At 42.4% G+C, this 143,615-nt stretch overlaps 2 protein-coding genes across 4 annotated transcripts; one reads left to right on the plus strand and one right to left on the minus strand.

Annotated features, from left to right (window-relative positions):
• Nucleotides 1–1,573: 1,573 nt before the first annotated feature.
• LOC103813501 (histone H2B 5-like) lies at nucleotides 1,574–22,924 on the minus strand. The gene is made up of 2 exons (XM_030238675.2): nucleotides 22,797–22,924; nucleotides 1,574–7,873 (listed from the first exon to the last, which is right to left on the minus strand). Exon 2 carries the CDS (start codon nucleotides 7,842–7,844, stop codon nucleotides 7,464–7,466), a length of 381 nt encoding a protein of 126 aa, XP_030094535.1. The 5' UTR covers nucleotides 7,845–7,873; nucleotides 22,797–22,924; the 3' UTR covers nucleotides 1,574–7,463.
• Nucleotides 22,412–95,372, plus strand: GRAMD4 (GRAM domain containing 4). Of its 3 annotated transcripts, none has more exons than XM_030238673.2 (20): nucleotides 22,412–22,669; nucleotides 46,387–46,597; nucleotides 54,879–54,999; nucleotides 68,004–68,124; nucleotides 75,431–75,492; nucleotides 77,378–77,510; nucleotides 78,008–78,033; nucleotides 79,850–79,941; nucleotides 81,516–81,607; nucleotides 82,547–82,595; nucleotides 83,414–83,485; nucleotides 84,819–84,862; nucleotides 84,960–85,069; nucleotides 86,292–86,446; nucleotides 87,444–87,476; nucleotides 90,205–90,352; nucleotides 90,819–90,912; nucleotides 91,993–92,077; nucleotides 93,750–93,818; nucleotides 94,370–95,372. In XM_030238673.2, the coding sequence occupies exons 1-20, from the start codon at nucleotides 22,641–22,643 to the stop codon at nucleotides 94,469–94,471; spliced, it is 1,848 nt and encodes a 615-aa protein (XP_030094533.2). In that variant the 5' UTR covers nucleotides 22,412–22,640; the 3' UTR covers nucleotides 94,472–95,372. The 3 variants fall into 3 exon arrangements, with proteins under 3 accessions (XP_030094533.2, XP_018765779.1, XP_009085061.2); XM_018910234.3 differs by lacking the exon at nucleotides 22,412–22,669 and adding an exon at nucleotides 23,499–23,789; XM_009086813.4 differs by lacking the exons at nucleotides 22,412–22,669; nucleotides 87,444–87,476 and adding an exon at nucleotides 23,502–23,789.
• The last annotated feature ends 48,243 nt before the right edge of the window (nucleotides 95,373–143,615 follow it).

Genomic DNA, 143,615 nt, shown 5'->3' on the forward strand with positions numbered 1-143,615 from the left:
GCCCAATCAGCTGCAGCGAGAGGTGTCAGGGGCCTTTCACCACAAAAACTGCTGCAAGAGGCACGGGGTGGGGATGAATTCTGATTTTGCAAGTCAGCACGGGAGCAGTGTGGACTTAGTGTGAGTACAGTGGATGTAGCATTTGCAGGGTGTTTGTGGAAGAGATGGGAGGATCCTGCATTTCTGAAGTCAATACTCAGACGTGACTTTTTATTACCTTGATGACAGGAGACATTAATTGTGAGATACATGTTCATCCCCAAAAAAGCAACCTCCCAACAAAGCAACCATCTTCATCTCAGCATGCTCAGGCAGCCCTCACTGTGGTGGGCCTCCCACTTTGCTGTAATTTAGTCATGCCTCAGAAAGCTTTGTGCAGGGGCAGGTTTTATTGGGATGGAGCAGTTCAAGAGCCTGTTTCCATCTGTGCCTGCAAGACCAGGCTTCCTTGAACCCCTTGAATACTATGGCAATCCAAACAAACCAAAAGCCTACCAACAAAAAAAAAAGTTTCAATACCCTCACATTTCCTTTGCTTTAGTGAAATTCCGTGTGCAGCACTTATGTTCCTTTTTTTTTTTTTACTTCCAGGCAGTGTCAGGCAAAGATTGGGCACCGGGTGCTTGTACCAGCTGCACTCGCAGCTCTCCCATCCAGAGTGAGTTTTCCTGAGGCAGGCATTGTATTCACCAGAATGTGTTGAGTCCATGGGGCAGATTAGGTCAGAAACATCTCCTGGTTTATTTGAAAAGTTGTGCTGGACATTTTTCTGAGTCTTGGCAAATAGAGCTGTACTTTGTGTAAAGAAGGCTTTCCTCACCTGATTAGAAGGATGTTTAATGGACCATAAATGGGAGCGGTGCCCAGATGAGAAAGTTTTCCTTCCCTAAGGCTGGATGTACCCTAAAGATTGATGAGCAGCCCCAGTGTAGCAAACTGAACACAAACCCCTAGAGGAGGGTGACTTTGTCTCCTTATTGGCAGACAAAGTTATTTTACAGCAGCAGCCCCCTCATGAGATGGCTGTATGCAAGCTGTCTGACCAGCACACAGGGCATATGTGCCAATTTGCAATTGCTTTGAGCATGTGGGATGATGCCCTCATGTCTGCATCACATTTCCTGGGTTGCTCATGAATTGGTGACATGTGCTGGCTCTGGATGTGCCTTTTGTACCTTTTCTGGTACCAGCTACATGGCCCATCCTGCTCCAACCCTGGGAGTTACCAGGATTCCCTCCCTGTCCTTCATTTCCTTTCCAGACAGCAGCACACTGTGTGTGCTGGCATCTTGGTAAGCTCCTCAGAGAGTTCTCACCAGCATCTGTCAGTCTTGCACAGTCACTTACAGCCTCCTGCCTTTGGTCCCTTCTGGTGCCTCACACCCATTGCCATTCCCATCTCATTCCTACCAATCTTCCCATTTCTATTGCTATTGGAATATTCTTCTTTTATTAGAAGACAGTTAAGTCTGTAAGCCTTTTTTTTCCTGAATGAATTTCTGTAAGAGACTTTTTGTTGCCAGAGGATGGAATTAGAATTATGGGCATTAAAAGGTAGGAAATGGTGCATTTTTATTTTTTTTTTTAATCCACTGCTTCAAGAGAGAAAATGAGAAATGTTTTTGAGAACAGCTTTCCATTATAAGAGAAAGCAGAAACTCCATTCCTCATTCTCACAACATCTGTGTTTATTAACCCTAACTACTTTAGAAACAAAACATCTCTTACATCTTTCATGCAAGCCAGGGTAACAGAATCCACATAACCATCAAAGCAAGTGCAGGAGCCACACAGAAAATAGAAGTAAAAAACTTTCTTTCATGCTTAGCTCTAAGCTCCATAGACCTAAGAGATCTGCCTGAAACTCTTCACAGTTGATGTGTGTACAGACCAGCCCTTTGGTGCATCCAACCCAAAATCCTGTTTCCAGCTGTGGCTGTGACAGAACAGGCAATAGACTGTGGGACAGACACATACAGTCACTTCTTTTCTGTATTCTCTCAGCCTACAATATTTTTCAGCACAGTTTATGTGTTTAGCAAGACTTAAAGACTTTTTCTCTCAGTAGTTTGTCCTTGAGCCAATTCTAGCATCTCCAGCAGCCATTGGCAAAGGCTCTACAGGAGGACTCATTGCATGAAGGGCTGCTCCTCTTAATTCAAACCTCATCCTCTCATAATTTCTTTTGATGTTCCTCAGTTCTTCTACTTGGTTCTGCCAACATTCATCTGGCACCTGAGTCCTCTTAAATGGTCTTTGAATAACCAATCAGTAATTATTAGATAATAACTGGATAATTTAAAAAAAAGTTATCTCCCAACATCCTGGAGAAGCATGACCATAGAGTTATGCTCTACCTTTTATAACCTGGTTTGGGTCTTTGTGATACTTTGGTGTCAGGTCTGTTTTGAAAGTGCACTGTGGGTGTGTCTCTGGAAAGGAGTATGAAAATGGAAATCAGTGCAAGTAGCAAAATTTGTTTCCTTGGAAATAAATACTTCAGATCAGCTAGTTATAGGTTAGGATTTTTTTCTCTAAATACTGATTTTTCCCATTTGTGTTAAGCTTGTATTTCTTTAGAGACACTAGAAACATTTTTAGCTCTGATTTCTGTTAAATGCCATATCTGAAGTCCTAACTTGTTTTCCAGCATGGCACATGCATTTCCCACTCCAGTGAACACATTATGATGCTGATGTCCAGCAGGTAAGTGCTTCACTGGAGTGTATTTACCAATCATTCTTTAAAGGGAAGATCTTTTTCTTTCTGGGGTTTGCAGATGCTACATCTCATCCCATGGCTGTTGACTATAAACTTCTAAGAGGCCAAGAAAAGATGTTCCTCGTGCTAGCAATTGTTAATTCAGATCAACAGAAATTCTGAATGTGCATAAAACACTTCTTCAGCCACAGAATGTCACACTGTTCAGTCCAAACTGCTCCTGCTTGGGGGTAAATGATGGGTGCCAGGCAGAGCACACCCCAAGCAGGAGTGTGGCAAGGACAGATTGCAGGCTCAGCTCTGCCTGGGACAAGATCATTGGAAGGGCTTGAGAAAAACAGATGTTTATGTTGCACTCATGTTTGGCTTGAGTGACACCCCATGAGGACTCCAGTGGCAGCCTGTGAAATCCCTTCAGTGAGGGGCTCCTCTGGTTTTTGACTGACCCTCTGTCAGGATCCATCTCTGCTGGAAGGGTGGTTGCTGTCACCCCAGGTCTGGAGGAAAAATGGAGAAAGAGAAATGCAGGGCTTGGGGAACCCTCGTGATAAGGCAGAAGCAAAGACACCCTGACAGCTGGGTACCATTGACTTCCAACAGGTTGGAAGTTACATTTTATTTAGACACTTAACAGAAAGCAGGTAATCAGCACTAAGGTCATAACCCAGCAGCAATTTAACATGGATTACTTGATGTAACACTTATTGTCAGAAAAACTCTGTGTACATAAGCCCAAGAGATACCATGCATGGAGAAAGCATGAAAGATTGCTCCCCAGGTGGTGATCCCAGGAAACTCCAAATTCTGTCACTAAGGGATTTTTATTATTCAGTTCCCATTCTTCCTTTGCCTGTAAACAATCTGGTCTGGATGTGAACCATCAGGAAATGCTATGATGGAACAGATGCTCAGGGCTATGCAGAGGCCGTGCCAAACTCTACTCCAGGGGTGGCAGGACTTGGGGCTACCCACAGGGCTGCCTCTCACCAGAGTGAAGGGTGCACAGGCCACACAACTCCACAGGGCAGGACTCTTTAGTGTCCCTTTGTGGGGCACACAGCTGCGTCCAGGACAGGCACTCATCCTCCACACTGGTTTTGGCTTGTTTTCCCCACGCTTGACTAAAAACCCATCTGTCCTGAGCAGGAGCCAGCCTCTATGCAGGGGACACTCAGCTCCTCTATAGGCTGAACTCTGCTGTGAAAGGCAGATGGACTTTAGGCCCTTCTGGGGAAGCAGGGTGGAAAATCAGATCTATAGCAGCTTATTTTATCTTTTAAATTGTACATGAAAACAAATAACAAATAACAAATACAGTTATATCCTTGGGGTTAATATGAGGTTACTATCAAGGCTGTATTACCTTTTTCATCTTCCAACTTTCAATCTGTAGTTGATTTCCTTTAATTGGCAAAACACAGGCATGGCCCAGAGATGCTTTTGGGACTGCAGAGGGGATCAGGTAGGGACAGTGGGGCTTGGTATATTATCTTCAGTTTTAAAACATTTTCTCAGTTCCAGAGCTGGAAATATGTATTCTTTAAAAGCACTGATCCTGAAGTGCAGAATCCATCTTCTGCAGCAAACCTCCTTACCAGAAAACTGTGAAGTATGTCACACCTCAGATTACCTAGAGGACAATCAATCCTTGAACTTTTAGACCACCTTCTGGTGCCTCTAATATTAAGGCTCAGCCCAAGCTTATCACATTCAAACTAATTCCCATTTAACTGCCGTGGATGGTGTCCTGTACATTAACTTCCCAAATGCTTTCTGTGTCAGTCCTGGCTTATACCAGCCTTTCCTGGATCATCCCTTCCCTCTGCTGGGACAAATGTCTGTACAACAGAGCAGCCACCAGAATAGTATTAAAACAAAACTTGAAAGAAAGGAAAAAAAGTAAAAAAGGTTTAACATGGATCAGTTCCTCAATCCTGCGCTTCACATTGCTGGGAGTGAGTGAAAAAAAAAATACAAAAGGACGGTGAAGAGCAAATGATGCATAAAAAGACAACCTAAACTATAAGTAGATGGACATGAGCAGTCTCAGTCACTTGGCTTTAGACAATATAAAAATCTTTTTTAAGACTTCAAGTATTTTTGTAGCTTTAAATCACTGGTTCTCCCCTCTCTGAAACAATCTCCAAAAATGGAGAATGACAACAGTGACAGAAGAAAATGGGACCAGTACTCTGAGTATGAGTATGGAGTGAGCAGCTCCCATCTGAGTGCCCAGCTCATTCCTGGCTCCCTGAGCTGCCCAGGAGACCCTCAGTGAGGCCAACACCTCATTTTATTTTCCTATTTCTTGCAGCTTATGGAGACTCAAGTGGGACTCTGCTCAAAAGAGTGAGAGTTTAGAGGCTGTGCCAGGTGATCCTGGGAGATGTGTGTCCTGGCTCAAACACACTGCTTGGACTGGAGAGGGTTCATTCCACTCTGAATTCCTGCCTTCAAGAGAGCTCCCCACAGGGATGAATGCTGACCTGCAGCTCATAGGGACAGAGCAAGAAAGCTCCAGCAATGCCATCCAACCCTTCACTCCCAGCAGTCCCCCTGGTGCATCATCCACTGCCCGGATTTCTGGGGCACAGGTGTCAAGGATGGTGGCTCTAGGCTCACTGCAGGTCCATGCTCATCTTTGGTATCTGATTTTGACTATTTGATTGGAAACAAAAGGAAGTACTAAGCTGTCACCTGCAAAGTGTCCTGGCCAAGAGACCCAGGATACCAATGCCACTGACACTGAACACAGGTGCTGTTGCTGGGAGCTGCTCCTTGTGGGTGCTGGCACCCAGGGAGCTGGGTTCTGTTCCTTCTGAGAGCTGTCAGCAGGGATTCCTGCTGGCACCAGGCTATGAGACACAGCTGTGTGGTATCACTGAGCAGAGTGTGGGAGGAAAGTCCCCTCTCAAGTGTGGGGTGCTCACACCCAAAGCAGGGGTGTGTAAGCAGCCCATAAACAAACTGACCTTCACTCCTGCACAGAGACCACATGAGACCCCAGGCAGCTCTCAGGCTTCTGAGCAGGGCTGTGCCTCAGACCAGCTGGAAAAATGACTGCAATGCAAATCTTCTGGAGCTGCAGAGTCCTACAGCTCCAAAAGCAACACAAATTTGCCAAAGGTCCCAATCACTCTCAAAGTGTAAAGAAAGAGGATAAAGACAGGGGAAAGATAGAAATGTACTGCATGACTATTATTTTGGGATATGATTTTACCTTTTAATTAAAAACAAGGTCCTGAAGCTTAGGGAGAATCTGCACTTAGTTTTGGATCCTATCTCCTTGCTGCTCCTTTTATTTTCAGAGTAAGTTGCAGAAAGCTGTTGTTATTTTAGACATGAATATTTTTTATTTGAGTGTTACTGCCTACCAGAGGCTTTGATTTTTTTTTTTAATGTTGGCTAATTTTGTGGTTTGAGTAGGAAGCTTCAACTTCACACCAGTTCTACACAGGCCCTTCTGCTATCCAGCAGTCTGGGCAAGATAAACCTGTAACCAAGACATTTCTCTCTTAACCTCTATGGCTTTATCATGATTTTATTATTGCTCACCTTACTGTAGACTTTGAAAAGATATGGGGAGTATTTGAAGTAGTTTAAAACTATTTAACCTTTTAAATATTTGCGATAAGTGTCCCTATATATCCACCCAGCCCCCAGTTTTGCTTTTTCTTTCTAATTGCTGAATGAATTAGGGAGGGCAGGGCCAGGCGAGCTGCCTGCAGTGATCTCTGTGGAGAGCCAGCTTCCTCCCACCCCTCAACCAGATGCCTTCCCAAATCCTCAGTTCCTGCCCAAAACATCTGTGCTGTTTGTCCTGCACCACCCTATTGCTGAGAGGAGAGGGGACCCCCATGGGCACCACCCCATCTTGCCCACACTTATGGTGGAAGGGAACACCCAGGCAGCATCAAGGCAGGAAATGTCTCTGAAAAGCAGCAGAATTAGCAATGTCTTGCATGCCAAAGCAAGTCCTAAGGCAGGCAAAGCAGCAGCCAGGAAAGATAGAGACCCACTCCCAACATCCCACCTTGTCCATCCCTCCACCTCAGCACAAGGTGGGAGGCAGTGGGCAGCTCCAGCACCCTCATCCTGCTCCATGGCTCATCCATCAGGAGCAAGGAGGAGGATTAGCGCTTGGAACCAACGTGGGCATCTGCCTGCTTGCCAGGCTTGCTCTTTAAAACAGGCTGACAAGCACAGATAGCTGTTGAATCAATATGTGCCTGGTAGCTGTTGATGCCACTTCTGCCAGCACGGGGTGGGCTGAGCCACTGCACACCAGGAGGGATTCAGGCTCTGAGAGAGAGGATGCAGCGCTGACTCTTCAGTACCCACATCAGATGACTGTGAGAAAGCAGTCAAACGGGAAGACTTCAGTGATGGTGTCTCTGTGCTGCCGCTGCCAGTCCCCCCCTCCCAGTGCCAACCGTGAATGTTTGCTAAGCACAGAGGAGACTGGATATACCATGGCTGGTCAGTTCTTTGAATGAGATGTAAAAGCAGGGGCCTCCACTACCAGCCTGGGCAAATCCTTCCCACATCCTGAAGAGATGATGAAAATCAGCCGACATCCAGATCGCTGTCTCCCCTTCCTCTGGGCAGCTTCTCCTGCCCATCCCCAGGCTGCAGATTGCTGTGGATAATAGCTGTGACCATTCACCCAGACCATGGCTGCCCACCTGTGCTGGCGTGGAGGGCCCCGTGCTCGATGGTCCTGCTGCAGAGGGGACATCCAGCTATTTGGAGCTGGTGTACTTGGTGACAGCCTTGGTGCCCTCGGACACGGCGTGCTTGGCCAGCTCTCCGGGCAGCAGCAGGCGCACGGCCGTCTGGATCTCCCGGGAGGTGATGGTGGAGCGCTTGTTGTAGTGCGCCAGGCGGGAGGCTTCCCCAGCAATGCGCTCAAAGATGTCATTGACGAAGGAGTTCATGATGCCCATGGCCTTGGAGGAGATGCCCGTGTCAGGATGGACCTGCTTCAGCACCTTGTAGACGTAGATGGAGTAGCTCTCCTTCCTGCTTTTGTGACGCTTCTTATCACCCTTCTTCTGGGTCTTTGTCACGGCTTTCTTGGAGCCCTTTTTGGGGGCTGAGGTTGACTTTGCTGGCTCTGGCATCCTGAGAGCTCTTTTGTTGTGTCTTGGAGCTGCTTGGAGAGAACATAAAAAAAAATCTAATTCTTTTTTGACCTTCTACAGAATAATTGTACTGAAAATGAGAGAGTCTGAGTTGGAGGCAAGTAACAGCTCAGAATCTGAGACAAATAACCCATGACCCTGCAAGAGCACTTCTGAACTGCCAGCAAGTTCTCTGGTTTGTGTATGGCTTTCTGTTGTTTTCTGTTTAAATACCTACAACACTGGCCTTGTCAACATCTCTGAACACAAGCCTAATTGCCATCCACTCAGTGAATACGAGATGGAGCCTGAACATCTTACTGAGAAGAACACTGCAGTTCCAAAGAAAACACTAACTGCAGCATGGATTAAATCAAATCTTGCTGGAATGGGCCCAAGACTGTTGCAAGGTATCACTGCAGGCACATGAGACTGGTCAAAATTATTTTACCAAAATTATTTTGGTTTAGAATCTCCAATAAACCCTTTTTATTTGCATGTAGACAGAAGTTTACTTTGAGGGTGCTTGCATTTCTGTGGCTATTGTATGACACCATGTTTTCCAGTGAAATATAAAAAATAACACAGTTTTAAGCTAGCTGGCTGAGCTACAGGAATATATCAGTATTCACATTTGCTGTCAAAAATACCAGAGAGTACAAAAGCTTAGAGGAGGTGGCAGGAATCACCTGGCCAAGAAACAGAAATGTGGACAGGAATCAAAAAGCAAAGTGCTTTCAGGCTACATGTTGATGGAAAAAAGGATTTCCTGTTATTTGATACTTTTGATTTCAAGAGAGCAAGCCTTTGCTGGACAGTTTACACCAAAGATGCCTGATCCTCCCTCCCTCTGAGTTTTTCTTCATTAGACACAACGTGTAGAGCCACAACCTGCAGCTGACTGCTCTCATCCACAAGTGCAGTAACAAAAAAACAGTATGTAAACCCATGAAAAAACTGTGTGCCTCCCCCACACTACAAATTTATATGTGCTTTACTTCATGGGCCAAGAGGAATAACTGCGTGGCAACCTGGTAAATGGTTTTGTGTTTCAGAGAACACTTCAAATGCTCCCTTGAAAGACAAGGCTCCTCCAGGTTTTGCTGGAGGATGAGCTTACAGCATCACCCCAGGGCTTGGGTTTTCCTGCTCTACATCTCCTTTGAAGATGGCCCAGGAATTACAGTCTGCTGGCCAAGAGAGACTAGCAGAGAAAAAAGAGCTTCAGGGCGGATGGCACATGGGAAAACGGATAGAAGTAAACAGAAGAGAGAAAGCTGGGATGTAACATATGGTCTGCACACTCTGAGTATCAGAGAAGGACCTAAACAGTGCCTGTGCCAAGGCAATGGCTGCATGCTCAGCCCTGCCTCTCCTCCTTGGAAAAAAGTGAGTCAGATGTCTGATTTCTCCATCTGCAATCACAGCCAGATGCAGCAGCACTGCTGCAAACAAGCCCATCTGAAATTCCCGGTTGCTCCCTGTGGGAAGAGACACCTTTGATCCTGAGGCAGGATTGATGTGTCCACCCACACCTCAGTGGGTACCAGCTCCTGCTTCCAAATCCCCTCCATGGCTCAAAATCAGCCATGTGATGCTGCCTCCCACCTGCAGCAAGCACCAGGGCTGGGCTCTGGCAGCCACTGGGCAAGGGTCAACACTGGGCACTTGAGGTAGGGCTGTGCCCAGCTGCAAGGGCAGGCTGGCATTGCTTGGGATGCTGTGGAGTGGGGAGGTCTCCACCACAGCCCTCCAAAACACCCTCCTGTCTAGAAGCTGAAGTCAGCACTAGTGTCCTTAGAGCCAGGTTTCTGCTCAAGAAAAGCAGTTCCTTCTCCAAAGACATGATTTTCATGTGATAAGTTTTTGACTATGCAACCTCATGTCCTTTCTTAATTTTTTCCGGCATTCTTCCCAGTGGTGGCATTTGGAATGGCAAGTACTGGACTGCCCCAAAAGTTCTGGACATCTTTCAAAACTGACACCTGCCCACTTAAACACAACATTTTCTCCCTCTGGTGGAATCACAAGTTTTCTTCATTTTTTTTTTTTTCTCTATTTGGGAAGCAGTCTTGGGAAAAGAAATCCCCTACTGCTCTGTTTGTAGACTTGAAAATATGCCTTTTTTAATGGAAAATTATTTTTCTACAGGAAGAAATAACTGTGCACTTGCTCCTTTTTCTTTTGAGCTCACTTCTTCACTGAAAAACACCACAACTGAAAAATGCAAATGGGTATTTCTTAAGCATTTTGAAAAGTATGCCCTTCTAAAATAAGTATTAATTCTTAAGTGCACTTCTACTGCAGCTTTAAAAAATGAACAGAGAGCCCAACAGGCACCAAAGTGATTTCACAGGGCTCCAGAACAGGTCACACGTACAGGACATCTCCATCCATTTGATCAGCCAACACCCTTGGATAGCACAGCCCAGATCTCACTCCCCTGCCACGTATGGCTGCAATGGGGGAAGCAACGATGCTGAAGTTCAGAGATCAGCACAAAAGCTTGTGCTTCTCTCCACCCATTTCTTTGCAGCTCACTGTTTAACAGGTAAATAAGACCTTCTTTGAAATCAGGTTGTGTTCTTTGTGGTTTATTTGGGCAGTGCCTGGCAGGCAGGGCCTGAGTGCATTTGCCAGGTGCTAAATAAATAATGTTAATAATGGTCAACAGTATCACCAATCCTTCTGTCAACAGTGCAATGCAACCCACAGCAGGTGCTGCTCTGGTACAAAGACATAACTAGTGGGATTATTCCCAAAGTGTCCTTGTGGAGAGTTTGTTGAGGAAAACAAAAAAGTGACCTTTAAAGGAATGATTTATTTTTATAAAAATAGTAGCATATCTTTGTTTCCTTAAGGAGAAAAAAAAAAAAAAAGAAAAAAAAAAAGAGAGAGAGTAGGAGAGAGAACCTGAAGAGGTTAATAATTATTGGTTTTTATTTTGGAAGTGTTGCCAGCATGACTGACTTCTCTACTGTGAGGTAGACCAAGCATTGGGTAGAGGTTGCAGGATCTCCATCCTTGAAGATACTCAAAATCTAACTGGACAACAGCTCTGAGAAACCCACTGTGGCTGACACTGCTCTGACCATGGACTGGACCAGAGGCACCTCCAACCTCATCCATTCTGTGACTTTTGGAGACTGAAAGGGTAGATCACACTTTATGAGCTGTGTTCCCTTGATTGACATCTCCCATGGGATACTGCAGCCCAAGAGTCCCACATGGACTCCTAAGAAGAGATGGTGTTCATCTCCAGGTCCAGGCCACTGAGGTCCCTGGGATGCAGGGTATGGCCATGCAAGAGAAAGCACTTTCAAGCAGCACATTTGGAAAGTTTCAGGTTTTTGAGAAAAATCTCTGGGAACATTTATTTCTTGACGGCTTTGTATGCTCTGAGTTAAATCAGTTATCAGTGCTGGCAGTTTTTTCCTTCCTCAGAAAACCAACAACAAAACCAACCACAGTAATTTTTCCAGCCAGTTCCAAGCAGCAGCCTGACTGCTGCCAGAATCCAGAGCAGTGCCAAGTGACAGATACATCTTCCTTTGTGCTGACACTCCTTTCTTCAGCATCATTAAAGGGAAAGTGAATGGAAAAACATATTCAAAGATACAAATCACCACAGCCTCTCAGATTTGAAATGGGAGAGGAGCCCTGCTGAGAAATCCCACATGGAACCTGATGCTGTCTCTTATCCCCAGGCTTGATATATCAATGGAGAGAGACAAGCAGGGAAGCTCCTGCAAGATTTTTGTTCATTTTTGGCCTTGCTGCTGAGTCTGTAGGACCAGTGCCAAGCTGCTGCCAGCAGTGTGCATGGGTAACTGTGGGTGGACTGTGAGCTGGCCATTTGGACCTCTCCTCATGCAGGGCTGGAAACTGCACTTGGATTCTTTTAACTTTTTGTTTGTTTGTTTGTTTTTGAAAGCTGTCCTTGCTTTTTTGCTGAGCTCTGGGGCATCCACTGTATATCCCCATGCCCTTTCCGTAATTTCCTATTCAACCATAAAAGTTACATTTCTAGAATCAGCATTTTGTTCTTAGGAGATTTGGGTGACAAATTCAATATTTGAAGGAAAAAACTCAAGCTCTCATCTTTTGGACATCTGAAATTTTGTTATTTGTTAATCTTCTGATGTTCTACTTTAATCCTTCCTAGAGCAAATGAGAACCAACAGACACCTGCTGATAATTCTGTCTCTTAAATAAGAATGTTCTGCCCATTCTGTCCAACTAGTGCCCTTTTCCTCATTTTCTACTACTCCTACTAAAAGAGAGGATGCTTGGCTTTATTCCTGCATGCCAAGAAATACTAAATGAAATTTGCTGCTGCTTTTTGTTTAATTTTCTTTGAAGCACAAAGGGTAAAAAATTAGGGCATGTTTCCACCGAAAGGAAAAGGCTTTTTAATGGATTCACCTGCTCTGAAATGCTTGTGAGATCTGGTAAATATAGTTTACAAATTACAATGTGTCAACAAATGACTGTTATTGGAAAAGAGAATTTCTGCAAACTGCAAATCCTCATCCTTTTATTATGTACGGCCATCTACTATAATACAAGAACTTGTTCATCTGTCAGGTGTCATTATATAGTCATAGTTGAGAAAACAAACAATGCTTGTGATTATCTGGTAGCAAGCTCTGCCTCAGGTACAAAGCAGATCAGAAGCATGATGAGTCATTGTGAGACATTGGTGATGTTGCCTCGTGCAAAAACTGATAGTTGTATTTTGGTCTGAAAAGAATTTTTCCCTTGGTATGTTGTCTAGCATGTGATGATGAGGTAATATTTGCTTTGCAGTAAGGAGGAGGAGAATTTCCTAGAATAAGGTAAACTAATCTGAAATGCCTCACTTCTTCCAGTGGTGAAGGGGTACAGAAAACAGTTTTGAGATCCTAGGTTTCCTCCCAAGTAATCCAGTAACAGCACCAAGACCCCATCCTCAGTTCCACATGCTCTGCTGCACTTTATATCTCTGTTCCTGTTTCATTTTTCATTTAAATGGCTACCTTTCAAAGTTGGACATACACATGCAGTTTTCTAGTGAGCAGAGGACTGTGACTATAGGCTAAAATTAGAGATGACCTCTACTCACTGTCAAAGAAGGAAATGCTTCAAACTCAGTCCCTGACACAGACCCATGATGCTCACGTAGATTTTCAGATTTCCTTAGAACAAATACAAGCAGAACAGAGCACTGTGTCCGAGCTCTTTGACTGATACTTCTCTTGCTTGTGTTAACCCATTGCTTGGGAGTTCTCTACAGAATACTACAGGAATCTTTTCTGTTCTTTTCTGCAATTTCAATTTAAGATTTTTAGAAAGCACATTTTTAATCACCAGTAACAGGTGTAATTTTTTGTGCTACTTCTGTCCAAGTTGCAAGTATGTCTCAGGGCTGTAGGGGTATCAATCAGAGATTTTGTATTATTACCTACAAAGTAAGGAGCAGGACCCTACATCAGAGCTCTCTGCAGAGAAGATACCTTAAAATTTTAAAGAATATAAAATCTTACCCGTGAGTCAAGAAGAGCAATAGAGAGAAATGTTGCAAGAAGAATGACTGTCAGAAGACTAAATACTGCAGTCCTTATGCTGATTTAAAGGGTGTTCTGAAGTCAATGGGGATTTAACACAGGTCTGAAAGCACATGTGAAATGTTTAGAGATGCTTAGCACCAACAGCTGACATTGATTTCCACTGGAATCCAAAAGGCTCATTACTTCACAAAAACCAGACTTTATATTCTATCAAGGTTTTGTTACTGTTAATAAAGGAGTACTTAAAAAAGCTTTATTATCTGTTCTTTGTAAGAGTTCTCATTGCATACCTGCTTTGGGATAGCTCTGATCTACCTGCATGAGCAAGTATCCAATAAATACAAAAAGGAGAATGATTTCTGTGTATCCATGCCTGTTAGATGTATGTCGGGTACAGCCAGTACCAGCACCTGCTACAATTACACTCCAGTCAGCTTTCCCACAGAGGGTCAGGGTTTCAGAGAAACCTGCAGGAGTTAGATGTGATGATCCTTGTGGGTCCCTTCCAACTTGGACCATTCAGTGATTCTGTATCATCACAACCATCCTCAGGAAGCCCAACAGAGAACACAAGCAGGCTCACTTCCTTCCTTTTATCAATAACTCAAAACCTCACACATAAACTGCAGCATGAGCTTCCTCTCCAAGTTTTAGAATCATCAGGATTTTCTGCTGCTGCCATGAATCCCTTCCTCAAGCAACAGCCTTCTTTTCCCTTCATATCCACTTCAACTCAACTGGACCCACTAGGAGCCAGCAGCAACCCCATGTCCAATTGCAGGGTTTAGCTCCCATCCTCAGACTAACTCAGCAAAACTACTCTGGAGATAGGGAGAGGTCAGAGCCTGCTAACCATGTAAGGGCAGATGATGTCCAGCTAACCTGGGACAATCCTGCTGGGCAGAAGGGGCAAAACATCCCAGCAGCTCCACTGCTCACAAGCACCACAAGCTCTATGTGTCTTTTTGGTGGTTTGCAAAGTACAGACTAGTGGAGATTGGTGTGAGAACCAAAATCATAGATGACCGGGGTCTGTAATACCAATGGAAGAAAGGTGCTTTACTTATTCCATGACTCTATGCTATTGAAAATAAAAACTCCAGATTTGAAACAAATTGCTCTGTGCTGTATCAAAAATGAAAATCAGTTGCTCTTTATCCACATAATTTCAATTTCTCTGGAAAAGGAGGAGAGAAAAACCTCACTAAGGTTGCAATATCTAAATAACTCCTTCAGTGGAACCATGGTCTCTAAACTAGTAATGACAATAAGCCTGAAGAACTGCTATCACATTTGAGCAAACTATTTTTATGCATTTTATAGAGTAATGGAGAATTATCAAAATTCTAGACTATTTCCATAAGTGCTGAAAAAGGCATCCATTAAAAATGTGCTAATTCAGCCATTCAGCCAAAAATAGGAGAGAAGCTACAGCCCAATACCTGCAGGCCGTAGGGAGAGAGTGGGTGGAAGAGGGAGAAGAAGCTTCACCAAGAAATGAGAGCTGCTCTGAGTTAAGGTAGGAGTTGGAGTTAGGTGGGAACCAATGCAGACACATGCAGCATCTCTTCCTCCTACACACCCCACACCCAGGCTTTGGCAGGCTCCTGTAACCCTTTTCCAGCACCATGGATAATTGGTGTAGCAAAAAGAAACAAAAGCTGGGATTGTACCCCAAAATGTGTACTTTGGCCAAGCCATACTGTCTGAGAACAATAATTTGGACATAAACCCATGCTGAAGTGGAAAGCTATGTGCCCATATTAGGCTGAATACCAGACCAAGGTCATTAAGGGGTTTATGAGTGTTGTGATAGGTACATCACAACATGGTGATGTACCTGTGTAGTTACCACATATTCTCAATGCCATGGATAAAATAAACCCAGCAAAACCTTTTAACAACCTTCAAGGTATCTATATGGGTCTAAGGTATGTATGCTCAACAGACCTGGACCTCACCACCACCAAGTCTCCCCCTACATGGGGAGAAATGTCAGGCAAGGGCATGATGTGTGCAGCTGAAATCAATCATGACCAACATTCCTTCTAAATGAGTCTCTCACTTCAATCATCCCTTCCCAGCTACATTACTCACATTTCAGCAAGTCCTGAAAATGGTTTCAGAAAAAATAGCAGAAAGCATGCAATCAAAAAAGTCAGGGATATGTGAAAGCTGCTTTCTAATGGTGGTAAAGCCTGGGAACACAGACTATAAACACAGAAGGTGGGGTACCAGACAGGATATCCAAAAGGATTGCATGCCATGCCACAAGCTAAAGGACAGCAAGTGGCACAGCATCTGATTTCATTTCTACAGGATACTGAAAATACTGTAATGTATGTATTAATAATTAATTTGGCATGATAAAAGCAATTTTACTGTAAAACAGAGATGTGTGACTATTACTGGAGCCTGCAGGGAAACAAAGATAAATGTCCTTCCCCAGATCTCACATCATTCAATAACCGGATTGGGAACACGATCCAAGACTACTGACATTTTTTCTGCTGCTCCCACCAGATCACATTATCACAGGCAGAGAGTCCTCTGAGCATTAGAGGTCATCTTCTGTAGGAAACAGAAAATGAAGAGTCTGTTAGGTGGAAGGAGAGGAGAGAAGCAGGGCTTGGACAACCAGGTCTGGCAAAGCTCCCCTGAAGAGGCAAGCTGGCTTTTCTCCAGAAACAGATGGGGGCAAGCACTAAAGACACAAGAGTTACTGAAGGCAAAAGTAAACTCTGAAACAAGAACTGACAATAAACAGTTTTATAATGTTCATGAATAAATTTACACTGGAGATGAACGGGAACCTCACTTACATCCTTATTTGGAACTGGGAGGATAAAGGCAAGGGAGGAGGGGAGAAAGACAAAAATTCATTCCTCCCATATTTCAGAGACAAAACTTGATATTATAAAAATTCTAGGAAATGGCTAAAGCATAGCAAGTAACTGCTCTACATTAACCAGGCAACATTGTTCTGTGGGGCTGTGCTACTGAAGAATTGTTATCAGAATGCACAGATGTCCTTCACTTTGTACTTCTCTTTCCTTTATTCTTTTATTTATTGTTCCTTCCTTTTTTTTCTCACATCCATTACAAGTGCCAGGAGGTTCAAAGCCCCAGCAGGTCTGCTGCCACTTGGTCCTGTCTCATATGTGGTATTTGTACAGAGACTAACACAGTACTTTGAACAGCCACAGAGTTGAAAAACTGGCAGCTCTCCAGAAACTTTAAAAGAAATGGCTGTCAAGTTAGCCCATGCCCAAATTCCACACTGTACAAATTGCTTGTGAACAGTGTTTTGATTTACCTCTAATTTGTGACAGCATCATTATTGCATTAATTTAGAGTGCTAGTCACTGTGCAGATGCAAGCTAAAAAACACCACCTCCCCTCCAAAGAAATCAAGGTATAATTGGGGATACACCAATATTTAAATCAGGCAAGGATGCAAAGAGCAATATGCCGAAGACTTGGCTGCAACCCCTAGACCAGCAGTGAAGAAAATGGGGGCTGCTGGACAAAATGACAGTGGTCCTGGATGGTCAGTAGCAATTGGAACAATTAAATGTAAAGCATACTTTTCAAAACTCAGAAAGGCAGCAGGTTTAAAATGCCAGAGGAGTGCCATGTTAGCTGTACAAGACTGTTATTTTTAGCCATCCTTAGCTCCATCCTCCCACATTCATTTTCCTCCTGAGCTTTCCATGCCCTTAGTTTCCCCACTGCTTTAGTCCAACAAGCTGTTTCTTCCTCAGATGAAGTGCTCACCCTTTGCTCTTCTCCCTCCCTGCTGGTGCCTCTCCCAGCACACTCCCAACACAGAGCTCTTTGGTGCCTCTGCTTCCAGAAGCACATCTTTGCAGGTGACTGCTAAGTCCTTTTCTTGAGTTGTGTCCCAGTTATCAGGCAGCTGCAGTCAATAAGGAGGATGACTGGAGCTGGGCTGAGGACCCAGAGTGCAGGAGAGGAGATAATATGGGGTTAATTCTGGCATGCAAGAAAGAGGAGGGTGGTACTGGAAGGTCCAGACAACTGCAGCCTCCATATCTTCAGGGCAGAGCTGCTGCACTTGCAGTGCATTTTAAGACAAACACATCAAGAACAAAACCAGCCTATATTTATATTAGGTATGGCCAGACAGCTCCTTCCTAACAGGATGTTCTCTGTTTCCCATCTTGTAGAACCCCACTTGTCATTCAGTCAATTTCCAGGTCCTCCTGAGGACTTCTGCCTTTCTGTCAATGTGGAAGCAGCTTCCCTTCCCTATGCTTCCTTCTTTGATATTTACCAATGGTTCACTTCAGTCCTTTCCATTTTCCCCTTTCCTTCCTGTTCCTTGCTTCTACTTGCCTTTGTGACAGAGAAATGAGGAGTCTCTTACCAAATGCTTTCCCTGGCCTCTCTTCACACTAGATTTTATCTTTAGGTGCTGAGCTCCAGAATACCTTCCTTTATGCCCTTCCCCTATGTCATTTCAAGACTTTCAGGAAAAATGTCACATGCTTTCTGCCCCAGGTTTCTAGTGTAACTCACGTCCTTTTTGTAACTCCCAACAACCTGGGGTGGTTCTATTCTCCTACCCCTTCTTCCATTGCTTCCCGTACACACTACCTATTGCATTGCCACCTGTGTTCTGTTTTCATTTCCACCTTGCAGTCTTCTCTCATGCAGTACTTTCTGCTTGACAAATATCAGTCTATTTCATATGATCTCTCTCCCCACAAGAGACAGTCACAGAGGTTATACAAACAGGTTGGAAGGAACAGGTTGTAAGGAGAGATATGATGTGCCCAAAGGCATGTCTGTCTTTCCTGATTCTGTCTAATACAGGCACTGTCTCTGACAAACTTTGCCCAGTCACATCCTTGACCATTGTGGCGAAGAGCCCACAGTTTCCCCCTAAGCACACACCACCAGCAGTGATTACATGGGGGATGGTCCTCTACCTTCAGCTGATGGATTTCAACTTTGATTGATTTCAAGGTGACACAGTCTCTCTTCCTTGGTCCTCAGGTAAAGGTTATCTTTTAAAAAATAACACAGAAAACCTTCCTGCATTGGATCACCTATGTACTTTCACCAAATTCAGGAAAAAAACCCTCACCCAATTTTTATAGGAAGTTTTAAGGCTGGTTTGAAAGGTAAAGAATTCCTACTCCAAAAAGGTCGATGAAATAATATGACAAGGGTGGTGATTAAGTCTCACCACAAAGGAAAATGTTGAGCTGATGTAGGTGGCATATAAAACCCCCCACTCTCTTTATGAGTCAGGTAAGCTGCCAGAAAGCGGAGGTGGATCCGTGGGATGGAGCTGTTTTCATTCCAGCCAGTTAGTAGTAAGCTCTTTGAACAAAAAAAGTAGTTTAAATAATAAATTATATTTTTAAAAACTCCTATCTAAATAGCAAAATCTAACAATTGCCCTTAATCCTCAATGATGGGGTTTGTAGTCAGTGACAGTCAAGGGAAGAATTATTAAACAGCTCTTCCCCCCACCCTCTGAGGTTAATGTAGCATTTTTGGATTATGCATCTATTCTTCCATCTCCCACCCCATGCATATCATCCTGCAGTTACAGCTCTCTCCTCTCCCTCTGGCTCCAGAAAAAAGGAAGCTGACAAGCTGAAATCCCAGTCTCACCCCACACAGAACCCTCTTCAGAGGAAGAGCTTAGCTCTGCTGAGGAGAAAGCATTTCTCCACTTTTTGCATTTGTTAAGCCACTTTTGTGCAGCTATTTCTTCCAACAGCTGCACAAAATTGGCTTAAAAAATGCATAAAACAATTGGAGGGAAGAAAGAAAAACATTTTGTGAGGTCTTATTTTGGGTCAGTCCAACATCCAAGGGATATTTCAAAGATATGGCAGTGTCCCTCACTTAAAATTTAAGTATTTTTATTTAACAAAAAAAAAAAAAAAAAACCAAAAAAAAACAAACAAAAAAACCCCAAACAACAACAACAAAAAAAAACCAACAAAAAACAAAAAAACCCTGACATAGAGAAATATAAAAAGAATGTCATTAGGTTCCTGAGCTCAAGGGACTTAAAGTCCTCCTCTGGTACTGTCAGTGGGAGCACAACATCTGCTCTGTTCACAGTGCAGCCAGAGCAAGATGCTTTCTCAAGTACACATCTGAATTTAGGAACATTTCCCACATGCTTAATTCTTTATTCTACCCAATACACAGGTAGACCCATAAGGATGAGCAGGAGCAGTGTATTACAGGTGCTAAGAAAGGGATGAAATAGGATCAGACTATCAGCATGACTAATTTCTTGTTTTCAGCTGAAAAGTGAAAGATGTGGAGTGGAAATATATGTACACATATATATACATAATATTAAAGTAAAATATATGTAAATGTAAGGGAGGAAAAGGACAATGACCAAAGCAACAGCTTGGAGAAGAAATGTCCAGAGGAAGGTAGAGTTAGGCAGTGGACGGAAGTGAGATGTCAGAAGGGAGAGAGAGAGAAGGAGAGGATTTAAAAAGAATGACACAGAGGGGAAAAAAAGAGATCTAAGAAGAAGATATAAGAAAGGGAACAAAAATGAGAGAAAATACATGAGTGGACAAAAAAACAGAAGAGAAAGATGAAGCAATGAGTACAATGTTTGGTAAGGCAAAAATACTTAAGTATAAATAAGACACAGAAAAGAGAAACTCATAAGAAGGGCTGCAAGAAGAGAAAAAGACCTTGCACAGCAGAGATGGGAAATGAGCAGCAGGAAAAAAAAAATCACCTGCTAGCGCAGCACTTCTCAGAGTCACAGGTGAGAGGTGCTGCTGTCCCAACAAGGGACAGAGAGAAACCCTAGGAAGTGACAGGCTAAACCAAGGGGAACAAAGGACGACGCTGGGACAAGATAATTATACCCTTGTACTAGGTTGCCGCCTTTTGTCTGAAACAGAAATCACAAAGGTCATTGAAATTGCTGCTTAAATCTCACATCTGATAGTTGGAAAAAACCTCCTTCCCCCTACAATCATTCTTCCTTCTCTCTCAGCGCTGGATTAATTACTCTACAGTTGTACCTCCCTGCTGGGGAAGTAAACCACAGACACCATTCTGCTCAAAGTAGACCTTTGTCTCTGGCTCCTTTTGCCTATAGACGCTTCTGTAGAAATCTTTCAGTAGACAAAGGTAAATTTCCTGCAGCTCCAAAATCACCAGGCTGGATTTGGCTATCTTTAGTAAAATGAGGAAAGAAAGAGGAAGGAAGGAGGGGTAAGCACTCAGGAAAAAAAGCTTTTTTTTTTTTTTTTTTTTGTTATTATAATTAGGAAATTTACCCAGTAGAGAGGGAAAGAATTTGCTGCCTGTAAACAAACTGTCACTCCTTTGAACATCAAATAATAGGAACAAGAGGGAGAGGGAGTGTGTGGGAAGTACATTCATATTATCAAATTCTTTCTGTTATTAACCTGTTCAACATAATGAAAACATAATCAGGAAAATAACATATTGTAACACAAATACTATGGAGGCTATAGAGAAAAAACGCCAGGAAGATCAGTGTTCACAGGGTAGCTCTAGTCTGAGAAACCAGAGCTTTATTAGTAGTAACAGGAGCAACATATGGAGATGAATGAAACCATGTTTGTAAATGTGATATGCAATTGCACACTCTCATTTGGCTTTCCTTTTTCACGATCTGACTCAGCCTCCACACTCCCCCACCTTTTGATTCATAAATTCTTGATATCAAAAAATGAAAGAGTTACAAAGGCAGCATGCAAAGGGCATGAGATGACGTGAAATACAAGGATGCTGGTGAGCACAGGACATGCCATCAATCACCACCCTGCAAAGGGACAAATGTGCTGGAGGTAAGCAGTGGAGACAGGGCCACCCTCTCCAGGGGCTCGCTGGAGGACGCCGCACAGCAAACCCCACCTCATCTCCACTGCGCTAGAGGCACATGCTGAGGTAGACAAATCTATTACAAAATTGTACAATATTGCTTATGCTGGCACAGCAGCCACTCGGTTGGGCAGCCCCTGCATCACCAAACTCGTGAGACTGGAGGTGAGGGGAATGAGAAATAAAAGGGTTTCCTATGGCATATACACCCTGCATTTTTTACGCTATGGAAGAAAGATCAGGGTTAACCACAAGCAAGACAAAACACAACAAACAGTGCATGAGCAATGGTTTACAGCCCTATACACTCACTACATAATTAAGAACCTCACAGAGTGTTGTCACAGTGGGGGTCTGTACACAGGATAGTCCCCTCCTTCCCCGGGGGCCCGGGCTCCTCAGCAAGTGTGCGGTCAGGCTGCAGCCCGGCCCGTGGGCACCGCTGGCCCACCGCAGGCAGCGCCCGGCTGCGGCCCCCAGCCCTGACACGGCCGTGCCCCGGCCCAGGCTTCGCCTTCAGCCCCCGGTTAACCGGAGCGCACTGAGCTCCGGCGATACGATTCCCACCACCGCAACATAGCACTGGCAAGGCTGACACCGTTTCGGTGCACTCGCCAAGCGCGGAGAACGACGAAGCCCCGACTCTGCGGGTCTCAGGGTCGGGCACAAGGCAGGGCAGGGTAGGGCTGGCCGCACACCGCATCGCGGTACGGCGGTGCGGCAGCCCGCAAGCCCGGGCAGCGCAGCCCTGCTGCGGACACTGCGGCGTGCGGTGCCCACCGCTGCCGCACCGCAGGCAGCCAGCGCAGGGGAGGGTCTTGCCTGCTGGGCGTCTGGACTCCTCCGCAGGCGAGCTCCAGGCGCCGGCGTGGCGCGGGGCAGGTGCGGGCGGCGGGGCTGGGGGGCTGCAGGCTGCCGCTCCGCGCAGATCCGGCGGCGGCCGAGCCGGGTGGGCCGCGGGACCGGGACCCGCCTCCGGTCCCGACCAGGCTGCGACCGGCGGGGCGCCTCGCTGTGCGCCGCCGCCGCTGCGGCCCGGGCCGTGCCGCACCGCCCATAGCCCGCCCGCCGGCTCCGCCCGCCCCCGCCTCTGCGGGCTCCCGCCGCGGGGCCGCCGGGGGCGGGGCGGGCGCGCAGCGCGGCCCCGGCGAGCGGCTCGGGCGCTGCGACGGCGGCGGCTGCGCGGGGCGCTCGGCACGGCCGCGGCGGCGGACGGGCACCTGCTGCCGCCTCGCCCGCAGCAGCGCCGCGCTTTGTCCGGGCTGAGCGGGCGCGCCCGGCCCCGGCCGCGCCCGGCCCCGCTCAGCGCAGCGGCCGGCGGCTCTCGGGGCGTCGCCTGGCTCCGGCGGCCTGGGCACGGCGGGGAGCGTGAATGAGAGTTTGCTCCGATTTTCGAGCAGGGTGAGTGCCTCGCTGGCCGTCTCGGAGGCATAATAATAATAATAACAATAATAATAACAATAATAATAATAATAATAATAATAATAATAATAATAATAATAATAGTTTTTTGTGTGTGTGTCCATACCTTTACCTACTAGCCTAGCGCCACCTCCCTGGGGCAGGGTCGCGTGCGGGGCGCGGTGTCTCTCGCCACCCCCGGACGGGGACCCTTGGGAGGACGTTGCTGTCCTTTGGTCCCTCCGTTCCCTTTTGTTCGGCTCTCCCGGGGCTGGGGGGAAGGGGCGGACCGGGAGGTTGCGGGGGAGCCAACGGAGGTCTCGGCCGGTGGCCCGGCTGTCCGGGCGGTTGCGGCACGGCTGTCCCCGTGCGCGCAGGGGGTGTCCGGCTGCTCTTTCCCCGCTTCCCGGGCGGAGCAGTGGCCCTCGTCTCCTCCCCGCGCCCCTCCGGCACGGAGGAGCCGCCCTGGGCTGCGGGGACAGGCGGTGGCATCGCCGCCACCAGCCAGAAGGCACCGGCTGTAGTAAACACAGCGCATGGGGCGGCGGTGAACCCGGTAAAGGTCACATCCTTGTGTGCACACGCAGCCCGACCTATCCGGGCTCCCCAGCTGCTGTCTTGGGGCCCGTGTGGTGGCTGCCGGTGGCTGTCGCTGGCAGAGCCGCGCTCCCGGCCCTTGGCTGGCTCGGCGGTGTTCCCCGGCTGCGTGCAGGGATCTCCCTTGGCGAGGGAGCAGCAGCGAGAGCTGCGTCACACCCTCCTTTGCCTCCTCCCGCCCCCGGCCGGGGTGGCAGCTGGGTGGCATCCGATTTAGCAATAAGAGCTGGGAATGCAGGTTCTGCTGTGAGGTTTGATTCCTCAGCGGTAGCTGTGCCTAGCCGAGTTCAGGGCTAGGCACGCGTTCATGTTAAATAGCAGCCAGCAATGTGCTGATTCCTCAGAGCATGCAGTGTCTGGATGCATCTTGGTGTGGAGCAGCGAGGCACGGGAGTGTTGGAGCAGTAGAAGTGGAGGAATGCTGCTGGAGGGCTTACTCGGGAGGAGATGGAGAGGATGGCATGGTAAATGGCTGTTTTGCAATTCAGGCTGAGAGCCTGGACTCCTGCAGACAGGTCAATAGGTATGCTTGGATTTTGTGGCCTTCTGTGTGCTCCAGTGGGTCATCGCTGAGCTTGTGTGCACAAATGGGGCAATGGGAAATGACAGCTTTTTGTCATGTTTTTGTGTCTTGCCTTGTTGCTGCAGCTCAGGAGTTTTAGATTAGTAGATGTGGTACTGTTAAGCCTGTGTGATTATGGAATGAATGATGGACAAGTTCTCGGTATCACATTTCCAGTGGTGGTTGAGATGTGGGTGGGGAGAGGAAATATTTAATAAAGTAGGGCTCTTAGGTCCCTTAGCTTTGCATTATCTGGCAGTATCCTGCCATTACTTTTAACATGTGATAAATAGTTTCATTCCACAGAATTAGAAGTGTGAGCTTAACTACTTTTTTTAATGTCATGTTTAGTTATCAAGTACCACATCTAGTTGTTCAGAAAGGGAAGGCTTTTTTTAGTCCTAGTCTGTGTTCTTCAGAAGCTGACAGTTAAGCTGCTAGCTCTGAAACTGATAAAATACAAAATTGATGTTGTTATGGCACTGAATTGTGCAAAATTCCATGAAAGCCTGAGTTATGTTTCACTATTTTTCATATGATTGCCACAAGAATGTTTGGCTCATCCCTCTGCCCTAATAAAGGTGGTTTTGGGCTGAGATGCCAGACTGAACTGAAGTGAGCAATGCCGTGCATCCTGCTCTGCAGGTGAGCTCTTGGAGCTGGTTTCGGATGGTGGTAGGGGGGACTAACCTGAGTTCAAGGATCAGACTGCTAGGTTTGGTTTTGGTTTTTTTTCCTCATTTAACTGTGGCACTATTGAGATGTGATCTGCTCAGCATGTCCTTGGTCAGAGGGTGGCTCTCAAGCAGCCTGGGGTTGGCTGCTGCTGTTTAGATGTGTGTGCCACTCCTTGGCATGGTGCAGCTTCTGCTCTGGGCGGAGGCATCACCCAGGCTTTGACTTCCTGCCTGATGCCTTGCCAGCATTGCTGTGTCCTGCTGACCTGACATCAGTACCCGGAGGGGGGGCGAGGAATTAAGGGCAGAAGCTGGGAAAAGTCTGTCCTGGCTCTTCTCTTTCATGATACCCAGTTTTAAAGAGACTGGTGGAAGGGTGATCCCAAATGAGGAGGCAAAATCAGGGGGCTGACTGACAGCTCTACTGTCTTTCCAGCTGGAAATGAATTCCCAGTGATATACAGCAGAAACTGTTCCCTACCCCTTCTCTTCCTGTGAGTGATATTGAAAGGTTGTAGAAGTTCATGATACAAATGAATGGCTGGAGGAGTATTATGTGCCAAAGAGATTCAGTGTTGTTTGAGACCTGGGGGAAAAACCCCAGCTGGAAGACTTTGTTTTGGCAAGGGAACCCTTTCTGTGTCTGAAGAGTGATCAGTGCTGCTGTTAAAGGTCAGGTATAGATACTGGGTGTGAAACATTGTCTGTGGGTACATACGAAGTACATACATGTGGTACTACATATGTGTGGTATGTCTTCAGCATCATTTTGGTACTAGAGTATTCAATCCTTAATACAGAGACTTCAGGACTAGGGAGAGGCATTAGCTGTTTAACCCCCAAAGTGATGACAGATCTGTTGGAAGAATAACAAAGATCCCATTTCTCCTTATTTTGTCTGCTTAAAATTCACATTTTGTTTTTTGACTGTATCACCACCAAATGTATAGGGACTCTTGAACACCATTCTGTGTTTTGTGTAACATATGGTCCCGTTAACAATTTTATAGTGAATAATTTTTTATTTAAGGAGTAATAGATCACATTTCCTGATGTTTTGTTTTTTATAGGTCTGGGGAATAAATGCTGTTCAGGAAGGCTTGAGTCAAGGGCAGCATATACCTCACTGATTTTTTTGGCTTAAAGTTATGTAGCTATTCAATGGTTTGTTGTGGTCTCCTCCTCCCTCTCTTACCCCCAGTATTTACCAGGCTTAATGATGCTCTCTAACTTCAAAGTCTTGAAAGCCCTGGTTGTAACTAAAATACTCCATTATTATGTTCAGAGAATTCTGTCATCTTGAATTGGAGGCTCTCTTGTCCAAACCTTTGTCAGGCCCAAATAAAGTACACAATTTTCTTGCTTTATCCTGTAACACTGGTTCTGTTTCTTTCCTACACAGACTTTTGCAGCTAAAGAATATCTGCATGGCAGCATCCATGCTAGGAGGAGAGATCACTTTCTCTAATGTGTTAGTTTTATGACACACAGTTTGATCAGAGGGAAAGCTTTTGACAGTAAGTGCTTAATCAGGGTTTTCAAAACAGATTTTCTCTCTGCCCACTGCCCTTAACCTGGCAGGTTAATCCATGTAATAATCTGTGCACAGAAATACGGACAACAAATTGTTGTTGTACTGTTGGGTGCTTTGAGGTTTTTATCTGTTTTGGTCTTCGAAGTTTCTGAGCATGCAAGTTTCCTCTTTGCACCTTGTGTTCATTGCTGTTGCTATAGGAAACACACTCCCAAACCAAAAAAATTAGACCTTTTCCTAGAGGCCAGAATTTACTAAAAGATTTATGGTTTAGTTGTGAACGCCCCTTAAAATTTAATGACTTAGTGCTGCTTTTTGTTATGACATAAGAAAAATGAAGTAAAGAGTCTTTGAAGCTACTTCAGACTTCATAAATATTAACAGGCTCTGCAGTCTTCAGAGAGAGTAGGTTCTGGATGTTTTTCTTCACCTTAATAGTATGGTTTCATTTGCACTGTAAATCTTCTTGTCTTGACTGAACTGAAAGAGCAGTTTTCAGATGCAAATCAGAAATACTGTATTTGTGGGTGGGAGCACACTTGCTGTGTTTCCCCTACCCTCTTGAACACCCAATCCTTTTTCCTGATGCATGCCCTGGGAACAGAAAATTTAATTCCACGGCTTACAAGACCAGACTGTTAGAGGTGCTTAAATGATTGAAAATGCAGATTTTTTGCTTCTGAGGATGATGGAAAGTAAAGATTCACAGCTTGCAGTGAAAAAATCCTTTCTATTTGCATCCTGGGCCACTATATATGTTTAATATTTGTCTGTGTTAATGAGGAAAAAAACTCCACAGCAAGTGTTCTCTAAACATGTCTTGAGTATACTCAAAATTGTTTCTAAGTTTAAAAACCAATTTGCATTTTAATAAAAACTGAAATTCTGTTTGGTTGCAGCTTCCTATAAACCCCAGGTTAATGCAGAAAGCTTTCTGTGGTGCTCCATAAAGAACACTTCACCTTTAGATACACTTTAGAGGAAGTTTGATGTATTCTTTTAAAACTTGCTCTAGGTGTCTCATCAGTAATTGAAGAGAATCAGTCTTTTTATTTCACAGCATCATGGAATGACTGAGGTTAGAAGGGACCTCTGGGGATACCTGATCCAACCCTTGGCTCAAGCAGAGCCAGCTAAAGCAGGTTGCTCAGGGGAAAGTCCAGATGGCTTTTGAGTATCTCCAAGGATGGAGACCCCACAACCTTCCTGAGCAGCCTGTGCAAATTCTCAGTCACCCCACAGTAAAAAAGTGTTCCCTGAGGTTCAGAGAGAACTTTCTTTGTTTCTGTTTGTGCCCCTTAGATGTGCTTCTGTCACCACCACTGAGCAGAGCCCAGCTCTGTCACCTCTACACCCTCCCTTCAGCTTTTTATCTACATTTATAAAATCCTCCCCATAAACCTTTTCTTCTTCAAACTGAGTCTAGTCCCAGCTCTCCCAGCCTCTCCTCACAGGAGAGATGCTCCAGTCCCTTTGCTGGACTATCTCCAGTATGTTCATGTATCTCTTGTGCTGGGGCCCTCAGAACTGGGCACAGCACTACAGTTGTGGCCTCATGTTTCTCAGGATGCTTTAAAAATAAGAAACTTCTAAAGTAAAATGTGCTTTTTTTTGTTTTTTTTTTTTTTTTGGACGCAGGTCCAAGAGGTCACTTTGGTGCTGTAAATCACTGATGATTTACTCTCTGATACACTCTGAGTACTTGTGCCCTTCCACAGGAGCTAATGTTCCTTGTTTAAAACACTTCAGCATTTTCCTGATCCCATCAGTGCAGGCTTTGACAGCTCTTTTGACCTGTGATTAAGGGATTTGTGACTGGGCTTGCTGGCTGCACATGCCTAATAACCATTGGATGCTGAGTCACATGGGGACATGTGTTTTTGGGGTGTGTTGATGCAGACTCCTGTCTGAAACAGAGCTCATTGCAGCTTATAATGAATGTGTGCTTACATTTGTGAGGGCACATTCCTGCTGTGGGCTGGTTTGGTTCTCCAGCAGCCACCCTCGTGCTCTCTTGGGGCTGACCTGCCCAGCCCTGCACTCCTGCATAGCTGCATCTCCCCTGAGATGAGCCTGGAGGGGAGCAGCTGCCTGTAGTCTAAACCCAGGCAAGTTTGGATGCTGGGTGCGGATATGGGGGATTCTGTAGTTGATGTTAAGTACAACATTTGTAACCAGGGGCTTTATTTTTAGGTCAACGGGGCTTCTATTTTTAGGTGACCACTTCTAGGTGGAGAATAAAGATGTTGGTGTAATGCTACTAACGCTGGTCATGGACAGGAGGGAGAGAGAACAAGAAAAAGGCATAAAGCACAAAATATCTCCTTATCCTTGGGTTTTGCACCAAACTCCTTGTGAAGGGATACTAATTTCTTTACCATTAAGTAAATGTAATGGTTTACCTTATATTTGCATGTTATTAATGTTAGTTTGTGTGGTTGGTTAAGATAGGATTTTTTGAAAGTTCTTAAAGAATATAGCAAAATCACGTGGAAAAAGCAGTTGGCAGTTGCTTGCCTTCTCTATGTCCAAATACAATGGTTATTAGGCACATCTCAAATTTTCTTATTATCCCCCCAAAAGTAACTTCACAACATGAGAGGTCTGTACTTACTTTAATTGGAAAGAACAAAACCATACACTTCAGGCTGGCCTGATGCATGCAGTTAATGACTGAGTGCAGTTAGTTTCCAGCTGCTAAAACTGTCTTACCAGATCTCTTGACAGGACTACCAGCAGTTTGTATTGGTATCTAGCATTACTAATGCTTGGCATTTTACCATGTTGTAAAAGCCACTTGTTCCTTCAATATTCATGTCAGCTCTCAGGGTTACTGACATAGAGAACACATCAAATTCACTGGTTTGGAAACGGACCAATATTCAGAGATCAAAAATTAGTATCAGGTTTTTCAGTGAAGGATACACAAGCATCTTTAGATGCTCTCAAGACAGGGTTTAATTCATAAACTAAAATTTATCATTAACTTGAATTTTGAAACTGTCTTCTTAAGTTAGAAATGTGCATGAAGAAGTTGACTTCTTTAGAGGTACCTTCAGAAAAAAGTCCTTCAGCCTCTCATTATGTATTTTACTACCTGGGGCTCCACATTCCTTCTGCATTCGGAAAATGGTTTACATGTTTTTCTTTCTTTCTCTCTGGATTGCTTCTCTGCATTCCCAGGTGTGAACAGTAACTGCTTCAAAATACCTTGCTGCCCTTCTCAAGGTCAGAAGTGTGTTGTAATTCCTGGGGAAGTGTCACAGGGCTACAGAGAGCTGGGCAGATTCCTGACTGTCAGCAGTTTTTCAGGAGTGTCACAGCCATAAGGGTGGGGAGACATGATGTGTCTGGAGAAGGATCTCTTAAAATGTAGGCATTTTTTGGACTTCACCTTGAGTAGTCCCTGCTGCTGTGTTAAAAGCCTGATGAGGATATAATTTTTTTTTCCATGTTGTTTTTTAGAGCCAGGTGATGTCTGTAGGTGTACAGCTTCAGGGACCCACCTTACACTGGGACTGATGAAGGTGTCTAAACCCTGTAATTTACTGTAATTTGCTCCAGATCAGAGTCCAGGGAACTGTATGGTTGTGTGCTTTGGGTAAAGGTGCTTCCCATGATACTTCTGTAGTAGTGAGACCATTACCAGTGTCAGACTTTATTCCAGGGATAACCCAGAAAATGGGTGAGCTTATGCTTTCTGTGTTGTCTGGAGGGAATGGGATGTCCAATTTAAGCCTTAGAGATCTTAGCAGTAGAGCCCAGTCTGAAAATACCTATATTTTGGGAGTGCAAAAAATTCTGGGAGTGAAGGAAAAAATAGCCTGGGCCCTTGAGTGTTTTTTGAAATGCACAAGTATTGCAAGGAGATACCAGGTTAGAACAGGAGAAAACAATAGCATTTTAAGCACCCCAAAGATGAAATGCTGTGTACCTTCAATGTGATATTCCTTGCAGTTACATGGCCCCTGATGAACACAACCTTTACCCGATCGAAAGCAAGTGCAAGATGATCTGTAATCCACAATACCATCTCTGAACTCATTTCTGTGTTAGGTGCTCTCTTCATCTTCTCTCTTGCTCACCCTTTCCCTTGTGAGACAGGGAGGAGAACCAAAGGAGTGCCTTCATGCACCTTGCTGTCTTTAGCTGAGATGTTTGATTCCCAGCAGCTGCCATCCTCTTTGGGTGGAGCAAAGATAGCTGAGAGGTTTGGAACTTGGGAATAGCAAAACATCCAAAGCATCCTCATGGGACTTAAACTAGGCTGTCTTTGGACTGGTGGTATCATCAGACAGCAGTAAAAACCATCTCTGAAGACTACTAAGTCTTGCATTGCCCTGCAAGGATTATGTCATTGGAAGGAGTAGGAAAAAGGGCAGTCTGTCTGAATGTGTTCTTTATGTAGTCTGACTTTTCAAAGCATTAAACCACTTGCAGGCATTATTACAGTTAGATTAAGTTTATAATTCTTTGCACTTCTGCAGCGCTTTTATCCAAAATCTCACACTCCTTTAAAAGCTAATCTACAAAGTAGATACCTCCAAGTGTCTGAGATCACTTTTTGTACCAAAATGTGGTATGACTTGGTTTTGTGTAAAACCCTGCACGGTCTCAGCAGCTCTGTGGGGTCACAGTGGCTGTGCAGTGGGAATGCCCTTCCCAACAAGCTGTGAGCAGTGTGGCTGAGCACGGTGATCCTTTAAGAGAACTGCCAGCTGCTACAAGGTGCTGGGCTTGCAAGATTTTCCTCAGATGTAAGAGCTTCCTGGAAACTTGCAGTAAATAAAACTAATGTCAAGAGTTTTCAAAACACTGCAGAAATGAGAGCTCTGTTCTCTTCCAGATTATCTGGAATAATAAGCAAGCCCTTTTCTATTTGGAAGAAATGTTCTGAAGACAGAACATTTCTGTTCTGACCCTTTTAATACTTAAGAAGGGTCTCGGCCTGTTTTGAAAAGCTTTGTTTTCCCTCCCTGGCAGAGTTGCTTATGTGGCTGATGATTGTACATGCATTCAACAGCTCTTTTTACTTTCAGCCATGGGAATAACCAGCCAAAGTGGGATAGTTCCGACTTCCCCAGAAAAGTATATTAGGCAATATTTTTACAGCAAATACACATTTTGTAAGGCTACTTCTGCTTCTTTCCTGTTTCTTCGAGTAGCAATTCTTCCTCAGTTTGAGGGCTCTGCCAACAAAGATTCCCTCTAATGCTGGATCACTTATCCCTCTTGAAAATAAATGAAGCACAAATACCATTTCTTGGAATATTTTACAGGAAGAATGTGGAGCTTACTTTGTTAGCAGTTTGAATTTGCTTGGTGAAGCTCTCTGGCCCTTGCAGTCCTTTGTTAAAGGAGAGCAAGCACAGTATATGCTTTTTGAGTACGAAACAAGGGCTGACATTTTCAGTCTGGTTTTCCTGGTGCAGTGCAAGCCTGGCTGTGTCCAATGTCCACTCTGAGTTTCTCTTGGATGGTTACAGCTAACCTGGTTTGAGACACTACAGTGATCTATTCAAAACTCATGTGTTTTGTTGTGTTTTGTTGTTAATACTTTGAAAATGCATAATTTTTTTTTTCTTTAGCAATAAGCTCTAAGTATTAAGCTGTTGTCTGTGACTCATTAGTCTGTTGTTGGTGACTGTTAAATCATGGAAAATCCTTCCATGCAGTTTGTATTCCTTATTGTCTGAAGCAAACTACAGCTGTTTGTTTTACCCTGAAGGAGGCTTTCTTCTCATCTGGCTAAAAGTTCATAATAACATCTGAGAGCTAATATGAAAGTACAGCAGACCTCATTCATTGAACAAAATATTTTGTGTGCAGATGAGTTTTGAAAACACTACATAGACTGACACAAAAACCAGTGTCTCTTTTCTTGTTTTTTTCCTATTTCTTCTTCTCATTTCAAAAGCTCCAGCAGAACTAACTGCTGGCAGTTACACAGAGTGATGTTTTCTAGAACTTCTTTAATCGGTGGTTTAGTTGCTGTGGGTTAATACTGCATTCTTGTAAAAGTCAGAAGAAAAGTCAGTTGAAGACCCAAATACTTACTGGAAACACTACAAGGGGGTTTGACCTTGAAGATGACTGAACGACCACAGATTGCTCATTGTGTGAAACGAGACATGGGAAACTGTGTTTAGGAAACAGATGCATTGCTGATGGCTCTGAACCACAGAGGAAGCACCAGCCACGAGCTCTTGAGGTAGATTAGCTACAAGTGTGCAGGTTTTCTTTCTTACAAGTTGATAATTGAAATAACTATTTTTAAATCAGGACTAACTAGTAGATTCATCTTTTATAGTAAAAGTTGTTTTGAAAATACTCATGACTAGCAATGTGATTACAGTCCAGTGTGCACCCGTGTGTAAGAATGCCAGGATGAAGTGGTCTGACCTCTTCTGTATGTTTGTTAACAATATACCAAATCCTAAGACTTTTTTTGCTGTACATATGTGAGCTCTTGGTCAAAGTTCTTACTGCTGGCTGTATACAAATCAGACCCAGCTTTCTGATCCCAGTGTCAGTTGTGATTCCTGGACACTGAGAAACCTTCACACTTACTAGGAAACAGTCTTCTAATTTGGAAAAACTTGCTTTCATGTCTCTGGGTTGTGTGTCTCCCTCTTCTGAAGCAAGAGGGAAACCCTTCTGAAGGAAGGGTTTTAGTAAGGAGAGGTTTTTATTTTGCTTGTTGCAATACATCTTTTGAAAAGCCTGATGCTCCTGGTATGCTGTGGGGCATCAAAGTTGAGTGCAACAATTAAAAGCTAGAACAGTCCCTGATTAAAACTGCTGTTTAGTTTCTGAAGCTTTTGTACTATCCAACAAATAGAATGGTTTGGCAGAGGTATCCATAGGAGATGAACTATCCTTTGATTGTGTATTTACAGCTTTTCTTTTCACCATAAAGACAGCCAGTCCCTGTTACTCATCAACTCTTCTTCCAAGACTAAGGTGTTGTTTAAAGCAGACTCCCCTTTCCAGCCATCCAAGTCCCTGCTCGAGTTTAGTCTGTCTGCCTAGATCCTGCAGCTGGATGGAGGCTCCAGGTGTCTACAGCAAAGAAATCCAAAGATATCATCTTTCTTTTCCTTTTTCTTTCCCTTCACCAAATTTGATGTTTTGTAATTTGTTTTTGGGCATATTTTGCTCTGGAGATTGCCAGTATATTCAGGAATAATGTGGTGTAGCTTTTACTTTTTTCTTTTTTTTTTTTTTTTAACTTTTATGCCAATCATGTAAGCAAGTCAGAGGCTAGTGGGAGTTCAGTACTAGCTGGTGCTTCCATCATATTCTGCAGTCTTGAGTCTACTTCTGACATGAATGCAAAAACTCTCAGAATTCCAAGTTTCCATGACTTTGAGAGACTGTATCTGTTAAAACATTTGTGTAGTATAAAGAAAAGGCTTGATATTCCTATACTGGAATTTGAGCCTGACTTGTAATTCAACTTTTGAGATCCTTCTTGAAAAGTGATATCTATGGTTTAGATTTTGAAATTCCAAGATTTAAATATGTGAATATTATTTAAGTAATTGGGAATAAGTTAGAGCTGTAACAAATCCCAGTTAAGAAACTGACAGAAGTGCCAAAAATGTCACTCTCTGCCTTCATTTGTATCCATCCCCACATTCTTTAGAGAATTTTCATGAGGTCTTTGGAGGTCTGTGGGTGTTCTCTGGGCTTCAGCTGATGATGTGGCCTCTCAGTTTTAAAGAGAGGCACCACTGGCTTCTCTCTGGCGTTGACTTGGAAAAACACACTATTTTATAGGAGTGGTTGGATGAAGAAAGGTGGATCTCTCCAGAAATCTCCTATGAAGAAAGGTGGATCTCTCCAGAAATCTCCTTTGTGCACTGTGAAAGCTTTGAAATGGGCACAGCTGAAGTGGTTTTATGGTGGCAGGTGGGTGGATGCCTGCAAGGGCTGTGGCTCCCTACTCCTTGCTTCCCCACTCCGGACAGACTGCTTGGAAAGACACACAGCATGTTCATGGCTCTCTGCCTCAGGGGACTTTGACCTTTGGACCTTTATGGTTGCCAACTGAAGTGTCAGCATGGCATAAATAAGTCAGATCAAGGAGTCTAATTCTGGCCCTCGTCCCAGCCTTAGAGGCAGACATAAATGCCATCCTCTAGCTGGCTTTTAACTTGTTTGGGCTGATTGAAATGATGACTGATATAATCTTATTTCTTTTCCCTTGGTTTCTTCACTTTGTTACTAAACTCTCTCCTGCTATCTTTGTGTTAATTTAAATCTATTTTGAGTCTGAAGGCTCAACATGTGCCAGGTTGCTATTTGCTGTCTTTGGCTTGGAATTATTTTAGCAGCCTGACAGGTTTTGCGTTGTAGCTGTGACATTTTGAGACAAGAAAGTACTGGGGGTTTTTTATAATAGAGCATGCAAAAAGTATGGTAATCTAGAGTGCTTTTGCAGACTTGGTTAATAAACCAAAAAGCTGATCCATGAAGTGCAGACACCATTGGATTCATCTGTTACCCCATGTTTGGGATCAAATGGACCATTCTGGCAGAGATTTTTTTTTTTTTCCTTTTCCATGTGTTCAGTACATATCATATTGAAACCTCGTGGAAAACTTGCTAGTATTGCTGTTTCAAGAGAGGAGCTGGTTCTCTTGGGAGAAATGCCACTTAGCCTGTGTGTATACTTTGGTGGTGATGCTAACAGCAGGCTCCCCCTTTGCAGAGAAGTGGAGCTGGTTTGTTGACATGCCCTGCTTTATTTAAAGACTTGCTCTAAGATAATCTTGTTCCAGTCGTTTCAAACAGCTTCAGAAATGTAGTTGTTAACTCCTGTGCATGACTTCTTGTCATCTGCAGTTATGAGGTGATAGAATGTAAGAGGCACCATTAAAATGTTAATTTTTTACAAACATGACCAAATTAGTATGAACTGGGCAAGGTTATGGTTATTACCTCAGCTGTTTGGTTTATTGTTAGGAAAAGGCTTTGTATCTTCCTTACAGACTTATGTAAAGCATAATTTCTGTATTTCCTTGAAATTATGGAATTTTTCTTTTGTTTTCCTTGGCTCTATTCTTCCTTGAAGGGGGCCTCAAAATTGCTCATAGAATGTGGCTGCACATCTCCATGTTTTGTCCCTGTTCCTGTGGCAGCCTGTGTGTGCTCCAGGCAGCTGGAGGTGGGGAGCTGAGCTGCCCTGTGTGTGTGTGTGTGTGAAGATGAGTGAGTTAGGATTGCCGGCTGGAGCTCGTTTCCAGCAGCATTGAGTGTCTGGAGTGAAGAGTTATTTTGGTTTTGTTTGCAAAATGAAATAGGTTTTGTCAACTAATAAAATTTGTGAGAAAACAAAAGAATGCATGGGAAACCTGAGTAATGTGTTTGTTTTTTTTTTTTCTTTCCCTGCCTGACTTCTCCATCATTCTTTCCAAGGTTATGCTACTTCCTCATAGGCTGCAGTCCCCATCTGTGGCTGTTGGTGGGGTGAGGGGATGTACTTTGCTCAGCCTCACCTTCATACTTCTCCATCAGTTGCCTGTTGAACTCTCACTACTGCTAAGTGTGTATGGCAGCCTCTTCCTGGGCTGGGCTGGTGTCTTATCTTCAGTCCTCTTCTTAGAGCAGTTAATGGTATTGGCTTTTTTGATAGCAGTTGATATTACAGGCAGAGGTTGTTGGGAAAGAGCATGCAGGAGATGCCCAGACAACAGCTGCTTCTTGGAAGAATCTGATTTAATAGCAAAGATTTCTGCTGAGTTTTGCTGTCCAGAGCATGTTAAAATCAACATGTGCAATGAAAGATGAAGTTATGGCAGAAGACCCGGGCAGTTTACTGAACAAAAGAGTTAACTTGTAGGATTGTGGTTCTATTCCTTAGTGATCTAGTTTCTCACAGGACTGTACCCTCTGCTCCCTGGTATGGCTAACCTAGCTGGGGGTCTGGTTTGGGTTTTGTTTCTTTAAAAATTTAGCATTTCTACTGTAAGCATGGGGACAAAGAGCAGATATTCTGCCTACAATGGGAATGATGTAGTTTGAAGTGTGAGAGCATAGAGGTTTGCTCCTGTAAGGAAGATTACCTTGAGCAGCAGGGCTTTTCAATCTGGAGCCTGCCATTTCACTAGGTTAATTATTTAAACAAGTAATTGCTGTTCAGATATCAAGGCCGTATTTTGGGTACAGTGATTTCTTTCTTTGCCCAGCAAATGTAACAGCAGTGCAGTTGGCCTTACATAAAGGGCTGCAGTCAGAAGAAATGCAGGAGGGGTCTGAGATAACTAGAGACCAGATTCGGTGCTTTCCTTTGTCACACAACTTCCTCTGCTATTTCCTAACTCTTCTACGTGGAGTAAAATATAAAATATCTCTCTCATCTTTTGACAAGCTGTGTGGGTGGAATGAAGGAGGCTCTCTTCCAGAGTGCTGCTTTCCAGCAGAGCTGCTGTCAGTCTGGTGGGAACTTGACCTTGACTTTTTTACTCTGTGGTAAGATTTCAAGGAATAGTTTACATGGCTTATACAAGTGGCTGTGTAGTACAGATAGTGCCAGAAATTAAGTTAATGCCTGAAGCCAGACTTATTGTATAAAACTTGGTCTTTCTGAATTACTTCTTCATTTAAGTTACTCTGATAAACCCCGTCTTTGTGTGTTGTGCCTGTCCTTTTACACATTATTTATGCAAGTTTTTACACAATATATTATGCACCTTCATTTAGAGGTTGACATGATGAGTAATTATAATACTGCTAACTTGTGTAATCCATGGTGTATTTTAACTTTCCCCCCCACCTTTCCTCTCTTGTGTACTTGTAGCACCAACTTCAGAAGCATTTCAGATTTTTGTTGGGAGAAAGTGACAAGTAACAAGTGACAAGAAGCATGGAAATGTCTTTGATTTGGAGATTATACACATTCTTTGTAAGCTCAGAGCCAGTAGGAAAGAGAAGATGCTGAATTATAGTAGTGGTTGTAATTGGCATGTGCTACCTATGTCTTTATAGTTCTTCTTGGAATTGCAATGTTATATTTAGCCACAAGGGGAGAAGTTAAAAATCTTTGTGCATTAACATTATTTTTATAACTGTATGGCAGTTGGAGAGCTACTGGTGTTTGGTAAAATGCTCAGTTCTTTTCCTCAGCTGTGTCTGTCTTTTGATTTTGGTAGTTGGCATAGCCGAAATGCTTGATTTTTTTGCAGCATTCACATTTCAGAAGGTTAATGAATTCTCAGATAGTTAAAACTTGGAGAAACAAGTTACAGAGTGTTGTACACAAAATTACTGCATCTTGGGAATCTTTCGCTGAAAATTTTCATCTGGGTAGTTTCATGTTAACTGGATACTCAAGAAGTTCTAGTGTTGGCTTCTACTGAAATGTCTCCCTAAATTGAGGGAAGACCCTCAAAAAAGACCATCCTGCTGTACTCTAGCCCTTATTCTTGTTCTCATTGAGGTACCCTGATAGTTTTGTGATTTGAGAAATATGAACCTGGGCCTGTGGTTTCTTAGTGTCACAAGGGTGGGGGCTTTGTTTTATCCCTGCCTGTGTAACGCAGCAGTTGCAGCCTCTGGTCTTTTGCCGATTAACTCAAGTAATTCCTCCTGTATGGCCTTGCCATAAGTGAAATCTCAGTGCACAGGAGGCTGGGCACTGTGGCTCTGGGAAGTGTTTCTCACATGTGAGAGGTGCAGAGGTGCTGAGGGCTGGGGCAGGCTTCCCTTCAGCCCTGGCTTGTGCTTGTGGCTGTAGGTGCACAGCAGAGTTGGTCAGGCTGTGCTCGTTAGCTGTGAGCTTGTCCTGCCTCACTTGGGTACATCTTTGTTTGTACACACAACAAACAAAAAGGAATGCACAGACATTCTTCAAAACAAGACAATGCTGTGTACCTTTGCTCTGTTTTCATAGGTTGCTGAGTGAGCTATGATCAGACACCCTGAGCTGGTGAGATACTTGCCTCAGATAGTCCTCTCAAAGAAACACCTGCTAGGACCAAGCCAGTCTGTGCAGACCTTGGAAGGATGTGCTCAAAGAATCTTTTTTAAAGCTTGGATTGCAGCTCATTTCTACAGTGTCTTTTTTTCCTTGCAGTACCTTAATTCTCTGATTTATCTGTAGTTACCCTCTGAAGATGAGCGTGCAGTTGAGATGATGAAAAACTTGGCATCAAAGAGGTGTCAATAACTTGGTCTTTTTTACCTTGAAGGGATATAATCAAAATTCTTCAAGGCTGGCAGGGCTCACAGTTTTTATAAACAGTCAGCGATTACCTTCTTAATAAACTTATTAGTTTGCATAAGATGCTCGTGCCAGGATATGTACTTCCAACTTTAAATATTTATTTTAAAGTAGGTTGCAAAAGACCAGCATTATTCTGAGTGTTGCGTCAAGTTAGACTTCTTACAGTTTCCATTTGAACAGTGGAAGAGGAGATAAACGCAGTCATGACTTAATCTTACCCTGTGTTAGTTGTGTCCTGTCCTTCTGCCCCATTTGTCACCCCGTGTCTCTGTTTTTATAGGCAGAAGCTGTGCTTGCTGAGGGCAGCACTTGCTGTGTGCCCCACCTTCTTTCCTGCTGGAAGCCCGCCTTTCTCATATGCAGAGGCTTCTTGCTAAGCTGGTGATGCTCATCTTCCTGTCTTCACCCTCAGCTCTGCCCTGACTAGTAGACAAAATTCAGAGCAAGGAAGCAGAAAAAAGCCTTTTGTCAACGCCAAGCTGTGACAAACTCTTCCCTGTCCTTCAGAGTAGGGAATGAAGCTCTTGAGTCCAATTTCTGAAATGTGCCTTGTGGCAGCTCCATAAACACTGTCTTTAGGGTGAAGCTTTGCAGCTGTTTAACCTCATTTAAGTGCAGGTGGCTCCTGTAAAAGGATGCTTTCTCCCTCTGCCCACCACCACCCCCAAATTTTTCTGTGTGGGAGTAGCAGAATCTTCAATAGTCTGTGCTTCCCTGAGTGAGACTGTATCCCTGTCTGCTCTGATTAAACTGACCTTGCCAGAAAACAAACACAAAAACGAGTTGCTCAGTAATGAGCTGATAAACTGCATGAGTGATCAAATGACATAAAGGCCGTGGCAGAAATTAATGGGGTTGCTCCTTTTGGTGTCAGCCTATGATCTAGTGGGCTTCAGGCTTGGCTGGGCTCCTCTGGGATTGGGATGGGGGCACAGCAGGGGAGAAAGGAGGACCCAGTGGGTGACCTGGAAGGGAGACTTTCATGTCAGGAATAGCCTTTATCATGCTGTGCTAACCTTTTCACAGGCTGTCTGCCATGGCTTGAGCTGGTGGCTCCTCCAGTCCATGCTGCTGCTGGAGATCCTCTCTGCAGGCAAAGTCTCTGTGCAAGGCTTTTTTGTGCAGCTCTTCTGGTGGCATAACCAGTCTCAGTTTTATTGTCTCCCACACAGGTGTCCTGAGGAAGAATGAGTTTCGTCTTCCTGTTCAGGAGTTAAAATTCTCCATTTACAGACAAATTAATTTAACAAAGCCTGTTAATTTTAAGTTTCACAATGAGAGACAGAGGTTTCACTGTGACTGACAGAGGAAGTATGTATGGTGGCTCCCTGTTAGCAGAAGAGGTGTTAAGGGTAAGTGGGGAGTTAAGGATAAAGTACAACTCCCACAGATACTTAGTGGAAACTATTGCCTTTTGTTCCTTGACACAATGGGGTTTGTGGATCGGTATATGTGTGTGGTTTGGGTTTTTTGTTTTTTTTTTTTTTTTTTTTTGAGAACTGGTCCACCTACAATTTTCCACTGGTGGTCAAGTCAAGGGCCCCATTTTCAGCTGTCTTGGACACGGAGCAGCAGCTCCCCCTTCTCCATCCTTCTGTGGAGGGTCGCTGGTGCTGCTGCCTCCCTCTGCTGACTGAAGGGCTGGTCCCCAGGTGCTTGAGGGATTAAGGTCTGCAACTCTGCAGGAACTGAGCAGCTCATTTTGGGAATGTCTGCCTTAACATTTTTGCCAAATATGTGTGAAGTACTGTCTGAGGAAGGTACAGAAGAGAGCCCTACAGCCCCACAGGTTCTGGGTCTCCCCTCTTCACCCAGCTCTTTTGTTTGCAGCAGTCAAGCTGACGGTTTCGAAGACAAGTCACTTTTACTATGCAGTCTTGATTTGTCTCCCAGGGAGCTTCATGTTGTGAGCTGAATGACACGTTACTCCCTTTTGGGGAAAAACGATAGATTTTACCATAATGCATATTCATGAAGCTGCATTATGGTTGCTGTGACAACCTCACCGCTGGCAGTCGAGATCTGTGTGTTGAACTTCATCTCCAGTCCCCATATTGAACCATAGAACATGTTACACAGCTCTCCACTCTTTTCTTCCTCCCCTCCTCCTCCTGGTGGGCAATAGAAATTGTTTGAGTTGATGCTTAATTAGTAGCTGCATCTGTTTAAGTCTGCAACACCAAAGCACAACTTCCTGTTGGTTTCCAAAGTGTGTTAACTGAGTGATGCTTCTGCTGGGAGTGTGTAACACAGAGGAAGTGATTCTGGTGGGATTTTTTTTTTTGTTTGGCTCCCTTGAAACATACAGGCATAATAATCCTGAGTTACTAAGCATAATGTTTTTTCAAAGGTAGCCCGGTAACTTCATCTGTTTTGAAGAGAAACAGCCCACCAGAGTCTACCCCCCAGTCTAGTCTGTTCCTAGAGTTTTAAGGACTCCTGACCCTGAAAGGAGCTTTTAATAGATGTTACTCAAAACCAGAAAGGAGTTTGTTCTGGGTATGTTACGGCCCTGAAGCCAAGGATGATGTAATTCAAGGAAGACTTGACCAGACTGTGACGCTGAGGCAGTGAGTGTTGTTTCAGGATGAACCTGTTGAGATGAGTGTGGGGAGGGCTCAGCTGGAAGATTTGTTTGCGTGTTTGTTGATGTCAGAAATTGAGGGCACTTGCACAATGCTTGTAATTTGCAGAGAGTGTAAGCTGCTCTTGGCCAATCCAACTGAATGTTTGGCCCATAGTATTGCAGTCTTGGTTTCGAATGACAAGTGATGACATCCTATACTGAGAACCTAAAATATTGTATTGTCCTGGATGAGCTCAATCTCATGTTGGGGCTGTTCATGAAAGGGCTGTGTTGAGTGTGAGTTAAATGTCTGAGTGCTAAATGTCTTTGGTGAGTCGAGCTTAATGCAAAGTTTTCTTGAAAGGTGCTGACTTCACCTTTACAAAATCACTCCCTGTTGATCAAGAAGAACTGGGGGTAAAGTTTGGCTTTCTTCACAGATGTGAGCCTTCTGGAGAGTAGTTTGGGAGAAGTCTGTGCACAGGGGGAAGAAAAGTGTCCTTTTCTTTTATCCTGTGCTCTAGGATGACCCTGCTTGAGTAGGGAGGTTGGACCAGATGAGCCACTGTGGTTGCTTCCAGTCTGACCCATTCTAATTCTGTGAAAAGCTGAGCAGACAAGGAGCTCTCTAGTGAAGCTGATCTTTCTCTGGTTAGTTTCTTAAATATTAATAAGTACAAAATGTTCGGAAAGTGACTTGAAATGAGATTCCATTCATTAAAATGAAAAATTGGGGGGAAAAATCATGTAGCAGGAGGAAACTTTTTGCACAGAACATTGTACAGAGGACTCGGAAAATCTGTTTTAGGCTTAGATATACTCTGTTCATTCTGGTTTTAGTTAAACATGTCTAGAAAAGAATACACCAAGCTTAATTTTCAGTGTATGTGGATGGATTGAGTTTGTCTTGTGTTACTGCTCTCCTGTCAACTCTCAGCATATAATTAAGGAGCATTTCAGTGTAGAAGTAATGAATACCAAAAACAATCTTGATACTTTCCACTCCCTCACTTTGCACATCTCTTCCTCATTACAAGACCAAAATGTCCTGGTGTTGACAACAATGTCTGTATTTGTTCATCCACACACCCTGGCTTTTCTTGAATACCAGGGCTCTTACAGTGGACTTGTGCAGAAATGTATTTTGAGAATGAAAGGACAATATGAAGGAGATGGAATGTAAAGGTGAGAACTAGGGGTATGCTAGATTTGCAGGTCATCTTCAGCTTTCTGAAAAGCTTTTTTTTTAGCTAAAGGAACATGAGTGCTTTGAAGGTTACTGTACTATATCATAGTCTTTTTGACCTGGAATTAAATTCATCCATGGTGTTTTAAGTGGTTTCTTTGTTTGCTTTCCCTCAGGCTCCAGACTAACACTTGCAGAGGCAATGCTGTTTGACTTTGTGTAGCAGGTTTGTGTTTTGTTAACAGCTAAGGAAAACTGACTGAACCCTCTGTTGTGGAGCAGAGCCCTTTCTCTGAAAAGTGCGTGTGAAGATTTAGCTGTCCAATCCCTGCTGGGTCTACCAGGCCACAGACTGTACTTGTGTAAAAACTAAAGGCAGCAACAGAAACCAAAACCTGTGAACTACATGTGGGAGACTCTGGGGTGAGTTAAGGCAGGTTTCAGACAGTTGGGTACTGCACTTCCCTGAGTTCCCTCTGCATCCCAACCTCTTCCACCTTCATGCAGGAGTAGAATATTCCTGCAATATTCAGATATTGCAATATTTCTGCAAATATTCAATATTCCCTGGAAGCTGGTTGTCTGCTTACTGAAGCATCTCTATAAACATAGGCTGAAAAATTTCTTGTAGATCTCCTTATGATTTTCATGTGGAAGTTTGGGAAAACTTGATTTTTCTGTTCTTAGTATAAATTTGGAATGTTAGTGTATGTTGGTTTTGGTTTTTGGGTCTTGATATGTTCATTTGAAATAAAGGTCTGACAGTTGTTTGAGGGTTTTACATATTAGGTCAAAATAAAGGCATCTCTTCCCTGGCCCTCTCTAAAAGGAATAAAGCTTCCGACTTGAAAGATTTGTGTTAGCTGGTGTAGATATTAATGGCAATTAAAAGAAAATCTTTAAAGATTATTTTGGCTATAGGGTTTTCTAAACATGGAAAAATAGACCATTTTCACTTGATTATTGTCACATGTATGACAGTATTGGGAAATGCATGTTTGGCAGTGTTTTTTAAAATGCATGGAGTTAAAATACTTGTATTTTTATTGGAGTGTTACGGTATTTGTTAATAGTTAGTTTGAAAGCAGAGAGAAATGTGGGTCTGCCTTTGCACTCTGAGCTCCTCATATGCAGAGTTGCCTGGTGGCTTTGATGTCGTGAATATGGGGAGGTAGTAGAAACAGCCAGAAACTCACAGCTGAACCAGCTGTGCTCAGAATGGGTGTTTGGGTAGGGGTGGGTCCAGGATAGGTAGCTGGGAGAAGGTAAGGGATGAATAGCTGTGATGGTGAAGCGTGTATTTTGATATTTAGTTGCTGTATTTTACAGTAAACCTACTTCTAGATCAGATTCTGGTCTTTTATTTTACAAAAGCTTCCCCAAGCTTGTCTAAATTTGACTCAAGTCAGTTGGAATACAGAATCTCCAAGAATCTTTTTTCCGAGTGAAACTGCTGAAATGTCAGCATAAAAAAAATAGTTGCTGGTTGCAGGAACAGGCTGCTGACATAAAAAGCCTGTCTTAGATCCAGCATTTGGCTAGAGGCCAGATAATGAGTTTTCATAGGAGCTTGTTGGCAAGCTTACATTTCTGCTTAGGTTAATGTAATGTAACTGTAAGTAATTTAGGAACCTGGTACATGCAAAACAATTTTTAGACAAAATGATCTTATTATTTTTAAATTTTAACTGAGAAGATATTTTTATAAACCAGCTTCTTGTACTTCAAGCACGTCAGAAATGCCTTGGAGAGTGGTTCTTTACTATGTCCTCTTTTAATTATTAACCTACTGAATAATCCTTTAAAAATATTGACCCTCGTGACATACCTGTCAAATCAGAATTTATGCTGACTTCATTCATTGGAGCGATTTAAAGAAAGGTTTGCATTTTTAAAAGGCTAGGTGGCAACATACATAGGGATAAGTCATGAGTTTTGTGAGTAAAAAAACACTATAAATGTGTCCATGGGTAATCTGTTGGCCAGGTTATTCTGTGACCTTGGGCTGAAATGCCTGAACCATCCTAGGATGAGAAAGGAGCTCAATTTCCCAAAATGATGCCCATCCCTGTCAGTTATGCCAGTGGGCCTTTTCATTGTCCTTGTGGCTTTTTTCATTCGAAGGGTTGGAGATTTCTCCGTCTCAAGATGTTTTTGATGCTTCTCATTTCTTATATGTGCATGTGAATTTATGCTAAGGGAAAGAAAGCTGAATTCTGAATTTGAACCATCTGTGAAAGTACTGGATATACCAGGCTATAAAAGCTGTCCAGATCCAGCCCTGTCCTCTGAGGAACAGTGGATAAGTGTGGTTTTAACAGGGGCATGCTGAGGACTTCCTGTTTCTGTCCAGGACAGCAATGCTCATCTGCAGTAGCTGCTCCATCTCTAAGAGGGATAGAGAAGGCATGGGATGCATGCTTGTCCTCCATCGTTATGGGCTGCCAACCATCCAGAAAACTCTTCCATGCTTTGTGATTTCCATGCGCTGCTGCAGCATTAGCAGTGACAGCGTGGATGATGAGCAGACAGGATTTGGTTTACAGCTGCTTTGCTGTAGGTCTCCTACATGGTATGTAAATCTGGTTGAACATAGATGAAGATCGATGTGATGGGAGGGAGAACAATACAGTTGTGCTGGTGCTTATCAGAGGTTTAAACTTCCCTCATACCATTTGTTCCCTAGTTGCTATTAATAGTAGGGCCTAGAGATATTTCTGGATGTGATAGCTGACAAGTTTCTTCATCAAATAGTCAATGAATGAGCAAGAAGTGTTTCTATTTTAAACATAGCTCTGACAAGTAAAAGAACTTCAAAGAAAAGCTGCTCTTACAAAATAACCTTGGTGTGAGTTACCACAAGTGTTTATAAGTGATAGATTAAACACAGGGTTGAAACTTTAAGCATCTCTGATAAAGGAGGAATTTTGTGGGGGTTTTTTTGCCAGCTGTACTGTAAGGGGTTTATATTGGTTTAAAACTTCTGTGTTTAATTGAAAGGTGCTAATAAATTTTGGCAGAGGTGCAAACTAAGACATATTTGAAGGGAATGATCTGGTTTGAGCTTGGTGTGAATAGTCAATGCCCAAGTATTAGGGTAAGTGGAGAATCCATAGGGAAAGTTGAAGAGCTCTGTTGAGAAGGGGTTTGTCCTAGGAGCTGAGAATTGCCCTAGGTACAAAGGCTGTGGTAGTAAAAGGTTTTTCTATTTTGCTCTTTATTTTTACTCCTGAAGTGGCATGTGTCTGAATTTACCTTTGTACTTCCATCTCACACCAGTGTCTGGGTTGATGTGCCATGAAGCTAACCATGAGTTCTAATGAAGAGGATGGTGCTGCTGACCATAGAGGACAAAAGGGTAGTACCAGGAACTAGTGCCTCAAAATAGATTTTTAAGAATCCATTTGCTAGAGCATGGCATCATCCTCCAGATGAATATCTGTGTGCTGAGATAACTGTGGCTGTTTTGTTATAAACTGACAGAGCAGGAGCTTACTGGAGTGACAGGATCAATGAACTGTTGGGTTTGGCCTTTTTTTTTTAAAGATGGAGCTTGGCACCTTTGGTGCAGAGTGTGATTCCTTGAATGGGACCAGTTTGGCAAGTCTGGATTAAATCAGAAATTATACGCTGCAGTGTCTTGAAAAGCTGCCATTACAATGAGTTTACACACAAAAATTAAGCTTTCTTCTGTTGTCTTTTAAAAAGCAAAACACTTCTCTTAGTATAATTTCAGGGGTATACAAGATTGTCAGTTGTGGTAATTTTAAGGATTTTGGCAGTGTGTTTGAATATGATTTTTGGTCTGTTTCAGCTGTCTTAATTTTTCATGAAATCTTCTGCATGGATCTGTCTGTGGCTTTTTTCAGTAAACCCTTGGTACTTTCTGTTTTGTTAACCTGAGGTTATAGTGAGATATGATAGCATCCTTACTCTTTTGCTCTAGTTTGTCTGGGAATTTAAAACTTGGTTGTGAAGCTTGGTGAATTTTCCTGTCTTTGATTAAAGTATCACAAATTGAAGAATATTGACTTATAAGCAAAACATTTTTATTTTTTTTTCGAATAACCTGTTAGGATCTGACTTCCTAATCTTTCTTTGAAGCGCAGGTTGTTTCTTTCTGCCTATTCTGACTTGCTTTAAAAACTGCCAGGAGAGAGGTGTCATGGTAGTCTGGGAAGAAGGTAAATGCAGAGTGAATCATGCATCTGTTACACTGTGAAAAAAACTTCTGTTAAGAAGCTGAGCATGTTTTTCCTCAAGTGGCAGGAAGGCACTTGAAAGATGGGAGTAGTTGTGATAAAAAAGTGTGTATTTAGATTTATTACAAGCTTTCTAAAATACTCTTGATTTCTTGATCTTGCAGAGACTCCAACCGTCATGTTAAGGTAAAGCAGAAAAGTGCAGTGCTGAACATGCTAAAGAAGTTGGACAAAATAAGGTTCAGAGGTCACAAGAGAGATGAGTTCCTTGATTTAGCAGAGTCTCCAAATGCTTCAGACACTGAATGTGGAGATGAAATCCCGGTGAAGATACCTCGAACGTCAGCTCGAGACAATGAAGAGCTGAGAGACCCTGTAAGTACACAAATTAGGTATCATTATGGTATGTTATGTTATTTAGTTTTCAAGCAGAAAAATAACAGAAGTTACTAATTCTTTATCCTTGTATTACGGTTGTAAAACTTGAAGATTTTGGGTTAGGAAGTAACTTTTCAGTAATAGGCCTTCATTTTGTGGAAAGATCAATTAATTTCTCAATATTAGAGTTCCCTGTCCCTACTTCTAATTGTAGATATTGTGACAGGTTTGTTAACTTGGGATATGCTTCTGAATGCTCTCTGTTTTTTATTTGTTTTGTTGAATTACTAATGAACATGTGAAAGAGAAAAGGCAGCTTTTCAGCCTGAGGAGCTCAGATCTGCTCAAATGACACTGTCCAGGGCTTTAAGGCTAAGACTTCTGGTTGCTTCATTAATGTTAGAGGGTCACCAGTTCCTTCTCCACTGCAGTGCTGTAACCAGTAGTGCTTCCATGCAATTGGAGCTGGTTTAAACCTGTGAAGGCAGTACTAAAACGTTTTGGTGCTTATAAGCAGAAGCACCAAAGCACACCTACCTTTTTCAAAGTCATTGCTTCAGGAAAAGTTAAATATTTGCTAAAAAAGTAAAATAAAACCCTTCTTTAAGTGTTAAACATGGCTGTGGATCCACGAGCTTGGGGTGCTACTGTATTAGTTTAGATTTGTCTATATAATTGTATTGTGGAAGTGACTTGGAATTCAGAACTTATATCACCCCATGAAAACTTCCTGTGCAGTTTTTATCCCCAAAATGTAATCAGACTGTTGTCTGAAGGCTCATTTCTAGGAGCTTGGGGCTTGCTCACAGGAAGCTGTAAACTAAAGGATTTTAAACTGTATATGCTTATGCATCTCCTTTGGGGTTGGCAGCTTGTATCTAGTTCTGTAGCTAGTAGCTTTATTAAATTTAAGTGGCTTTCATAGCCCTACATACAGCCCTGCTTATAGAGAGCTTTTTTGCCAGAATGTTTTTCCTGTGATCATGGAACAAACAGGTGGTAATGACAGAGCATGTTTTGGTCACAAAAGGTCTGTTATATGTAAATCCTCAAGCTTCTGAGACAAGGAAGTCTGTTAAATGCTATTCTTTTGCTCTTATTCTACTGAAGACATTTGTCATTTTTTTAAGATGTAAGTATTGTGCATACTGGGACTAATCTCTGATGCTGTCCTTCCAACATGGTATTTTGTGAGTTTTTTATAGGTAAATTCTGTCATATTTTCATTAAACTTCAGGCTTTATGTTTGAAGTTGGTATATATGCCTTTTGTATTTGATCAGAAGTATCTGGATGGCAGAGCTAGAAAGATCTGCCTTAAATTCCAGGTACCATTTTCAGTATTTCTTCAGTGGAATAGTAGCTCCTGGGTGGTATGGAGGGTAGCTGAGGGCACAGCAAGGTAAACTTGTAGTTTTGAATAGTAATAAAGCCTTAACAGCTGCACATCTGCAGTGAGGGTCTCTGTTTTCTCAAAATACTGACCTCTTTGTGCTCAGAAGGGAACTTGGTGAAGCATTTGCTTTCTGGCTGATTGCATACTGCACTAGGCTGTTGTGGTCTAAGTCCTTGGATACAGTTGAGGGCAGCTGTTTAAAATCAGGGAGAAAGAAAGAGAGGGATTCAGAAATGGCATCAAACTTGTTTTGCTCTGTTCCTGATGTTTGGGAGCTCCAAACCCAGGGTGGTGCTGGAACAGCCTAAGAGCAGTGGCTGTATTACAGATGTGAGCAAAATAAGCAAATTGCTATGAAGAGAAAGGTCTGACGTATAAGGGATGAATTTCAGATGGGATTTTTGAGAGATTAATAGTTGGCTCTCACAGGCATCTGTGCACTCAGCTCTGCTGCCCATCCCTCAAACCAAGGGAGAAGAAATAATCCCCTGTGCTGCAGAGGTGCCAAGAGTAAAGAAAGCAATGCTTATATATTTAAATCAATATTAAACTAGTGGTGTTTGAGGTTGTGGGAACAGTGCAATTCTCAATTATTTGTCTGTTTTCTTATTGAGATTATATAGTTGAGTTATGCCTAAAACTCATAACTTAAATTGCTTGTACAGGGTATTTTATAGACTCTGTAAGCAACTTAGTATTATACTATACACTGATCATGGGAAAACCAAGTCTTAGTGGTTTCTTCCTATTTAATACATTTGGGAAACTGTTGAAAGCGCACAAAAACCAATGCAAGTCTTCTGTGTAAATGGAAGTTAGGCTACATGTCTTTTCAGATAGATGTGAGCTGTACTGTGCTTCCACTTCTGTTCCTTCATTTTTTCTATTGAAATTTGGGTACAGAACTCAGGGTCTTGAAAGAGCAAGGTTGATGGCTTGGAACTGGACATAGACACCCAAAATTAGGGTCCTAGTCCCCTTATCTGCATCTTCACTGTCAGCCATTCCCTAGACAAAGACTTCATTTCTGCCCTTCTCTACTTCCCTCCCCCTGCCCGTCTGGTGTATTAATCATTATGGAGGCATTAAGGAAAGATCTCTGTCTATTAGAACAGCACAGTGCAGTCATGTGAATGAAGAACCCTTCTGTGCTTCATGGGTTTACAGTGCTCTTAAAAATGTGCCTCTTCTTTAGGTATGTAGCTGAACTTGACAAACAAGTGCAAAAGCTTGATACAAATGGAGGTTGCAGAGTAAAAAGCCTTGTCATAAAAGCTTGTGATTGCAGAGCCCTGACCATCTGCCAGGAGGAGCATCATCCTCTGTTGCACTTCCAGCAGATGAAGTGAATGCTCAGTCCCAGGCCACAGATTGCTCAGTGGCACTTAGTCCCAACACTTCATATGATTTACTGAAGTCACACATGTAAAATTCATACCCTTGTGAAAAGGCTGGCCCAGAAAGGATGGCCAGATAAAGTAATTTCCTGTTCTTTATCTTTAAACTGAGCTTTACCTATTTAGGTCAATAATAAATATCCTAACCTGTGTTCAGGTAAAGCACACAGCTAACTCCTGGTCCAACGACTCTGGAGCAGGAAGGATTTATATTTTCCTTTAAATTCTCAGTGGTTTCTGAGAGTTTTTGTTCAAAAAGTGTCTTTATTTGAACTAGCTTGGATTCAGCTTACAGGCTGGCTGCTTGCTTGTGTGGGTTTCCCCCTCTCATTTAAGTGCCCCAGCTACCAGATATGCCTTGAATAGGAGGTACTTTCTTAGGTCCCTGTGGGTGTTTGGACGCTGTGATCAGATCATTGCCAAGACAGCAGTACTGGTTAAGAAATTTAACTCTCTGCTAAACATTTCTTTCAATTCCTGAATGGCTTCCTCAATTTCTTCCTTCATTCCCTCTTTATCAGAGCTGGTTGTTTGGGTTTTTTTAAGGCAAGCGTATTAGACACTCCATGCAGCACTGCTCTTTCTACATTGTTTTGTAAAATCATCACAACTGCAAAATAGGTAGAGGGAGGAACCTGGTCTATTCCAAATCAATTAGCATGTGATTTGTTGTGACATTAGAAATTGAGGCATTGTTGCTTGCTCAGTAATTAAAGTCCCCTTTATTCAGTGCTACCCTTCCTGTTTGTACAGAAGGGGAGACAAGATCCAGTTCTGCATGCAGGTGTATGAATGAACATGTTGCAGACAGATCACATCCCCTTCACAGAGCAGAGAAAGAGCAAACTGTGTTTAAACCTGTAGAGGCTGGCACTAACCTGGCAGTGAGAATTACTAGTAAAGCTCTCTTGTATCTGGCATATTGTACTGAAAGCAGTCTAATCTACTTATGCAAGTTCCCTGCCAGTGTGCTAGGATTAAATCTGAGTTATTGTGGTACAGAAAACATTACTTTAAATGCTCTTGCAATATAGCCTTAATTTCCCTGACACATGTCAATTAAAACCTCAAATGCTGCTCTGTTGGTCATCTCATTTACAGTGATTGGAAGGTGTAAAGCATGATGCAAACATTACAGTTAAGAAGTTAAAGTCTCTAAACCTGGCTAGCACTAGATTTTTAAAAATTTATGTAGAATATAGCTGTGGTTTAGGAGCATTGCCAGTATGGGGATGCTTCCATGAATAGCTACTAAGGATTAAGTATTCATGCAGATGCTTTCATTCTTAAGCAGTGTTGTTGAGTTTTTCCTTTTCTTGCAGCATTCTTGGGGAGCCCTTTCATAATTTGAAGTAAGAAAATGCACATGAAGTGTCAGATGAAAAACTCAGGAAGCTAGAACTTCACGAGACAAGCTGTGTAGTGTGTTGTATTGCTGAAGACTTCCTCCCTCCTCTTTTTTCCTCAAATGAATGGAAGTTAAAAATTTCTATTTTGAACTACCCTGTGTTGTGTCCCAGCCACTTTCTGGGCTCTGAGGAGTGACTTGAGTGGATGATTTCTCCCCTGGCGTTGGCATGCTGTGTCCTCACTGCTCCCCATCCTTTGTGTTTGAGAACTGCTCCTCTCCAGGTTCATGACAAACTTGGAAATTAGACCACCATTTTGTGAGATATTCTTAGACAAAAATCGTCCACATATATGTGATGTTGTGGAAGGAAATTCGAAGCATAGATTTGGGCAGTTGTGTTTCTGTGTGATACTGAGGAGGTGCTCTGCTGCAGGTGGAGAGGACAGATCCACATCTGCTTAGCTGGGAGGTGACTGGGACCCTTTCTGTGTCTGTACAGCAGCAGTGGCAGCACACAGAAAAAAATCCCAGGGCTCACAGGATGAAGGGGTTATGGAGAGGGAGGGCAGAGAAGTCTTGGGTTGGGAAGTGCTGCTGTGAAATGCCTGAACTGCAGAGAGCTTGGAAAACGCTTTTGTGGGGAGATGAGGGTTTTGGATCTGGAGCTGGATGTGGCTTGGACAAGCAACCCTGAGCTCTGCTAATGGGTTACAGGCAGTCTGTCCTCGTCAGAAGTGTTCCTTCAACTCCTCTGTCTCTGTGTTCACCTCGGGCATTTCTCTGTCTTCCTCGGCACTGCCAGGTGCCTCTTGCTCGTGGTCTTGGCTAAGTAATAATGATTGCCAGCCTTTTAAGAGGGCTCCTGTGTCAAATGCTGTCAAAGCTAGGGAGGCAGAAGGAAAAGCAGAAATCTGTGGAAGCCTTCAAGGCTTTTACTGTGAGTCAGAAACTAGAAAGGGCATCTGTACAGTGCAGTGTAGGTAATCCAGCCTGAGTCCCAGTGCTGTCCTACAGAGGCAGCAGAGAGGAGACACCTTTACTCAGATAAAACTGGAATTAATACAAGGATTTTGTTAACTCATGAATTGAACCAGATATGCTAGCTTCAGACAGAGGGACTTTTTTGAATTCAGAGGCAGGCAGTTGACCTTCAGCAAATGTAGAGACCTTATTTCTTGTTTTCTTAGGTGTGTTGGTGTGGGGAAAAGCTTCAGTGACAGAGACATCTGCTTAAGTGTTTTCCATATCACTGTCCTGGGCGTCCTCAGTTTTTCTGAGTGTTTCTAAATGGTACTTATAAAATGCTGTGATGTTAATTTCGGAAATTGGGTTCACCACCAAACTTGTGTCACTGTGTATCTTAATAAACCATTTTACTATTACATGTTAATTACATTATCTTGCTCCTAGTATTCTAGTGATCAGCCTTATGTTTTAACTCAGTGGATTTTCTTTCTCCTCTCTAAGTTAGAAGGTCATTTTAACCTATTGTAGCTAGTTTAAAGATGTGTACCTTCTGATTTTTAACCCATCTGTGGATGTCAGCTGCTTGGATCCAATGCTTTAGCAGATAAACATATTTGGAAACTGTAAGAATGACTCATGTTAACTGGTATCACTCTCCCCAGTGCTACGCACCTCTTGCTCTTTCCTTCTTCCTTAGAGGCACAGTTAAGGCATCCTGGGCTTTAATTATTGGCTCAACAGCTCTGAAGAAGCAAAAGCAGAGCTGGTTCTCTCTCAGGCATATTTCTGAACTGTAGCACATCTTTGGGTAAAATATATTGAGTACCTTCAGTGAGGATGAAAACTTGAATATGCTTAGGTATTTGCTAGCCCCTTTCTTTTTCCTGTCCTCATTTTTCTGGGGTGGGGACCAGCTGCTGTCTAAGCATGGGGCTGATGCCCAGAATCCAGGCACATTTCTTCTGAGTACAGCACCTTGCTCTTTGTCCTGTATGTGATTTTATTTATTTATCAATAAAATATTTAAGCAGTGGCACTGTTTCTTCAGACAGCTCCCTGTGAAATCCTGTGAGCTGGGACAGAGATTGTCCCTATGTGCTAGATGTGGGTGTACAGAAAGCCATGCATTAACACCTGGGCAGCAGTCTGAATTTAATATCACTTCCCTTGTGCCTGCATATGGAGTGTGTTGTAAGGGTGCTGCTTTTCAGCTTCAGCCACACCATCCTCCTTGGGGCTCTCCAAATGTCTGGCAAGTGATAGCACTAAATCTTGCACTGTAAAGAAACACAGCCCAGCTCTGTAGATAAGAGATCAACACAGAGGTTAATTTGCATCAGATCAACACAGAGGTTAATTTGCATCAGATCAACACAGAGGTTAATTTGCATCCTGTGCTCATCTGAAAAGAGTCTCTGATAATCTTCTGCAGTGGCTGGAGCAGTTGCAAATGGCATCTGTCACTGCACCTCCTTGGCTAAAGGCAGGAGTGATGGGAAATGTGGGCATGGTGAGGAGGGTGCTGTGCTGCAGCTCCGGTGTGAGGACTGCCCCGGGCTCTGTCCCTCTCTGCTGTGGTGTGATTCGTGCCAGCTCCAAAATGGGAAGTATCCCAAGGCTGCTGCTGAGCTAACAGCTCCTGCTCCTCCTCAGGGCCAGCAGCGTTGACAGAGTGCTGTGTGGGTGGGTGCTGCTTAGGGGACTGGAAATAGCATCTCTGCTCGGCGCTGTGTTGAGCAAGCCCAGGTGGGGAGTTGGTGCTAGGTAAATGCTGGGCACTAGCTGCCTACAGATTGCTGATATGCCTGTACAGACAAATTCTGAGGCTTAAACTCAGGATCTGTTCTTAAAGTCTGTTTCAGTGCAAACAAGAAAACAGATGTTTAATAGCTATTTCCACACTGTTTTATCTTGAAAGTGCAAATCAATCCCAACTGTGAAAGTACTTTGCTATCAGTAAGCTTTCTGCACATCTTTCCTGAAACATAGAAAATGTCTTATTTAATGTCTTCTGTAGATTACTTGAATTTATATATGTATGTAATTTAAGCTGTCATGGTTAAATGCATGCAAAAGGAATACAGTTTCTGTATGTTTTCAGGGTTCAAACAAGGAGTGGGGAATAGTCAGAATACGTAAATAAATTCCTTTTTGTCTTGAGATCATTTTTGAGATGTAGGCTTCTGTAATCTATCCCTTTGGTTTTGAGGATAAGCTACTAGAGTAACTCCTGTAACTCTCATTGACAGATTTTTCATACCTGGTGTGGACTGTACACAAGCACTGAGCTACCATTACCCAGGAGATGCCCTCACCCACCCTTTTCCCTGCTGTCTGAAAATGCCCACTTTATGAGAGAAAGAAGGCATCATCTGCCTTTTGCTCTGTGGGCTTGGGGTTTTTCTGTGTTTAATTCTTGGAGGTGGTGGTTGTCAGTGGTCTCACTAACTAATCAAATTGCTTTTTAATTCCCTCTTTCTGCAGTATTTTCAGTATTTTCTGTTGAGTTCATTCAGGAGGTGCTGGTAAATCTATTGAGGCATGTAGTATTCTGATTTCCCACTCTCCTAGCCTGCCAGGGTGAGCTCCTGGGCACCAACAACATCCTTCTGGAGTTACTGGGAGAATTACTGTTGTGGGGGAGTGGGGAACCCCTTCCTTGCTGAGAGACTGTGATCTTGAGAATTACACATTCCATAGATGGATATGAAATATACAATATGTGTTTCCCAATAGCTCAATAATTATCTAGAAAAGTATTAGTTTTGCCAGCTTCACAATTTTATGTTTAAAGTGTGTACCATTGACCATTCATTCTATGGGAAGAGGAGTGGGGTAGTATAAATATGGCTTTTCAGTCAGCAGAAGAAGGGGTTACATGATGATGCAGTAGAACTGGTGAGGGTGGTGGTGGGAAATACTTGTTTTCTGTGCTTTCCCAAGGTTTGCAGAAGTGTGTTCTGTAAACTCACATTTGATTAGCTTTCATTCACTTATTTTAGTAATCTGATGCTGAAAGAGGCATGTAGAGTTGTTGATCTTGCATGTTTCTCCCATGCTTGTTTCTTTACTGCCCCAGAAATCAGTTGATGTATTTCAATCACACACACACACACAAAAAATAAATAAAATCCTTCTGAACTTTCAGTATGTTCTGGCTTTCTTATAGGCTGGTCCAGGGACCATCATCATGGCTTCAGGAGTCCAGGATTTTAACAGAACAGAGTCTGACAGACTGAATGAGATCAAAGGTCACCTGGAAATAGCCTTACTGGAAAAACACTTTTTACGTAAGTATAAAATGCTCTGTGGAGGGGAAGAGTTTAGGCCTTCTGAAATAATGTTTCTCTAACTGCAGGAGTTGGCATCAGAATTTTGAGGTGTGCTGATGTGCAGATAGTACATGGCTTTATGCTTCCCTAAGAAGAACTTTAAAGCATTCCCAGGGTTTCTGGGTCACTTGGGTATTTTTTTCCTCATTGCATTCCTCACAATGTACTCACTATGTGACAAAAGCTGTGTAGTTGAAGTCTTGATGTTGACATCTGCTGGTTGTCTTAGAACTGAGTCAACCTTAATGTGCTGTAATAGGTGATTTTCTTTCTAGTAGTAATTGCTAAGAAGACATTTTTGAAGGGGAGACCAGTTCATTTTCGTGGCAGCTGTTTCAGCAAGTAATGCACCTTAAAAACGTGTCTCTTAACATGATGTGTATTATTGGGAAGTGGTGTAAGAAATACAGAGAAGAATGTCTAGAGATTTAAAGTGCTGATTTTGGGGGTTTATGCTTGTATATGTGTACATATGTGTGTATAATGAAAAAAGTTGTCATTCATGGCTAGAGGCAGCTGCAAGATTTTGGGGGTTTTATCTCAGCAGGTCTGAACTGTTGGTTTTTAAGACAGGATAGTTAAAAACAGAAAAATGGAAAACAACATAATTTGATACAAGTAGAGATGTCTCTAATAAACGAATGAGAATTCTTGCTCAGTTGCTTCCCAAAATGGCCATTTTATTATTTTTTTTATGAACTTCAGAATATGAGGGTAGTTTTTATGTGTTCAAAGCTTGTCAGATATTTTCTAAGGAGTAGAAATAACAAGACTATAGATTCTTTTCAATTTCTAGGCTATAATCCAATGACAAGACTTAGGTTTTTATCTTCAGCATGTTCTCAAGGATTTGTCATTAATTTTCTGTGACTTGTTTGTTACTTGACAATATTTCTTTGATATGTTTTCCCCCTGGCCTGATAAAGGAGACTGGGCAGGAATTCCTAACAAGCTGCTGTCAACTATCACCGATACCTGGAAGAGGTATCATGGTTGGAATGTCAGGCAAAAACTGAAAGATCTGTTTGACTTGCCTTGTTAGTTTCAGTGATTACTTGAATTATTTAACTATTTGGTACACAGTTACCATGTACTCCTTCCATCCCCAAAGATCCATTGCTTAAGCTCCTGTTACACAGCTGTTTTTAGGCTAGGTTGGACACCTGTGATTTCTCGGTGCAATCTAATGCGCATCAGAAGGAGCAGGACTTAGCAGAACTGATTTCTGATTTGAAGTAGGATGTGCTTTTTGATGTACAAACGTGGTAGAGCTCTCAGGCACTTCCATGGCCAGTGAATTCATTCTCCTTTCTAGTGTGTTCTTACAGTAACTAAATGGGTCACGCAGGTTTGTGAATATTGGTAATCTTCAGGTTCCTGCTGTAATTTGAAAACCTTCTGATCAACTGTTATTTGTAGCTAAATCATTTTTCCTTTGCACAGACCTTTGTAGTGAACTCTAAGGTGAAGGATAAGGAGGATAAAGTTTATCCCTTTTTGTAAACTTTGAGCAGATGTTTGGGGGTTCAGGCCAGTGGGGTGGTTCAGCTGGGTGCCTTGAGTCAGCCAGGGGTGTCTCCAGCCCTCACCTCTTCACCAGAGCCTGATGTTAGCTGTAGTTGAAATGACAGTGTTGTCCTGACGAATTGGTTGTAACTCTGTACATAAAAACAAGAGTAAGAATCATAGTCTGGTTGAGAAATAAGTAAAATAAAGCTTATCCCTTATTTGGCCACTTTCCATTCAAAATTTTGGGATGAAAGAGGTCACCATGTTTGTCAGTTGGAATGAAGTAGAAGTTCAGCTTTTGTGTATGGCTCCTGAGTTCTTACCTTTCCTTTTTCCTTCTCTTTTGAGTTAGTTTGGAATTTTTGATACTAGAAATGCTTCTTTATTGTTTTCTTCCCAAAAGTGAACTAATGGTCTGCAGAAAAACATTCTTGAAATGTGCAGTTGGTTCACTTTGGTTTGCCCTTGGAAGAAAGCCTGGCCATTATTTTTTTAAAATCCTATTGCTGCAGTAGGTATCTTTAGGAAGGCTAGTTGCTCTGCAGTATCTCCATACTATTTTTAATTATGGAATCCCTTAAGGACACATTGCTATGATTGTGGTTTTGCATAAACTGTTTGCCTTATCCACGTACTCCATTTCCTCCAGCTGGGCATGCAAAAATGAAAGCAATTGCTAGTTAATGAGGGAAATATCTGAAGTCTAATGCATTTGCTTTTTAATGTGCTGTGATTCTACTTGTTATCAGCTTGATTCTGACTTTTTTTTGGGCTCTTCTGTACTTTTATTTGTATTGGTGTCATCAGCCAGAAGGTTTAAGGAGGAGAGATCTCCTCTCAGCTCTATGTCATGTGTAATGTACACATACATTACACAGCTGCAGGTCAATGTGGGTCTGTAATTTGAGGTGCCTGGCTAAAGTTTTTCTCTAAACTCCATTCAGCTGTTAGTAGGCATAAGCAATGGGTGCAGTTTGGCTGAGTAGTACATTCAGTGAAACACATCCCAAACCTGTAGCTGTAGCCTCTACAAGCTGCAGGGGAAATCCAGAGCAAGTAGGTATGGAGACAAGCTGTTGTCTCTAAGGGGGAAATATCTTCATCTGAGATGCCAGATGAATGAATGCCTTCTTTAGCAAAGAGGTAATCTAAACACCCAGAGATGTGAAGATGGAGAGGAATTGCTTAACATGTGCAGAGCTGTAAATGCAAATCAAATGTGTCTGGAAATGCAAGGGATTTAAGCTGTGGATTGACAGGAGGGTGAGGCACGTGGAGAATGGGATCTTAGATAATATCTTAAGCAAGGGGGAGGGATCATCTGATTCTCCCAGCTAAAGGGGCTAAAGTTGCTTTTCCTGTCTGTGTGGGAATGGTCTTAATCTCTTTGATCTAATGGCTCACTCTGAGCCTTATTATAGGAATGCTGAAAATGTGCCTGTTGGGTTTGTGGTATTGGTGTGGGTTCCTTCAGAAAAAGTCTTGGAACACCAGCTGAATGAAGGATGCAAAGGGCTTAGTCTGCTGGAGTTTCCAGTGCATGTGGTTGGAAAAAGCTTAGTCTTGGAGCTGGGACAATCAGAATAATTTATTTCTAAAGGACTTCCTGTTATTATAACCTAGTTTTTAATACAGGAGAGCACTGCCTTGGGCTAGTTGAGGGCTCAGTTTGGGAAGGCAACTACTGACCCAGGGCAGTTAGATTGATATGCTAAGATTAGTAGTGATTTTAGTGTTTCCGTTTTAAAACCTGGTTGTACCTTAATAAAAATAAAATTGTACTTGCTGCTGTTGTATTTGAAAGACAAAACAACCAACAAAACAGTCTTTCTGCTTTTGCACGTTTTTCTGTTTGAGGTAAACACCTTGCTTCCTGTTACTTCCTCTGCCTGCTTATAGAGGGCATTTCTGGAGATATCAGTGTTCTTGTCCTGGTGCCACAAGGTGCTTGGTGAGCACACATGCATCCTGTGGCTTACATGAAGTATTAGCTAATTCTAATTCAAGGGTGTTGAAGCCTTTTGCAATGCGGAATTCAACAGCTCAGGAAAGAGGAGTTGGTTAGCACCAGCTGAGAGTGAATAAACCAGGTGACTCTTAGAGAAGAGGGTTAGTCATGAACTGGTAAATCAAAGGAACCTCACATGAGGATGAAGAGTACTAGAAGGAAATATAATCTCCCACAGGGGTTTTTGCATTCCACACCATACACCAGTATGTGGCAGGAGACTTTAGGGTCTCACCAAATCAGTGGTCTCAGTCATGATGTTTATACCAAATGCTGGGATTATGTTGCTTTTCCATTGAAATTTCTGCTCTGGCACACTGTTCATCCTTGTGCCTTTTTGAACCATTTATGTGACTATCTCCACAGTATTTTCTCTAGCTCACACTTTCTGTTATAAATGACCTGATGATTCTTTCTAAGAACAACCTAGAAGAATACTGACCTCATGGAAGTAGAGTTCTAGAAAACCATACATGATTCTCAGGCAGAATTAACATGTTAGAAAGTGTTAAACCTCAGAGGCCAAGTGTGTGCTGACCAGCAAAAGGCCTATTCTGAAAAGTCCAGTTCTGTGCAGAAATGCTTATACATCCTCAAACAGTCCCAGTCATTCTATGCAACAAATAAACAGTGAAGCTGCCCAGTTTCCAGCTGTGTCAGAATACACAGCTGGAATTGGTTTAATTTCTCCTGATATGAGGGTCACACCAGCTGCAGTATCAGAGCTACAGAAGAGCAGAAGAATAGATTCACTGCATTGGTTTTGCTGTTTTCTTACTGACTTAGCAGCCTGTAATCTGAACCTTAGGTTCAGAAATTTTGAAGCAGAATCTAGAGCTGATTTGAGCTGATTTACATAGCAGGTGGAGACCCTGGCAAGATATTAAGCAGCTGCTATGTTTATCTGAGAGACCCAAATACCAGCTGTGGGGCATTCCTTGCTACATGGTCAGCCCTTGGCCAAGTGATCCTGATGCTGCACCATGGGCTCTGAAATAGAGTGTGCTGATGCTGGTGCGTGCTGAGGGTGCTATGGCATTGGAGCTTACCCTGGGTTTCTCACATCCTTTACTCCTTCCTCTAAACTTCCTTTCTTTCAGTGTAAAATCCTGGACTCCTTAGCACTAAATATGTGTCCCTTGGAGATTCACATGTCTCTTTTGAGATTGTAGAGTTCCTCTGATGAGGACTGGTTTGCCTATGGTGACTTTTGGAAAATTTTTCCATGTTGATCCTGGGCACCCAGAGATGATGCAGTAAAAATATGTGAGTCCAGGCTTTGCTATAGTGCTGTCTCTTTACTAGAGCTGCTCTCATTTGCTTCCTAACAAATTTTAAAGTTTTTCTGGGTCTGATTTCTGACTGGGAGACTTCTCAAAAACTGCAGAAAGTTTCTTAAGAGGTGTAGGAAAGATTTTGCTTATACCCAGAGATACTCAATGTGTATGTTGAGTTCATTTCTAGCCTTCCTGGGGAAAAAAAAAACCCAGCTCCACAACTCTGACTTCATTTTCCTGGAAATGCTGTTGGAGGATGCAGTTGTGAGCAAGGACTTCAAGGACTCTGCTCTGACTGGTGAAAGAGACCGATTGGGCTTTTGCTCGTTCTCAACTTGGCTTCCAAGAGCATGAGGTTCCTGAGAGCAGGGGAGAGGGAAAGGATGTGACTCCATCCCAGTACAGCAGCAGGCTGGAGTCCTGGGCTGGTCCTTGGTCTGAGCCTGGCTTGTGCACTATGCCCTTGTCATTGTACAAAGCATGCACTTCGTGATGTAGGTGGTGGTGCTGTCCATGAAGATGCCCAAATGCTGCTGGGTCTCATATTGTCACAGTGCCTTTTCATGAGACTGATGGACCACAAAAAATGCAGCACAGTGCTCAGAGGGATGTATTGTTGGAGCTGCTGTGGAGCCTTGAGCAGATCCCACCTACACACTGTGTTATGTGTGTGGGCTGTGCCTGTTTCTGCCTTTTTTTGTGTGTGTGCCCAGCTTGGCTTTGTTAATTGCAGAGCTGGTGTGAAAACACCCAGGCAGGGCAATGGTCAGCACTGTTGTGCCTCTGCCCTTCGTGTAACTGGGACAGAGATTTTGGGAGCTCCATGTGGAACCTGCATTTCCCTGCTCAGCTTAGTAGCACGAAAGCCTTGGAAGAGCCTGCTGCTATTCCTAAGCCAGACGTTATTTCAACATTTATAGACTGTTTCACTTCTGCCAAAACCAGAGAGTGAAAACCATTCCTGCAATAATGACAACATTTTTGCAGCTCTGTTTATTTTAGGTGGGTTTTGCAACACTTCTGGCATTTTTATTCTCTGAAATTTCTGAAAATTCATAGAGGAGCAGTGTTTTTCATGGCTTTTAAGCTGAACTTTTAAGTGTATCTAGCAATACAAAACTTTCCACTTGATGTTTTGAGAAGGGGGTCTGTTTCAGTAAGCTATATTTTCAGGAAGTGTAGTTAAAAATTGTTCTGTAATGAAGGGGAAATGATCCAGGTCTGTGTCTATTACAACATGATAAAGCTCCACTGAAAGCATTAAATGTAAATGTAAAGTTAATAATTGGTAGTTAGCATAATGATTTTGTACAAACCATAGCAATGGCATCTCAGTTATTTCTAACCTCACACAATCCAAGTAGGACATAACAGGAATGATGAGAGAGGAGGCTGGAACAGCTTGCACAGAGGAAGAATACTTCATCAAATATGATGTGTTTTGTAAATCAGTCTTCCTCATCACATGAAAGAGAGAGCACTTTATATGAAACTCCTGCTGTTCAGGTGAGAAGAAGAGTACCAGTGAATGTTAACTGACTGAGAGAGGATGATGGCTCAGACTCTGCCTTCCCTTCACTGTCTCTGGATCAGAGTTGGCTTATTTCTTATCAGCAGAGCAGGAGCCCTGTCAGCACGCTGCTCCCTGTTCTGTAGGCATATGCAAAGAGGCTCAAAAACTGGTCCTCTAAAGCTCTGCTTAGAGTAAGTACTGGGGCAGGAGCTCTGTCTTTGGAAGAGCAAAGGGAAGCACAAAGGAATGATGGAAACAAAACAAAGCAAAAGGTGATTGTTTAACTGCCAAACTGTGTTAAAGTTCTTAAAGGGAAATTGGCATGACTGGTTCTGAAAAATGACAGGTCACTTCTTTGTTTTGGTGTGTGCAGACTTAGCTGGAGAAAGGTGATATTGAAAATGTGGGGTTTATATTTATCTGTTTCACTTCTCCACTCTACCAACATGCCTATATAAAACGGGCAGAGAGGAGGGAAGGATATGTACTCAGTAAAGATACTTAATCTTTAATGATTCTATCTGCCTTTTATCTTTTTATAACACCAATATTCCTATTAGAAAATATTTTTTTTCTGTATGAAAGATTCATGCAAACAAGCAAGAGGCCTGACCACAAGGGAGAGCCATTAAATTGACAAATCAAGGTGTTCACAAATGCAAAAAAAAAACAAAAAACCACCAAACAAAAAAAAGGTGTTCTTCCAGACCAGTTGTTGCTCATCTCTGGAAGACTTATGGAGAGCAAGAATACTGGTATCCATTTTGACAAAGGACATTTTTAGGCTCTTCCTTCATAAAATCCTTGGAGTAATCCTCCTAAGCAGTGAGCTTTGAGATTCCCAAGTGAAGTGTAGAAATCCAAGCATGAAAGACGGCATGACCTTAAGAGGTGACTTAAAGAAGAAAGGACAGTTAATGAAGTGGAGCTGCTAGAATGATGGCTTAAAGAAGCACTTTGCCAAGCATCTGCCATGCAAAGTAGAATAGCTCACAATGTCTGGGATCAAAATGTTAATCTTTTATCTGAAATCTTTTGGGTAGATTTATGATAAGTTCCTTGGCAATCTCCATAGTTCTCAAGTCACTGATGGAAAAAACATATGCCCTGGAGAAGGAGAATCATGGGTCAGAAGACCAGGTAACGAATAATGCACAGTTAAGTTCTCTCTAGTTACAGCTATGAATTGTGACCATGTCTTCTTAGGAGTATGTAAATTCCAGGGTTAGTGTAAGCAGGGAAAAAACAGTTTAAGGAATTCCATTGCAGGTTCTTCCTCCATCACTGTTTGTTGGTCAGACAATATTTTTTCTTGCTTGCTTTATCATAATCGATGGAGCTGTTCCACGTCTTTCACAGCACATTTGCTGCTGGTTTTAATGGTGAAGACTGAAAGCTCTTCAGTGTCTATGATGATAAAAATATCTGATGTTTTCAGACTCCTGACATTTTGTTAGTAGTGTCATATAGTGGGTTTACGTGGGACAAAGTTAGCTTTCTGTAGGGATTGGGGGTCTGGCAGGGGTGGAAGCTGCCTGCCCTGGAGACAGCTCCATCAGCACAACTGGTGAGATCCAGATTGAAAGTGTGTGGTTGGATTTAATGTGTTTAGTAACAATTAAATAACATACTTGAACTCAAGTAATGTTCAAAGGGTTGTAAGGAGATTTACCATGATTAACATAGATGTAGAAGGGTTATTTTTGTCCTGTTAAGTACTGGTGTTTCCCCATGTAAATATGACAGGGTTGCACTCATGCTTTTTGCTGTTTCTAGTTTTTAACTCAGATTAAATTCCTTAGATTTAACACTAGACTGAATTCAGGTAGCTAGAAACAGTGACTGGCAGTCTCTACCTCTGCTCTGAAATAAATTTTTGGTCATCCCCCTTTGTCCCAGAGGGGGCTGTTGCAACATATCTGTAGGTCTGGGAAGAAATGGTATTATATAAAACAGCTACGAGGAGGCTCCCTAATCTACCTCCAATCCTGGGATTAAGGCAAACATCCGCTTTACTGCACAAGCAGTTTTGAATTAGATATCCAACATTCTGCCACGCCTTTCTAGCCTGATGTATCATCCTTCTTTTCTAAACACTACTCACATTCTGTTAGTCTCACCAGAACTAAATACTGAATACTAAATACTTGGGTATTAAAGTGCTTTTTATCAGAACCTTTCTTACAGGTGAGTAGTCTGAGGAGCAAATTGAAATTTTTCATTTGCTGTAGTGGCTGATGCTGTAAGATGATGCCACAAAACACTGGGTGCTGCTGTCTTTTAGCAGTTATGTGGTATGCAGCTAAACTTTTTGAAATGCTAAGTCTTTCAGTTTGAGTTGTCAAATCCTTAGAGTTCAGGTGCAACAGTTCCATTACACTTCATTGAGGATAGAATGCTGTAGAAAAACTGAAATGTTTAAGTTTTTTTGGTAAACTGTGAGATACATCACTGATGATGGTCTTTACTATGGGGTCAATTCTCCTAGGGTTTACAATGCAATAAGAAGTGTAATGATTACTATCATTGAAACACCACTGTTGCCTTGTCTGAAAGACTTTTATAGCTCATTTTAAAAGATCAGTAGCATCCAGATATTGTTCTGCTTTTCTTCATGAGTTGACTTTGCTAGAGAGCTTCTAAAGCATTTTTTTCAGAGTCACACTTGCTGTCAAAACCTCGAGTTACCCAGTGTGTAGGTATTTAGAGGTTGTGACTGAGTTCATAGGCTTCTCTAAGACTCAAAGGCATGGAGGTTTTTTACTCTAAATTCTCTACTTCATTACATATTGTCACAAAAATTGTGGCTAGCAACTGTATGTATGATTTATAACTCAAATATATACATATATGTGTGTGTGTGTGTGTGTGTGTATAAAAGTATATATTGAGCTATTACGAATTCCTGGGAACAATCAGTAGTATGGCAGCAACCAAGTATGTATATACTGTTACAGGCTACTGCAAACTTTTCATTAATGAAGCAAACTTTCCAGTAAAACCACAGAAAATGCAATTATGATGGATTATTTATATTCTTATATTTATATATTATATTTATATTATTTATATATGGTTTACATTAATACCAGTATTCATCTTATTGGACAGATATCAGAATGGGCCACACCATCCCAAATGTTGGAGGAAATTGTCCTGGGTGAGGGTCCAAGATCTCTTAGAAAATTTGTGTGAAGGGTTCATCCTGTTTAGGAAAGGAAAAGTATGTGCAGCATGCAAAGTTCTTGGAGAGAGAAGTTTTGTTTTGGATAAAAATTAAGTCATATCAGACAGAAATAAGAAGTGTAGGGCAACACCACTTCAGCAGCCAATAGATGCTGTTAATTTCTATGTTTCACCCAGAATAGCCAGCAGATGTTTTCTGTTCTCTCATGCTAATTATTATTTTTCTAGACTGTTTTCTTGTTCCTGCAAAAACAGGAAAAAGGAAACAGTCTAGAAAAATAAAATAGCCAGTGGCAATTACCAAGTCTTACTTCCTCAGGATGTTTTCCCTGTTTTCAGACTTCTTTTCACCTTTTCAGAATAAGTGGCTGTTGTGGTTCCTTGTTTTTGTGCGTATCAATGGTATCTCAGGGTGTCTCAGGTTTCTAGGTACCAGGCTGTGCATTTCAGAGAGGCCAGCTACACTTCTCAACACTGCTTCTGGCTCCCAGGTCTAGTTCCCAGGCATACCAGCATTTTCTCTGTCAGTATTTCATCAGACACTTTCTTCTTTTAGTGATTTCCCCCCTCTAACCAGGTCACCTTTATGGCTGCTCATTCACCTGAGTGTCCAGCTAAGACATGCACTGAGCCTCCAGCAATATTTTAATGTTTCTTTCCTTGGAGGAGATAGTGAGCCATGATGGATGTGCCTGGGAAGGAAATTATGGAAACTGAATAATCTGGAACCTTGAAGCTTGATGTTTTATCGTGTGCAGAGGGGAGAGGATGTTTGAATTTTGACTGACTGAAGATGAAATCCAAGGAGCCCTCCATTCTCATCATCATGGAGGGTACTCATCTGTAAAACTCACTAGATAGATACCATGGTGAAATATTCTTATGTATTCTTCTCAGGGATCTGTGACCTCTGCTGTTTGTAGCCAGCTTCAGTCAGTCTGCAGCAGGGCTCTTCAGGGACAGAGAAATTTGCTTTAAAAGTGTAGATCAGCTTGGCCAAAAGGTCGATTATTTCAGGAGAGAGAGCAAGGAAGAACTCTCCCCCCTTCACTTCTCTGTGGCTTCTGTTGCTTAGCAGACTTAGGAGTATTTAACTAACTGAACACGAAGGTTTTACAGTGCCAGACCACACTGCTGCCAAAGTAGCAACAAATACTGCTTTAAGGACTTGATGAGGTGGATTTGAATTGTGGTCATGTATGGGAAGGTTAGGAAATGCTCTGAAATGTAATGCTATGACATTCCTTAAGGATTGGATGTTGTATATTTTTTTTGTTGGTTTTATAGGAGTTCTGCCTCTTTCACTGTGCACCTTTTAACTCTGCCTCTTTCCATAAAGAATATTTGGCACTGCTTGTCCTCTTTGGAGGACAAGAGGTACAATTTCTGGAGGTTTTGTTTTGGTTTTAGTAGTACAAGATGTAGCTCAATCAGAACAGCTGGAATTAAGCAAGCTGGAAAATCTGACTTTCAAGGACATTGAGGTTAATTTATAATGTGTGTGGTTTTTTATGTACACAAAATGCATGGTCACTTCCTCTTTAATCAAACAAAAAATGCGTAATGAAGAATTTTTTCCCTTTAATGGTCTTGAGAAGATAGCATCTCTATCAAGCTTTGGAACTTTCTGTGATGTCTTCATAATATTGCACAAGCCCCAGTGCATTTGAAGTGCAACAGATGTTTCCCCTCAGCTGTGTGCAGGCTCTTGTTCTGGAACAAGGCAAGCCCTTGAATGTAGGGTAAATTAATTACAAATTTAGTTTTCTTGTTGGATTTAAAATTCCTTGTGGATACGTAATTAGGAACAGCCCCATGTAGAAGTCTGCCCTTATATCCATATCTTTCCATTTATTTACAGGAGAGACAATACCTTCTGCACCAGTGGCATTTCCCTAGCCCACCCTTGGGGATTCTCAGTTTCAGTTGCTGGAGGATAACCTGGTGGTTTCTGTGCTCCAGCTCTTCATCCCAGGGTCACTGTCTCTCAGTGGGAGATGGGTAACAGCACTCCTTTCTTTTTGGTGGAGTTCAGTCTGTAGCCTCACAGTGGAAGCCACAGTGTTGTCCCCTTGGTTCATGTATCTTCCCATCTTCTCTCAATTCTGGTGCTCCGAGGCTTCTACTCTGCTGCAGGAGTGCAGACAGTCAGCAGATGAAGTGATGGGACACCCTGCACAGGGCTTCCTGCAGGTCACAGAGAGTGCCTCAGTTCCTCTGGACGTTTGCACTGTGGCTTTAGTCCTTCTCAAGGAGCTTGGTGGTTGGAGTCACTGAGGCTCACATACCAAAATTCTCTGATTATCAAAGATTTAGAAGGCAGTACATGAGAAGAAACAAAAGACATTGTGTAACAACCCTCTGGAGGGTATAAAATGGTATTCCAGTCTTGTAAAACAATGTAAAAAGCCTGAACCTGTTGTTCTTGTAATGGTAGTGGAAATAGAAAGTAATTTCTCTTCTGGTTTGCTGTAAACTTGAAATACACCTGCTGTTCTGCTATTGATTGTTGTGATTGAGCTTAAAAAACATACTGGAGAAAAAAATGTAAAGTAAATTTTGGTTTAAAAAGAAAAAAAAAAAAAAAAAGAGATTCCCAATCTTATTTTTGCCATGTCTCATGTATGCCTATCTGGGAAAAGTTGTCAGCAGTAGTGACCCCATTTTAGCTCTAGAGTAAAATAAGGTCATGAGCAAGGACACTGCCAGTGACAAAAAGCAAGGCTAATTAGCCACAAAAAAGCCTTATACATACTTGATACTAACTTCTTGTGGAAAATGTTGTGAGAGTGTGTATGTGTTTGTATAAGTAAATATGTGAGTATATTTTTATATATAATTATTACATGGAAGTTAGTAGGGCATACAATAACCTGGGAAAGTGTAAAAATTTTAACTTAGTTTCTTGTTTCACAACCCTTTCTTAAAATTATAATGCGCTGAGGCTCATAGAGGGACTGTCTGACTCACTGCCAGAAATTGATGGGCTTGGGTTTATATGGCATCGTAGAACTTCTTTTGAGTTTATGGTTTTGTGTTTTCCCACCCACAGCCATGAGGGAAGAAAGCAGATAGTTTTTTTTCTTGTTGCTGTTATGACCTCTGGTGTTAGCATTAGACAGCCTTTCCTGATGATTATTTCTTTGGAGAATGAAGAGTATGTCATGTTTAAGTAAAGATTGCTTGTACCAGGGCTTATTTTGCATATTGAAAAGAAAACTTTGGAGTTATTTTCCTCCTTGCTTAACAATTGTAATGAAACATTTTGTACTTGATACAGCTGTGTGCTTTTTATGAAGTCTGTCTAGTCCTTGAATACTTTTTTTTTTTTTCTGGTGAGCACATTTGGTGTAGCACAGCTGAAAAAAAAAATCCCCCACACCGAATCTGTCATAATTAGGTTTTAAAATTTCTTATAGAAATACTTCAGGGTAACTAAATCTTTATCTTCTTCTTCTTTAATTAACAGAGGAGGAGCTCAGGAAGCTGAGAGAAGAAACAAATGCTGAAACATTAAGGCAGGAGCTAGAAAAGGAACGTCAGAGGAGATTAGAACTAGAACAAAGAGTCAATGAAGTACTTAAAGCAAGGTAAGAGAAACATCTTCACTATGGAGCTTAAAACCACTTGAGATCTCTGACTGGCTCTGGGAAGTGCTGGTAAAAGCAAATGTTTCTGGCCTAGGTGCTCTTAAAATAAATTACTGGTCACAAAGAGAGCAGCTGTCTATGTTGTCCTGTAAAAAGACATAATTAACATTCCTGTACATATGAGTTCCTTGGCCATACATACTGCTGAAGCTGTGGAAGTGCCATGACACTTTCTGGTTGAGATGTTTTTCATTTCACCTCTTCTGATGCTCTCCCTCTGGGTTCTTGCCTGCCTGGAGCTACTGAATGCCAGAGCCTTTGCCAAGCCATTGCAAATGCTTATCCTTCCCAAAACCTGTGTATTCTCCAGACTGCCCAGTCTTTGTTACTCTTACTCTAGCAGCAGCAAGGATGTCCCAGTGCCACAGAAAAGCCCTAAATACATGTGAGTAACTGAAATCCGAGCCTTTCAGTGACAAATGGAAACACCTCCCCATGCTCCTTTCAGCCTCAGGGGCATCCCATTTGATGTTGTCTCTCCTTACTCTGCTTAGCTCCACAGATCTTCTGACTACAGCAGTTGCTTAGTTGTTCTAGACCCCTTGTGTACATAGCTGCTGTTGTATCTTCCCCGGCAGCAGCTGAGATTACTGGGCTGAGCAGCAGGATCTGTGGCTCACCACCAAGTGCTGTCATCAGCACACAGGCTGAGTTGTGGATCACGTGCTAAGCACTGCCACTTACTTAGAGGTGACAAGCAAGAGCAGACAGGCAAAATGTTTTGCCTGGATATGTGGTCTCCCAGTGCCACGCAAATTCTTCCCAGCCTCCCACTTTGTTCTGTACTCAGGTGTAAAAATACCTTCCCTCTCAGGCCAGTCCACATCCACTGGTAGCAATAGAACTAGGAGCTATTTATAGGAAACATGTGGGCCTATTTTCTTTCTGTTCTCTGTCTGCCTGCTGCTCCCATGGAATCATAGAATTATTTAGTTTGGAAAAGACCTTTAAGACCATCGAGTCCAACCATTAACCCAGCACTGCTGAGGCTACCACTAAACCATGCAGTCCAGAGCCACATCTACATGTCTCTTAAATTCCTCCAGGGATGGTGACTCAACCACATCCCTTGGAAGCCTGTTCCAGTGCTTGAGAACCCTTTTGGTGAAGGAATTTTTCCTAATACCAAGTCTAAAACTCCCCGGTGCAACCTGAGGTCATTTCTTCTTGTCCTATAGCTTGTTACCTGGGAGAAGAGGCTGATCCCCACCTGGCTACAACCTCCTTTCAGGCAGTTGTAGACAGCAGTGAGATCTCCCCTGAGCCTCCTTTTCTCCAGGCTAAACAGCCCCTGTTCCCTCAACCACTCACTGTAAGCATTCACATACACTTCATTTATGGGTGTCAGAAGGTACGTTGCAGTCTTTCACTTCAGTCTCTGTTGGCAGACCTGTTATCCATGAATTTATTTAACACTGTTCATTGCTGGAGTTCTCTTCTTCTGGAAACTATGGAGACAACACATTACAGAAGTCCCCTCTTAAAGAAGCATTTTATTTCCTTTCCTTTTTAACCGATTTTATAGTGGTTTCAAGAAGTGCCCTGTAGTGACAGATTTGTAAGATTTGGTGAATTACTGTTCAGCATTCAGTTTATTTGCCATCCTTAATGAGTCCTTTCTTCTCTTACGCTCTCTTCAGACTAAAAAGTTCCAGCTTTTCCACTTTCTTTAAGAGTACTCCACCCCCTTCATCAATGCAGTTGCCATTCTTTAATTGTTTTAAGAGTTTGAACAGTATTCAGAGTGTTGGTGCACCAAGGCTTGAGATAAAAGATAGATTAGGCCTTCCCTCTTATTCTCAGTACCCACTACAGTGGGATTTTTTTCAGGTGGTATTTCATGGTGATGTTTTTCCACAATCCCTGGTTCTGTGCAGGGTTGGTCTGTGTGAAGCCTTTGACCTGTGCTGCCCAGTCAGCTTAGAAGGGGCTCCCGAAGGTCCTTGTGGATGAGCCTGGTTCCCAAGCCAGCACCACAGCTGTGCAGTGGGAAGGTGGCTCAGCCTGCTCTGATCTGGACTTTTTTTGAGTGACATTTTAAAGTTGCCCTTACAGCTGGGATGTGAGAGTGCATTTTTATTGCCTGTGCTGGTCTGGCTGTGTGTCTGCACTGGCATGGCCTGTTAGAGTGCACAGCTGCAGAGGAGCAGCTTGGGCCTGGTGCGTGCTGAGGCTATCTGCTGGCACAGTGACAGCTGTACAGAGCACTGAGCCTTGTCCCTGCTCTTGGGAGATGAAACTGATGCTTCAGGGAAGGACAATTTCTCACCTGTGACTTGCTGCCTTGAAGAAGTTGCTTGAGATGCAAATTCCACGTGCTTGTCTTTAGAGCTGGCGCAGGCCTTCAGCCTTGTCCCGAGGGCGGCTGTGCCTGGGCCCCGGGCCCTGCACGGAGAAGGGGGACAGGGATCTCCCTGTGCCTGCGGGTCCTGGGGGAGCATGAGGAGCTCTCTGCTTCTGCACAGTACTGTTTACCATCCCCTCAGAGTCTCAGCTGGCCCACTGCAGCTTACCAGCACAGGTTTTAGAGAAAAGAGATGGAAGGTCTTTGTTTATCAATATTTGTGTTGACATCTGTACCTTGGGTGGTGAACAACAGCAAACCTCTAGCAGGAGTGACATTGCTAAATTAAGGTAGGATGACATGGCTCCCTGAGTGCTATTTAGATATCCTAAGGATTACATTAGTCCTGTCAGCTTGGGTATTGCACTTGGGGATTACATGCAGCCAATTATCCTCTCTACCAAAGTGTTTCTCTAACTGGTCTCACTACTATTTCAGTCTCTTTGTGACAGGCAGGATGCATAAGGTGATAACAAAATAAGACTTTGAAATTTTTTTGGTTTCTACCCAGGAGGAGAACAATTTGTTTGTCCATGATTTTTGCTTAACTTGTGCTTCATTGTGCGAAATTCTTCACTGCTTACTGTATTTTGCAGGTCATTGTGGACATTTAAAAATACTTTTATTAGGACTATAGGGAAAATGTTGGCTTACATAGTCAAATAGCCCATATTTATGCCTGATGGAAATTTAATTTTATTAAGCAAAGTAACTGCAGCAAATCTGGCTGGTTATGACAAATTCACCCTGCTTCTGAGGTTATTGTTAGCAGTTTTAAAATAGATATTCATACGTCCCCTGGTAGGGGAGGGAGCAGCTTTGTGGTACTTAGTTGAAGGCTGGGGTTTGCATGTACTGTTCTTTTTGCTTGCAGAAGTAAACTAATGCTAATGAAAATCAAACTGTGCTGTGGTGTAAGAAAGAAATTATTTTAAACGTTTCAGTATTAAAAACTATTTGTGAGGCAGATAATACACATATCAATATAAAACATGATGAAAAATGATCGGCAAGGAGAAAACAAATACAAAATCTAGATTCTTTTTTTCTAGTGAAGAACATGGGCTTCCTTTGTTGAGGTCACAGTTGTGCATAGGGAAGAGGGTAGAGTGGAAGAAGAGGATTCTTGGTGCTTTTGTTTGTCATGGTGTTTATTGTTTGTATATCTGATTATTTAGAAATAGAGTGGCCTCAGCTGAAGTTTTCCACAGATACAGTTCAGAACATCCCAGCATTTGGTATGGCAGCTGAAGCTTATGACATACTGCGAGCAGAATGATGCATAAATAATCTGGAATAGTTTGTGTGAGCTGTAACTGTCATATTTCTAAATTGTGAGCTACAGTCATGCAGGAAAGAAAAATAACAAAAAGTTTTGCAACAGCACTTACCAGCAGCTTGTGACTTATGCAGCACACCTTGTTATTAGTACCATTGTGAACTATTTTTACAAGGGCCAAATAGACAATGCTTCTGCATAAATCACTATTCCTTCATTGTAGTTAGAATAGCAAGGGCTTCTGAAATGTTTGGTGTATTTTAATGGAAGGAGATGGAAAACATGAACATTATTTAACTTGTTTTTTTAACAGCTCTTCAGGGTAAGAAGCCATGCATACCTGAAAGATATGTTTTTAAAGTGGGCTAAGAAAATACCTGCTTATTTTTGCATGTATGAGGTTGGAATGTGCTTTTGATGGAAGTATACAAATATTCAGGTTGCTTTGAGCAGTAGGAAAAGTGTTAACAGCCTTGAATGTCTTCTACAACAGTGGTTGAAAAACTGGTGGTGGGTTTCTTGTGAACTTGGAGTTAGCCTGTGGGAAGATTGCTTTGAATATGTCTGAGAACATCATGGCAGTGACTGCACTTGTGTCCAGCAGTTCTGGTCTGCATCCAGTTTTTTGAGGGAGTCTGTTGATTCACAGACATCTCAACTTGCAGCTGTATTCAGGGCCTAATATGCATTTAAAAAATGTTTATTTTAGGGAAATGGTCTTCAGTGTCAAGGTTCCCTTAACTTTTGTGTTATACTTGCAACTAAATAATTAAATAATACTTGGGTACTGTTCTGTGGGGCAGCACTGAATGGACACTGCATCAGAGTGTGCTAGTTGCTTTTGAGAGGTACATGTGTCCTGGTCATGAACAGCTCTAATATTCATTAATATTGATGCTTTCCTGACCTCAGTATATAAAAAGAGAGATAAACAAAAAAGACAGTTTGTGTTTGTCTCCTCCACTGTCTGAGGCTCTTAACTGTTTCAAACAGCCTGTGCTTTAAAGGGCAGCAGTCTTCAGTTGCAAAAAGATGACCTAACTTCATGTTGGGGATATGTTGGTGTTACCGGTTACACCCTTTTTCTGGGTGGAAAGCGTATCCAAGAGGAATTAATGCAGCTTGTTTTCTTAGGTTCAGGCTGCTGTTGGGAAGCCCACATATAAGCACAGTGTTGTTCTGAGGACTGTTTATGTTTTTTAGCCTTTTAAATTATCTCTGCCATGAAGAGTGGTTCAGAAAACTGGAAAGATAATTTCTTCCCTCTGTCAGTGGTATTGATGAACTGGATGGTTCAACATGACCTCGTTTTGCAGTTGAACTTCCCAGTAGGTGTGCAAGCCCAAACAATGAATTCTGAGCTTCCTGTCACAGATCTGTCTGAAGTGGCTAATTATAACCTGATTCACAGGTGCAGTAATGAGCTGTCATTAACCTGATGATTCGTAAAGGTCAGGTTCTTCATGGGGAAGAAGTAACAGGCAGATGGCAAGTAAGACATTGCCAGAAAAACGAAACTAAAGCACCAAGAAGGGCCAGAGCCAACTGTCATGTGCTCCTGATGTCAGTAAGGCTGCTGTACAGGGCTACTTCTTGGTGAGATTTTCTTGATTTTTTGCCTAAGAAACCTGGGGAGTAGTGATGCTGTGCTGCTTTTGAAAATACATCCCAGCATGTCAAAAGAAGACCCAGCCTGAAGACTGACAGCTGACAGTGGTGGGATCTCATCTTGGCTCTGTCCTGGGAGTGCTGGTGTCAGTGCCTCCACACTGCTGGAATGGGTTGTTAATGACCACCTCCTTTCTACCTAAATGTGGCTTCAGCTTCAATGAAACACAGTCTGAATGACAGATTTCAGCTGAAATGCTCAATATGTGGTGTAACCATCTGATGTGTGGCTGGTAGAGGAAAACAAGATACTACTGTATAAGAGTTGGTGCAAATTTGAAAGTGTTTGTTGCTGTCTTTTGAGAGCTGGAAATAGAGGAGATGCAAGGGTATGGGAGAAGAAGCAGGGACAGGAGGAGGAACCTGTGACTTTTATAGAAACTGGGGTAAAATGGCACAGGAACCAAAGTTCAAGTTTAGCTGAAGAAAATAAACTGATGACATTTCAGGTGACTTTCGAAAGGAAGAGTTGCTGCAAACACAGAAGCCATGGGGAAAAGTCCTGACAAATTGTGAAAGCAAGTGTCTTTCAAAGCCAAAACCATTGAATTCAGCTCATTCACACCAATAAATGTCGAGCTGTAATTCATAAATGAGTAAATTACTTCTAAATGTCCTTTTTAGAATGGAGCAAGGATGTGGAAATCTCATTAGGGATCAGGAATGCTTAGGAAGGAAGGGAGGTAACAAGTTCTCTAGTTTCTCCATCATGTTCATTGATGTATGGTAATGCTGAGCAGCACACAGTAGTAAGGACCTTTTCCATGGGCAGGCAGTACAGTGACATTTTTTCCTAATGTCCTTTCTAGAGGAACAGCAGGAGAGAGAACTGTATGTCCATCTGTATTGCTGCAATCCGCCCAGTGCAATGGGATCCCTCTTCTTGCTCTTCATTTGCTGACCACGTTTCACTTGGTTCCCTTTCTGAGGAGCAAAAGATGAAAGGAACATTTGAAAATGCTTACATTCCCTGATAAATGAGTGATCATGAAATTGCACAACTGACACTTTTATTTCAAGAAGTAATCTTTTCATTCATTCAACTCCCTGTCAAGTAAAGCTTGCTGTGGCTGGTGTTATGTTGTCAAAGCTCCTGCTTCATTAGAAAAAACAACTTTCTGTATGATATCTGCATGGATGACTGAAGACTTTGGGACTAAAGCCTGAAGTATTCTCAGCACAGGTTGGCAGTTGGAGGCTGTGTACAAATGTAATTTGAAGCCTTGCACATGTACAGAATGCCAAAAGCATTTTGTGTTTAAAAAAATCTGTTCACTTTTAATGGATGAGAATATTCTTGAGTCATTTCTAAAGGTGAGATTAATGATGCCAGCTTCTTGACATATATTTTTAGAACATTTTTGTTGCAATTTTTCAGGCTATTTCAATTTCTCAAGTTATTTTTCAAATTGGTTGTGATCTGTCTATTTTGAGAGTTTACAACATAACATTTAAAATTATTCTTAACACCTGTTCCTCTTGTGAAGTTGTTTGACCCTAGTAGCGATGGCAGGATTCAAGATTTGTGTGTTAAATTGTGGTTTTGTTCTACTGCTGTGGTTATCAACTTGTGATATGGAATCCCTTTTAATTTATTGCTGTGGGAAAAGTCATGGCTCTGAAGAATTTTCCTGGCAGGCGTTGCAATGAGTATACCACACGAAGGCATAAATAATGCAAGAAATTTAATACTACATTGTTGAGCAGTTGTAAGATGAAATGGAGCTGTTGGTGACAGGAATGGCCAAACCCCACCTCACAGTGGGTGCTGTTTCCCAGGATCCTAAGTGCAATGAATATTTTGAGTCTTGTGAAAGGGCGTAAGCTGGGGTTTTTTTTGTCATGGTTGTATAATCTCAGCTATGGAAACCATGGAGGTTCTGGTGTTTCCTTTACCTAAAAGGGAATAAATTCTTCCTCTGTAACATTTCACATTGTTTCTGTTTTCTTTGTAGGGCAGAAGAGGTGCCTGCAGCTCAGCAACCTGCAAAGCCACAGGCACAAGCCAATGGAACAGGTGAGCTTGGTCAGATCTCTAACAACACTTTAGTTCAGTTGGATTTTTTTAAATTTTTTTTAAGATCCTTAGAAGATCAAATCTTGCTTCTGAAGAAGCTGATTATAAATGACAATTCGAGCAACTTCTCTCTCTGTACATGGTTCTGCATTTACTTTTTGTAGTTGACTTAGCATACCAAAACAAGGAATTTTTTGTGTATTGTAAGGCCTTTAGGTGTGTAATGAAACCTATTGGCTCACTTCATCATTTTGGCATGCCTTGCTGATCCTTGACTTAGGAGAAAAACAGGTGTAATACATAGAAAAAATGTTCTGTTTTGTTCTCAGTTGCAGAAGGTCTGTTATGCACTAATCATATTACTACTTCATTCTGGAGAAGGAGTAAGATTAAGAGTTATTAATTGTTGGACACCTACGCTGCCATATACATTTCTCAAGCTAATACTAATTACGATTTCAGTAATGTACTACTAATGTCTGAAAGAACTAAGGCAACAGTCAAATTCTCAGTCTTTCAGTACAGTTTTACTTCCCTTCCTACAGCTTGTGATTGAGACTTAGGATTTTAAATCTGTGGACTAAATCTCAAACTTCCCCTCCTGTACTTCCGTAGTGTCAGTGCTTTCTGTTATGTGAGCTGCAACCTGACTTTTTTTTCCTCTTGTCAAAATTTCTTTCTCAGTATTTTCTGAAGTATTAGCGTGTGGGAAGCTACTTCATATTTTTATTCACAAATGGAAGTGTTGTCCCAGCTGTAAACAGTCACTAGATTCCTTATTTTTCTAGATTTCATTGTAAATCATTAATAAATGGTTTGATTCTATTTTCTGAGCTCCAGTGGCTTTTTCTCATAGGCTTAATTGCATCTTTTTGGCTGTTGTAATTGGCTGATGAATCTTCCATGCCTCTGTTTAATCTTATATTAATTTAATGGAATTCTGTGCTAAATTTGGTCATGGAGTAATTATGACCAGTATCCTCTTTGCGACATTGCTGTATTGAGCTACGTTTCCAAGTAGTTTGTCTCTTCCTTCTAGACCACAGTTTTGTTACAGGTGATTGTTTTGTTCTCACTTGCAGTGCCTTAAGGCTTTTAGCCTGAATTTATTTCCATGTACCCCCATATTATGTTATTTTTCCACTGAAACTGATGTACAGAAAATGTGCATCACTTCGTTATTTTGCTGTATAAGACTTCCCAGGTAGTATTGTGACTGTATATTCCATATATAGAGAGTGGTATATGCAGCATGAATTCTGAAGGCTGACTTTAGAAAAAAAGAAACTCAGTGGGGTTTTTTTTATAGCTCTATAAAGACACACACCACAATCTTTATGAACTATTAGTGGTTGGAAAGTGGAAGTAAAAATGCTTCCAGCAGAATCTTGCTTATGTTTCCACCTCCCTTTCCTGTCAAATCCCTGTGGCTGCAAGGTGGTTGTCCAGCTCTCTGCTCAGGAGTGTTTTGCTTTGCACTTGCTTTTCTCAAGGTGACCCTTCAGCACAACAGGGAGCACGGAGATTTATGTCAGTCTTTTGTTTACAGAAGTCTCTTAACCAGAAAATGTTTTTACTGTGTTTGCTAAAAATTACTGTTTGTTAGGATGTGTTGCTCTTTGTACTTTAGGTAATAAGATGCTTCCATGTACTGTCCTAAGAGCAATGCAGGAGTCACCTTTAGTCTTATTTTACCGCTTTATTGCAGCTGGGTTCCTGTGCAATGGCAGAAGTAAATTGCAAGTTTCCACAAAGAGTGCTGATGAAGGATGGGGAAGCTGTGCAAAGTGTGCCTCCCAACGAAGCACTGTGTGTGGGAATGGGCTGGCATTGGAGAAAGATGTCTTCTAGCATTATTCTTATACTTAGTGCTTCTTTTTTACAGATAAGAGCTCTCACACAGTCTCCTCAAGACTCCATAAGTGGTTTTGTGATAAATTTGGGGAGTATATTGAGGACTTCAGATTTCAGCCAGAAGAGAATACAGTGGAAACAGAAGAGCCACTTAGTGCTAGAAGGTAAATCCCTAATGTCATTTTGAAATTCTTGGTGCCTTTACAAGTTACTTTTCTTCTCACTTTTTTTTTTTTTCCTTTTTAAAGGAAACCAACCTTTTGTATGGTTTGAGCAAGTGTTTCAATAACAAATAATAACACCAAAAGTACAGAAATACCTCAAAAATTTTGTGACTGCTTTGGACAAAACATGAGATTTTAAGTTTTATCTGCTGTCTGAAATAAAATAAGATTTGTATTATTTACCAGGTTTTGTCATATGCCTCCCAGAAACAGTGAACAAAGTCTTAATTAGGCTGGAGGGCTTTTAAACTTCAGTTTTCAGTCTGATGGAAGATAGACTGTATTAGTTAGTAGAAACACATTTTGTAACAGACAAGAATAAAGCTTATAGTTTATAAGTGTGAGGAGTATTTCGGGGATCAAATGTACTATGTACAATTGTGCAAGTGTGCACTAGTTGTCTATTTAACAAGTTGCTTTTATCTATTATTTTTTAGGTTGACCGAAAATATGAGAAGATTAAGTAAGTACTTAGCAGTGTTTTATTTGTTGTGTTTGTTCTGGTTTCATTTGGAACAATACTTGTGATTTGTTGTCAATGGTATACATGCATTGCCTTCAGAATACCTTTTAAAAAATAGTATTAAAGTTAAATTTTGGGTGGTTCCTAATTTCCAGTAGGTTAGCCACAAAATCTAGATCCCTGTTGTCCAAGGAGCCTGACTCAGATCTCTCCAGAATGTTGTCACCAGTGATTTCCAGTCTTTCAAGTCTTAATCCTCTCTGTGGGCTTGGTGTAGGCTGCAGCAGCAGAGCAGATGGAAGCAGCACTTGAGTCCATGAGCTCTTCCAGTGCCTAGGGTGTGCCCTTCCACTTCCATCATCTGCTGCTTTGGTTGTGCTGCTGATGCTTGAGGAAATCCAGTGCTAGTTGCTTGATTACTTCACATAGCATGTGTGTTTAGGATAGCTCAGTCTCAAGCCAAACAAACTGGGACAGCAGGTCAGAGGCTCTCTTGAAGAACGATTGAAATGTTGTGAGTTCTACTGCAAAAGAGAGTGAGAGCTTCTAAGACTCTCTGTGCAGGAGGTATCATCATTCTTCTCCTCAGGAAGAGCAAAACTGGTGTGGTCCAACAGACACCTTGGTGGTCTTGCAGCAGCTCTCTCCTGTTTCCTTGTGTTCCCTGGCTAGTTTTCCCAAGAAGTGAAAGAGGGTAAAGGAGAAGAGGCTTTTAGGGACCTGAGGAAGAGCTCCTCTTGCTCTTGCTGGCTGGGTGTGCCTGTGTGTGGGCCTCTCCCAGCACAGGTCAGTCTCCCATGCAGTGACAGCAAGACCAGAGGTCTGCAGAGGTGGCACACAAGGAGTCATCTGCTGGGTTGCTTAGCTTAGGAAGAGTAAGCAGCAAAGTGCTAGCCATGGGTAGAGTCCTGCAGAGAGAAACCAAGAGATCTAGCCTGGCTTTAATCTAGCTGGTGAAGCAGCAGCAAGGGAGGGAAGGGCTACCTAGACTGTAGTAAAGCCTTTGATGCTGTTTCCCACAGCATTCTCCTGAAGATCATGGCTTGATCATGGCTTGGACAGGTGTTCCTTTGCTGGGTAGAAAACTGGCTGATGGCCAGGCCCAGAGAGTGGTGGGGATGGAGCCACATCCACCTGGTCACAAGTGGTGTTCCCCAGGGCTCTGTATTGGACTGTCCTGCTCAGTATCTTTATCAATGATCTGGACAGCAGGATGGAGTGCTCCCTGTCAGTTTGCAGATGACACCAACTTGGATAGCAGTGTTGATATGATGGTGGGTAGGAAGGCTCTGCAGACAAAATGATTTAGGGGCATGGTTTAGTGGTGGATTTGGCAATGCTGGGTTAATGGTCAAACACAATGATGATCATCAAGGTCTTTTCCCACCTGAATGATTCTGTGATTCTAAGTTGTTCCTTGGTGGCTTGTAATTCAGTCAGGTTAATGTACATTGTTTTACAGTGAGACAAACTGACCTGTACAGTGGTCTTTGGGGTAGTGTGAACATGGCTGAGAACAAGCTGCTTTTAGCATTCAGGGTAGCCTTATTAAGGATGTTGATTTTTTTTCCTTTGTCTATACTGAAGAGTTGAGACATAATCTTTGTCTTGGGTAACACTTCATTGTTTGGAAATGCATTCTTTAATTGCTAAGTTACATTGGTGGGTTTAATTTTTTTTCATTTGGATAAGCCTTTTTATCATTACATGTCATGAATATTCCTGTAGTTTTCTAACTTGATTGTTTGTAATTTACAAGTGATTCAACCACTGCCAGCTAATTCTAATACTGTGTTTTTTCTCAACTTCCATTTAGAGAGAGGTGCCAAACCTGTTACAAATTTTGTGAAGAATCTTTCTGCCTTATTAGATTGGTATTCTATCTACACTTCTGCTATTGCCTTTATTGTAAGTTATCCTACTCCTCCAGGAGTAGTAAGAACTTGAAAAAATACATTATTTGCTGAAATTCTTTGAAACTGCCATATCTGAGTAGGGGTTGTGATACAGTTCAAGTCAAATCAAATAGTGTAATTTCATTTGACACAAAATATTCAGTAGTAGTCACTTCTGTTCTATATAAAACCAGTTCAGTTGTGTTTCCTGGGTCTCCTGCAGCATAGCTTTGTAATTGTTAAAATAACTTGGAGCTATCTGGGTGTTGTTCACTCCTTTCTTGTTTCTCGTCTCCCAGACCCTGTAATTCAATGGTTACTTCAGCCTCTGCAGAGTTTCTTCCTGTCTAGGGCTGAGCTGCTGATAGTGGTTACATTTGATGAGAAGCTTTTGTCCCCATCAGGGCTCTTTGCTATTTGATAGGATCATACTGATGAGAGGAAAAATGCTTTGATTTCAGTAGGATTCACTGTGCAAACATCAGGTCTGTGAGCTGTGTTCAAGCATTTCTATACCATCTTAATGAGGTTTGGATGCCAAGAGACATAAGTATCTAGTGGAGTTTTGGATTGTTTTCCTTCTTCCTATTGTTAATTAAATTATCTAAATTCTTTTGGTCATAGTGTATGTGAAATTAATTTCTGTCAAAGGAATTGGCAGTAGCTGTGTGGTGAAAATATCACACACCTTTTTCTTAAATAATAACTTAACTCCCTGTAAGGTATAGACCTTCTGCTATTTTGCATGGCACAGCTGAATGAATATTGAGGAGGAGACTTCCCTCACAGTGTCCTCTGTCTGTCCCTTCTCCATATCTGCTGAATTTCTCTTGCCTCACTTGGTAAGCCCATATTTCAGATAAAAACTGAAAGAAGAAACTTGAGCAGGTTTTTTTTTTTTGAAAGCTCTGGGACCTGGGAGCCAGAGCAATGTTTCACTTTGTGGTTATCAGTGGAAACCCTAGTGTCTCTCACAGAGAGCCTGCAGTGTCTGCTTTCAGAAGCTGGGTACAGAATACCTTTTGAAGCTTTTTGTGTTTGTACTTTATACATAAAATAAAACCTGTTTTCCTGCAATCTTTTTAGTCTTGGTAAAAATTTGGGATTGAATTGACCTGAAATAATAGAGTGAGAGTTTATCCTGTTGCCCAGTACGGGGCTAGTTGCTGTAACTCCACTTCTATTCCGTGGCTTCTGTGCCATTGCTGGCCATATCATGGTCATGTAGCAGATTCACAGACTTGAGGGTTTACCTCTCTTTTTTCCTCCTACCCCTTCATGTAATTGTAGTGTTGAAAATACTCAATACTCTCTCTGAGGCAGCTGAGAACTAGTGAAGTGTCATCTCTGGAGATCTGGTTCATTCTTAGTGTTGATTTTGCATTCCTGAGTGTGGGGCTGTTGTCAATTATAGAGTGGCTACAACTTATTAATTAAATTTTTTTTTATAAATTTAAAAAAAAAAATTATTGTGAATTGCATGGTTTTAAGCCCAAGAGCACAGTGGGAAGTGGAATTTCAGGTAACTCACTGTACCCCATTTTGTAATCCACATCTCTTTCTTTGTTTTTTTTTCTTAATCTGCAGATTTACATCAATGCTGTATGGCATGGCTGGGCCATTCCTATGTTCTTATTTTTAGCAATTTTGAGGTTATCCCTAAATTACCTCATAGCCAGGTATTTGCACAAATACTAGCTTGCTCTCTTGCTTTGTTTGAATGATGTTTTGTTATCTTTGCACTGAGTTATAAACTGCTAACTTTTCTAAAACTGTTAGTTACATTTAACACAGGGAAACTCAAATATCCTAAGTGTCATTGCTCAGTTTCTATAATCTTTTACTAATTTTGGGAATTATCTTTGTATCCTGTGGCTTGGGTTATCGTAAACAATGTTGCATGCTCTCAGACAAATCCCTCAGCACACTAGATTCTAATATTTCTAATTCTGCAATGTTTAGAGTACTTGAAGAACATCTCCTTCAATATTGAAGCTTGCTGTTTTTCCCAGCAGAGAATGTTCACCTAGGCCTAAAATGGCAGTTTTGCCTTTTTCCATAGCTCTTGAAATACTTTATCCAAAGTATTTTCCAGTTGTAAAGTCAATCTCTCCTAAAAATTAAGTCTGGGTGTTTTGTTTTGTTTTTTTTTTTTTTTTAAAGCACCTTAAAATGATGTAGAGGACCTTAATGTGCATGTTGTAAACTACTTTTCTGACTTTTTAACTGATACTTTCTGTTTGACATTGTATTCCCTGGAAATTGCTGGTAGCAAATACAATTATTCAGACCTCTGAATAAGTTGATGTAATTTTCTTCACATGAAAAAATAAGAGAAAAATATTCCTAATCCTTACTCCATGCACACCATTAAGTTTTGTTGTAAAATCCACAAGCAGTGATTCTGTTTAGTATCTATTTAAATAATATTTTTAAAGGTGGCTGTTATTGGCCACTTGTGCTTCTGTAATGTTGTGGGTTCTTTGTTAATTTGGGGATTATATTATTTGCTTTTAAGCCATAAGTGCTTATTGCAGAAAACTGCTTTTTAACCTTTTACAAATAAGCCATGTCAATGGATGGAGTTCTTGCTCTCTAACTATTTCCATCATTCCTAGGGGTTGGAGAATACAGTGGAGCATTGTGCCTGAAGTTTCTGAGCAGATGGTAGGTCTTTGATCAGCGTCCCCTGTATGCCTGCAGAAAAAATTGCACCTTTAAACCCTCCTCTGTGTTTGTGTGGGTAGCTGGAAAGGAAGGAAGAGCTGCAAGTGGAGACACTCCTTTTTTTTTCTTTCTCTTGTAATTTAAAAATCTTTAGTAATAGCACTCTTGGGTTCAGATGCTTCACCCTAAAATATTCCAAACTTAAAACACATTTCTGAAATGAATTTTAATTTATCATCTTGGGACAAATTAGGTCCTATGGGATCTTCAAGAAGTCTTACATTCTGTTTTCTTTAAGAACATTGAGTCAATCTGTTAATTCAACATTGCCAGCCCCATACTGGGTCTGGGTACACATCCCTAAGTGACAGATCTAAGTGTCATTTAAATACTTCCAGGAATACTCCACTTCCCTGGGCAGCCTGTTTCAAGGCTTGACAACCCTTTTAAAGAACAAATCTTTCTGAATAGCCAATCTACATCTCCCCTGGCAAAGTTTAAGGCCATTTCCTCTTGGTCTGTCACTTGTTACCTGGGAGAGAAGACTGAATCCCCCCCACCTCATTACAACCTCCTTTCAGATAGTTATAGATAAAGTCTACCCTGAGCCCCCCAAAGCATTGAAAACTAAAAATAACCAGCACTGAAAGTCATAAAAAATAGCTCTGAAACAAGGGAGGAAAATGGTAAGTGTAGAGACTATTAAAAGTGAGATGAGTATTGCCAAGAATGTTGAGGGGTCACCTTGTTCTGACAAGTTTTGCAAAATACATTTTATCTGAGCTGCAAATCAATGTATTGTGTCTTTCTTGCCTAAGGAGCACCCAAAAGAGGACCTGACTGTGTCTGAAAAGTTCCAGCTTGTTCTGGATGTGGCTCAGAAGGCTCAGGTACTGTGCTGCTCTCTGGCTGTCTCCTTGGGAGCAAGGGGGTTCATGCTCCAAGTGGTCACAGGAGGTTGTTATGTTGTAACATGTGAAAACAAATACTTAAAAAATAAATACTTCTCTTGCAAAGGGAACTTTCCCTGTGAGCAGTGGAGATCTCAGTAGGATTCCTGGACTTTCTGAAATGGCATGATGCTTCAGAGAATGGGTTAAGGTTCTCTGACTGCAGCTCTGAGCAAGGTCTGGAGGGGAACAGAAGCAACTTCTCACAGTTTTCTACCTTATATAGCATATAAGCTTCTGATAATGTAGATTGGGTGATGAATTTTCAAAATGTACTGGAGTGTGGTTCCATATCACAAATCTGCTAGTCATAAAACTGATGTAGGAGCCTCTGTTCCTTTAAGACAGAGCTGAAGGCTGTGGTCTGTTTAGCTGTGTTAATTCAGCAGTTTGCACTTCATCTCTAAAGCAGCATATTTTAAAAAACTCCACCCCCTCCAAGCCTTGAAATCTGCTGGTGTTGGAGAGACTGAAGGAAGGTTTTCTCCCAGCTCCCTGAGCTGGATGAGGTAGCAGCTGAGTGACTGCACCATCCAGTTGAACTGCAGTCTTGTGCCATGCTTGATGATGTGCTGCTGTCAGAAGGGGTTTAACCTTGCCTGCTAACTGTGGCTGCTCAGCTCCTTCCTTCTGCTGGGGGTGTTGCATGTTTATATGAACACCTTTGGAAATTTATTGGGGAGGTGAAATTTTCAGGTGCTCTGACAGTATGGATTGGTCAGAGAATATGGCCTGAGTCCTGAGCAGAGGTCTGTTGCCTCCCCATTTGCTGGAATTAGTTGAAATCTGCTGTCTCTAGTGGTTTATTATAAAACCTGATAATGGTCTGTTTCCAAGAAGCTAATAGTCCTTTTGATGAACTCAGTTACCACTTCCTGTCATTTCAGTACTCAGAATGTCTGAAGAGACCTTCAGTTCTGTTACCTACTAACAGGAGCTCTTTACTCTTAGATTAACAGCTTAATTTAAAATATTTGCAATAATGTAAATGCTTTGCAGTCATGACAGTGGGATCAAATGGTTTCTCCACTTGTAAGGATCAATCAGAAGTTACAGAGCAACGTTAAATGAGGCAGAAATCATCATGTATTGCTATTCTGTTCTGTATTTAATCAGTTGTGAAGTACATAAATGGCTAAAAATTAGTTTAAAAAAAGTCACTTCTGGGAATTGCTTACCAAGAAATTCAGAAAACTATTTGTTTTCATTATGTGGACAAAAAAACCCCAAAACAACGCAGGACTTGGTTTTAATTCTCTTGCTTCTTATGCAGAACCTTTTTGGCAAGATGGCAGACATACTGGAGAAATTTAAAAAGTAAGTTATCTGATGGGAGATTTTCTTCCCTTTTAAAACAAGACTTGACCAATATCTGTAACACTGTAATAAAATTTTGCTTCTTTTTTGTTTTCAGCTTGTTCATGTGGGTCCAGCCAGAAATAACACAGAAGCTCTACATTGCTCTATGGGCAGCTTTTATTGCATCCTGCTTTTTGCCCTACAGGATTATTGGGCTTGCATTGGGTAAACACAATAAATAATTCACCTGTTACGGTCTAGACTTAATGGTTAAAACTTGCATGATCTTTAGAGGGAGAATTTTAGAGTTTAAGAGAGAAAACCTGCATTAATAAATCATGCAGTGTTCTAAAGTATTTTCATTGTGCTTGGCATCATTTGTCATGACTGTTTTGAAAACCATCTCAGTGTATAATAGGAAAAGACTGGATAATGCTTTTGCTTCTTGAAGAGGAGAAGTCTATGATGAGCTGTTAGCAGAACTTCTCAGACTGTCAGCTCCAAGGCTTATGGAAGATCCTGTGTGTTGAGGGTTTTTTGCTCATACATCCTTGTAGATGAAATATGTGGCATGGCACAGGAGGCATTAAAATGACAATGTAGGAAAAAAAATAAAAGTATTAGTGGGATTACTGGTAAAACTTAGAGGATGGGCTAGACAGAAGGAACAGACTGGGTGGGTCTGTACAGATACTCAGTCTCAGCAGGGAATTGAGAAAAGGGTTCTCACCACATCATGAGAACTCTTTGCTCAGGTATGAAGCCCTATACTGTGAACCAAGAACTGTAATTTTTTCATTAAAGTCATGATGTAATCAAATGAGCATTACTTTTAGTGGCACTGAACTTCAGATTTTGTTAGCTTGAAGTTAAATGTAGGTTTGCTTGACACAGCAATTGAATTTAGATGCGTGAGGAATAATTATTTGACTCTTAGGAGATCTGAATTGCACTCAGTAAAGTTTTGAGAGAGAGTATTTTAAGCCCATATTGAATGGCAGAATGCAAGGAAATAACTTGTATAAGATAAGAGTTGGGCCTGGAAGATAGAGTTTTATGTAGTACATGAGAGCCCTCTGTTGCCATTAAAATTCTTGCAGGAGCTGCATAGCTGAATGCTCTGGTGTGTTTTTTTTTTGTTTTGGTAGTATCTAATGTTTTCAGAATGCTTCTGGTAATAAGGAACATATGTTTGAATTATTCAAATGTTCTTCTGCATAATAGTGGCTATGTAAATATTTAAAAGAACTGGGGATGGGAAGGAAAGAAAAATAATTTTCTGGTGTTGGAAGAAGAATAACAAAATAGTAAACCTAGGAGAATGGTTTTAACACTGTGATTAAATATACAGAATTCTGTTTTGTTTGTGAACTTTAGAAAATATGATCAAAACAGTGATGTTCTTAATGCCTCTTCAGCATCCAAACTGATATGACCTTTTTTTCAGGACTCTATGCTGGAGTCAAGTTTTTCCTTATTGATTTTATCTTCAAACGATGCCCCAGACTAAGAGCTAAGTATGATACTCCTTATATCATCTGGATAAGTCTCCTGACAGATCCTCAGCTCAAAGAAAGATCTAATGCTACAGTGTCCAGACGGGTAAGGGTAATGAATCCTTTTGTCCCTATGTTCTCAGGCTCTGAAAATCAGATCCCTTTCTCCCTTTTCCTTTCCTCCAGTGACTAGAGCACATTAAAGAGAAGGTTAATTAAATCCTTACAATCAATGTTAGTTGATTGTAATATCCCTTTTTTTATTATTTTCAAGATTTACAGTTCTTCTATGAATTCTGTTTCTTGTATGAAAGGAATCAGTTATCAAAAATTGTATGTATCCATAGATATACTGTGAATCATGAAGCTAAACACACAAATATAACACCATCCATATTCATACCAATTTCTTTAATCTACATTCTGTGTAATTCTGTTGTCAGATACAGTCTTTTTGTATCCGCTTTCTCTATTCTTAGACATCCTTTTTCAGTTGAAATTTACATACTTACTTAAATTGAAGTGTAGATAAAAAAAAGGATAAGGCTTGAGTATAATATGCAGCTTCTAATGGGATAATCACTAACAAGTTGGTAAGGTAGTTTACATATTTAGACATGATGTCTCATGGTTATTTGTGTTAGGTGACCTTTTAGCATAGTGGTGATAAATGACTTCATGTCATACTCCAGCAATACATTTTCTTTTTTATTAAATGTCATAGTTAAATCACTAAGTATTGTGTTTTGTGCATCTTGGTAAATTCTTTCGGGGCCTGACATGGTATCTGAGTCAGGGTTTTCCATATCCCTGGATTTGCCAATGTTTGTTCATTTAAAAATTAAAATAATTGTAGTAAACCTTGAGTCAAATGCCATTTTAGCATTTGCTTGATGCTTCTTAGCACAATATCTAATTGCATTTATAGAGTTTCTGAGTACTGTCTGAAATGCACAGTACTGAGCAGTAATTCAGCCTGGGTATACAGCTGGAGAGTAAAAGGGATAAGATGTGAACCCTCAGTTGTTAAGAGGAAATCTGGGGTTTGGGGGATGGTGGAGCAGAGGGTGGTAAAATAACTGCAGCACAATTGAATATTTCAGAAGGAAGTGGACAAAGACAGTTTCTTACAGAAAGTGAGTCTTCTGTTCCTGTTTTCCAAGGGATGAGATGGGTAAATAAGCACTTGGATGAAGCCATCCATGGCCTGTATTTCTCTTGCTTGCAGAAGATGATCTCAAAAGCTTCTGTGCTTCTCACACTTACAGGTTATCTTTCACATACTGTGGTAGTTGTGCCATCATATTGCTGAGTCTCTCTAATCTGCCTTAGAGGTGGAAAGATTCTGAATTGTTGAACTTGAGTCCATTAACTTAGAGAGTAACGATTCCTTTTGGCTTTTCTTCATGGCTTTAGTTTTGCAAGTAGAGACAGGGTTTTTGTACTACCAGGTCTGGCTCAGTGGCCTTGGCTTGTCTTCCTGGAAAGGATGTAAATTTGGAAGCAGGAAATGCAGACTGCATTACCTGCTTCCAAATGCCTTTGAAAACATTGACTTTATCTCAGTAATTTCAGAGACACTTTCTTCCCCCTTGAGAGATTTCTGCAAACCTCATAGTATGAAAAATAGATTTTTGTACTAAAAGGTAAAAAACAAAAGAGGGTTTTAAATTTTTTTTTCATAGGAAAGGCAGAACCCAAAACATATAGTGCCAGCATGTGTGCATTTGCTTTGGCTTCTTATTACTAAGCAGTGTACAAGGCAGAGTAAACTTAGACACAATGCAATATTAATTGCCTGTGCCACACTGACCTTGTGTCCTTAGAGAGCAGTCCTGACAGCAATATCTGATGGGTAAAGGTTGTATGTCAAAAGCTGATAGCAGATCAGGTGAAAAGGAATACCTCCAGGTTGCTGGTGACATTTTTAGACAATCAGGACTCTTCCAGCATTACAAATCAAATCACTTGATTTAAGGCTTATGGAAATGCTTTTCTCTTAGTAATTTGCCATTGGTTGTCTCAAGCCTGAGTGGTGAGAGGAAACATTTGCATGTGTTAGGCAGGACTAGAAGTAAGGGCAGAACTACTCGTATTTTTAACTACCGGATGGTTAATGGTACTGAAGTTTAAACTCCATTTTTTTAATCTCTCTATATAGCAGGTAGGTAGGAAGCAGTGTTGCAGAGAGCAGAAATAGTCCTTATTCCGGCACAAAGAGCATTAGACCTCTTGCTTTGATCATTTTTATATTTTGGGCCATGGTGCTTCACCTGGTTGTGTGCATGTGCAGCCAGATAGCTTGTCTAAAAAGGCCTTCAGAAAATTCTTTTTGTCTTTAGTTGCACACAGATTGTTGAAGAAGCTGTTATTTTCCTTGGTTCCAGGGACTCAGCGCTGCAGAAGTGATATTAGTTACCATCAGCCATTTGCTTTCCACATTAACTTCCTTTCTTTTTTTTCCCCTGAGGCATCATTGTCTTACAGGTGCCCTAAAAAGGTGGATGGCAAATGCCTTCTGCTGTGCCTGTTTTGTCAGTCTGGTTTCTAGTTAGCAATTGCAGTTCACAAGTTTTCATTTGCTTTGGATTTCTTTTCTTAGTGTGTAAATCCTGTGACGTGTTGAGTGCTGCCAATTTAGTGCAGAGTAACAAAAAAGCAGCTGAAGGCTGCTTGGCCTTCAGCAGCATTGGGCCTTTATAGAAGAAGAGCTTAGTCCTGAGCTTGCTTGTTGTCAGTTTGCCAGTTGTTTAACTGCATGTCCGTGGCAGGGCTAAGAGCAGAGCTGCTAGTGCCAGCTCTTGGAATCATGTGGTGCCCCACCAAGATGAAAATGGAAGTGCAGGCAAGCTGTCCAAAAGAAACTGCCTGCTGTCCTTCCAGGAGCGAGGCTTGTTGCCAGAGCAGTCTCCAGTGACTTTTAATCTCTGTTTAAAAGTAGATTTTACTCAAGTACTATGGTTTTAGACACTCCATATTACCTTTTTTCCTTCCCAAGGATGCCAGCAACCATTCATATTTTGTTTTATGTGTCAACACTCTCAAAATTCAGTGCAACTTCAAAGCACAGAAAAGATCACTGCTTCTAGTGCAACCTGAATAAATTGAACTGGTGTGCTCTAACCACTCATAACTCTTTTTTAATTGCATTCATTGTGTGCAGCCTTTTGGTTTGTGAGCAAAATCTTGCAGTGCCACTCAGTTCATGTTTTATTCTGTGTATTATACTGTTAAATAGGTTTCACTTTTTTTCTTTTGTCACTGTCACATTTGTGTTGTTTGTTTCTTTTCCTGCTAGCTGTCAGGGCATGAAAAGGTATGGATCATAGTGTGGAAAACTTCCTTTCATTTCCAGCATTTGTATTCATAATGAGCTTATGCAGTTCTGTGTGGCTTTTTTTTTTCTTTTTTCTTTCCAACTTCTTTTGTGCAGTAATACTTTGTTTATCTCTTGAAAACAAGCCAAGTACTGATAATATAGTGTCTGTTAGTAATCCCACTAGTTAGAATCATTGGAGCTGTTTGCAGTGACTTAACTGTATCTAATGAGACATAGCCTTTACTGTAGAAAAATGGTATTTTAAGATAGGTACATTTAGCACAGTGTGCTTCACCCTAGCAAAGTGTGTCCATCAAAGGGCAGCACTTTGAAAGGTTGTGTTCAGGTACATATTAGAGGCTTGTGCTCTAGCAGCAGCATAGTGCACTAGTCTGAAGTTAATCTATGGAAGTAGTTAATGAAAATTGTTGCATTATAGATTTTAATTTTTTTTTTTTTAGAAAAAGTAGTTAGCTAAATTATTTTTGAGAGTGTAGCTTAAATGTTGCTGCTCAGATTTTGGAATCTTCTTTCTTTTTCTGCAGCTTCAAACAGCAACCTCCAGGAATTACGTGGGCTCAAGTGCCCCCACTGGAATAAGCAAAGATGAAGACACAAGTCGTTTTCATACCACCAAGAGAGGAAATTTCCATGAAGTTTTTAACCTGCCAGAGAATGAACGTCCTTTGCCAGGTATGATGCCACATGGAAGGCTACATTAGTAAAATATTTTGTTAAAAGCCAAGGATAATTTTAAGTTGAATTCCTTTTCTGTGCATTGTGTAGGTGTAAGCTTTTGATTTAAAGGTCTTGCTTTAAATAAGAATGAATGGAGGTGGTCTCTTTCATTCCATACTCTTGCAGCTCTTGGAAAGAGTGCACAGCCTGGTGTTCCTTTTATGGTTATGCAAATCCAGTAGTCAAGTTAAAGGGAATAATTGTGTGGGTGGTTTTATTTTCTCTTTTTTTCAAAATGAGTGTTAAAACAGATGTTATGGTGTCTAGAACACAAGATTTAGGCTTATCTTTCTAAGCTCTTTTAGTTTTAGGTAGCTAAAGTTTAATCTTCAGTGTTTTCTATTGTATTAGAAGGCTGTTGGGGATAGTGCCAGTCTCTTTCTTTTTCTTAAAGTCAGATTTCTTGTTATGCCTTTTTCAGTGTGTGAAAATGGCTGGCGCTGTTGCTTGATCAACAGAGATCGGAAGATGCCCACAGACTACATCAGGAATGGAGTTCTTTATGTCACAGAAAAGTGAGTCATTGCTCACATTGCTCATTACTCCACACCTTTCTGAGGAGGGAAATTCAAGACATTAAAGTGTTTGAATCTAAAAAGGGTCTTTTAATAATGTTTTGAAACAAAAATGACATTTCAAGGTGCTTTGCAAACTCAGTGAGGCATCATAGGAGAGGGAGAGCTGAACGTGGTGTGTGGCTATGCTTAACAGATGAGATTTTGCCTTGGAAAGGCTTTTATAGAAATGCAAAATAGCTCTGTACAGACAACTATTAGAAGCTGCAGCTCTTGATGTGGATAACATACTAACTGTATACATACTAGAATAGAAACCTAAAACCTAAGTGAACTTTGAAAATTGTGATCAACAGCTATTTGACAAATATGCTTAGTTTGGGCTTTTTTTCAAGCAAGCTGAATGTCTAGCTTCCTTGAAATAGCAGCAGAAAAAAGAAAACTGAAAAATAAGCCTTGGATTCAAATTTTTATGGGTGAGTGGTTGTTTTTTAAAATTTCCTTACTTACCTCCCAGCCTCCCAGCACTGAATAGCTGTGATCATTACTGTTTGGGTCGTGCACTGAAATTCCTTTGGAGTGTAATGAAAGGAAGTAAAGCTCATCTGTATGCAATGTCACCTAGTGATGGAGGCTGCTCTTCAGTGTTTAGAAATCTGAGCTTTTGTCTGCAGCACAATAACATGAAACTAACACAGTGTTTCTCGTTAATCTTCTTTTAGGATGGTGAAAGACGTATAAGCCTTTTGACATTTGGTATTTCAACTGATTAAGGATATATGTCCCTTGTGTGTCTTTAAAATGCTTGTCAGGTTTAACCATTCAGTGCAGTGATAGAAATACAAGAATTGTTGTGTGTATGCATACTGTATGTTCTGGGCTTTCAGACACACCAGCCAGCTGCTAGAATTTATAAATGTTTGCACTAAATTAGAAGCCATAACTGAACTGAATGTCTTTTTTTACTTTAAAAGTTATTTTAACTTGTGAGATTTCAAACTTCAGAAGAGACAAGAGGATATTTTAGAAATTTATTTTAAAACACTCTATCAAAATGAGCCCTTTTTTTCATGTTTTCAGTTACTTGTGCTTTGAAAGCTCAAAATCTGGTTCATCAAAAAGAAATAAAGTTATAAAGCTGTCGGACATAACAGATATCCAGAAGGTATGTCTGGTTGGGGTTGTAAATAGGGGAGAAAACTGGTTTTCTGTTCAGCTAGTCATGATTTGCATTTGTGCTTTTGTTATTTTGGAAAAGCATGCCACTGATAACTTGTATAAGTGGAATGTCATTCTTTGATTATGAATGTTTCACAGAACTGTTTTTTCAGACTCGGCACAAGCAAACTTGCTCTAAGCATGAAGACAGACTAGTTTACTAAACTCTTACACTCCTGCATTTTTTTTTTAAATTAAGTTATGTTGTTTACTAACTCCAGTGTTGACCAGAGCCGTGTAGGCTTTAAGAAGATATAGTGGTACTAGGAATTGTGTTTTACTAACTTCAGTTTGGGTGTGAATATTGATAGATGCACTTAAAAGTAGGTGCCTTAGAAGGAGGCAGAATTGTTGTCAGTGGAGAAAGGTAGATCATTAGAATAGCCAGACTGGGATGGACTGGAGTTTCATCTAGTTGGGACCCCTCAGTAACAGAGGCAAGAAGTGGAAGGTTGGAAGCATAGCAAGGGCAATGTTGTCCTTCCTCTGGTTGAGGTTTATCAGCCTGTGGTTACTAATGGCTTTACTGGTGCCTTGCACCACTCTCCATGTCCTTTAACACCATTTTTTGTTACCCTTTCTGAACTTTTCCCTATCTTGAACACAGACACCCTTGCTTTCTGCTGCGTCCTTACCACAGATTAAATCATGTTGAGCAAAGAAGCACCTCAGCCTGGTGTCTATTACTGCATAAGTACATCCAGATTTTCAAATTAATTCCTTCTATTTCTGTGACATGTCTGTAAAGCAGACAGCTTATGCTCAAATTGAACATTCCTACTGGAATTAATAATTCATATTAATGGCTTTCAAACATCATGCTTCACTTACTTTGTTGTTCAGTACGCCTTTACTGCCATAAAGTTTCTTTTGCATCTGTGTTGTGTTTTTAATGAAGATGAGACAGGGATCGTGCAGTCAAGCATAAAAAAGTACTGTGGTTTTATTTGGAGGTGGGAAACCCAGGTCTGACTTGCATGTCACTTTCTTCCTGTGAATACTCCCAAATTCAGCCAACTGTATTCCTTCTTATCTTTATGGACTTTGTGAAAAAACAAGCAAGCAATCCATGTGTGGCACTGGGTGCTATGGTTTAGTTGACATGGTGATGTTCAGTCAAAGGTGGGAGCTCTTTTTCAACCTTAATGGTGCTGTGGCTCTGTGATACCTTGTTTTCTATCTAATTTTGAAAAGCAGCTTTTTCTGATCTGCTTGCTGTTCCTCCAAAGAGTGGGGGGATGTCACCTGTAGGGGAAGCTGTAGGTGGTGCACTCAGGCCCATGTCACATGTGCCCTGCCCACGCCATCCAGCTGCTTTGTGGGCTGGGGCAGGACTGATGCTCACAGTGGGGCTGGGGCTGCTTCCAGCAGCTCCTGGGAGGAAGGGGAGAGAAGGGTCCTGGCTGTCCAGGTGAGGATGTAGCCAGCAAGTCCAGGAGAATGAAGCTCCAGAGAATGGCAGCTGGCTTCATCCTGCTTTTACTAGAGGTCTCTTAGTCATGGCTGGGAGGACAGGCCAGCGATGGATTGTGTAACCTCTGCAGCACCTTTTGCAGTTGTTCAGTACAGAAGGTATCTTATGTCTTTGTGTGTGGCTTTTTTTTTTTGCTTTTTTTCAGTATAAAGTGCTCTCTGTTCTCCCGGGATCAGGGATGGGGATTGCTGTATCAACACCATCTACACAGAAAGTAAGTAGCTGGCTGTATCTGTATTGCTGTGTTGGATTTCTTACCTTCTTTTCCTCCTCTGGTTAGCACCAGCATCAAGGCTTTTTTATACCCTTATGCCAGTGGCTGGCTTTTTTTCTTTAAAAAAAAATTCCCTTGTCTATTATTCAGTATGTTTGTCTTCAAAATTTTAATGAATTAAATATTCAGCTTGGTCTAGTGCATCTGGAGTGTACTCTGATGCTTCAGAAAGCTTTTCCCCTGCACCCTCCATCAGGAGCATGCAGTCTGCTATGCAGTCTGAAACAGAAAGCTGTTGGCTTGAGAGTATCCATGGGGGAGGAGGCTTTGAGGTGGGAGGGCCTGACTCTCAGATGAAGTTTTTAAGGAAATTAAAAAGTATTAGAAAATACTCAATGTGGTCAACGATTTAATAGAGAAAAGGATTATTTTGTCTTTACCAATGAATTTCTACCACAATTAATCTCTTCCTAGTGACTTGACAAAAATATACCTAGAGGAAATTCTTTTTCTTTGTGGACTGACACGATGTGTTTTTTTCTGTCATTTAGCCTTTGGTGTTTGGTGCCATGGTACACAGAGATGAAGCTTTTGAGGCAATTTTCAGCCAATACATGAAAATAACATCTGCATCATCCAGCACTGAAAGCTAGTGTCTTATCTTGGAAGAGCTAAAGGAAACTTCCTTCTTGTATGACTTGGTAGTGAAAAAATGAACATCCTCATCTATTTTGCAATAATTTTTCTTGTCTGGTGGTTTATATTCTATCTGTTACATAAACCAAGTGTATTTTATATATGCCTTCATGTTTGTTTTTAAGGTTTTTGTAAAAAAAGACAAAAAAACCAAATGAAAACAGTGAAAGTGCTATCATCACTATTAGCCTTGCACATTAAGCACTTTTAATGTTTATTTACTGACATTAAAAGCTGGGAAGATGCTCAGAGACCTGACTATAGAACAGATTGATCCCTTTATCTCCACTGATGTCACTAGGGATTCATTTGTCCCTTTATCTTAGTTGTTTTTCCCTGAGATGTGAGAATGATGACTGCAGCAGCCTGAAGTCACCTTCTTCAGCTTGGAGTTTTTAATTGGGTCCTTTATTAAAACTGATGGCAACACCAAGGAAGTATTAGCTTCTTAGTATTTCCATATGTACAACTGCATTTAAAATAACTCCTCAGTGCTAATTTTTGCATTGCAGAAGGATGTTTTACTCATTTGGTTAACTTCAATTTTTCCTGCATAGAGATGTTTAAATTACTTGTACAGTGAACTGGAGGAGAAAGTTTGTAACTATATCTTCCTTTCCTCATTAACCAAAGCAAGAGGATGGAAGGCAGGCAGATACTTTTTATAAAAGAGGGCACCAAAATGTTGTTCCTAAAATGTTAGGCATCTTATAATTATATTTCTATAGGTACTTGTCCTAGAAGGGCTCAGCTGTTGTACATGTTGCATGTACAAGGCGTTTGTATGTTAATGCATTAAAGACTTGAAGGCTTTTTGTGTTGGGGAGCTGGGAACGATTAAACTAAACTCAGATGTGATCTTTTTTAATTTGGCTCTTTTCTTGAGTTACCTTGTGATAAAATTATGCTATAATATAGCAACTGAAAGCACTAGTTCCTCTCAAAGCATAATTTGAGTAGCATTGGTGTGCTTCTGTCTTCCCCCTTGCAGAACTAAATTTTAATAACAAATAACCCCAACTGCCAGGTAAAACAGGAAGGCTGCACTCCTCTAAACTCTCTCAGGCCTGTCTAGCAGCAAAGCACATATTGACCTTTGTCTTTAATATTAGAGAGCTTTTATACTCTGTATAATAGCACCCATCTGAGAGGTTTAGAGTTTTATTTGCATTTTCATGAAAGCACAGAAGGAGTTATGCCAAGCCTTCCAGAGTGTCTTTTCCTTTGCTATGTCTTTTGAGTTGAGTAGCATAGATGTCTCCAGACGTTATATGAATGGCCCTAAAAAAAAAAGCAATGGAGATGCAAATTCTTATGTAAAATGAGACTTAATTTCATGGATTTTTTCTCTGTTTTTTTTTTTTTTTTTTTTTAACAGGAATTTCCTTTCTTTGTAAGGAAAAGGGTAAAATGAAGGAGGGAGAGGGGTAGCAAACACCAAAGGGTGTTTAACTCTTAGCACAGTTTTAACTTGAAGTGTGTCAATAAGTACAGGAGTAATGAAGAAGGAGGAGGTCAAACTGTACAAACCTTATTTTAGTCTGGCTATGAAAAGGTAGGATATGAGAACTTAATACAAATTTTATATGAAGCAGTAGTGTTGAATATCATAATTTGTTTAAGTATTGTAAAGTCATCAGAAACACTGATGGAGTATGCCCTGGGTGGAAATGTAAGCAAGAATAGGGAGGAAACCACTGTCATGGTTAAAATGCAATTTTCAAGTTCTCACTTTAGAGTAGCACTGGAACATGTCTGTACATGACCTGAAAAATGGGTGCATTTCTAAGACCACCCTTGGAATGCTGTAACTCAGGGCCTGGAAACTTCAAATACAAGTGAACTGGTGGGAAGTCCATTTTGCCACCGTTTAAAGTTGGATGTAGCTTGACAATTTATGGTTTCATGACTTCACACATTCAGGTTATGTGTTTAAGAAAAAATTATTGATCTTAAATATTTCTCATCAAAATTACTTTAAAATAGGTTAATACCTTTTTTGTAATTGCTACATATTATAATTTGGCTTTTTTGTCTAGAATCTTCCTTGAATAGCAAGTGCAGCTAAAAAATAGGCATTAAAATAGCTTAATGTTATATAAATCTTAATCAGATTCATTCATTTTGTCTTAAGAAGAAGATCCCTTGGATGTGTTTTAAGGTTATCCTTTTTTTTTTTTGAAGAAACAAAACTATATTTTTTACAGAGAGCATGCTCTTTTTCTTATTTTTGTATCATTTTTCAAGTGTAATTTATACCTTCACTCTGATCATAACAGCAGTTTCAGTAGGAAATCAGTTGACTTGCACTTATTACCTCCTCCCCCTCCCACCCTTCACTGGTGACCCTCGTGTACAGGGTTGTCCTAGATTCTGGTTCCTGGAGGAGCTATAGGATCTATACTGCTGGTGCCAGGACAACTAACCATACCTAGGCTTCCCAGAGGGAGAAGAGATATCATTATCCTTTTCCCAGACTGAAATGCCTCGTGTGTACAATATACTCTTAAAAATTATTTTCTGAATGAAGAAATTAGAAATGTCTTATAAAATCTGATGTGCTGATGTTTGAAATGAATCCACGCTTTAACAGTTTGAATTTAAAAGTTAGCGATCCTTAAAGCAGCAAACCTAGTGCAAACTGCAATGCAACCTTGGTTCTAGTAGAGAGAAAACAGACTGGATTTCTTTGGTTTGGCTTTTTTTAATAGAGTTGTAATATAATTGACAGACACCTGTGTACATACTTTGCAAATTTCACTTTACATTGGGTTATCCGGTTTCCCTGCTGCACAGCTGCTCCCTGGTGTCCCTGACTTCAGAGACTGAAGGTGACCTTTGGGTGTTTGCTCGGGCTTTTCTCCCCGCTGCACCCTCTGGAGGGCAGGAGGGGGACTGGCAGTGAGTGAATGTATCCTGGACTTGTGTGATCACACTGAAGCTCCCACCTTAAATTCCAATCTTCCTGCTTAGTTTTGCAGTACAGCCTGGTGCACTTCAGAAACAGGCTGGGTCGGAACACTTAATGTAAAGTGCTTTAAATAGCTGCAAGTGATGTTCTTGTCATTCTGTCTGTCTGATTGCTGTTTATATTTGCAATTCTGTTCATGTCTGTGGATGTCTGGATCATTCACGTGTAATTGGATTTAACTTCTTTAGAAGTTCATTGGTTAGTTTGAGTCCCTTTTAAAGACAGTTTAAAAAGGGAGATGAAAACTGACTAATTCTTTATCACTGACCATTTAAATTCAAAAGCAAAACAAGCTGAAATATGAAATCATGCCTTTCTGTGCACTGGAGCTTTTTTGAGGCAAGATTGAATGAAACAAGCTATTTATTAGTAGCAACATCACACAGGATGCCAGCAGCAAAAATCTACCCTTGTTCTGCAGACAAACAGAAAAGGAATTTTACCCGACTGTGAAGAGATGAAAGGATGTACCTGTTTTTTGGCTACTTAAACCTGTTTGAAAACATTGGTAGTTTTTATTGAACTCTGTACATTTTGGCAGATGTTTAATTTCTACTAATCATTGAAATATAATGGATGTGAAAATTTTTATGTCTGAAGTTTGAGTCTATATTTTGAAATTGTAAATAATTCATTATCAGTGTAACTTTTGTTCGACAGAAGACTTATACTGTATGAATAATTGAAATAATGAAATTATTTGCCCTGTACATTTTTTAAGAAAATCTTGTTTGTTTAAAAAGTCTTGTATAAATTATAATTTTTATTTAAATAAACCTAAAAATGCTTTGTGCTAATGCTTCTTGCAAACTTCAGTTATTTATCTATCAAAACTACACCTGATTTCTTGGAATAGAGTTAGTGCTTTTTAGCAGATTCACAGCCATCTCTGGGGGGAGGCGGGTGGGTGTCATTGCTTTTGAAGCCCAAGGAACTGGACTTTTATTTAAAATAATTCTATTTATTGGAGAGTGCACGTATGTTTTTGGTTAGATCATCTCTGTGAGTACATCAGTCCCTTTGTAGTTACATGATTAATTTAATGAATGAAAAAGCAAGCAGTGATTTCTAAGGTGTCACTGCAGGAGGGTATGGATGACACAAGAGTACTGGGAGGAGTACAAGCTCCTGTCAGCCAGAGCCCCACGCCACTGTGCACTGGAGGTAGGGACAAACCCTTTCCATCCCGAGGGTGTGGGAGGTGTGCTCGGCAGCACCATTCCCTAATCAGCTGCTCTGCAGCCTCTGTGTCACCTCAGCTCCCTGGGCACAGCAGCCCACCTGCAGGGCTGTGCCCGTGTGTCACCTGTGCCCCTCTGGGTTGACTGGGCAGGCTCCCCCATCCCTGCTGTGTTCCAGGGAAGCTGTCCCACTGTCTCGCTGCCCTGTGCCTGCTTCTGCAGCATTCTCAGACCTTTGTCTGCCCTCAGGAACTTAATCCTGGCACTGAGCTGCCTGGTCATCTAATCCAGACCCGTTTGTTTGCCTCCACAATGCTCCAAGTGTTTGGCTCGGCTGAAATAGATCAGTCTGGGATGGATCCTCCGCACGTGAGCATGTGCTGCTCTCCTTATTTCAATATTTAGTTTTCTCCTGGTGGCAGCAATGCAGCTGGCAGTGTAATGGTGTTTCAGGCTGGTATTTTAAGTGTTCTGACAATACTTAGCTTGTTCAGAGAATACTTAACTTCCCTCTTGCACTGGTTTAATGTGTTCTTTGTTAAATGTTTGTACAAGATGAGTTGCACCTGCAGCACTACTCACAGAGGTTGGATTCAGTCCCACCTGCCTGAGGCCTTGTGGAGCCTCTAAGTCTGGTTTGGGCTACAGAAACCATGGTATGTGTGAGGGGACTTGGTCTTCCTGGAAACAGTGCTTGCTGTGTCAAGGTCACTTCAGCAGCCCACGGAGAACATAGAACTGAGCTGAAGGAGCTGTTCACCTGCTCTCCCTGTACCTCCAGTTCCTGCTGCAGAAAGGCTTTCCTGCCACAGCCTGCAGGGCCAACCACACACGCTGCCTTAGTGCACCTGAGCAAGGCTTGGCCTGGGCACTCCTGGATTAATGAATGACAAAGGGCAGTTACAGCATTCAGCTTGGAGAAGCTGAGGGGTTTTTTGCTGTTACTTTTAAGTAACTTTCAAGTTAAGTCTGAGTTCTTCTACTGAATCCTTGGATTCACTAAATTGCTCTCCTTAGTTTTAGGTTAGGCTGTGTGTTTAGTACATTAAATATTGGCTCATCTTAGACTTCTGAATATTTTTATTTCAAAAGTAAGAAATACAGAAGATGTAAAAAGTTATTTTTTTTGTCTTAGAGAGGATGGGATATTGCAAAGGGATCAGGTCCCTTGCAGCAACAGTGTCCTGGCTGGGCTGTGGATGCTCCAGAAGTTAGGTGGGCGTAATGCAGTGCCTGAAGGATGTAGTTATGTCTTTAATACTAGATTTAGCTTGAACTGATGCTGTATTTAGTCAAGTTGGCTTTGACTAGGAAGCAGGGAGATGAGGGGTAGATAAATACCTTTTTCTGTGTTTAAATAGCTGGCACTTTTCTGTACCTTGAAAACTGCAAAGCCTAGTTGAGATGTGCATTAGGCAAAATTTCTGCTTTTGTATTCTCTACTGAAGTTCCTTCCATCTTTTCCAGTTTCTGGGACAAATAGTTGCATATGGATAATGATCTCCTTCAGCTTTCCTTTTTCACTATCCTTCCCTATTCAATACCAAATATTGATAAAAGATGCTCTTTTTTTCATTCCTAAATTTCCCAAATTTCTCCTTTGCTGTCTATGACAGTTTTGAATTCAGAACTTTTCTAGTGGTTCCTCTGATCTTTGTTTTTCTCCTTCAGCGTTGTTCCAGTTTTCTTCCTCTCACAAAAAGAACTCTGGAATTTCAGTTCTGATTATTTAGAGATACTGACAGACCATGTCCCGATGAACATGTCACATGTTCACTAAAGCTGCTTTCACCTCTTACATTCTTCCATTTTGTATAAATTCGAGCTAAATTGCTATATCTGCTGGTTTGGGTTACCCAGTGGCTTCCATTTTCTCTAGCTAATTTGTCATGTCTTTGCTCCTGATCACCTACATGACTGGGAAAGAAGATGTTTCTTTAACTTGTGGAGTGAGCTCTTTAAAGCAAACAATCTCTTCTTGAAAAAGCCAGTTTTACTGGTACAAGCATTGGTTGAGCAAAATATGTATCTGCAGAGGAGCAAATGTAGATGTAGATGATTTTGCCTGCTGCAAAAATGGTGTTTGGGAAGGAATATTTGGTGTTTGGGAAGGAATATTTGAGCCCAGCTTGTTGCTGAGGCATCTCCATGCCAGTCTTGAGCATCAAGGCTTGAGATTTTAACCCATTGTGGCTAAGTCAGTAAAAAATGCTGCAAATCCTCTCTGTAGGTTGTTTATGTCAGATGAGTATTTGGGAAGGATTCCTAGTATAAAGTCTGTAAACAAACAACTGTATTCAGCGTTGGTTTTGCTTTCTGAAATAATGTTGCCCCTGACCAGAAGTGTCTTCGGCCAGTCACAAATATTAACCAGCCACATAGCAGGAATAAGAGTCATGAGTTGATTCTGAACCTAACAATCCTTAAAAATATCATACAAGTTATATATTTGTAGAAATGGGATCTATACAAGAAGTATTTGGGGTGAAAAGAAGCCCTTTAAAGAAAAAAAAAATTAAATCTTCTAGATGTTATTTGGGAAAAAACTGTTGATGGATTCTGGAGTGTGAGCTAACAGCAGCCTGCACTGGACATTTCTCATGAAATGGGAATACATAGATATACCTTTCTTTACTCTCATAATGTAAGGCTTTCCTGTGTTTCAGATGTGGTTTTTTTGCCATACCCTGCATTTTGGATGCCTGCAGGAAGTGTGTTGGTGTTGGTTAGTGAACATGCTCTAGAAGTTTCCAAAGCTACACAGGATGCCATCATTACTCCCAGCACTCGCCTGGCAGGGGAGATGCCTTAAAAAGCCCTTTTCCTGCTCAGAGAAGGAACTTCACATTGCTCTCTTGGGGTGTTGACCCCTATGACTTACCAAAATAAGCAGCCCTGATGCACAGCTCATGGAGTGGTGGCAGCTGTGTCTGTGCTCAAATCCTTCTGCAAGGTGAGTGGCTCTGGGCAATTTCCAAGGAAAGCAAAGCACAGCTAAGCCCTGAACTTTACCTGTGTGATGCAGGGCTGAAATGGTGAAGGGAAGACAGATGGGATATGAGGGAGAGGCAGCTTTGAGTCCAAAACTGGACTTGTGATGACTGTGGGTGCTCCTCACACCATCTGTGGCTGAGCAGGGTTCAGGAGGGCTTTTGGAAAAAGGGGAGATACTGTCTTCAGAGCTGTATAAATATATTGAGACTCTTCATTTAAATATGCCCAAAAGTGTATAAAGAATGTCCATATGAAAAATCTAGCTTTACTGTATTGCTCTTGTACAAACATTTTCAAATATGACAACTATGGTCATCATGCAAGGTCACTGTGTGGCAAATCCCAGTTGTACTTGGTGACTTCTCTGGAAAATAAACACAAAATCCTCTAAACCTCAGCAAACATCTCAAAGCTGCTTTATGAACTCCTGACTAAGATTTATTCCTTTGTATGAGAAATTTTATTGTTTTATATTCCTGACAATGTGGACAGCTTAGTGAAGACTTACTGTCCATCTCCTGACTTGGAGATGACAGGAGCCAGTCAACACTTGCTCCTACAGGTGTGCCAGGCTCCATGTCCAACTGGGTAAACACCTTGAAAAACCTGAGCTCTGCTCAAGCAAACATTTTAAGATGACTGTAGTAGTTCCATGCCAAACTAAGAGCTCCCTGCCTCCTGCTTCCTATCTTATGCCAATGCTGGGGCTCACCAAACCTTCCTGAAGTGGCAGGAGCCCAGCACAGGATAAGAGCAGTGAGAAGAGCAGGGCATTATCCCCCTTTCCAGAAAGCACAGGAAGCTGTTACAGGCTGGCTTGGCTGCCCTGGATCTGTAGCCCAGGTATGGTCTTGGTGGCCGTAAGGGATCTGACATACAATTACCTCTGTGTTCCCCTTTTCAGGTTTGCAGTGTCCATCAGATTTCAGAGGTAACTTTTGAATATAATTTGGATAAATGTTACGGGCTAATCCAGAGCATATAGTGATAAAGAATAACGCAAAGAAACTGAGCTAAAATGTCTCTGTGTGCAATTTGCATTTGATTGTGCAAATATTTAAAGAGTAGGAATGCTGTTGTTAGAGGTATGTTTAATCTGCTAAATCCACTTCCTTCCAGCACTGACTTTTGCCCAGCTCCTTCCCTCAAAACTTCAGCTAGAGCTGGCAAAAAACCAAACTAAACAAAAAAAAAAAAAAAAAAAAAAAAAAAGTGAGTGGCTGTTGCTCATCAAATTTTTAGGCAGGAAATACAGCCAGGAGAGGTCATGGGCTTTTTTGTTTGAGCATGTTGTCTCAGGGGCTGTGCTGGGTGAGACTCATCCCTCTTGGAAGCAGCACAAAGAGGGGATGGCTGTTCACAGCCTCCATGCAGAAGAAGGCATGTTATCAGATGTGTGGCATGTTTTCATCCTAAAAACCATGAATAAGGACCTTGGACGATGTTAAATTTAAATTTAAAAGTTTTTGATTTCATTTGCATTTTTAGCCCATGTTACTCTTCAGTTTTACCTTCATTCTGCATGTGTGCCTGTGGACATGTAGCTGAGTGCACGGAAAGAATGGGCCAAAAACTTTACCTCTCTATGCACAGCAGATACATTCACATGAAGGCTGGCAAAGCTTAGCCCTCTTTTTTCCAGACCCTTAGCCCCAGCCAGCCCATTGTGCCCCTGCAGCTTTCCCACTTCAGCTCCCAAAGCTGCCTCCAGCCACATCATGCTGCTGCAGGGGCCAAGGGCCACTGGGGGGCTTGGTAGGTGGTGGCACTGCTGAGGTGGTGTAAAAGGCAGGTAGATACAGGATTGGATTGTTAAGCCATGTAAAAAAGCTGCTGCTGTCCTGTATCTTTGCAAAAAATCTCATCTTTAAGTAGTAAGATGTGCCGTGGGTTGTAGCAGCAGCTGCGGCTGCTGGGAGAAAGCTCAGGTGTCCCAGATCCCAGCCAACAAATGCCTGAGTATAAATTTTTTGCAGGTATACACAGTATCTAACACTTGCTGTTTTTAAAACCAAGATAGGACTAACTCACATTAGGTGGGGTTTGTCCTGCTCCTGTTACACCCCATATCCTCAGCCTGAAAAGAATGCTATCTTGCACTTAACCCCCCCCAGATCTGCATCCTTGCACTGGTGCCAGATATTCCAGCATTTGTTGTATTTATCTCAGTCTTTATGATTTTGTCCCCTTGCTTTTTGAGAGCATGAGCTGCCCGAGCTGTGGAGCCCACCAGCACCAGAGCAGGGTGGGGAATGTTGGCTTGACTTGTCTCTCACTGCTGCTGAGTTTGAGGGGTTCCTGTGACAGCTCTGGGAACCTGATCTGTAAGCCCCACTTGGAAACAATCACACTCTATAAGCTATTTTTATTATTCTATGGCTGAAATACTTTATAACGCTGTATTTTAATCCTCCTTGCTGCTAACATTTTTAGTGGGGAATATATTATCAAAATATAGATGCCAGGTTTCAGCTACTTCTAAGTTTTTGTTCTTGTTGTTAGGAATTATGGTGTTGGGTTTCTTTGTTACTGCCAAGAAAGCCCTAATGAGAGACACTTTTCTCCTGCTTTCAGGAGGGTTATTTTGGTGATTGCATGGGGTTGCTCAGGGATGGATGAGTCAATGAACAAAGACCTGAGCACCTGACAGGAGAACACTCTCCTTGTGTCAAGATTGTGAGAGCAGCCATGGTGAAGAGAGAGGGACACCATTATAAGGAGTGTCTCCCCTGTCCCATGTCTTTTATCCATTATATTAGGTCAACTTTCTGTCTGGTTTCATACTGGTTTGTGTAGTTCCTGAAGTGCAGGAGCTACCTAGGCTCTCCTTTTGGGGCCTAAGCCTGCAGATCTGAGATGTGGCTGTCAGAGCCAGGGAGACTGTGCTATGCCAAGCCAGTCTGGGCTCGGGGGACCCTTGGTCTCATTTGCTCTTACTGTTGATGTGGCTGAGGTAATTTAAATGCCCTTTCCCTTTGTTAGTTTTTCCTTGACATACAGCTGCTGAGTGAGGTTTCTAACCAATTTAAAGGGAAGCCCCTGTGGGAAATGAAGCAGGTTTGGTTTTGATGCTCTCTTTAGGAAAAGCAACGTTGTGGTCTGTCTAATTTTATGTTTTTAATAAGCAGAGGCACTGCTGTCTGCTGTGGTGGGTAACATGCAGGAGCCTGCTGAGCTGTGGGGTGCTGTGCTCTGGGCACAGGATGGGGAAGAGCTGCTCATCCCCACGGGTACAAGGATTGCACTGTGCTGAAGCTGGAGGTCTTCATCACCCACAATATTGCTCACCTGCACATCTCTGAGACCTCTGGGGTGGGTTTTTTAACAACGTGTTTTCTTGTGAGCTCTCCTGGTGGAGAGCATTCAGCTCATAGTTGAAGACAGCCTGCATCCTCCCTGAGCCCTGGGCTGGTTCCATCTGCTAGTATTTAAAAATTTAGGGAAGGAACTTGGAGTTAAGTGTGCTGCTTTAGATCTCTTTGGCAGTTTCTACTTGCACATCAGCAATGAGGTGAAAATAGCATCTGGCTACAGATCAGTGTGCAGGTCTTGGAAAAGGTCCCTGTGCCCAGTGACTGCAGTGGCATTGAGATGCAAGGTTTTGGCAGGCACCTAAGTCCTTTATAAGAAGAAAACTCTGCCCATTCCAAGAAGAAAAGCAACGTTGTTAATCCAACTGCTCTGTAGTACTTGAATGCTTTTGTACCAAGGTGGAGGCTAAAGGCTGAAGTAAACTGTTACTCCACATCCCCCCAACACAGCAGCCTGGCAGATGTAGGCAGGAGAGGGATGGAAAGGCTTCAGCTCCAGCTGGATGTGTGCTGGCTCCTTAGGCTCCAGAAAAATAGCTATTTTCCTTAGGTGGAAAATAGCTTGGGAAGTATCTTTGCCCTCAAGAGTGCAATTTCTGTTGTCTTTAATAGGTTACTTGATCAGCCCAGGGGCTGGCCAGCATGGGTGGGGGTGGCTACCCACTGCTTCCCCAGCCTCCCTCCACCCACAGCTCCATCCTGGGCTCTGAGCCCCACAGGGGTGGCCTTGTGCTCTGGCTGGCAGGACATGGCTCCTGAGCTGTGTGGCACTGTGGCACACCAAGGGGCAGCCCCTCCTGAGCAGAACACGCTGGGTTTTACAGGGCTGGATGGGACTGTGCATGGCAAACCCTGTCCCCTAAGGCTGCTAAATGAGGCCTGCACATTGGCAGGTGTATTGCCTGTGCCTGCTGTCTCTGTTGCCTGTTTGCTATGTCAGGCATTCTGGGCAGGAAGAGCAAAATAAGGTAAGCAAGGGTAAATACCTGCCCAAGCAGAAACTGGCCTCTGGCTTCCCTCCTGCTTCCCAGTCCTACTGCCATGTGCTGGTGAAGGGTGCGTGGAACATCCCAGCCTCAGCTGCAGGGGAGTTGATTTTTACAGAAGGGGATTTTATTGAGAGGGTTTGTCAGATGTATATGCAGATCTGATTCAATATTTTAAAAAATTACAGTAACAATTTTGTTATATTTCTGACCCAATTTGCTTTTTCCTGAGACACATCACATCTTCCAGAAAATGGGCAAAGATAGGAAAGAAACAACAGATAATGCCATTATTGATCTAAACATTTTTAGCCAGGCAGTAGCAAACATTTAAAAAATATATCTCATCTCTAATATAATTAGCTGTTGCTCTCAGTATCTAAGGAACAACTGAAATAACCATGTTAGACTGTGCTGTATACTGTGACAAGTAATTTTAAGTCTTTGAATGTTTAGCAATGGAAGGAGGAGGTAGAAGCAGGAAAGGCTATTATAAAAAAGTCTCTGAAGGCTGAGACACAGCAAAACACTGTAGTCTTCTTGCAGACCTCAGTTATTTGCTTCCCCAGGTACAACACTGTCTTTTTGCAACTGGAATGCAGTTTTTATTCCAACACATACTTAAATCCTTCCTGGTGGACTAATTCTTACTTGCTTCCCTATTCATGCCCCCTAAACTTTACATCAATAAATAAGAAGTGTAGATTTGGGGATATTCAGTGCTATTATGAGAATGTGCATTTTTTCTTCCTGGTTGTTTCAGGTCTGTTATCTGGTTCAAAGTCAGAAAAAACCTCCAGATTTCATTGAAAAGATGTAAAAAATCCACATACCCTTTAAAGACATCAAATTCCCTTGATAGTAGTCCCCCTGAGTGCTGCTTTGTTGCTATGGTGATTACTAGTCCATTTAAGCCACTTTAAAATTGTAATGATGAGCAAGAAAACCAAATTCATAGCAATGTCATTAGCATAGCTATTTTTGTGTGCTCCATGAGATTAGGAAATGACCAAAGTCTGGGGAATAGTAGCCTGATTTATTTTCACTTTTTATGGGCCGCTAATGATTCAATGGCAAACAGATCTGATATGAGCTGCTATCAAAGACATCAGCTCAGAGCTCTGAGATGATAAAGCTATGGGGCCTTTGTGAACCACTATGGTAGAATAAGCCAGCCTGAACTAATTAAAATACCTTCAGGGGCATCCTCCACGCTGGTGTGACATCAGAACTTGTGCTCTGTCAGGAATCTGGTCCTGCTGAGGTGGTACCAGGGAAGGGAAATCCAAAGTTAACTTGGTTCCCAAACTTTTTGGGCTCTCAGGTCCCCAAAGGCAGTCAGCTGGATGGTGGATCCCATGAGCCAGCACCCCTGGCACTTCAGCTGAAGAACCACAGCGGGGATGCCGTGCCTGTGGCCAGTGACTCTGAGCTGGAAGCTAACTGGCAGAGCTGCAGAGGGCAGAGGGTGACCTCAGCTCAGTGTGTGCTCTGATGGGGACAGACAGGGAGGAGAGCCCAGCACTCACCACAGGACTCCTCCCTGCCTGTCAGGACACCTGCATTAGCTGGAGGGCTTTGGGTGAATGAAAGGCAGCACACATGAAGTGCTTGGTGAGCCCCACTGGCCGGTGGCTCTGGAGGGGACAGGAGGGTGGCCCACTGTGCAGGGGCTGGGGCAGCAGCAGGAGAGGGACACTGCTGAGGCACTGGTGGGACATTCAGGCAACACTGGCGAGGCTGTCCAGGCACACCTGCACTTCCTTTAGCCTTTGGGACACCGTTTCAAATCATGATTTCTGCAGTGTGTTTAACCCTTCAGTGAAGGAAGTTAATGTGTTTTGTATCCATGAGTGTCATTGAGCAGGGTGGTTTTGGTTTTGGGTGCCAGCAGGAGCTGTGGTGCCCTCCAGCAGCAGGAAGGATGCTCCCACCCAGCTGTCAGGTCTTGTGTGAAGACAAAGGACACTGGATGCCATACCAGAGAGGCACAGTTGACACAGGCAGGTGACATCACCCCTTGGCCAGTGACAAGGTCTGATCCAGGGATGGGAGCACCCTGCTGTGCCACCCCCTTGCAAACTGGGTCATTAAATATTTGTCCTCACTAAGCTTATACATCAAGGGTATGACTCCAAAATCTCCTGTTTAATGAAATATGCTCCAAAAGATATTTTAGTGACTGAAAATCTTAAAAATATTAGCGAGCTGGTAGATGAGGGGGAGAGCTCAGATAAAATAATTAAATAGATGAAATGGCAGGCTCTGTGCTGCTGGTGTCGCTGGTGCTCCTTTGGTTTAACACTTGCATGAGGCAAGAGGAGTCTGAAGTCCCAGATATGACAGACGGGAGTTATCAAAGTAAAGGTACTGTGACTATTTTTATAAGGTTCCCAGAAAATTAAAAGCCTCTCCTTTCCCTGTTAAGAAAAAAAGTTTGAGCTGAAATTCAAAAATATCACCTGCTGTTCAAGGCCGAATTCTTTTTCACTTCTGAAAATGTGGAACTTGTAATATCCTGAGTCACCCAACAAGTGAGGAAACTCTAATTTCAGAGGCAAGAGGCTGGTGCTTACAGCAGCCTTTCCATGGCAGAAGGCACAACAGGCACAACTGGAAGTACTCTTGTCTCAGCACCTGGCTTTAGAGTCTGTCTGCCACTGGTTCCAGCTACAATGAGTTATAAAATAAAATAAAATTTAGAAAAAATGAGGTGTTGATTTTATTATATTTTTGCTTGACCTTCTTCCCTTTACCTAGGGGTAAATATGTTACTTGTTGTTTCACATTCAGTGCTGACAGCGTGTGCCAGTGTGTGATGTGTAGTGAGAAGTCCCTCCCCAGCAAACAGGCTCTGAGAAGCTGGGAGCTGGGCAGCATGCTCCTGAAAAACTCTCTGTGTCATCAAGGCCCAGCCGTGCCTTGCTAGTGCAACACTTGCTCCTTGGTCCACCCTCTGTAGGAGAGATGCTTGAAGCAAATCCAAAATTTTAGTAAATCCAAAACTGAGACTGCCACCCTTTCCTTATTTTACACACATACAGATATATAGAGAGTTAATGTATTATTTTTATATAACACCTGGTTTGACAGGTTTGAAGGAGGTAAGCAAAGGTACACAAAAAATGCTGAACCTACTATATCCTTATAATTTGATATCAGTGTCTGCCTGCTGCAGCAGGCTGCTGATGACCCTGATGAACCAGAGGTGTCAGGGTTCTGGCTCCCACTTGCTGGAGCCATGGAGAAGCCCAGTGCTGTGGCTCAGCCACCACGGAGGATTTGGGTACCTGCCATACCCAGGGTCGTGGTGGCAGGCTCCTGTGGGGGTATATTTAGATAAGAAGTTTACTTTGTAGACAAAAAGAGATACTAAAATTATTGAACTTGTTCCACTCCAAAATCATTGCTGCTTTCACTGACAAAGATGAACTCCCTGGATAAACCCTCTTAGAAAACTGGAAGAAATGCAGAATCTTTCAAGTGTTTTGCTCCATAAAAAAAAAAAACTGTGATGCAAGAACTTTATTTTAATTCAAAGCCTGCACAATGTGACATTTTCCTTTATCTCCTCCATCCATATGTGGCTTCCGTGTGAATAGCAACACAAGAAAAACAACTTCAAAATTAAAAAGAAAACCCATAATATTTTTGGCCTGCAGAAATTGTTTCATCAAACAATTTATCACAGAAGGGACTGAGCGAAGGCAGAGTCAGCTTGTCATTTTGGATGCAGGCAAATGGAAAGGTAAATGAAAGGCGAAAAATGAAGGTGTTGGGTCACTATCTCTAATAACACATCTAATTCTGTTGTTATTCCATCTCCAGGTTGATCTGGGGAATTTGTTGAACTATGAATTTCTGTACACATATAGGGTTCATGCTTCAGTGCACAGGGCTGATTGCTCATCAGAGGCCTGTGAGCAAAGGCAGCTACTGCAGAAATTCAGTTCTCCTTCTGTAATGAGCTTGTCCAAAAGAAAGGAGAAAAAGGATTAAAGTCAGTTATAAATTGTGTGTGTTTTATTTTCCATTACGACCTTTCTTTGCAAATATCTTCGGTTTCCCCCCTATGATTTCTGTATTAATGAATGTATGTATATATATATGTTTTTCTTCATTTAAACGTAACAGCAGATGAATTATCTTTTGTCAGAGTCATAGAGTGATGAAGAGAACAAACAAAAACCCACTGAGTGGTTATTTATTGCCTGTGATGTTTCAGTGAGGAAAGACTTCTTGTTACCAAATTAACCAGCTTCCCTCTCTGTTTATTTGACTAACAGATGAACAAGACTGAAAGGATTTGCTATTGCATCTTCTCCCTAGAAATGCATCAGTGTGGAGCCAGAATGCAGCAGGGAGGAGCTTTGTGCTTGCAGGGGGGTCTCTGGCTGTGGCACTACTATAAATGTCACTCTGGCTCTCTTTCTAGGAGGGAGATTTAGCCCAGCAAAAATGGATTTTAAATAAGTGGGCTTTTTAGAAACCATTCACACAAATGGAATGAGCCTTAGAGTGTGTTTTAGAGCAGCAGCAAGGAGGAGAGTTTCACAGAAACTGTTTCCTGTTCATCTGCTGTCCTGTTGGAGGCTATTAATGGCTTCTTATTGAAAGTGCATTGAGGACAGCTGAGTAGCCCTGAGCTCTGCAAGGACAGCTTCCATTTCACTTGTGAGCCAGGCTTAGAGCAAGTGAGGGTCTTTCTTGGAAGGTTCACAGTAAATGTTCCTTTAAAAGAAGCTTAAACTCTGCAGGTTTTAGTGTAATTTGTTTAAAATCCTGCCACTGTGATCCCTGCTGAGCTTCACTGCGTTTCCCACGAGGTGCTCAGCTGCCTCCCTGCACAGCAAGAGCTGAGGGACTGTCTCAGGTCCCTTGGCTGTTCTACCAGAGGTGGCAATGCATTTCAGAAGCACTTCTACTTCTCTTTTCCATGAGTTCTTAGTTGCAAGCTGGTAGTAAATCACATAGCTCTATAAAATACTCTTGTTAAGGTAACTTTTTATATCCTGTGCATCACTTAAGTGCTTGTCTAAGTTGTGTTTATCTCCAAGGGTTCCATCAGTAAAGGCTGTGTTCCCAAAGCCTGGCTGCTCTTCAGAATTGCTTTTCTCTTTACACTGCCAAGTCAAGTAGGTTTGAATTTTGGTTGGTTTTTTTTCTTTGAATTGCTCACAGAAGCTCTTGAAAAGTTGATGTTTGCCAGTTTTTACCACAGGTATAGCTGGCTTTTAATTAAGCCTCTAAGCTACTGCAGATTGTTTGTTTTCTACTGCCAAGTACATATTAGGTTTTATATCCCAGGAGGGACATGAGTTCTTCAACATTTGTTGTTTGGCCTGATGCGAGTTGGAATATTCACGTGAGCACACATAAAAATCTGAACAAATTGTTCAAAAACCATCAATTTGTAAACATCTTGAAGCTTTTGTTTCAAGCTGCAAATCTACATCTCATACCTGCTCCTGAAGCTGCAGTCCTTGGGGCCATGAGTTTAGATTCCCTTTGTGCCCATTTTCCCCTGTAGCAATAATCTTGAGGCTTAGCTAACTCACAGACAAAAATCCTGGGGAAGAAATGCCAATTAGACAACAGCCTACTTTGCTTTCTCTCAACCCAGCTTCTTATGGATTCTCATCGGCCTCCTGGGAGCACGTGAAGGTCTGGGAGTCTGAGGATCCTCTCTTTGGTGTAACTACATCCATCATTTACCCACAGTCATGCTGAATCAAAACCTTCTTTTGATAGAAAGCTCCTGCTGGAGCATTGCAAGCTTTTTTGGAAATGGCACCGAATTCCCATCTGGAAAAATGAGACTCAAACAACCCACCACATTTCTATGTGGTGAATTTACCTGTGCTGTGTTGCCTTTAGAACTGTGTTGACTCCCAGGTTGCTCTCACATTAGGCAGGACCTAATTGATGTCTTGGGTTTGGTGGGATTTCTGCCAAATCAGGCACTGTGAAAAGACTAAAGAGATTTCTGGGTGCAATCACACAGGAAGCAGGCCAATGTTCTTTATGGCTGAACTCAAAGCAAGTTTTCTTTCCCTTTCCTTCACTTGTTTTAGTGGCCAGGTCTGCCAAGGCTCTGGAGCATCCATCACGTATTTATGCTCATTTCAGATCCAGAAAATTAAAAATGTGGGGAGAGGCATTCACATGATTCACAGAGCTTCTAAAAGTGTGAAAAAAGCATAAACCAAAGAGAATTTAAAGTTTGAGTGACATGAGGAGCTCCTGAAGAAACTGAGTCTGATGCAGTGCAGGAGAGATGGTGGTGGGATGGCCTTGAAATATATTCATGTCAGCAGATTTAGAAGGTCAAGAGTTCTTCAGAGGTGGCAAAGCATAAAAACTAAAAGGCAGGTTAAAAAGGTAGGTTACACACTGTGACAACCTCAGAGCATGAGTAACAGACTGGGGCATGGTGAAATAGGGAGCTGAGACACTGGAAATGCAGGCACCTAGTTAGATGAAACTTTGAAGAAATGGAGGATGAAATGATCTTGTAAAATTATCGCTGACAACAAGGGCAAAGTAATATCTTTTACCAATTTTAAGACACTTGTTGGAGAAAACAAGCCCATTCCTTAGACACTTCAAAAGCAAACTTGTTTTTTTTTGTGGTTTGCTACAATTTCAGCATTCAGTGTGTTACAGATTTTAAAATAAATATTTAAAAATAAATAAAGATTTTTAAATAAACTTTAAAATGTTCAGTTTTTCATTTAGGGCCATGGGTAAAGTAATATCATAGCTCATTTGGATCTCAGTGCTCCCATTTTGGACGAGCTGTGGCCAGGCTAAAATTAATAGCATCATTTTGATATACATGGGCTCACGTGAGTGATAAAGCTGCTGGTGGGTCCAGCCACAGGAGCAGACTCTAACTTTCCTTTAAAAAAAGTGAGACCAACAAACAGGCTTCCTCCTGCCCTTGTGAATCAGAAAACTCAAACAATTTCTTGGTATCTGAGGTTTTTTTTAAGGCACAAAGAGGTAATTTTAAAAAAATCAACAATAAGTTGTTTTGTTTCCCACTAAAGTTTAAAAAAGACAGTTTGCTCCCCAGGGTTCAGGTCTCCTATAGAGATTTTCAGCAAAATCCCAGTGGGATTTTTTATTATTTTTGGTGTTTGGCTGTAGATGAGGATGGAAATCTTTGGGACAGGTTTAGTTTTGATCCATTAGAATGGATCAGCATTTCCATCCATCACTGTGTGAGGGATCTGAAGGGTGTAAAACTATTTGGATGTGGAATCTATCATAAAGCCAAGTGAGTCCAATTAAACCTCTTTGCATCACAGCTGTGTAAGAAACGCAGCATTAAAAACAATGATAAAGAGGAAAACAATTTTTGTAAAGTTCAGTTGAAATTAAATCATGGAGATAAACTGAGGCAAAGATTTTTAATTACTATTATCTTAAAATAAAATGTAACACAGCAGCACAAAATCTAACACTGAAACATTGCACTGAGCAGTTCCTTGTAGCTCCTGCTGCAGTGGGACAGCAGCCAAGGAGAGAGCATTCAGGTGCAGCACAGCATCTCTGCGCAGGTGTGTGTGGGGATCTGAGTGCCCCCATCAGAGAATCACAGATTCATGGAATAACTTGGGCTGGAAGGGACCTTTAAAGGCCATCTAGTGCAACCTTCCTGCAATGACACCTGCAACTAGATCATGTTGCTCAGAGCCCCATCCAGCGTGGCCTAGAATATCTCCAGGGATGATATCTTCCCACCACCCCTCTGGGAAACATGTACCAGTGTTTCACCACTCTCAGCATAAAACATTTCTTCATTATACATAGTTTAAATCTATCCTCCTCTAGTTTAAAACCACCTCCTCTTTTCCTATTGTGCAGTTGAGCTTTGTGGAGGCTTTTTGATTCTTCTCAAGGAGAAAGGGAAGCTGGGGGATGTCTATGTTTAGGGGGATTTATGGTAAGGGGAGATGCAGGCTTTGGTGCTCAGGGAGAGCTGCGCCTCCTGGGAGCCGTGCTCCTGGGGATGGGGTGACCACTGGGCTGCTGTGCCGGGCAAGGAAAACTGGATCAGGAAAACTGCATCAGCATAGCTGAGAGGCTTCCCATTTGCCAACTTTCCTGGTTAAACACAGCAGTGGAAGAAAAAAATCCCTGATGTTTCCATTCTGAGGTCAGACTCGGCTGGGATATGTGGAGCAGCTCAGCTGCATGTGCTAGAAGTTTTATGTGGAGAATTTATGGTTGTATCAGAAAGTGTTTTCTGGGTCAGCTTTTACCTTTTTTGGGCTCTCTTTTTCCTTGTTCACTTCTGTCTCACCTGGACACACACCAACTTCTAGGATATATAACTTTCCTTTTGCCCTTTACTACCCAGCTCTGTGGTCTGGAATACAGATACCAGAGCAATGAATGTGTTAAAAGAGATAAAGTTTATGTGTTCATCTAACATATGCTTAGTCTGAATCTGAGTATTGATCACAGTAGGCTTATTCTGATACTTAAGTACGTGCTTGAACATTTTTATATGTAGGAAATATAATTATGTGATATTTATGAATGCTATTATGAGTTTCTGTGTCATTAAAGATTCACTATCTTACTGGAAAGTGAAAGGTGGCTAGCTCATGGCCATAATTAAAGTGTTTGGCTATAATTCTATCGTTGGTGTACTACTTTTCCCTGTGTCTATCTAACATTTTGTTTCAGGACAAAGCTGTGTATCATACCACACAAAACCAAGTTGTTGAAGCTGGAAGCATCTCAGAACTCCATCTAGTCCAACCCCTGCTCAGAATAGGGTCAGTCATCCCAGGGTGCTCAGGACCACATCCAGTCAGCCAAGGGTGGACACCCTACAGCCTCTCAGGCAGCCTTTCCAGTGTTTGATCTCTCACAATAAAAATAGTGGGTAGGTGCTGTATACCACAAATTCTGGCTTCCTTAAATCACCCTCCAAAGCAAAATAGAAATCAGTTTAAACAAGCAAGCACACATTTCATCCTAAGTATGTTTTTACCACAATGTATTATCCTATTGCAGCAAGGAAAGTGCCACTAGCTGGTACAAATACCTGGATCCAAATGGCTGGATACAGAAAACTATTAAGGTATCTCATACCCATCCAAAACAAGGAGTGTGTAGAGAGCTTCCAAAACATGGTCTGAGTAACTTGGCCAGGATCAAGGCTGAGTCTGACTCCCTGGCTCACTACCCTAAACTTCTCGTTGCACTTGGTCTGTCTTCTCTCCCTCACTCCCTATGAGATCTGAGAACAGTTTTGGCCTTTCCAAAGCCTGATACAGTTTATTCCTTGTGGAATTAAGACATTCTGTTTTATCAAAAGCAGTATAATATTGGAGTAGCATGGTGTGTTTTGCTTTATGGATAGTTCATGATGAATGTCATTCAACATTTTCATTTTCATGAAAGTATGAAAAAAATTGACCTTGTATAATTAAAATCTTTACTATTTTAACCTTCTTACACATTTCATTAACATGAGCAGCTCTTATGAAATGTAGGTTTCATCAAAAAAATTAAAAAAAAACACCAAAAAAACTTCAGTAAGATGAATGCTTTTCAAGCATGGAGTTTTATCTTCCAGGCAAGCAGAAGCAGTGAGCACTGAGTACTTGCAGGCTACAAAATGCAAAAGCAAATTGTAGGCAGTGAATTAAAAAAAAAAAAAAAGGAAAATGAATATCTTGAAAATAAAGCAAACCTTTATTTAAATTTCTCATCATGAAGCATTTTCTCTTTGACAGCTGTGAAACAGCAGCTGAAATCAGCCCCCTCAAATGTTGGGCAGGCAGTGTCTGACTGCAGGGTTTGACAGCCCAGTGCCACCAGGATGAAGCTGCCAGCACTGTCAGGTCCCGCATTTCAGGCACTGCTGCAGCACAGCCATGGCTTATTGCTGTAAAATACCTGTAGCACTTCTCCAAATGAGGTCAGGAACTGCCTTAAGAGCCAAATATTCTTGCTTTGTGTTAGCTCTTAATAGTGGATGGTGGAGTCATATCTCAGAGAAGCACTGGATGGCAGTAAATGCCCAAGAAAACCCAGGCAGACAAAGGCAATTAAATAAAGCAAGGCAGGGAAAAGCTGAAAACTTCAGCTGCTTCAATGATCAGTTCTTTACAAATGGCTATTATATAATATAATAAGTAACTGTAGTTTTACTTATTCATTAGAGAGTTTTGTGCATGGCTACAATCCATCTGCTTTAAATGGCTTGAGAGTGAAATTGGCTGTCTCAGACTTTATAGGAGTTGCTGAATATCAGGAAGGAGAAAAAACCTTTCTGTTTTCAGGTACATTGCAAACTGGATGAACAAAAGATTTTTCTTTGAAAATTTAAATAACTGAATGTATTTTCCTATTTGCCAAGGTTTTGCAGATTGATTGCTTTTTTGTATGTATAGGCAAATGAACACAGAGCAGTATTTCTGTTGAACTTGATATTGCTTTTTCTTTGAGATGCATTTGACTGATAAAAGCAACAGCACTGCCAAGCTTGACACTGTAAGGCATTTCATTTGATAATGGATAACATTCTGCAGAAAAAACCCCAGCATTTCTGTACATAAAGCATTGCAAATCCCTGCCAAAAGGCTCAGAAATCAGCTGATGGACAGATCTCAGAAGGTAATTATGTCTAAGAAAGCAGTGTCCCAGTGGAGGTGCTCACTGGGGTTTCTCAAGGTGCCTGCTCACGGTCCTGCTCCATCACATTCTCTGCAGCCAGGGTGCAAATACACCCCAGAGGGCTTGACTGCAAAAGGTTTGTGTGGGGGAAGGGGACAAAGGGCAGCCCTTCAGAGCTCTCCATTGGCACAGCAGCTCGGGCTCCCTTGGGTAGCACACATTCTAACAGTGGGCTGAATTGCTGGAGATGGAGCTGCACAGCTGGAATATTTTTATGCAGGTACCGGTGACAGGAGTTAGGACTGTATTTCAGCAAGCAGTGGCCAGGAAATGTTTTCACTGTGGATAGCTGGCTGCTGATGGGCTCCCAGACTAGCCAAGTGGTTAAAGTGCTAAAGTAATCCATGGCTGCATGGGAAGGAAATACTCATGAGAAGTGGGAAGGGAAATTATCACTCTGTGAGGCATTAGCAAGAGCTTTACTGGAACAAACTGACCACTTCTTGGATCCCCAGTTTAAAAAATATGGTGATAAATTGGAGAGGATACAGAGAAATACTGCAAGAATGATTTGAAGTCTGGAAAAGCTTCGAGCATGCCGAGAGCTCAGTATAATTCATCCAGAACAGCTTAAGTGCCTCGGTCATGGCCTGTAAGCCCCTGTCCAGGGAAAAGGTTTCTGAAGTTTCTGAGTTTCTAACACAGCAGAGAAAGGCTGGAGTCAGGGTCAGAGGAAGGCTGAAGATCTAGGATGGAGAAAAATGACTTTGTCAAAATCTTTGTACATTTTCCATCAGGACCCTGGGCTCAGCCATGCAGGGACAGCCATTATTGAAAAAAATGAGCATTCAGCGGAGGAGTTTCTCCTCTGGTACAGCAGTGGGTATCTAGATTAGCAGCTTAAGTCAACACTTGTTTTAGATTTACTCAAGTGTAAATAAGAGCAGATTTCTGTCTGCCCTTCACCAGATAAACAGCAATGTTCCCGATTTCTTGCAGCAGTATTAAAACAGAGAGCTGTATTGCCATGAAATAAATTGTATAGGGCTCAGAAACAACATACTGTAGACAACAAGGTCCTTAGGATAAACAGATATTTTTGTTGCAAATGCAACAGAGTTCTTTTTATATAAAGAATACCATAGATATGTCAGATAAAAGCCTTGATACATAGCTAGATAACAGGCCGTATTCAATAGGTTTTCCAAACATCTTGTTCTGTCTGTCAGATCTAATGATGACTGGTGACTAGACACTTCAGCAAAATGCTGCTTTGCTATTTATTCCTCATTTATTCTCTTGAGAAATCGCAAAACATTTCCAATTTGATTTAAGGAAGTTTCCCAAAGTCAATTGGACATGCTGCAGAAGGCAGTTCACTTTCATGGTCAATATGTGGTCTATAAAGAACAATAAGGAGAAGGTAATTTCATTTTGATCATGCTAACCTTGTATGTTTATGCTCTGCTTAGATTTTAGTACTCCTGTCACTTGCTCTGAAGCTTGCATTATGTTGAATCCTTTTGTCACATCCAAATTTCACTTGGATGGAGGATAAGGATGCACCCACAGGAAGGCCAAGCTCATCAGCAGCCTGGGAGGCATGAAATGGGAGAGCCCACAGCCATGAGGGGTGGTAGAAAGCTGTGCTTGCAGCCCATCCTGCCACTGCCACAAAGGTGGATGTCCTTCTTAAGCTTTCCCTTGGCTGTGTTTGAGGATATCACCAGGAAAATTAACTATTTTTGCCAATATAATTGGATGGTAAATCATTGTCTTCCTCAAGCACCAAAGACCCTCAAGCCATAAGGCTACTTTTGCATTGATAAGATTGACCACAGAGACCACCTTCAGATCCATACCCATCCTCTGGACAGCAAACATGCAGGTCTGAAAACCAGGGTCCAGCAGGGACACCTGCAAACCCCGGCCATTGTCATGGCTGTCTGTGGAAAGGAAAAGCTGCCATTCAAGAGGCAGCAAAGGGTCTGTGTTTAGCCTAGGAAAACATGGAAAGAGAGAGAATATATTCAATATTCAGGGAAAGATCCTCAGGGATATTTGATCTGAAAGGCAGCTTAGATGTGGGCTATAAACTGGTCTTTAATGAACATAAGCTGGAAATTACCAGAAGTGTTCCAGTCTATTAGAAGAATAAGAACCATAGTGTCCTAGTGGAGGAAATGTATTTACCTTTATAACTTTAAGGTGGATCTGGGTCAGTTTATGAAGGTTATATTAAATGCCTGCTGAAATGGACAAGGCTGACTGCTTGACCAGGGAGGTCCCCCCAGCATTATCCCTGCTCTCCTAAAAGTCTCATGCCAAATGGCAGCCTGGTGTTTTCTGCTTTCTCCCTCCCACACAGTGGTTTTATTTGCAACAATGATGAGAAACTTTCAGTCTGTGGTTTCCAGACATTGTGGGTCGAGTGAAAAAACCCCACAAAAACCCCTAACCCAGCAAACAAGCTATAGTTTTACCATGAATTTCTGGCCTGCAGGAGTTTTTTTGGTGGTTTGTTGCCATATTAACTTTTCTTCTAACATCATTAAGTGTTAAAATTCCATGATTTAACACTAGAAAATTTGTGTGTGTGGACAAGCCAGCTCTGTGTTTTAATGATTCTTATGTATATGGAATTTTAATGAATATTGCCTTCAGTGGGCCATTTGTCTAACCAAGATTATGTAAAATGCTTCTTTTCCTGTAGCATCTGAAGAGCAGTGAAAGACAAGAATTTGACCTGCCCCCCTGCAATTAATGGAGTGACATTTTCCATCTACAACCAGGCAGGGGAAATGGGGACAGACCCATGCAGCTGGGCATCCTGAGGAGCAGCAGGGAGTGGCTTGGGAAAGCTGCTGTGGCCTGAGGGCCATGAAAGGCTGTTAGTGCTTCAGGCATGCCTTTCTGAGAAGATGAAGGGATGCTGAGCCCTGAAGATTGATGGGGTAGAGTTCCTTTACTTACCACAGACAGAAATGCAGCATGTGGGGTTAAGTTCCTAACTCCCCATTCCACTCCCCCCATCTATGGTCCTAAATAAATGAAAGTAATTTCATAATGACATTCACAAGACTTTGTAGTCTTTCCTGGTGCTGCTGCTTATTTAGGGCAGTGCCTGTTCCTTGGGACCTCTCTGTCCTGTGTGACAGGAGAGCTGTGGGGCTGGAGGACACTGACAGCAGAGGGTCTTTTCCCCAGCCAGACCTCTGGGGAAGCAGAGAGCCTGCTTTTCCTGGGCAGGGAGCAGAGATTCTCCCTGCCTCCCACCATGTTAAATTCCTTGTGACAGGGTTAGCACACACATCTGCTCCCATCTGGCTTCTCTCAGGCACCTTCTGTCTCATTTCTGTAGAGCTGGCCACCTTCATGTGTGTCTCCCAAGCATCCCTCCCATGGGCTTTCCTGGCTGGCTGCTCCACTCCCACTCAGGTGAGGGCTTTTGCAGGCTCCCTGCACCTCCACAGTGGTGGACCAAGATTTTTTCTGCAGCTGCACAATGCACCTTGTTTTTCATATTTCTGAGGTTGCCCATTCCTAAGAAAGCTTAGAGGACCTCTATGTGAGGAGAGAGCTTCTCCAGCTAGAAGTAAGTGGAACCACTTTCCAAGTCACCTTCCTGGGTCTTTCTCTGCTTTCAAGCACAGCTTAGGTTAAGTGTCAAGTCACAAAAAGATGTAAAATGAAAAAATATGGGCCACTAATACTTGTTTGGCTTGAATAAAATCTTTCCCTTGTGTTTTCTGGAAGTTAATGGAAAGCTGACATAGAAATATTTTGAATGTATGTTTTTTGTTGAGTTGGTTTTTTTTTTTTTTTTTTTTTTTTTTTTTTTGGTCGTTGTTAACTCCTCATATTAAATTCTTCTGCAAATCCAAAATCTGGTGGTTTTATCCTTCAGGATGCTGAGCCTACACTCTCATTCCCTCGGAGTACTGAAGTTTCCTAATTTGTTGCAGGGGGAGCACTTTCTGTCACTCTGGCATGGAAATGGTGTAGCATGGAAAAAGTGGGGCTGAGTGCTCAGGCAGAAAGTACCTTGGTATCTCTGAACAGATTTTAAACTGTGACAAACTGTCCACAGTCCTGGTGCCTATTGGGTTTGGAACTGAAGGAGTTAACAGTGTCAGCCCTCCGTGCCCATGGCAGGGGGCTGGAAAACACTTGTTAGCATAACAGTGCCTTGCCTCCTGAGCAGCATTTGGAGATCTATCATATTTCTGTTTAAAATTCACATCCTTTCTTTGACAATACGCAATGCCTCCATCTCCATGGAAATGCTGGTGTTGTTCAGCGTTCACAGCTCGCCAGGACAAAACACAGAAGATGCATTTTTGTCCTATAAAGAGCAAGCCCAGATTCTGCTGCAGCTGCCAGGGGCTCCCCACTGCTCTTTGCTTATTCAGTACCACAGCTCACCTTAAAATGTTTTCAAGCCTCAGCTCTCCAGCCTTTCAGTGCCTCGAAACACCTTTAAGGAGTCTGTCTGTGTGGAAGACCTGCAGGCAGCCCAAAACTCACTGCAATATCACTGCCCCTCTCCTGGCAGTGCTTCAACACCCCACAAGTTTATGTAGTTGCTGAAGGGATGAATGCAAGAGGGTTCTGAGAGTATTTCTTGCTCTCCATATAGAAAAAACAACTGGATTTATTTCCCCTATGATTTACTTTTGTGTATGCATATTATGCATTTATAAGAAAAGGCAAACTAACCTGGAGGTGTGTTTTATCAACGCTGCACTAATTGACTGTTTCCATTTGTACCAGCAGGGCAGAGTAAGAGCTTTTCAGGCAGCCCACCTTGAGAAGCTGGGATGGTGCCTTTGCCTGCAGAGAGCCCTTTGCCTGCACCATCCAGCATGGGATCCCTGGCAGCAGTCCCACACAAAGTTTGCTGCCATCCACTTGGGGCTGATCCCTTTCTGGAAGGCACCTGGGGGAGGAAGGTGATGAGAAGGAACCCAGTAGATGTCAAGCACACCAGGACAAGTGGTGGGGAGGACAGCACGAGAGCTGGCAGCCATAGGAACCTGGTGGGACATTCTGGTGGACTTGGTCACATCCCTTCTCCTCTCAGGAGAGCACAGAGAGTGACAGTAATGTCCTTTTGGGGAGGATTTTGAAAGCTGCAGATGAAAAGCCTGCACATAAAGGCTAAGTACTATTCTTGCCCCTTCTATTCCCACAATATGTGCTTATGCTTGGAGCACTCTACTGCTTCTGCTGTCATTTTGAGACAAAGAGGAACAAAAAAAAGGTACACCTAAGAGGATTGCCAGGCTATGGTGAGCTATCTTATATGAAATTATGGTGGTTGGAAATTCTCACTGTTTTTCTTGGCATCAGCCACAGTTTGTCCCCATCTGATGACTCCTCACTTGCAGCTGCTGTGTGGCCATGTGTGATGGCACCTGCACCTTGTACCTGGACAGGCTGTAGAGGAGAGAGCACTTTCCCCTTCCATTAAGCTATTGAGAAGTGATTTCTATTAAAATATAGTTTGTTATAAGTAAGACTGGATAAGACATTTGACCAACCACAAATATTAGTTATGTCAAATTAAAACTAAAGCAAACCACTTGGAGCTTAGAGGGGCTTTAGTATGTGACCAGGAATAAAACAGGCAAGAAGCCCCTCACACTGGGTTTTGTTGCAGTGGTTGTCACCACCCTTAGCAACACAGATTTTGATGTAAATTTGCATGCTTTTAAGTACAGACCCTTTCTACCCTCTTGAGACCAACCCCAGAGGTGCCTCTGGAGTATCACATACTGTGAGCAACACTGCGCAACATCCTTTCCCCCCACAAAAGAAAACATTTTTAAGCAACTTCCTTTTGCTGAGCTGCTGTGTGGAATGATGGCAGTTCCCAGAAAAGGCCAAGCCTGCAGAGCAAGCTGAGAAAAAAGCCAAGCCAGAGCAGGGTAATCAGCAGTAATGAGTTAGAAGGATGCTTGCCTTGCATTTACCTGACTGTCCAGCAAATACTGCAGTGGAAAAGGCTTTAAAGGCTGATAGACAGAAAGAAGCCAGGCTTTCTAAAATTGCTACACAAATACAGGCTAATGCTCAGTGAGAAAAGCTGCTTATGTGAGGATGAATATGGTATCACATATAACAAGGAATTATTTGGTTTATTTTAAGCTGATTTATTTTAAAATTATTTCTGAGCTCCTGAGGAACTACATACACATTTTTCATAGTATTTTACAGCAAAAGCAAAAGATCTGGGTTTTAATAGAACTTCAAAGTTGTCTCCAGACCCCACTGGGTTTGTATATCTGCTGGGCAGCTAACACATCAACTTTTTCAAAATCTCAGCCCAAAAGGGAGATACTAATAACAGAGTTACCCTTAAAGAGCTGTGGAATATTTTAACTGTGTTTAATTGGGTTCATAACACTGGCAGCCTTGGTTTTCCCCACTGGGAGGGCAGAGAGACAAGAACAGCTTCCTTCTACCCTACTGGGGCTGTCTGCAATGCCAAGTGGCTTTATCTGAGCCAGCCCCAGTGGTTCCCCAGTCACAGGGGATATAAACTGGTGATCCCAGCTGGCAGAAGACCTTAGGAGTGGTTCAGGTGCCTTCTGTGGCCTGAAGAACCTCCCATTGGTGGCACTGCAGTGGTCAGTGAAAAGAGAGGGATTGTCCTTGTGACTCTGCACAGACCCTCCCCAGTGCTGAACGTGGCCTGTCCAGCTGGGACACTCCTGCTGGGAGAAGGTCAAGTACTGAGCATCATGGTGAGCTCCAAGAGGGGGCCAAGAATGGCTCCTGTTCTCTCAAGCTGCTTCCTTGGCTGTCAATAGAAAGTTCTGCACTGATGCTGTGCTGCAAAGCCAGCGGGTAGTGACAGCTTTTGGAAAGTTTAAGGCAGCCAATTCACAAAGTGTGGCTGCTCCAGTGACTTCTACAAGTGACAGCCCCAAAGTTATTTCAAATGCAGAAATTAGCACCTTTGTCTCCTTAGTCTCTGAAAACCTGATGGAGTTATTTTTGTATAGGAGTTGCATATTTTTATGAGCTTAACCTTTTATCCTGAAATTCCTCATAACTGTTTTATTAGTGCTCAGGAGATCTGATGTACAGATTGCTCAGCTTAAATAGGTAGGAAATTTAAATTACAGTTAAGACTTGTCAGGAAAATTAACCTGAGCCACAGCTTCAGCTTGGAATGAGTGGCTGGTGAGTTAGGTACCTGCCACTGACCATCCACCAGGACAACCTGGATTTTGTGCATTCAGACATAAATGAGGGATGATGTTGCAGAGGGTGAAAGACTTGGGACCAAGATGCATTTAGGACCCCCATGTCCCACTTGCTGCTTTTCTCACTCTCCAGTGTGCCCAGGGTCATACTGGAGTGTGAGAACTGCAAATCCTTCCTGGGATTTCGCACATGCCACATCCCTGGATCCTCAACAAGGGCACTGTGTAAGCCCCCATCCCTCTGGAGCTGAGAAGGACACAGTCACCCAGCTCTGCATCAGGCTGAATTTTAACAGAGGCAGGAGTTGGTTTTGCTCTGAAGGGGAAACTCTTTCTCTATTAAAAGGTGTAGCACTAAGAGAGAAAATTAAATCAGAGACATTCCAACAGCATTTGATTATTAAATTAGAGTTGACTTCTAACTTGAAAGTTTTTCACAGAGTTATTCAAATGCCATGTTAATACTGTAATTGTTATTTGCTTTAAGAGAGCCATAAAGACTCTCCTTACACTCTTTCCTGAGAAAAAGAGATGACTTTGGGAAAAAATTAAACCTTGAGCTTCTCAAAAAAGATAGGCACAAGGATAAAGCCAGTAGTATGCACTCCTGTATCCTGGGCTAGGGACTAGAAGCAGAGAGCAGCAGTGTGGCTCAGAGTCACATGGTACATGCAATGGCAAGGGACAAGGGACACCACACACCAGGCTGGACAGAGGAGAGTGATCAGTGCCTTTTCCTCTGTGAGCAGTGGAAAAGACATGAGATGGACTGAGCCCAGCCAGCCAAAAGACCCATACCACGGCAGAAACATACTGAGGACTTCAGAAAACTCTGGAAAAGTGTAAATGGAAGGGTTATGACATGAAAGCAGAAAAGGACCCATCTTTCTTTCCTCGTGTGGATATAGAAATGAACAACTTTCAGAGCCCACAGGATTCAAATGCCAGCCTGGGAAATTTGTATGGGTTGATTCTACTAAAAGCTTGGACCAGACAGGACTCACCAAAGGTTGCATTTGCATTATGGTCAGGTAGCATAGAACCATAGAATGGTTTGGGTTTGAAGGGACCTTAAGGATCATCCAGTTCTAACCTTAAAGATCATCCAGTTCTAACCACCTGCCATGGACATGGACACCTTGCAGGTGCTCAAAGTCCCATCCAGGCTGGCCTTGAAAACTGCTGCTTATGGGGCAGGCAGATAAAGAGGTTCATAATTTGATTCCTTGGCTGCTGTTGCAAACCCGGGTGAGAGGCTTGTGCCAGGGGAGTTTATGTGCACAGCACTGAGAGCTGGGGCTGACACCTGGAGACCTTGACAGGTCAGAGTGAGGGCTGGGATTCTGGTGATGCATCTGCTCACAGGTTGTGGGTCAGGCTTAAAGCTGAGGTCATCTTTAAAGCCAGGAATTAGGGCTTGAGGGAGGGTTGTGCACTGGCATCTCTCCGAGGTGCCTGTGAGCTGGCACAGGTGTTATTTGACATCACAAGATAAATGTAAATAGAAGCAAAAATAGATAGATAAGCAAATTGTGAGTTGAGTAGGACTGTGTGCTTCAAAAAAAGAAAGTGGACAGGGGAGTGAGGCATGGCCTGCAAAGCATGGAGTGGAGGGGAGCATGTCTGGGTGCTCTGTGTCCAGGTTTGACTTTTTCCTTAGGTGTCTCTGCTGCCAGAATATCAAATGCATCTAGGAAAGTGATGTCCTTTCCTAGCTGAAATTTCCAGTTCCAAGAGAAGTGGTATGTTTTTGAAAAGGGGCCAGACATAAAGCGACTGACCTTTTGCTCTGAACATTGGGCAGTGTATTTTTGTTAAGGGGAAGTGTCCATACACAGCCTCGATAAAAGGGTGAAATGGAAGCCTTCATACCTCACCCCCTGTAAGTTTCCTGACCACAGAGGGCAAGTTCAGCATTCGTGCTTTGGATGTGTTAGAAGCTAAAATATGAATCAAATAGCATGACTTGAAGCTGATTTGTTTCAGAAGAAAGTAGAAGTTAAAACTTTTATACATCTGCACATCAAAGTGTTATTACTAGCTAAGGTTTCTTTTTATGATTTAACCCCATATCTGAATTGAATTTCAATGGGCTGGTTGTGTGGTGCGCTCCAATCAGTCGAGTTTGATGAACACCCCAAAGCTCAGTGGCTGAGAAAGAAAGAGGAAAAGCTTGCTTAGGAACATCAAATGGGACTGCAGGCCTGATATCTTTTGCCAGTAGAAAGATTGTTTTAATACCCTGTCGGTCACAGTAATAACCTTAAACAAATAGATCACTTGTATTTACTTTGTAATATCAGTGCTTTTACAAGATTGACTACCTAGTGGGATTGTCTGTACAAATTCCACAGTTGTCCCCAGGCAGCTCTGTGAAGAGGACACTTAAACTCCATATGCCATAGAAAGATGCCTTCAGTGATGCTCCATGAATTAATCATATCCCTGAGGGCTGTGGGAGGATAATGGTAGAAAAGCCCTGCCGGAATGACTTGGAGAGCCCCAGCGAGCTGTCACAGCACCTGGCCACTTTGTGCAGTGAGGAGCAGCTATGTCAAACAGGCTGTACCTGTGTCAGCAGAGAGTGCTGAACCTCACCGAGCTGCCAGCAGGAGACAGGGAAGCACCACTTACTTTACCTATTGGAATGGGCTCCCCACTGCCTGGGGCCACAGGGGTTACTGGAGAGAAAAGGAAGCAAACATTTATCTAGTGGATTACTCCTTTTTTTCCTAATCCCCGCTCTTGAGTTGCAGAGGCACTGTGAGGATGAGCCGTGTGTATTCTTTTTGATGATAAAATTGCCTAGCAGTCAGCTGAAGGTTTTATCACAAGTGTTTGGGTTTTTTCTTTATTGGTTACCTATTTCTTCTTCCCAGCTTCTAGGTTCCTACTCTCAAGCCAATGGCCATGCACAGCCATTCCATGTATGCAGCATGTGCACCTCAGGGAAGGCAGGGAAAATGGTTTGTGACAATAAAGTAAAATTATCACCAAGACCACCTTGTGTTCTCTGTTCTTGCTATTTACAGCAGTCTATGTCAAATCTGGTTCAATATTTTTTGTCTTTTCTGGGCAACAGGTTTCCCTTTGTATGAATATAAATAAAACCCTTTTAGAGTAATGATGTTTTCATGGAGGGTGTGTTAACCTACAGGAGTGTGAAGTAGGTTTACATTCTGAGAACAACATGTGCATCAGGATTATTCCTTCTCCGCTCCCCGTGAGCAAGACCTTTTGTTTCCATTTGAGCCAGGTGCCAGTTCATTACTCTCAGACATTTAAAATACATCAAATGCAAGTAATGTACCACATTTTTTCCTAAATGTTTTGCAGTTGGTCTGTTTCTACTATATTTTAGACCTTTTTTTCCCTGTCAAGACAAATCTTGCCTGGATAAATATGAGCAAAGCTTTTGTTTTGTATTTCCTTGCACCTTGCTCTGTAGCCAGATCCTAGCTACAGGGTCTTATTAACCCTCTGACCATGCCAGGTGACTCCCAGGAGACTGCTGGAGAAAACACTAATTTACAATCACGGGAGAAAGCAGGAAATCAAATCACTACTTAAAACTTTATCCATGCCAGGCACGTATGATCTGACCACACAGACATTGAACGGCCAGACAGGTGAGACAGATCTAGAAAGATCCAAATGCCACTCTACCCTAAATCTGTCTGTTTCTCCTGGTTGTTAGAAAGGGAGTCTTGGTGAGATCAGTTTGGATGCAGCCCTCAATCCTTCAGTCATTTCCATGGTGATGAATGAGCTTCCCGTGCTCCCTTTTCCCAGGCTGTCACACTTACCATTTGCCTTCATGCAGGGAATTACCTTTTAGAGACCTCAGAGCTGAGAACCAAACTACATCATGTCCAAAGTGTAGCACCATAGGCACAAGTTCCTCAAATGCTGTTGGCTGCACATCTGGTTGATAGCTCCAGCCAAAACATTCTGGCTTGAAGAGGCAAGGAAGAAATTCTTATTTCCCCAGGTCAAGCTCTCTGGGTCAGGGGATGAAGCCAAGGAAGCAGCTAGACCTCCAGAGAATAAGAGACTAAGAGAAGATTACAGAAACAATTACTGCCAGCTGATCTCATCTAATTTTTCCCATTTAGTGCCTTTTAGAGAGAGCCAGATCCATCTTATGAGGTTCTGAAGGGGTCTACAGCCTAGCTGAAGCTATTCTGCGTTTTTCACCTGCCCTGACAGAAGAACTGGGGACATATTTTCTCCAGGTTGCCCTGCAGGGATCTGTGTTGTACAGATTTTCACAGCAGTTTTGACGAGTCTCAATTTTTTTCTTTAAAGTTTTAATGGCTCTGACCTTTTATCTCTAATGCCCTCGATGAGATTTCTGTCTCCTGTCCTTTTTGAGTAGGGTAATAGTTTTTTTATATATGTTGAACTGGAGCAGGCTTTGGACTGATCAGGTACACAACCCATTTTACTTCTACTGTGAGTAAAACTCTTAAAGTGTTTAGTCAAAGCCTGTCTTCTCCAGAGAAACGCCTCATTGCCTGGCTGTTTCATTTTGAAGCTTGTAGCCATGAAATCTGTTGGGAAAACACAAACAGCTGTGATTACCTGACAACTCTAGGAGAGGCATAGAGACAAGATATGTCTTTGAGATAAAAGTGCTGATTGCAGGTGGAGGCTGCAGGCAGATCTTTAAAACTTCTCTGTAACATTTGGGCTCTGGTGAGCACCAAACGGGGAGATGCCCTGCTAATCTGTATCAATGAGCAGCTGCAGTTTGATGCTGCTCTTCTGCCCAGCTGAGAGTCATTAGTTTTGTTAGAATTGGATGGAGGGTGTCTGTAAATGTGATGCCATTATTCTTTCTTAATGTAACTACAATTTACCCAGAGGATCCTAATAATAACAGAGCCCTTGGCCTTGCACCTGCTGTACCAGTCCTTCCCGAGAGGCAGGTCCTGACCTGCAGTCCCCCCACTCTGCAGGGGGAGCATGGACAGGTGCACATGGGGAATTTTGCAACATTGCAAACAGAAAATCCATCCAAAGGAGTCAGATTTTGGAGTGCTAAGCCACAAATTCTTCCCCATAGCCATGGCTGGGTCTAGCTGCCTTTGTGCCTGGTAATTCTGCAGTGCAGCTCTCTGGGACTACAGGAGGCAAGTTTTAGCAAAAGGAGATGCAGGCAGGTGTTGCTTCTTGGGGGTCTGCTCACTATCTCACCAAGTTTCCTTAGAGGACGTTTGGATGACAAAATTTATAAAATCCAGCATTTCCCTCTTTTTCTCTCGTTCCTGTCTCTTGCCTGTGAATGTGTTAGTCCTTATTGCAAGGACTTTCACTGGCACCAAGCCAGGACTGGTGGGGTTTCTCAGCCACAGATAACATCTTCAGATTTCATTTCCTTTTCTCCTGAAGCCTGTCTCCTTCCCTTCCTTGTGTTTTTCTACTCCCTGATCTTCCCTTTCCAATTATTTTTTGCAAAGATGTTTTACCAATCAATCTCCAAGCCATTTGTTACTGTACTGCAAAGGACCTTATGCGCTCTCCCTTTTCCTTTTTTTTTCCTCTCTCTCCTATTTTTTTTCTTATTTTCTCCCCAAAACAACATTTCCCCTTAAAGCTGATGTGCACTACCAAGTACAAATCCTGCCTGCACACCTGTACCACGTGTGATGGTGCCCCAGCTCCCTTTGTGCCTCAAGTGGGTGGGAGAGTCCTGCAAGATACTCCCACACTGAAAACCCTGGGAATATCAGCAATTCCCACTGCCTTACTCCTGCTATGTAGGAGTGGTGGATTTAGTGATGGGGTAACTTAAAATGCTAAAATGCTTTTGTTGGTTTTGCCTTTAAAGAATGCCGTGGTGGAGCTGCAGGGAGACCCACACAGGAAGGCCAGAGGTGTGTGACTGTCAGGTAGCCTGGTCAAAGCAGTCACAGATTCCAGGCTCTCTGTGCTCTCCTGCTGCTGCAGAGCAATGCCAGGCCAGCTTTTCACCAACTGCATGTAATCACAGCCAGGCTGTGGAGCTGTGAAAAATCAGGACTGAATAAAGCCAACTTCTGAACTGCCCTTGTCCCACCATGTGTGGCTCAGGAGGCAGCCCTGTGCTGTGCTCACCCTGCAGCTGGCTTGAGACCACCTGTGCCTAAATCTCCTGATGGCACAACACCAAGCAGAGACATTAGAGCAGGGAGCATTGCTCTCTTTCAGCAACCCAAGTCATTATTAAGAAGGAAGGGAGAAAAAAAAAATTATGTGGACTCATGAGGATTTGACAACTAACCTAAGTTGGACTCAGCTTTAAATTCAACTGTTCTGGAAAATATCCTCATGAGAGTTTTGAACAGGGGAGTCAGAGATATTACAAAATGGAATTTTTTTCTTAAGATTTCTACCAATTCTGGGCAAAATCCCATGAGAATAGCTGTTCTTGTGAGGTTTTCTCTGCATCCGAACAAGAGAGAAAATATGTTCTTGAAGCATCACACCTCTCACCATGGTGGAGTGGTGTATCTGGAAATTCAATTCTGACACTTCATGAAAACTGCAAAATGAAGTTGGGTGAATTATGTGAGACTCTTTTTACCCCTTGTCACATCCACAATGTCTTCTATGTGTGGGACAGCTGTGCTGCCCAAGGAGCACCCAGCCCAGCGGTGACAGGGTGGGACATGATTGTTGTGTGAGATGAGTGGCTCTCTGCAGCCCCACATCCCTCCCATCGCCTCTCTGTGTGCTGCAGAGCTCCAAAACCAAGAAAGAGACAAGACCAAGCCGCTGGTTACTGGCAGGAAGGTGGCAGAGGTGGCCACAGACATCAACTGGAGAGGAATAAACAGTATTTTCATCTGATTTTGTAGAAAGAAGAGGGCTAAAAAGGGCAGTCTTGTAGCTGCTGTGTGTGAAGTGATCAGGTATGCTGGGTTCTGGTGATGATGGGCTTTTGGGTACCACCACTAGGTCCAGACTTTGGGGAAAGAGAGCTTCTCTGTGAGGGGTGGAGCCATGAGGGACCCTGTGGGGGACATGCTGCCACTGCTGGGGACTGGCCCACAGCCCCTGAACAGGCGAGCAGAACTGGGGGTGGCAGCAGCAGGTCCCAGGGACAGGGCTGGAGACAAACAGCTCTGCAGGAGGAGCTGGGTGTGCTTGAGGGGGTGCAAGAATCCCCCTGAGAGATGTAGCAACCTAAGTCAGTAAGACAATGTGCAAGATCTCCCTTGTGACTGCAGGAGAGGAAATTCTGATGCCTGAAGATCCTGCCTGAATTTCTTTGATGGTAAGATGGCAAAGAGCACTAGTGCTGCCTTGGGCTGCAAGTGCAGGCCAAGTAGTGTGTACACTACTGTGCCATCCAAGTAGTGTTCCCTTCTCCTGTCCCATGCCCTAAACCCTCTGCCTGGGTCTCCTGGCTGTGGATGTGGCCTGGCAGATTGTTTATGCACATTTGTGCTCCCTGGGCAGCTCACTGAAGCTGCACCTTTCTCCCAGTCCATTCCTCAGGTGTGGTAGGATCAAATTAAGAACTTCTAGTAACATTGGCTGCCTGTGAAGCTTAAACACGTGATTTTAGGAGAGCATAAGGTGCAGGCAGCTTTAATGTGGCCAGGAATGGAGTCCACACTCCAATGCAAAGAGGGTGGGGATTTATGCACAGCTCCACTCCTCAACCACAGACGAGGAGCAGCTGGTCTCCAACTCAGCTCAGTCCTCCCACCATCAGCGTCGTGCACAAAGCAGCAGCAGCCACCATCCTGGGGTGTGGGTGCTGGTGATGGAGGGTGATGTCTTTGGTCATGATGCTGTGCCACAGGGACTTTAGCTTGGAGTTCAGCTCCTGGAGCTATGGTGACACCACGGTGGCAGGGGCTGCATACCTGCATGGCTGCGCTGCTCTGACATCTGAACACTGGTGTTTGCTGGGCACTTTCCCCCAAGGGCAAATGCCCAAATTTCTCACTGAATTTACCCAGCAGCAATGGGGAGGGTGATGCTTCTGGCAGAGCTGCCATCCAAGGCACTTCCACAGGCTCTGTTTATGAGAGGATTGTTTGTGAGCAGCTCAGATAACAGAAATTTCAGGCTGCTGATACATTGCAAACAGGCATAGTTTGCTTTTGATTTTCATAAAGAGGCTAGATGTGGCCTGAGGTATGCAAATACCTCATGATGAAGAGAAAAAAGATTCCAGGACTGTGGAGGTGTAAGAGCTGACAAATTAAGTGGCATTATGGAATAATACTAGATCTTTTTGCAAATTGAGGAACAACTGCTGTTAAGCATGTCAGTATTTTGCAAGCAGAGGAATAGAAAGAATTGCTGTCACATACACAGAGAGGAAAGAAAGTGAGTGCAGCAGTGAACAGGTGAGAGAGCCTCACGTTGTTATCCATAGGAGGATAAAAGCACCAAATCCTTACATAATCCTTGCAGAGTTATTTAAAATATTAAAAGTGGTGAGCCTCAAAGGGGATTAGGAGTGGTTGCAGAGGGTGAGTTAAATTACAAAGTTAACATTTGAGGATTTTGTACTTATTTGCAGGAGTAAAGCAAGTACTTATTTTTCACAATTCTTCCTCTTGTTTTTTTTTTTATTTTTTTTATTTATGAAAATAGGCACACCACATATTTAACTTACCAGTATTTGTGTCCTTTAAATCCAGAGAGTGAACCTGGAACCTCATCCCTGCTCCCAGTGCTCACCCTACCCAAGTCCCCAGCCCCACTTACCTGGCCTCTGTTTCTGCCACTGCTGAGAACCCACACACCTCACAGATTCTGTCAGGGTTGATCTCCTGCCTTCCCTGCCTTTTCCCTCCTGGACTGTAAGTGGTGTTCTGATTTTCCCTCTTCATAAGGGTGACACTGGTCTCCCCTGCTTTTTGACCCCACTTTTTTATACCCCTTTCTCTAGAATCAAGGGAGGAGTGGAGTCTTGTCTTCTAACTTCACCCTTATTCCTCCCAGTCCTTCCTTTGTCTTCTGGGACTAGTAGTGCTCAAGTTGCTAATGATCTCCAGTGAGAAACTGAAAAATTAATGGTTAATGACTCAAACAATTGGCCATTTGCTAAAGCAGCAGGTGCTTTGCTGATGCTGTGCAAAGTCACAGCCCAGCTCCAGAGGGGGGGCACACCCACCACTAGAGCCTACGAGCTGCATTTTCACCCAGGTAAGGGAAGAGGCCAATAGCAAGCAGCCCCTTAGAAGTGGGATAGTGCTTTTCATCATGCCAATGTTCTCTCTTACACAACTGACTCAGGGGTAAATTTCTCCCGCCACCCCAGTGGAGGTATCAGAACATTCACACACAGTCCTGAAGGTGTTCATCCCTTCAGGATGGACTGAACTGACAGTCCATAACTGACAGTGGCATCACTGACTCAGCTGTGCTGACCTGAGGGCAGCTGTCATGTCTGAGAAGGTGCCATAAACCATCAAACACCCTGAAGCACCCCCAGACTCATTTCTGAGACCTTCCATTGGAGGTGTGATCCACATGTGATCCACAGTGTTACATCAGACAGTGTAAAACTCCCTGCCCCAGGAGGAGTATCTGGGCATTCCCACCTGAACCTGAACCTGCTGAACCTCCTGTTTCACAGGCTTCCCCCTCCCCTGATCGATCAAGACTGCGACCGCCACTTTGATCCATGGACTTCAAAACTGCAACACTTGAGTCTCACACTGGATACATAGCTAGCAATATCCTTCTACTCTAAACCTTCTTTTTCTTCCTTTTCCCTATACATTTTCTTAATTGCTATTTTTGTGCTTTTATATTACAGATAATACCCAGATCAGCTACATACCCACTTTCCATTGCAAGCAGATTGTTCTGGAATAAACCTGCCATATGCATATTTATAAACACTTGTCATTTGGTGGTGTTTCATTCCAATCTGCCCCAAGGCATCTTCTAGAGAAGCATCTCAGTTACTCTGCCTTTGGGGATGGCTCATAACATCCCTGAAAAGCTCTATTATTCCAGTTTAATTTACTTGCCCTCGTGCTGACGAATCTCAGACCTGTCCATCACAATCTTACAGTAACCTCATATTAAGGTGAACTGTAAGCAACTGGATCTGGATGGATTGCTTGAGCAGGAGGCTTGGACACTAAAGCACTTGAGCTTTAGTGTGACACTTCAGCAGCTGAAAGACTTGTCTTCAGCACCAGGATGGAGTCAGTTCTCCCATGTGAGCTGGGGTGAGAGGGGCTTCTGCAGGTGCTGGAGGATGGATAGCCTGGAGCATCTGACTCCAGTTCTCAAAGATGAATGAGCTCTCTGAGACACCTATCCACAGACAGGGCTTGGGGAGTGCCACGCCCAGGACAGGCAGTGGAAGGTGCAAATTAAGTGCCTGTGTTATGAGAGGACAGTTTGAAATGTTCTGTGAGTACAACTTCACCAGCCTGGCAGATAGAGCACAGAGTGAGCCTGGGCTGCTGCTGTGGAACTGGAGGAACGTATTTGAGGAATAAGATTCTTGAGCACCTCAAATATCACTAGAAGCCTCTGTTTAGGCAACTGAATACAGTTAGTTGACCCCTGAGAGCAATCTGTCCTCCCAGCTGTTGAGGGTGCCTAAACAGAGCCACTTGCATTACTCTAGATGCCCCAAGTTACTTGGAACACTGGCTTAAGCTGGTGAGCATGGCAGCAAGCCTGGGAGGTCACTGCAGGAATGCCAGCACGGTGCCTACAGCATCTCAAATGGCTCTGGGTGTCTGTGAAACTCTGTAGATGTGACTGTGGTAGAGAAAGCTGAATCACTCCTTGTGCTCCACTGACTCTATTGACTAGGCTCCCCTTGAGTGTAATATGAGCTTAAACATGCAGCTTAAATGGTGGCACCTTGATTTAGTCTGGACCTGAATTCTGTCTTTAGGGCTGACAGTTTAAATGTAGCCTTGAATTTTTTTTTCTGTAGAGCATTGAGCAGGAGCTAGCCTTAGGATTTGACTTCAGGGGTTTAAAGTCTTAATAATAATGGCAAAATAATAATACCAGTGAAATTACATCATTATTCTTATTCCAGTTTGCTAAAAAGAAAGTCCTATTCATTATTCTATTTCTATGGTTCTGTAGTAAAAAAGAGATAAAGTTCATTTGGTGTCCAAAGTTTATCTCTAATTATATTATGTATATTTAAATGGCATTTAGAATATATGACATATTGCTCACATTAAGAAATAAAAATGTGAGCAATTAGCAGAAGTAGAAACTAGAAGATGCTGTCTCCAGCCCCCTGGAGCAATGGAAGTTCAGGGGCTTCCTTGGAACAAAGCCAATTTGTTTTCTCCCCTCCTCCTGGTGCCTTCAGACACACAGAGGACTCCTGCCTAATGCCTGTTACCCAGCCTTGGCTGTCTCAGCCTCCCTGTTCTGGGCTGCTCAGCACTGGGCTGCCTTTGTTTTCACTGAGGCTGGGCCAACAGCTCTCTGGCTGGGGTTTGCAGAGCTGCCTCTGAAAGCCAGGGAGGGTGGAGAACCTGGCTCTGTCCATCCTCGCTCCTGTAGGAGGACCAACTGAAATGTTGTTTCTCCAATTTATCCTCTGCCAGCTCTAATTTTTCTTGTTCCATCTATGCTACAACTTAGTTGATGCAGCAGGTGCTTTTTAAATAAAGGGAGAGAAACACTGCTTCCTGTTTATTTATAGGTTTGATAACTTCTAGGAGGACTGATTCTGCCTATGCCATCCTTAAAAGAAACTGGATCTGAGAGATCTGCTGTAATATGAGAGAACCAGGTGTTAGAGAAGGGCTCATCCTTTGGCAACCTTAACCTTTCTCCCATCAGGCAGGACTAGACTTCACATACATGGTTCTGCTTTAGAACCAAGCAAATTAAACCCAAACAAATTATCAAATGGCAGGAAATGAAATCTTCCTTCCAAACTGGGGGTGGGGAGTGAGTTGATTTAATTTTTAAGGAAACACTGGCACATACCAAAAATGCCAAAAATTTGCACCTGACTGAGTTAGAGCCAGTGCAGTTACCTGTTTAGGTTCCTTAGTGTTTTCCTCTTGGCTGTGGATTGGGAAGTGGGTTATTTTTACTCACCTACAAAATGGCAGAGTTTGTTGCTATGCAGTAAACCCTTGCAGCCCAGGATATGAGAGTAAATGAAGACAAAGTCATGTTTGCCTCTTTTAAAAACCAAAACTTTTCACAAATAAAGAGCAACCCCCAGTGTTCGGAGCTCCCTGTACCCAAGTAACTCTGAGTCTGCTCATTCAGTTTGGCCAGAGGTCTCAGGCCACTGATATCCCTCCATAGTTGTCCATGGCCAGCTTGAGTTTCCTGGAAAATTTTGATTCTTAGTGGGATTTCAAGGGTCCTCATGCAGCAGTCTTCTCTGGTTACCGAGCTGAGGGAGGCAGCAGGACAGGTCAGATTTGGGAAAGTGGCATTGAGCACGTGATGTGTCACAGAAGGCTTCCAGATAAGTCGAACATGTGTGAGTGGATTTTACTCTCCTTTGCTGTAGTGGGAAACATCTCCTGCTCCTCCAGTCTGCCCTTAACAGGTGAAGGGACAGAGGGAGAAGTGCCTGGCTGGCAGAAGGGCTGCAGGAGGTGGCACTGGAATGGTGGAGACGTGTTATCCCAGATGGGAACCAGCTGCTGGGGATAAGAAGGTGTTGAAGGGAGGTGAGGATACGCAGAGCTGGGAAAGAGCAGAAGGGTTCATTTGGTGGATGTATGAGAGAATTGTTAAACTGTCTGCAGAAAGAGCAGTTGCATTGCCTGGGAGATTGGGTGGGGCAGGGCTGATTCTAAGGATGGCAGTGAACAAATGGTGCAGGCAGAGAAGAAGTCATGGAGAAAAGACAACAGGAGATGTGAAGACAAAGGAGGTGTTGGGGGGAGGGGGGAAGGCTGAAGTGGCATTTGTGAAACAGGGAACAATTTGGATATGAGAAGAAAAGCAAGGAATTGATTGGGAAAGACATAAAGAAATAATAAAAAACTGCATTTTGCAATGATTTTCAGTGGCTTCAGGAGGGCTGTGGTGTGCTTCCTCCTGCATCCAGCCCTGGCCACACTTCCAAAGCAGCAGACACACTGGGGACAAATAGCAGCCTGCCAGCAGGATGCACCTTTTCTTGGTGCAACATCTTCCAGTGTGTTTGTCCAGGCACAAATAATTTGATCTCCACCAACATCTTATACTGCAGCCTCATCAGTCTCCCTGTCAGTTTTATGCTTATGCAGTATACAACACCCCCAAAACAACAACATCTCCATTTTAAGTATGTACTGGCACAAACGTGGATCTAGTCAAGGGATTAGTGCAATATTTGATTTGCTAAAAAGGCTTAAAAACTCTTGGTGTTTTCATACTGAGCTTCAGGGTCTGTATTTTAAACCAAAGAGGAGCACCAGTGCAGTTTTCATTAATAAAATACCAGCTTATAAGGGTTGCTGCTGGTTAGGAAAGAAATGCAGGAGATATAGTGGTTTGGTTTTTTTAAATGTACTTATTCTAAAATTGACCTGACAGCTTCTAGCTATTCCTTGGTGACAGACTTCAAACTATTCAAACAGATAATTTTCAGCTCTGGCATTTCTCTTTGGAACTTTATGCAAAAAGTTTTCCACAATATTTAGCATGTCAAAGGCTGTCTAACAGCTCCAAGCCTTGCTTGTAAAATACACACACACAGAAATGTAACAAGGATGTGTTTTGGCAATGAGCTTAAATCTCAAAGAAATGTTCCAGTACCTTGATTAATTAAAGACAACCCAAGTGTTACCTCCAGCCTGCACTGGTACATCATTAAGCAGTCTAATTAATACAAGGATATACTGAAACAAGAGAGGTATTTTGGAATTTCAGTTACTAAGGAAAACCTAAGTGCTGTCTGTTAAATGCTTTGGCCTCCTTTTCTTGTAGAAAATGTGCTTTGTAACTTCCCCATATGCTCCTGCTGTTCTCTCCCTGATGGATGTTGCTATGGAAGCAAACTGGGGAAAAAAATCAAACAGCTAATAATGTTTCTGCAAATGATTGCACAGGTGGAGATGAAAAGTACAGATGACACAAGTTAGTTAAGCAGGGGATTTGAGCTGCAGCAACAATTTGAGGACAAGAACCAAAACACACACTTTGCTTTCTTTCCTCTTTATATAGATATGGTGAAACTCCAGATCTTTGCAGGCTGTTGAGGTTTATTTTAGCCTTTATTGAGTAAACACGTTCAGAAATTTTGCCCTAAAACACTGAATGCCCTAAAACACTGAATGCCCTAAAACACTGAATAAAATAATAAAATGATGGAGGTTTAGAAGAAGAGCAGGGTTGAATACAAAGCTAGTGAGTGGGACAGCCTAGGAGGACACATGTCTCTTGAGGCTGTGGGGTAAAGAAGTTCTGTCTTTCACTCAAATAAAAAGTTTTCCTTCAGTTCTGTATCATATTTGAATATCAGTATAGCAACAGGGGAGGATGCACGTACAGGACGTTGGAAAGACAAACCTGTGGCATTACTTTCTGTATTCCTTCAAAGGAGTATGAGCTTTCTGATATAAGGCACATACCCAAGAACTGTATGTGAGTGAGGAAATGCACCAGCATGTTGATATGAGCGTCTAGTTACGTATTGAAAATGAGGGTACTGAGAGCCAAGGGGTGAGAGTGATGCAGCTCACCCCTGGCATCTCTCAGGCTGCTGGCCAAGGCCAGCCAGGTTGGCTGGTGTCTCCAGGGCACAGAATAGGCAGCTACTCCATTTATTGTTTGCTTGCCTTTCAGTCGTGTTGGCTGCTGCTCACCCTGACTCTGTGACACTGAACTTTTCTTTAGCTGCTCTGAGTCTTAGATAAAGTTTCACATAAGGATCCACTTCAGCCTTATGCAGCTTGGCTTTGTGTCCAGGCATCCATTCCTCTCTGCTAACAGCTTACAGCCTGTGCCTTCTTCCCCAGACCCTCTTAGACATGTTTTAAAGTGCTGCTGCCCCCCTGAATGCTCTGGGATGGGCAGACCTTGTCTAGCCTGGAGCTTGGCCCTCCTGAGCCCATGCTGCAGCCTGAGCCTGGACAGAGAGAACACTGCCAGCAGACATTCAGCCAGAGGCCACCAGTCTCCTTCCACCATAAATTCAAGTTTTTTGGGTTCTGTTGCACACCATGATGTAGCATACATTGGTGATGGTGTGTGCTGAGAGCCTGAGTTCCCCTTCCTGGCAGAGGTCCATGCTGGTCACCTTGCTCTGCACAGAGCTTTTCACTGCAGATGCTGCCAAGCAGAGGCTCATGTACTAAATCAAAGCCCCATCTATGTTTCATTTTAAAAAATGTCCCTTTTCTGCCAAATCTCCTTATGAAACTTTTAATGAAAGTGTCAAAACTTTACGGTGTAAACTTTTTAACCACTTGTAATCATCATTTGGATTTCAAGCAAGGGAAAGATAAACTTATCCACCCAGCTATGTGTGGGCCAAGTGCCTCAGTGCCTGGAGGACTCCCTCACACCCACATGTGCTATCCCATGGTACAATGATAAAGAAAAACAAAAATTAAAATATTAAAGAATGCATTAAAGCCACCATACATTCCTAGAAGACACTGGAACAAAAGCACAGGTGGAGGTGCTCAAGTGTGGTCCAGAACCCAATCACATAAGTCCTGGTGCAAAATTTGACCAGCCATTTAGGGGATGGGACATGAATCACCTAATTCAGGCAGACTTACTTGTGTTAACAGTCCAACAAGTGACAAAGTTGTGAGGACAAGCTGGATCCAAGCTCTTTAAATTCGCAGCATTGGTGTTCCATCACCCCACTCTTGCTTAATGAAGGCACATGCCCTGGTCCATGCACACATTCTTCTCTTGGTGTGTCTCACTGGCATACACTGTATATGTACAAAGACATAAATAGTTTTCTACTTCTAAAACTAGTTTAAAAACAAGTTCTCCAACTCCTGGCAGGGGTTACAAATTGTGCTGTCCTGCTCCTGGAGATGTGACAGCCCTGACTCGACTGATTTAGGCTATCCCAATCTCTTGCATTGCTCTTGAGGGAGAAGATTCCCCTTTTTCTCCAAATGGAAAAACTTTCCTACCACTTCCTTTGATTATTTTATCTCTTTCTGCTATGTCTGTGTGTTCTTGAAAGGCAGGACAGAGCACTGCATGCAGCCACAGTCACTTGGTATTCAGGGGAAGTTCAGAGTTAGTCAGGCGCCTCTAGAGCAGCTGCAAAGGGCCCAGTAGAAATATGAAGAGCTGCCGAGATTCATGATTGCACCTGGCTGTCCTGCTGCTCTACAGCCAGTGCAAATTAATTCCTTCTGCATGTGAGCAACTAAGGCAAGTCACTTAAACTGCTGGCCTCCTGCTGTCCTCTTAGGAAAAGAAATAGATGACTTGCACTGTAGAGACCTAGTCCAGTGCCAAGGGAGCCACCAGCTACTCTGCTGTGCCTTTCTGCGATTGCTGGAGCAGGACAGGGGAGAAATTTCAGTTTAAAGTTCAGCTCCTCAATAAAGTTCAGTTACAGTCTCTGGACCAGCATTCCTTGGGCTCACAAAGGGAGCCTGTGGATCAGCTCCCTCATCCTGGTAGAGCTCCAAGCACAGCAGTGCAGAGGAATCAACTCTGTATTTTTCCATTGGCTCCACTGGAGCATGCTGGCTGCAGCTGGAATGGCAGGGAAAAGAGAGCAGAACCTGTTTGGGAAGGGATATTGCTCAAAATGGCAAAAGCTGCTGCTGAATGGCTGGATCACCTCTCTGAGGCCCCAGTGCTGGAGGTGCAAACCCTGGCTCCCACAGGTAGCTCTGAGATGCAGAGCCACGATGCCTTCAGGAGGGAGCTGTGTCTCCCACACCGTGTGGTGCTGAAGGACAGATCCCACTCTTTTCCTTTCCAGAGTGTCTGATTTATGGACACACAGATCCCCAGCCCTGCAGAGGCCCTGTGCAGCACAGCAGTGTTTGTGGTGCAGTATATCTAATCCCTGTAATGTATGCAAAGCTCTCAAAATGCTAACTTTTTATTTCAGTCTGTGAAAGAGAAATGTATTCTCTCTTGGGCTGGTGACATTATTATCAGTGTTAATACTGTCAGAGAGAAATGTCTCATGTGTTTCTGTCCTGTGCTGTACTCCTGGGCATTCTGCTGTAGGGGAAGATCCTCCAGCTTCCTTGAGACCCAAGGGGGCCCTGATGCCCATGTGAAAATCACTAAAAATCAATCCCTCTTCAAAGTAGCCAAGAGTGCTGTGTCTTCTAGGTTAGTTTGCAGCAATTCACCATACATTTCTGCCCCTTCAGAAACATCTGTAGAGAACATCAGTAACAAGAAACCAAGGGGAATTAGGAAAGAGGGATATAGGGTTAGATGGCTCTGCTGAGGTCTAGGCTGCAGAGTCAGCTCAGTTACTCACTTGACATGATCTGTGATCTGAATACCACACTTTGAAATAGGGCTAGAGTCCAGGCTGACACCTTAGGCATTACCCAGCCTTTCTCCCTTGTCAAGGCAGAATCAGGTCCACCTGAGGCATTCCTGGTTGATATTTTGAAGATTTTTTAGCATGTCCTAATGCCTCATTAAATGACTGTCTGATATTCCTGGACAATCTACACCCCTCTAACAGGTATTTGCTACTTAGGACATATTACTGCCCAGTGCTTTGGTCATGTCAATGCTACAGAGCTGAGAGGCCAGCACATCCCACTTCCCAGGGAATACCAAACAGGGCTGTCACCTCAGCTCCCTGTCCTGCCAAGGAGAGGACTGGAGGTGTCAGTCCTTCAAACCTTACACTGGATCCTCACATCCTTGGCAGAGGCCCAGTGTTAGGTGTCCTGCTCCTCTGGAGTTGCTTTGTTCCCTACAAAAGCCAAGGAGAGACAAACAAATGTGTCAGCTGATCAATTTGCTCTTAAATGGCCCCAAACCTCCTGCAGCCTTCCTCCCCCAGTGCTGGGGCTTGCTCAGGGTGGCAGTGCCTTCCCCTGCCTCTGGGAATCAGCAGAGCAGACCTCAGCTGAGGGAAATGAATGTGAAATTGAATATTGGCAGAAGATTTGATGATACATTCATCCCAGGGTTATAGACCTGATTGAGTACACAATGCTACACACACACATGTGTGCTTGATGCTTTTCAATGCCTGTGGCAATCATGTTTCTGCTTGACCCAAGTTTCCTTTATTTGCAAAAGTAAAAATGCTGTTATTGCTGACCATAAAATTATTCAGCCCTTTTATACATAGCTATAGGAGTTGAAGTGCTCCACTGGTTTTAAAGCATGTAATGGAGGATTTGTGTGCAAACACTGCATAAATGTGTACTTTCGTTACTCTGATGTAGTTTGCCTGTCAAATAGGAATGAATTTGCTGTTTTTGCAAATATGGTCACTGCAGAAGCTTTCCCAAAACTCCCCAGCAACACAAAAATCCACATTCAGTCTCTTGTCTGAATAAGCAATTTTTTTATCTCTTAATCTTTTTTTATGGAAAAAAACAGGCTGTGGTGAATTTTGATGCAACATAAAGAAATTAGAAAAAAAAATTTTAAATTTCCTATAATTTTCAAAGAAAACTCATCCTTTTCTTTCAACTACTTCTTCAAATTAAGACCAGACTCTGCCATTTGCCTAACAATAGTTTCTATGTATTGATTTAATAAACATATTATGGTACAAAACTGAAAAGAATTAGGACAAATACTGGGATATGTCTATATTTATGCTAAGACATATATATTGAAAGTAGACCCCAGATTCACACATTTACAGTCTTCTTTGATTTTCCTGGCACCAGTATAGCTGTGAGGAAAAATTTGAACTGGAGCTCATGCTCCTTTTCAAGGATGGAGCATTGTATATAGCATTGAATGCAGCATAGCAGAGAAATATACATTGTTATTATACATTAATACTGCACTTGTATTGTCACTTGCATTTTGGAAACAAGGCAATAAAGAGCTGAGGAGATGGATCTTGTAGGAATTTTTCAGTTGAGGCATATTTCATTTAAGGATAACTTAGCTGGATTTTTTTTTCCTTTTCTTTGTTATTTATCAATAGGAAAATTCCTAATATTAACATGGTACAGCTACTTCTATCTCATGGAGGTTTTTCCTTGCTTCTGACTTGGATGTAATATTACTGTTCCATTTAAATTTGCTGTTCAATTTGTATGACTGTAGGGGGATTTAAAAAATCCTGTTAAGAAATGATTAATGGTCAAGTCACAGCAATGAAAAAAAAAAAAAAAAACCCTAAAACTAATTAATTCATTATCTTACTCTAACTCCCCAAATGACTGTATCAATTGCAGCCTAATTCCTAATGACTGGGACAAAGAGGTGACATGTATCCTTGGAAGAGCTGAGGGACAAAACTTTTTGTATTCCACTAGATTTCCCTGAATATTCTTGCTCAGGAGGCAGAGCTCAGCAGTAAAAGGAACATGGTGCTTTTGAGCTGCAGCAATTAGATTTTTTCTGGAGTTAGATGGTGACCTTAGCTATTCAATCCATCTCTCAGCCTTCAGAGCACTAAAATGAGTTCAACAGACCTGACATTTGTATAATACTTCTCACTGAATAAATGTGCTGTTAAGCAGTTGCTCAGGTTTCCATGGCTCTTTACAAAGCCATTCACAGGCTGTGAAAAGCAGTCTGCCTTCATCCAGATGTGCAAGCCATGCCTTGAAAACATCACTCCTTTCCACCACTGCCACTTATCTGATGTCTTGAGCACACAGCAGGCTGGGTGCCCTCCCACACCACAGCTCACCCCTCCCTCTCCTCTCCAGCTCAGAGGAGCACATTCTGGGACCTTGGGCTTACTCA

Source organism: Serinus canaria, chromosome 1A, assembly GCF_022539315.1.
Source record: "Serinus canaria isolate serCan28SL12 chromosome 1A, serCan2020, whole genome shotgun sequence".
Lineage (NCBI taxonomy): Eukaryota > Metazoa > Chordata > Aves > Passeriformes > Fringillidae > Serinus > Serinus canaria.

What these genes read in the sequence shown, in the direction of transcription:
- GRAMD4 (XM_018910234.3), top strand. Translation starts at nt 23,614, where the DNA reads ATGCAGTGTCTGGATGCATCTTGGTGTGGAGCAGCGAGGCACGGGAGT. An exon ending in ATGCTACAGTGTCCAGACGG is followed by an intron (nt 86,447 to 87,443) that starts GTAAGGGTAATG and finishes TGAATATTTCAG; the next exon opens with AAGGAAGTGGACAAAGACAG. An exon ending in CAACACCATCTACACAGAAA is followed by an intron (nt 93,819 to 94,369) that starts GTAAGTAGCTGG and finishes TCTGTCATTTAG; the next exon opens with CCTTTGGTGTTTGGTGCCAT.
- LOC103813501 (XM_030238675.2), bottom strand. Translation starts at nt 7,844, where the DNA reads ATGCCAGAGCCAGCAAAGTCAACCTCAGCCCCCAAAAAGGGCTCCAAG.